Source organism: Lathyrus oleraceus, chromosome 4 (genome assembly GCF_024323335.1).
Source record: "Lathyrus oleraceus cultivar Zhongwan6 chromosome 4, CAAS_Psat_ZW6_1.0, whole genome shotgun sequence".
Classification (NCBI taxonomy): domain Eukaryota; kingdom Viridiplantae; phylum Streptophyta; class Magnoliopsida; order Fabales; family Fabaceae; genus Lathyrus; species Lathyrus oleraceus.
In genome coordinates, this window is record NC_066582.1 from 262,151,901 (window position 1) to 262,296,079 (window position 144,179).

The 144,179-nt window shown below is 38.6% G+C and overlaps 1 protein-coding gene across 1 annotated transcript; it reads right to left on the bottom strand.

The window, feature by feature from the left end:
• Positions 1-17,891: 17,891 nt before the first annotated feature.
• Positions 17,892-18,941, bottom strand: LOC127074986 (uncharacterized protein At5g65660). Its single transcript, XM_051016416.1, has 2 exons — positions 18,458-18,941; positions 17,892-18,362 (listed from the first exon to the last, which is right to left on the bottom strand). Exons 1-2 carry the CDS (start codon positions 18,674-18,676, stop codon positions 18,186-18,188), a joined length of 396 nt encoding a protein of 131 aa, XP_050872373.1. The 5' UTR covers positions 18,677-18,941; the 3' UTR covers positions 17,892-18,185.
• Positions 18,942-144,179: the final 125,238 nt, after the last annotated feature.

Sequence of the window (144,179 nt, forward strand, 5' to 3'; positions counted from 1 at the left end):
TTAGTGAAAAATTTGATTAATTCATTTCAATTCGGGTACGCAAATGAGTGCCTTTCTGATTATGAGTTTTTTACATGATGATAAAATTGAAAACTCACTATCTCAATTATTCCATTTTGATGTGTTATTTTTTACCAGAGAGAGTTCATTCTTACTTGTAAGAGCATTTATATAGTAACGCAAGTTTTTGAATTTAGATAGCACATCCCTGTCAAACATAAATGAGCAATTGGTTTCTCATAAATAATTTTAGCAACCTAATAATAATCGTAGGATGTATATAAAATGTGAATTTTTGACTGTCCTGCATGGAGTAAATATATTAAAGTATCATTCCTTTCTAAATACATACCATTTAAAAAAATTTCGTTTTCATTACAAAAGAACCGTTCATTATTTTGACAGAATGCTGTAAAAAATCTAAGAACCATCTATTGAATGTACAATAGTGTATTAAAAATAAGAGAGAATGTCCATTAAAAACAAAAAAAAACTTATTTTAAATTATAATTTAGTTTAATTTTAAATATAATATTAATCATTTTAATTAATTTTAATTGATTATAATTATTTATATTTAATTATGTTTAAATAAAAAAATATAATTAAAGGTATATTGAATTAATAAATAAATAAAATAAATAAAAAATATTATGGAAAACAATATTTATTTATTTATTATATATAATAAAAAATATACTAAACTCGATTTAACCTTTATTTTGATCCGGTCAAAAAAAATACACAAATCATATATTTATTATTAAATTTCTATATTTATTTTAAATTTATTATTTAATATATTCATTATTAATATTAAAATTTTTAAACTAAAAAAGGTCCCACCCATTCAATCGGTGATATTTAATTTTTTTAAGAGGGATTCATTGGACGGTGCTCTATAAACAAAAGTTTTTTTTTGTTTGGAAGGTAGTTTAGAAAATATAGTAGTTCTTTTAATAGAATAATTTTGGTTAATTTTTTTTGAAAAGTAGTAATATGATAAAAATAATCATAAAATATTTCACAAAAGAAAAATTTATCCAAAAAAAATTGTATTTTGACTAATCTTTTTTAAAAATATATATGGTAAAAAAAAATCATAAAATGTTCCAAAAAAGCAAAACTTATTCAAAAAAATTTGAAAGCTATGTCCAGAAAGGAATAGTTAAATTAATAAGCAAAAAAAGACAAATTTCTTATTGTATTTTAAGGAGAAGGTGAATGAGAACTTTATTCTAGAACATATAGTCAATTATCAAATTGTATACTATGTTAAATAAAACAAAATCTATGCCAAATGTGAAATATTATAGTATGCGAAGCAAAAATATTATTTACAAATGATTGTTTTTATTTTTGTATTTTATGATAAACATCAAAATAGTTTTAGTTTTGTTTGTTCAGAAAAAAAATTAGTTTTTTTAGTGCCAAAAATATTTCATAATTAAATAGTAAAGGTTTTTTTTAGTTAGGCAAGGACAGAGAAAACATACAACTTTGTTTTTATATAAATATTCTGAAATATAACATAGTGCTTTCAAAAATTAGATTTATTGTCTCACATGACACACTATAAACATGTATTATTTTATAAATCGATTTTTGTAAGACTGAGACTCAATCATATTTTAAATATATATATATATATATATATATATATATATATATATATATATATATATATATATATATATATATATATATATATATATATATATATATATATATATATATATATATATATATATATATATATATTGAGCACTCAGACTTAAATTTATAAAAAAAGAAAATTTGAAAAATTTGTATTGATTTTATTAATAATTATTTTATAATTTTTTAACATAAAAAAGTTTTCAAATATATCTAAATTAACATAATCTATTAATTTAATCAATGCTTTTTTTTCCTTTTTTGTCTAAATATTTAATAATAATAATGTTATTAAGAGAAACTAATTTGTTGAATTAAAATATTAATATAAAATTCAAATATGAAAAGGATCATAACAAAATATATAGCACATGGATGCGTTTGGCCAATTTATTATTATTCTCTTTTTCTTCATTAAAAAACACTTTTTATATTGTATTTCAAATTTTTTATTTAAATAACTTTAAAAAAAAATTAAAATAACCCACGTATAAGATAATTTTCAAAAATCATCTATTTTGAAAAATTGGTGCAATATGAATTGACATTTGCTCTCTAAGTTAAAGAGAAAGCGCCAATTAGATTGACTTATGCATCTAGTGTTGTCAATCCAATTAGCGCTTATGTATTAGATTTAAGAGGAGACGCCAATTGATCTGACACCTATATGTGTTGTGTATTTTTTTTTAAAACAATGTACATTTTATATAAAAGTTGAAATCGGACAAATTGATATTAACATTAATATGCGTTTACATACAAATAGCAAAAAGACTAATGTCATTGACATGGATGACCTAACTGACCTCCGATACCACATCCCCTAGCTACCCGAACGCGTGGCCCTAACCCACATTGATGATTCATCCTAGGCGTTTAAGGATTTGAGGACTCATGAACATCACCACCACCTGAAGGAGATTCCCTAAGATATTCAGACAAATCTGCATAGTCATGTGTATGCAATGAAGCGCTACCGCCATAGCTGAGTTCGTGACTCATGTCAGAGTAGTTGGTTATGTTTGAGTTATTGGAGGGCGACCAGAATGATTGAAGGGCGACATTGGTGTGAATGATGCCTCGAGGAAAGATTGTTATGGTGTTTGGTAACCATATGGTTGTTGCATATTTTGGTTTTGTGATGTTTGGGCTTCTTGGCTATAGTAGGAGGAGAGACGGTTGGTGTTAAATGATTGTTGAGTGTTTTGGCTAAGACGACTATGGTAGGGTGATGTGTTAGGTGCATAACGATGTTAGGTATCTTGATGATGATATTCTTGTTAGTGGTGGTACGGGTTATACTCTTGTGTAAAGACAAAGTCTCATACACATACGATGTCAAGTTTCGATGATGACAAAAGACCATCATGCAAGTCTACGAACAAATGCATCACATTACTCACCATATCCTTTTCACGTTATCCTAAAGCTATTATGATCATTAAAGACATACAAACAAAGCGTGATCATGACCATATATATAAAATTCACTAACCACAGTTTTTCTGCAGATTTCATGGCTTTGAGTCGACCATAGGGGTCAGCTCAAAGCCCACGGGTCGGCGCAAGGGCTCTGCCCAAACTGGTGGGAGTCAGCGCAAGAACCCTATGCGTCGACGCATAAGGTCGACGCTTAACTCACGGGTCGGCGCAAAAATCCCTTGCGTCGACGCATGCAGTCAGCGCGTGCCCCACGGGTCAGCGTGCGCTGACCCTATGGTCGACCGTTCGCGCGCAAACTCAATTTTCTGAGTTATTTCAAAGTTTAAATTTCTGTTCTGTCTGTTTGGTTTTGTCTGTTACTATAAATAGAAGCAAAAACACTTCTATTAACTAACATTTGAATTTTTGAGTACAAGTGTTCAAGGAAACAAGAAAGAGTGAAATAGTTGTCAAAGATTCATCATCTTCATCTTCAACAATCCAAAATTCATCAACTGCACACAATAACTTTTGATGCAATTTGTGACAGTTTGAAGGTGATAAGGTTCGAGGTAGCGATTGAAGAATCGGGTTCGAGTTGAAGTCTTGACAGGTTCTTTCTTGAATAAAACCATTAGGGTTTTATCCTCCAATACCGGTTTGCGTTTGGGGGTTTTTGGACGGATTGCTTCACTATCATTCAGCTGAGCGAAGGTAACTGATAAGGGAAAATCTTCATCAGTTTAGTAGCGGAGTCGGTGATTGAGCATTGAAGAATCCGGGTTTGATTTGTTCGTGTTCGTGATCAGCCGGGCCAAGGGGTTGAAGAACGGAAGGTTCATCAACGAGCGGCAGGAAACGGAGGTCAAACATCAACAATCAAGGGTCTTGATTCATCTTGAATCAAGGGGAAAGGAGAAGAAGTATCATTCAACATAGTGGAAATTCTGTGTTTACATACCTTGATCTCCTTGTAAAAACGATTAAACATCACAGGTTATATCTATTGATCATCTCAATTCTAGTTTTAGAATTGAGGGCAGACGTACCCCGAAGCGAGGACGGCGGGGGAACTGCCTCATCAAATCTCTGTCTCCTTTAATTTCCTGCACAATTTAATTTCCAGCTTAAAATTTAAGTGATTCTAGGTTAAGCAATTTACAGACAAACATAGACTTTAGTTGAGTAAGTGTTGTGAACTGTTGTTGGAACACTAAGTACAATAACATATTGTACAAGGAAAAATCGTATCACTTACTTAACTCAAAAATCACTTGGAGTGCTTGTGCACACCAAGTGTTTGTAATATTGCCTAAGCTAAAATTACCTTAAGTTTTCACTTTGGTATTTTGACTCATTGGAACTAGGCTTGCAAATAAGTGATCTAGATAATTGATTGTGCTTTGTGTGTAGTGAATTGTATCTCTTCTAATCAAATAATCCATTCGCTTAACGCATATCCGGTTTTCCAATAACGGTTCGTTTTAGACTAATTTTCCTCGGCAGCTTCCGCACCTAAAAACATTTTTAAACCAATTTTTCTTTTAAATTGGTAGCGCCGACTAAAGTTTTTAATTGGGATCTATTCAACCCCCCTTCTAGATCCGTGCCATAGTCTAACAAGTGGTATCAGGAGCTCCGGTTTATTCCGTGCTTCAAAATATAACTTTGATAGAAAATGGCTAACGAACCTAAAGGGGCTTATAATAGAGCTCCCGTTTTCAATGGTGAAAATTATAGTTATTGGAAAGACTGTATGCGGGTGCACATAAATTCCATAGATAGAAAAATATGGAATGTTATTCTCAATGGTCCAATTGAAATAACCATGACCAATGAGAATAATGAAATAGTGCCTAAGCCTGAAGCACAATGGACCGATGATGATGAAAAGAAATACAACTATGATTGGAAAGCCAAAAACATCTTAATCTCCTCATTAGGGGTAGACGAATACTATCGTGTATCCCATTGCCCTACTGCTAAGGCCATGTGGGATTCACTTCAAATTGCCCATGAGGGGACGAACGATGTTAAATTGGCTAGAATCAATACACTAACGCAAGAGTTTGATCTCTTTTTCATGGAGCAAGGGGAAACCATTGCCGACATGCAAAAGAGATTCACTCATCTAATCAATCGATTACATTCACTAGGTAAACCTATTTCCAATGATGTTGCTACTAATAAAATCTTAAGATGTCTTAACAGGGAATGGCAGCCAAAAGTGACCGCCATCAAAGAGGCAAACGATCTTACCATTTTGGACTTAACAACATTGTTCGGCAAACTACAAGAGCACGAACAAGTTCTATTAAGCTTGGAACAACATGAAAGGAAAGATAAGAAAGACAAAGCCAAGGTGAGCGAAAAGAAATCAATTGCTCTAAAGACTTCCTCCTCAAAGTCTCAAGCAAAAGAGCAAAGTGATTATTCTACGAGTGACGAAGAAGAAGAGGACAAGAGTGAAGATATGGGGCTGTTCGTCAAACGCTACAACCGTTACGTGAGAAAGAACGGCATCCAACATTCCGAGAAAAACTTAGTTAACTTCCGGAAGCAATCTAGGTTCTCCAAAAATGATGACTCCAAAGGAAAAACAACTAGAGGGTCGTGCTACAAGTGTGGAAAGCCGGGTCACTACAAACCGGACTGTCCGATGAATAAAAAGGCAAAAGAAAAAGATTCATACAAATCACATAAGAAACCATCAAAGCCAAGGAGGGCATACATTGCTTGGGAAAGCGATAGCGACTCCTCCGATGATGAAAGCTCAAGTGATGAAGATGAAAATGCAAATCTATGTCTCTCTGCTCATCAAAAGAATAAGAAGAAACAGGTACGACATGCTAAATATGAAAATTCCTCTAGTATGTCTCATCATGAACTGCAAACTGTTTTTGAAACTCTCCACTGCGAAGCAAAAGAAGCCTTTAAAAGGCTTGCCTCAAATAAGAAAATTTTCTCTCATTTAGAACAAAAAATTCAAGAATCCGAAAGGAAACTTGAGGCACTTAAGGCTTCTATAGTGGAAAGCACAAAAACTAGTTATGAGGACCTTAAAAGTAGAATGATGAACTTTGGGTGTGATACTTGTTACATTTGGCAAAGTGAAGTAAGGAACCTAAAAGCCAAACTTAACAAGGCTCTTGAGCCCAAGATTACTTTTGCTATTGATAAATCAAATTTTCGAACAAGTATGGTTAATCCATATCAAAAGTACAAATATGTTATAAAGGATGAAGATAGCAAAAGTAATCAAAATGAAAAGTTCTCTTGTCTTTATTGTTGCAAGAAGGGTCATTCCATTGCTAAGTGTAGATTTAGGAGATTTTTAGTTCCTAAAGGCATTTATCAATGGATGCCCAAATGCAACCAATTTGCTTCTCACCACTCAGGACCCAATAAGCCATTGGGTACCTCCTTTTGTTAATTATCTTATCACAGGTACAATGCCTCGAGACTACCGAGAGAAGATGGGTTCTCGATAGTGGATGCTCAAGGCATATGTCAGGTGACATATCTCTCTTCATTGACTTCGTGGCTAAGAAGAAGGGATATGTAACTTATGGTGACAATAACCGAGGAGCAATACTTGGTAAAGGTAGTGTAGGTAATCCCTCTTCCACTACTATTTCTGACGTATTGCTTGTCGAAGGTCTTAAACATAACCTACTTAGCATCAGCCAGTTATGCGACAAAGGATACAATGTATCGTTTTCAAAAGATTGTTGCAAAATTGTGCATACTGATGATAAGAAGAGCATGTTTAATGGCCTTCGTGTGAACAATGTCTATATGCTTGACTTAAATGAAGTGTCGTTAACAAGTGACAAATGTCTTGTAACAATGAATGAAGATTCATGGTTATGGCATCGACGTTTAGCACATGTTAATTTCGACTTACTTAACAAAATAGTCTCAAAAGATCTAGTCCTAGGTCTCCCCAAAATTAAGTTCACCAAGGATCACCTTTGTGATGCTTGTCAAAAGGGGAAGCAAACGAGGATCTCTTTTAAATCCAAAAACCCTAAAGAAGCCCTACTCGATGAACACTGGTTTTTATCAATGCAGGAGGAACTTAATCAGTTCACCAGAAATGAGGTTTGGGACCTTGTCCCTCCTCCGCGAGATCATCGAGTAATCGGCACCCGATGGGTGTTTAGGAACAAGCTGGACGAAAACGGGGTAATAACCCGTAATAAGGCGCGTTTAGTCGCGCAAGGGTATAACCAAGAGGAAGGCATCGACTATGAGGAAACTTATGCGCCGGTTGCCCGACTCGAGGCTATACGCCTTCTCCTTGCCTTCGCTTGTGCAAAGGATTTTAAGCTATTTCAAATGGATGTAAAAAGTGCCTTCCTTAACGGTCACATAAATGAAGAAGTGTATGTCGCACAACCTCCGGGTTTCGAATCCCATGAGTATCCTGATCATGTTTATAAGCTAAAAAGGGCTTTGTACGGCCTCAAACAAGCTCCTAGAGCTTGGTATGAGAGACTAAGCAAGTTCCTATTAGATCAAGGTTACTCAAGAGGAAAGGTTGACACAACCCTCTTCATTAAACGTCAAGGAAAGCACTTGATACTAGTGCAAATTTATGTGGATGATATCATTTTTGGATCTACTAACATGAAACTTGTGAGAGAGTTCTCTGACCTTATGCAGGGTGAGTTCGAGATGAGTATGATGGGGGAGCTCACATACTTCCTCGGTCTACAAATCAAACAGCTCAAAGAAGGAACTTTCGTGAGCCAGACAAAGTATTGTTTGGACCTTATCAAGAGATTTGACATGGCAAAAGCTAAGGCCATAGACACCCCCATGCCTACGTGTACCAACTTGAACAAAGACGAAGACGGTAAGGAAGTAGATGTAAAACGGTATAGAGGTATGATTGGTTCACTCCTTTATCTTACTGCTTCTCGTCCCGATATTATGTTTAGTGTTTGCATGTGTGCAAGATACCAATCATGTCCCAAGGAATCCCATTTAAAAGCCGTTAAACGGATACTTCGATATTTATCCGGTACTCCGAAATACGGACTATGGTATTCCAAAGGTAATGATTGTTCTTTGGTAGGTTTTTCCGATTCCGACTTTGCCGGTTGTAAATCGGATAGGAAAAGCACAAGTGGCACTTGTCATCTATTTTCAAACTCTTTGGTTAGTTGGCATAGCAAGAAACAAGTTTCTGTCGCTTTGTCAACCGCCGAAGCTGAATACGTTGCAGCCGGTAGTTGCTGTGCCCAAATCTTATGGATTAAGCAACAACTATTGGATTTTAACCTAAAACTGGAACGTATTCCCATATTTTGTGACAACACGAGTGCTATTAACCTAACCAAAAATCCTGTGCTACACTCTCGCACTAAGCATATCGAAATTCGACACCACTTTCTTCGGGATCATGTAGAGAAAGGTGACATCGTGTTTGAACACGTAAACACTGAAAATCAACTAGCGGACATTTTCACAAAGCCGCTAGCAAATGAACCTTTCTTTCATATTCGTCGAGAACTTGGCATCCTTGATATTTCGGAACGGGCAGTCTAAACTGCTGTTTACATTCTCCCATCTTAAGCCTTAATACTGTACTTCTAACAAATTTCTGTTGTTGCAAGCACATGTCTAATGTTCACTAAATCACTGTGGTATTAAGGTGATATCGTTCCTTTCTCTATATCTCTGCTAAAGCTCATGACTTCAAAATTTCATCTCAAAATGATGTGGTTTATATATATATTCCCTTAATATATCCATTTGGTTGTGTATTGCTGTATATATTGTTGCTTATGCATCAAACGAGTCATTGCATGTGGTAAACAGTGGAAAATGAAAATTTGTACAGTATGAGTCGACCGCACCAGGGTATGGTCGACGCATGAAAATTAATTTCTGCATATTTTCAAAAATCAAACAGTATGCGTCGACGCATACAGGGGTATGGTCGACGCATCGCTCGAAAATTCCGTTTTTCTGCAGAAAAATTTGAATCATCACTCATGCATTCCATCATTAACCGTGCATTTACACTCCACACCCTTCCAACTACCCACTACATTGTAACCTGCACCTACCCACTAGCTAGTGCTCTATATTCTTCCATCTTCCCAAAACCCTAACCTTTCCACTATAAATTGGGAAAAACCCTTCTCTTGAAAAATCACTCTCAAAACCCTCATTAAACCTTCTCTATACATCCAAACACTCTATCTCAAACCCACTCAAATGGCTTCTTCATCACGCAGACCTTCCGGCAAGAGACCACGTGAATCATCTGGTGTATCTCTTCCCATATCTGCCGTATCTCTCGTCCCACCTGCTCGTGTTGAAACCTACAACCAAGACATCGGTAAACGAAGTGTTGTGCAACAACATGCGTTCTACAGACTTGAAGCTGACCGTATGCACTTACCGGAAGTTTTGGCTCTGCTGAAGCATCAAGGTCTCCTAAATTTCTTGGAGTGCAACTCTCAATACAGTGAAGACCTTGTCCGAGTCTTCTACTCCGGTCTTCATGAGAAGTTTCGCGGACACAAACTCTCCTCCAAAGTTGGCTCTGTTAAGGTATCAGTTAAATCAAACTTTTGGAATAGATATTTTGATTTGTCTGTGGATGATGCCGGAAACTCCCTGCCTGAGGTGACTGATACTCACCACATTGATGGCTATGAGTTTAAGCGCGCATTAAATGACATGTTGGTACGGCCATATTCTGATGATTTTGTGCAGAGTGACATGTTCCCACGAACCGTCACTGCCGGCAAACTGAACGCCGGGGAAAGGATTCTTCAGTGGGTTGTCTCACGCATCCTGCGGCCCAAGAAGGGCGGTCTCTCCAGAGTCGAACAGCCCGAAGTTCATTTGATCTATATTCTGAAAAATAAGATACAGATCAACTGGCCATACTACATTGCCAGTAGAATGTATAATCTTAGGGATTCCGGACGAGGAACTGCTCTCGCCTACGGATCGTTCATCCAAGAAATCCTCACATCAGCAAATGTTAGCCATCCGTCCTTCCCGTTAACATCAATCACACCTGACAAAGAGTTTAGCACAAAGACCATGTCTATGATGGGTTATCTATGGTGCAAGGAGCGGAAGCAATATAAGTTTGTTAGAAGATCAAATATTCCTGTAAGGGATGACAGTGATGATAGTGAAGATCAAGAAGATGAAGTGGAAAGAGAACAAGAAGAAGAAGCAGAAGAAGAACAAGAAATAAGGCACGATGATGCTTTCATTGGTGGAGATGAAAGTCCTCCACCAGTTGACACGCATGACCACTCCGGCTCTGCTTGGGTACAGCAGCCGGATACATATGAAGAAGATGCTCCACAGTGGGGTGGCTGGGGTGAATGGCAACATTCAGGTTGGACAACTCAACGTGAATTTTACCAGCCATATCACCAGGTTGAGGAAGAACTTCCTCCATCCCCTCCACATCAAGCTGATTCCTCAGAGCTGTTGGCGATGATGCAAAGCATGCAGCTTGCCCAACAAACATTCATGCAATCTCAAGATGACCGACTTGCTCAAATTAACAGTCAACTTCAGACCCAAAATGAGCGGCTCGACAATCTCTCCACAAGCCTAAATGAACGGTATGCAGATTTGGATCGGCAAGTCACCGGTAGTCTTAGGCATCTGGAAGGTGTTACTGATTATCTAGAAACTCTGGCTGACCCCAGCAGAAATCCAGGCGTATGCTACCATCCTGGACACCGTCACTTAAGACAATAGCCATTCATATGCACTTTACATGTTGCTTGTTGTTTTTGCATGTATTTTGTTGTTGTTTTGCCTGTTTATGCACCACAACTTCATTATGTATTTTCTCATTCGTAATTAATGACTAGTGTTAAGAAATGATATATGTGTGATATTATTTCGTTGGTACCTACTACTGCCTGTGAATTTATCGTTGCAACCTTGAATAATTACTCTGTCTCTCTTTTTGATGTTGTCAAAGGGGGAGAAAAATGCTGACATTGCTGACAAACTAACAGTCTGACAAACTGCAAATGGCCTTAGATTACAAAAGAAAGGGGGAGTGTGCAAAATGTGTCAATGCTGCATGATGTTCGTCACGCTGAGTTATACGGGTTGTCATCATCAAAAAGGGGGAGTATGTAAAGACAAAGTCTCATACACATACGATGTCAAGTTTCGATGATGACAAAAGACCATCATGCAAGTCTACGAACAAATGCATCACATTACTCACCATATCCTTTTCACGTTATCCTAAAGCTATTATGATCATTAAAGACATACAAACAAAGCGTGATCATGACCATATATATAAAATTCACTAACCACAGTTTTTCTGCAGATTTCATGGCTTTGAGTCGACCATAGGGGTCAGCTCAAAGCCCACGGGTCGGCGCAAGGGCTCTGCCCAAACTGGTGGGAGTCAGCGCAAGAACCCTATGCGTCGACGCATAAGGTCGACGCTTAACTCACGGGTCGGCGCAAAAATCCCTTGCGTCGACGCATGCAGTCAGCGCGTGCCCCACGGGTCAGCGTGCGCTGACCCTATGGTCGACCGTTCGCGCGCAAACTCAATTTTCTGAGTTATTTCAAAGTTTAAATTTCTGTTCTGTCTGTTTGGTTTTGTCTGTTACTATAAATAGAAGCAAAAACACTTCTATTAACTAACATTTGAATTTTTGAGTACAAGTGTTCAAGGAAACAAGAAAGAGTGAAATAGTTGTCAAAGATTCATCATCTTCATCTTCAACAATCCAAAATTCATCAACTGCACACAATAACTTTTGATGCAATTTGTGACAGTTTGAAGGTGATAAGGTTCGAGGTAGCGATTGAAGAATCGGGTTCGAGTTGAAGTCTTGACAGGTTCTTTCTTGAATAAAACCATTAGGGTTTTATCCTCCAATACCGGTTTGCGTTTGGGGGTTTTGGACGGATTGCTTCACTATCATTCAGCTGAGCGAAGGTAACTGATAAGGGAAAATCTTCATCAGTTTAGTAGCGGAGTCGGTGATTGAGCATTGAAGAATCCGGGTTTGATTTGTTCGTGTTCGTGATCAGCCGGGCCAAGGGGTTGAAGAACGGAAGGTTCATCAACGAGCGGCAGGAAACGGAGGTCAAACATCAACAATCAAGGGTCTTGATTCATCTTGAATCAAGGGGAAAGGAGAAGAAGTATCATTCAACATAGTGGAAATTCTGTGTTTACATACCTTGATCTCCTTGTAAAAACGATTAAACATCACAGGTTATATCTATTGATCATCTCAATTCTAGTTTTAGAATTGAGGGCAGACGTACCCCGAAGCGAGGACGGCGGGGGAACTGCCTCATCAAATCTCTGTCTCCTTTAATTTCCTGCACAATTTAATTTCCAGCTTAAAATTTAAGTGATTCTAGGTTAAGCAATTTACAGACAAACATAGACTTTAGTTGAGTAAGTGTTGTGAACTGTTGTTGGAACACTAAGTACAATAACATATTGTACAAGGAAAAATCGTATCACTTACTTAACTCAAAAATCACTTGGAGTGCTTGTGCACACCAAGTGTTTGTAATATTGCCTAAGCTAAAATTACCTTAAGTTTTCACTTTGGTATTTTGACTCATTGGAACTAGGCTTGCAAATAAGTGATCTAGATAATTGATTGTGCTTTGTGTGTAGTGAATTGTATCTCTTCTAATCAAATAATCCATTCGCTTAACGCATATCCGGTTTTCCAATAACGGTTCGTTTTAGACTAATTTTCCTCGGCAGCTTCCGCACCTAAAAACATTTTTAAACCAATTTTTCTTTTAAATTGGTAGCGCCGACTAAAGTTTTTAATTGGGATCTATTCAACCCCCCCTTCTAGATCCGTGCCATAGTCTAACATCTTGGTGTTGTGGTTGGGTGTTGGTATGTAAGGTCGTAGGTTTGTCTGTTTGTGGATCGAAAATTTTGATGGGTAAGGGGTTGTGAGTAACCGGTCTAGCAATGTTGTCGGGGGTTAGATGTTGAACCTTCTTGTGTGTAAGTTACCTGGCGTGGGTCGTATAGGTACATATCCTCGGCGAGGAACTCAAATCCAACCAATATGTACCAAGCCATATAGTTACGAGTTGGTTTTTCTTTGGTTGGTATCACATCGTCAGTTAAGACATGGTCTTGTCGGTGCTTCCATTTTCGACACTATGATCTAGAGAAGCTTTGCCAAGGGTTAAAGTTCCATTGGTCGTTAACTTTTCGTAGATACCATTCTCTGAGGTTTGTCGGGGGATCTGCGATGTGTTGAAGCATACCGAAATGAAATTTAACACGGTCACTATGGTGCATCTCCACGGGAGCTAGGGATGACAGTATGGACCAACCTTATGCTTGGAGCAAAACATCACATCCAGAAAATATAAATGTTGTGTGAATTTTTACACAAAGAGCTATAAAGATAAGCCAAACAAGCGGACCCCCAACTATAATTTCTTATTCTATCTACATGTCTTAATATAGGTAAATACATAACATGCATACTAGAACTATCACCTTCAGGAAAGAAAAATAAACCAATTAAAAGCATAATATAACATCTAGTTTTTATTATTCAATCGTCTTCGGTAGAATTTTCATCTAACTGTAAGTTGTTGTAATATGCCTTAAGGCATGAAAAGAGTATACCTTGACCTCTCGAGTTATCATCTAGCAAGTCAGCACTCAAGAGTTCCATGCAAATTGAATTCGCATAATTGGTTTTCTCATTTACTGCCTTATCCTCGATAGTCAGTCCCAATAACATGTACACATCTTCTAACGTCACATTACATTCACCAGTTGAAAACCAAAATGTGTGTGTCTCGGGACGCCATCTTTCACATAAAGCTAGAATAAATTTAGTATCAATCGACGAAGACATGATTTTGCTAACATGTCCAAAACCAACGAGTTCGACATAAGGTTGAATCAACTCGCCGATGACAACAAATTCGTGGACACGAGTTCGAAACCTAGAAACATCCTAAAAAATAAACAACAAAATAAGTTTTTTCATAAAAAAATGTGTTATAAAAATATGTTTTTACATCAGCACTTACATAAGTCGCTATGTTGGCGATTGTTCCTCTATGCGATTCACCCATAGTGAGTAAAGACATTATGCCATAGTGTTGCAGATGAAAAAATGTTCATTGCAGATGAAGAAGTGTTTGTTGCCGATGAATAAGTGTTGGTTTTTATGTCTATTTATAATGAAAAGCATGCACAGAAGGTGCCAAATGGAGTGGCGCCTATGTACGAATTTCCAAAGCAGTCGCCAATTGGACTGGCGCTAGGTTTTGCATGCATGATAATGTCACGTTCTTCTATTAATGCTCATACTCATACTAACATAAATTCATATTCTTACTCAAACCAACACAACTTTATTGACAAACCTACACAACTTCATTATCATACTATACCATTTGCACCCAAATATATTATCAATGCTCACTGTAACGGTGAGACATATAAGTGTGATGTATACGGGTTTAGTTTTCGAAACACCAAAACTATCCGATTTACAATCAAGAGAAATTCAAATTTCTTGCATTTGAAAAATCGAATAAAAACATATCTAGGATCTTGTCTTGTGTCACAAATCACATACCATAATCCAATTTATTTCGAAAACAATCAATGTGAATTTTACCCGCTAAAGGTGCGAGACGACAAAGATGTTAAATATATATTTGTTAGTCACGAACATTCTGGTTTTAACTCTATTGAGTTATATATTAATCTCCAACAAAGTATATCATCTCAACAATCTCAGATAACTAATCAAGTTGAATCTGATGAATTTGAATCAGAAGACTCAGATGAAGCCGATGCAAAAGCAAAAGCAGAAATTAACATCGTTGATGATGAAGAAGAAGAATGCGAGACAGGGGTCGATCATATGTTGAACAACAACATTGAAGATGACAATCATTGAGTGCCATTACCTCCAAGTCGTGTATATTGTCCACCTCAACATATGACAAACATGAAATTGCATGACGATGACAAATCCGACAATGTTTTTTATAACTCATATCCACGGTCAGAGAGTGAGTTAAAAGTGGGAGACAGGTTCCGCACTAAAAAAGAATTTGTGCGAGCTATCAAAAAATTTCACATGGATAACTCTGCTGATTTAACCGTGAAACACAATGATTCGAGAAAGTATGTCATTGAATGTTGTAACATTCTTTGCAAGTTTCAGCTGACTGCGTCTCACAGGAAGAGAAATGATTCTTGGGAGATAACCTATATAAACCCACCTCACAGTTGCATTTCCACTAATATTGTACATGATCATTAAAAATTAAGCGCTGAATTGATACGTCAAGACATTTTGCCGCTTGTTAACAAAGATCCATCAGTGAAGGTGAGTATAATAATATCTCATATTGTCACACGATATAATTATACTCCCTCTTACAAGAAAGCATGGATTGCAAGGACAAAGGTTGTTGAACATGTATTCAACAACTAAGAGGATTCATACAAAAAATTACCACGATTTTTATGGGCACTTAAAACATACGCATCGAGGACTATTGCAATTATGGAAACATTTCCAGCATTTACACCAGACGAAAATTGTGTTGGTGGAAATATAATTTTTCGCCGTCTCTTTGGGGCGTTTCGACCATGCAGCAAAGGTTTTTCATTCTGCAAACCTATTATTCAAATTGATGGAACATGGTTATAGGAAAATACAATGGCACTTTGCTTATGGCTGTTGCACAAGACGACAACAATAATGTCTTTCCTATTGCCTTTTCTCTGGTTGAAGGTGAAACTGCTGGTGGTTGGGGTTTCTTACTTAATCATCTCAGAACACATGTCGCTCCACAAACCAATCTCTATTTGATTTCAGATAGACATGCTGCTATTGAGAGTGCTTACAATAATCATGATAACGGATGACATACTTCTCCTTCTACCCACATATATTGCATTAGACATATCGTATAAAATTTCATGCGTGCAATCAAAGACAAGTACCTTCACACAAACAATGGTGAATGCGGGGGTATGCTCTAACTCAGCCGTCATTTTAACATTACCGTGACAAAATTAGATTGTCAAATGCAAATGCAAGAAGGTGGGTAAATAACATACCATTAGAGCAGTGGACACAGACATTTGACAGAGGATGTCGATGAGGCCACATGACAACAAACCTTGTGCAATGCATGAACGACGTCTTCAAAGGCATTAGAAATCTACCAATAACCGCATTGGTGAAAATAACCTATTTTAGGTTGGCATCGACTTTCGCAACCAGAGGCGAAAGATGGAGTCCAGTGTTAATGTCATGTTAATTATTTAGTGAATGTAGTATGAAAGTGATGAAAGAGGAAACTATCAAAGCTAACACACACGGAGTTACAACCTTTGACCGTCATAGGCAAAATTTCAGTGTACAGGAAACAATGGACCATAATGAGGGGATATCAAATTTATCCTATGCCGTCAGACTAAACAAAAATTGGTGCGATTGTGGCAAAATCTAGGCCTTCCGTATACCTTGCTCCCATGTCATTACATCATGCATACATACTCGTCAGGACGCTTACAATCATCTATCTGATGTTTACAAGGCTATTACCATCATCAATGTCTATAACCAAAGCTTCCCAGTGCTAGTAATGGAGGAATATTGGCCTCCATATCAAGGGGACATGGTTTGGCACAACAATGAGATGCGAAGAAAGAAAAAAGGACGGTCAAATAGCACACGTATTAGAACAAAAATGGATACAGTTGATAAAATGATAAGATCATGTAGTATATGTCGTCAACCCAAACACAATAAGAAAAAATGTCCCAATCTCGGAACAACCTCTGCATCATAATTTAGTACCTCCTTTCAATTTTTGTAACCTTTGATTTTGATATATTAATAACTTTTTGTTACAACAAGGTTAACAACAAACATCACTTCAACTTAAACACACTTAAAACTGATCAGATCTGAATAAACAACACAAACAACAAATATCAAAACAGATAAAAATACTTAACCACAACATTTCTAACTGATTACAACAATCAAACTGATATCATTTGGTCCAAACATCACTTCTCTATCATTCTTATCATTTTAACTCGCACCCATCCACGTACGACATCGTGTCTCTCAATACTTCTAATTTGTTCATCTTCAGGTATGTTTCCGTCTAACCAACAAACCAATTTTCTATGTACGACAGATGTTCCAGAAGAGCATCTCCATCGAAGGTTTGTCTCTCGAATAAATCACTTTTCCATAGCGGCGACGAAGACGAACCATATTTGCAAGAGATGTGAAAAAATGAATCACACAACAACTCTATTTATACAAAAAAAAATTACACACTACACAAAGGAGTTAGACCAACTAGCGTCTCCTCTCATTCTATACACACATACGTCAATTGGATTGACAACATCATATACTGTAGGCAATTCAATTGGTGCCTCCTCTTTAAATTTAAGGATAAATGTGAATTCACATAATATATATATATATATATATATATATATATATATATATATATATATATATATATATATATATATATATATATATATATATATATATATATATATATTTTTTTTTTTTTAAATTTTTAAAAATGAAGTAGTTTGAAAATGACTCTGAAATGAGAATTATTTTAGATTTTTTTAAAAAAATTGAATTATTTAAGTAAAAAATTCATAATAGCATTTGATTTTAAAATAGCATTATTCTATAAAAGAAATATGATTCTTTTTGGCAAATCTACTCATCTCTTCAAACCATGATAAGGAAGAGAAAAACAAATTGAAATTTTGCTTCCAATAATTAAAATTTATAAACCATTTATAGCTCTTACATAATTACATACCAAAAGAACACAAGGATTAAATTAAATGGAATGGCTATCAAAATCCCCTAATTGACCATCTACCTAACCTATTCTTTTTTTTTTCCTTCCATTTTCTAACCATTCTCAACTTCTCATCACAAGTTATCACCTTTTTTACTCAAACAATTTCCCATGTAAATAATAAACAATGATACAACAAAACGGTGGCAACATGTGATGAGAAGAATTGTAACATAACACAACTAACTAACTATTTACAAATATAAAGGAATCGCTATTTGCGGTGGCTTTATCGGCGGCGGTTTCACAACCGTCACAACAATATTTTCCGGCCGCGAAGGTTCACACGGACACGGCATCGCTATGAATCTTGGCACATCATCTCCCGGCATCATCACCGAATAGCTTTCTCCTCTGTTTTGCTTCTGTTCCTAATCAATTCACCGACAAACACAAAAACATAAATAAGAACCTCAATTCTAAATGTCACAAAATTTGTACCAAGTGTGAAAATTGAAATGCTTACGGTGGAGTAAAGTTTAGATTTATTGGTTGAATCGATTTGAGGGTCTGAATCTAAGGAAGATTGACGGAGGGAACGGAGTTTATCCCAATGGTAGCAACAAGAGAGGATGCCACTCAAGCTAAAAATGATGATCAAGAGAAGTGCAGTGCCCAAGGGGAAACCGAGGGACGGTCGAGATACGTCCACGTGGGATGGTGAAAGATGATCCTGACTCTCCATTGTGTTTTTGTTGATGATGTTGCTTCACCAACACTCATGTGTTTGAGGAACGAATAACTTTTGAATGTGAATATGAGAGTATAGAGTGTGTGTAGAGGTATTTATATAGAGTGTGGAAATGGAAAATTTGGAGATAGAATAGAAATGAATGAGATTGGGTAGTTACGTGTAAAGATGAAGGTTAAGATGTTCACTCTCTTATTATGTCATGTAAAGTCCTGCCTATAGTACGGAAATATTTGTAGGGCCCATCTTTAAGTGTTTGATGTTGAATTTTGGATCGGTGATTGTTGAAATTAGGACTTAAGAAAGTGTTGACAGCTCATAACGTGCTAAAATGGATATAAAATTTTGAGATGTATATAATAAAATGAAATATTTTTAAATAAAAGGTAAAAAGAAAGAAGAAGAGAAGTGGCAGGCAAGAAACTAGTGGGGGCATGAAGGGTGGTGAGGATAGAATGAAAAAACAAATATGACTATTGGAAAGCATGAAAAGCTGTTTGGTTTGGGGCACTTTATTTTCTCCTCCATATTCTGTCTTTTCCCAACTCCCCAAATCTCAGTCTCTCTCTCACACACACATGCTTCATTATTTTTTTATTTTGTTTATCTTAGTGGTGTCAGAATCGGATATGGCGGGTACATTAATTTGAGATTTAATCATTGAATGCGGTTGTTGTTTGAACCTACCTAACCTTAAAGGAACACCCAAGTAGTGTATAAAAAAATGAAGAGATAAAGGAGTAAGAGAGTATGGTATGTATGGGTTCATTGAATTTGGTATGAAGATGATTTAGATAAGCTTTGGTTTTGTAGTGATCAGTCATGTTGCATATCGAGCTATGCGGCAGTGATTCGTCTCTTCTGTCGCGGAACCGATTGTCTTGTTTGTTGTTAATCGCCAATAGATTTAGAATTCATGAGGCAATTGTGTTTTAAAAAGGTTAGACTTTTAAACTTTTATTTTAATTTTGAAAAAAAAATCGGTTCTCTTATTTTATAATTTAGTATTTTTGTTTTTAATATTTAACATTTTTTGAGATTTTTTTATTCCTCTTTATTTTTAAATGGTGACAGTAATATAATAAAATAAAATAATAGCATCAATCAATATCCATGTTATGTTTTATAAATAAATCACTTTAATATGTTAATTAATTAGTTAATTAATTAATTAAAATATTTAAAATAAAGATCAAATTTTATTAATTAAAATTTAAACAAAAACTTAAAATATAAAAAAAATTAAATCTTGAAAAAAATATTTTATTAGGAAAGTATAATGTTTTTTTAATAAGTCAAATATATATAAAATAAAAATAAAGAAATTTAATAACACTTCAGACATAAACCAAATTCAATCAAATCACGATATCACATCAGAAGGGTGTACAAATAGATCAAATACAACAAAAGTGGTTTTTAAAATAACTAAAGTAAAAGCGCACACACAACAGACATTATCCGACAAACTCGTTTATGGGCACGAAATCAAATAGCAAAAGAAAGAGTCTAGTGTGAGCATTTACTTCTCAACACCGTGAATGAACCAACCGCTAACACAAACTGATTTACGAGCCAACAACCTCTGGAGAAAAACCCAGCAAACAAGATGACTCTTTCGAGTCCAACAATCCAACATAAAAAAGAATGATACATATATGAAATCAAGCCGACATCAATCACGATTACTCAAATATTAAGTTAGTGTCAGCATAGAGAGACAAACCTTAAATCTTGAAACCATTAGATCTCAACAGGTCTGAAGCCAATAAGAGAATAAAAAGCTCGGGATACCATATCTGCACTAGAAACACCAATCTACAATAGACCCATTGGAAAAAGCTCCCATAATCGCCATAACTATCACCCTTAAAAGCACCGCAACCGTGTTGCAACATAAATTAGTCGTTGGAGAACTGTTTCACATTCGGAAAACCAAAATCCTTTAAGTACTCAACCAGAAAAACCCAACCGGTGAAATGAAAAACATCACGACTTTGAATCTGACGTAACCTTTTTTCGATCCGCCTATAGCGACGTTCGCCAGAGCCAAACAAGAACAGGAGAAACCAAAACTGGCGCAACCCATAGAGGGTGAAGGGTGGAGCGGCTTGAAAACCTTCGCACCACCGAAGCGATAAGCTACATAGAATCACCTAAAATTTAGATTAAGGGAGAAGAAGAAGTTGGACTGTTTAGAGAGGGGGCAAATAACTGGTATTTTAGAGAGATGAATTAGGTTTTCGAATAACTTCTTCAATCAAAGTTTAATGTTGGATCTAACATAAAAAATAATGGCAATTGAGAAACAAGTTGCACGACTACTCCTTTTTAGAATACAAACTCAATCTTCTTAAAATATTTTAGGAGACATAATATTACTATACATGAATTCTTGTATGAATCTATGTGCTTGCATGTATGAAGATTGCAGTAACATATTTATTTGATTTTGATGTTGACAACGCTATTAAGAGAAATCTTCATCAGTCTTGTTGTTCAAGGCTTGTTGGCTTATGTGATATCATTAGATATGGTGATCAAGTGATGGTGCTTGATATGATCAAATGATGGTATTTGACATGTTTTTTGCCAAGTGATGTTGCTTTATATGTTGATCAAGTGATGGTACTTGATATGTTGACTAAGTGATGGTGCTCTGAGATCAATATGATAATATATGAGCTTGCAACCGTCTTTGATGATGTTGCTCATCTTGAAGTTGTCTCAAGCCTCATCAGATAGAATATTTAAGATTCCATTAATTGTTAAAGTCAAAGATAATATAGTAAAGATCTTGAAACTTCATATTTTTGAAAGAGAGGAAGTGTGGAAGCCTGCATGGTCATTCATGTGCTTAGCATAATGTCTGAGTGACCAGAGTATTGTTAAAAAATATAACATTATCAAGAGTCATCCAATATTTTTGTGTTACCCTCATTTCTAAATCTCTCGATAAAATATAGTCTCAAATTATAACAAAAAATATATTTTTCTATTTATTATTATTTAAATAAATCTAATTAAATAATTATCCCAAAAATATATTATTTTTAACATAACACATAATTTCTAAATAATTATTCCAATTAATTAAATATATCTGTTAAATAAATCTTTAATAAAAATCCCTAATATTACAAATTATTTTTAATAATTATAATTACTCTAATTGTTATATAAAAAAATTATAATCATCTAATTAATTTTAATAATTTTAATAGATCCCCCAAAAAAGTATATTTGTATCAAATAACCGGGACACTGCTATTTATATTAAATAATTACATCAGTTAAATAAAGATGGATTATAACAATAAATAATGGATTATTTCTAAAAATTCTAATTATTCTATTAACTACTACAAAATTATATAATAATTATTAATAATCTAAATTTATTTTCTCCGCTCTCAACCTCCATAATTCCCTAATTATTAAATTACTAAAATACTCGCAAATCCCCCAAGACACCAAATAGCTCGAATACTGTAGAATAATTTAAATACAACAAATATCAAACATATCAACAATTTAATAATTAAATAAAATAATTATTCTAAATTTGGGGTGTTACAACGCTCCTCCACTTAAAAAGATTTTCGTCCTAAAAAATCGCTCGACACAACAGCTTCAGATAACCTCTACTATCCAACTTTCTAGCTCATCCACCATGCAACTTCCTTGTTCCAAAGAAATAATAGTCCCCTCAGTCTGACCATCTTTCTGCGAATGATAGATAGTGTTCAACTTAACTTAGTCCTCAATTCTTCCTACAAGCTCTCGCAGAACTTGGACGTAAATCTCAGACCTCTATCATAAATAATACTCGACGGAATACCATGCAATTTCACCATCCCACTGATATAGGTTTATGTTATCTTGAGCAACAAAAAACTGATCTTAATCGGGATAAAGTGAGCCGACTTAGTCAGTCCGTCTACAACCACCAAAGTCACATCATTTCCCTTAGGAGTACTTGGCAACCCTGTAAAAAAAAGTGCATCGAGATACCGTCCTACTTCAAATCAAGAATATCCAACGGTTGCATCAGTCAACAAGTTTTTTATGCTTATTCTTCGACTTCTGGCAAGTCAAACAAGCATAAAAAAACAGCACAATGTATCTCTTCGTTCCTGGCCATCCAAAACGTCTTCTTAAGATATATGTAGATTTTATTAGCCCTAGGATGTACATTTAAATTGCTTCTGTGGCTTTCCTATAAAACTATTCTCTCAAGCTCCGACACATCAGATATATAAACTTTATTTCAAAACATCAAGATTCCATTCTTATCAATTATAAAGTCCTCAGCTTCACTTTAGTTAACTGATACCGAACGATTCAACAAACCAACATATAACTTCATACTCTCTCTGTGATCTCTTTAAGAAGACCATTTAGTCAGATCCAACATACTTAATCTTACACTATTATTAGTCATATCACATACTAGCTCACATCTGTGAATTAATCGATCAAATCCAACTCTCCAACCATCAATGCTAATGCGTGCAAGGATTCCGACTCGAAACATCTGCTACAAGATTGATTTTACTAGGATGGTAATTCAAATCAACATCATAGTCCTTAAAAAATTCTAACCATGTCAGATATCTCAAACTCCCGTGATTACTTAACACTTTGAACCTCGACCATATAACTAGTGCCTCTATATCTTCAGCACAAACACTACAACGGCCCACTCCAAATCACAGGTAGGATAATTCCTTACATGAATCTTTAATTTTCCTGAAGCATAATAGACAAACCATCACCTTCGTCAAACCCAGGTTCACGCTCTGGAGGCAAGTCACATATATCATCAGGAAATACATCAGGAATCACAAATCACTGGTACTTCACTAGCTGTCATATTTGTTATCCATTCTCCGAGAAGCAAACATCAACAATACCTAATCGTTCTCCCTCAAACACATCTCAAGTTGAATGACAGGTAAGAATCTCGAATACATATCCATTTTGGTTTCGTGAAAACCACACAACTTTAATATCACCTTAACCCTTACAATCAACATCTTGGTGCACCAACTCTTCACACCTACAGCAACACAGAGAAATAAATGCTTCTCCCCCACTTGTTTCAATCCTGCTCCTGCTAAAAAGCGGTAAAGGAACAAGTAAGTATTGGCCGTATTTCACACACATGTCGCATACTAGGAAACTAACAACATTACAAAAACTTGGCCGAATGGACTGACTTGCTCTGATACCACTATGTAACTGAAAGAGAATAGCGATCCAAAATGCAGCGGAATTTAAAAAATTCTCCTTTAATGATCCTTACGAACGGGCATGATCAGTGATAGAATCATTACCTCTTGTGGGGATCACGAACGTTGAACGATGACAACGCCTCTACTCAGTCCACACGAACGGATTCCTTCAATCTCAGTGCTAGCTGCTACGAATGAAGGCTTTGAGTGAGAGAGAGAGAGAGAAACGAAATTGCAAGAGTGACAATGCTTCTACCCAAGGGTTCTATTTATAGAACCACTTGTGTGGGCTGCAAGCTAAAAGGCCCACTTAAGTGTATATGGCCCATATCTTATAATATGCCAAAATCACTTAAGCTCGTGGTACCTTACCATATTTCGTATTCTACTTAAGTACACCGTACCTTACGATGTTCTATAATTCACTTAAGGGCACCGTACATTACGGTATTCCTTAATTATTCTATCTCTCATCAATCCGTCCTTTGTGTGTGACCCTATATATTTTCGCAGCATTGGTAATTATATTAAATCACGTATTTAACATAATAAACAGTGAGCGGTATCTAGCAACACATCACTGCTACCCAAGACACGAAAATGTCATGTGATCTGACAAATCCTTCTGTGATAATAATTATGTGTATAATTACCCTTTTGCCCTTATGTCTATATTGAACACAAGGCATAGACCGTGTCATCCTTGTCCAGTTCAATATTGGGCCCATAGACATTTATCCTGTTACGCAGGATGGGCAAATTCCATCTAGGTCACTCATGTCCCTTAGCATGCGTCGTGGAGTACCCATCAACTGTCTTTATGGTCATCCAGTTACGAACAACGTTTGATCAGCAATAAGGCACTCGACTCTACATCTAGGGTCCATAGTGGTTTCAGGTCGAAGGGTGGTATACACCATTATCACCATGAGAATAACTTATGACACTTTTCATAACATTCTATATAGTATTCTCGTAGCGGGTCAATCCAGTATAAATATTACTCTTAATATTCATACCTATGTTTGAGACTTGATAACTCCTTATCCATGATCCATGAGATGTGATCATCAGTCTATAAACATAATAGTCTTCATGCTTTAATGTTATCCCACTTCACAATAAAGCTCGACTACGGATACTTTAAGAATAATGTCCTTATGTTTAATGTGCTCTCATGATTAAGTCACACTTGATACATTAAACGGACTATCTATTCCAGGGACTTTATTAAACAAACATAATAAAGAAAAACCCTTTTATTATTAATAAACAATTCGATACAAGTACCAAAAGTATTGGCCTCTAGGGCTTACACCAACAATATCCCACTAGCACTAGAGCCAATCAGGCATACCCCTAATGCCCATAGATCTAGTATGGCCATCATGCTTCTGCTGCGCAAGAGGCTTTGTCAGTGGGTCAGCAATATTGTCAAGTGTAGGTACTCTACATATTTTCATATCTCCTCTATCTATTATCTCTCGAATGAGGTGATAACGCCTAAGTATGTGTTTGGATCGTTGGTGAGATCTAGGCTCCTTAGCTTGTACGATAGCACCATTGTTATCACAATAGAGACCAATGGGATCCACAATGCTAGGAATTATGTCAATTCACTAATGAACTTTTTGATCCAAACAGCTTTCTTTGCTGCACTTGAGGCAGCAATATACTCGGCCTCGGTTGTAGAATCAACAACTATATCTTGCTTTGAACTTTTCCAGCTCACAGCGCCACTGTTTAAGCAAAACACATAACCAGATTGCGATCTAAAGTCATCCTTATCTGTCTGGAAGCTAGCATCGGTGTATCCAATTACAGCCAACTCTTCCTGACCTCCATATATCAAGAATGAGTCCTTAGTCCTTCTCAAATACTTAAGGATATTCTTGACAGCTACCCAATGGGCATCACCAGGATCAGATTGGTACCTACTCGTTGCACTTAAAGCATACGAGACATCTGGTCAAGTACATAACATGGCATACATGATGGATCCTATTGCAGATGCATATGGAATCTTATTCATGCGATCCCTTTCTTCCTTAGTTGAAGGGGATTGTGTTTTTGATAGACACAAGCCATGTTGCATAGGTATGAATCCTTTCTTAGAATCATGCATGTTAAAGCGTCTTAGCACTTTGTCTATGTACGTACTCTGACTTAGGCCAAGCAATTTTTGTGATCTATCTCTATAGATTCTGATTCCTAATATATAGGCTGCTTCACCTAGGTCCTTCATAGAAAAGCATTTCCCCAACCAAGACTTTACTTGTTGCAGGGTAGGGACATCGTTTCCAATGAGTAATATGTCATCTACATACAATACCAGGAACACGATCATGCTCCCACTAACCTTCTTGTAGACACAAGGCTCATCTTCGTTCTTGATGAATCCATATTGTTTTACTGTTTCATCAAAATGAAGATTCCAGCTTCTGGAAGCTTGCTTCAATCCATAGATTGACCTTTGTAACTTACATATCTTTTGGGCTTCTTCTGGTATGTCAAATCCTTCAAGTTGTGTCATGTACACATCCTCAAGAAGATTCCCATTAAGGAAAGCAGTTTTGACATCCATTTGCCATATTTCATAATCATGATATGCAGCGATAGCAAGTAAAATCCGAACAGATTTAAGCATTGCAACTGGTGAAAAGGTTTCATCATAGTCAACCCCATGAATTTGTTTATATCCTTTTGCAACCAGTCTTGCCTTATAGGTATGTACCTTACCATCCATGTCAGTCTTCTTTTTGAAGACCCACTTGCATCTGTAAGACCCCAATTTTGACCCTAAGACCCCGTGCAGAGTTAAACCTTAATTGTTGTTCATCCTAACCGATGACGGGTACTCTCTTTTGTGGTTCTCTACCCTCATACCGGTAGATGTAATTCCCTCCTTGTGGGTTATCTTTATACAAAATTCGATATTTACATTCCTTAATTTTTTAGTATACCACCCAGTAACCGGTGATATATCTCTTGGATAATTGCTCTAATTACGCAATTTATCCCCAGCAGAGTCGCCACTTTTCTGTAGCGGGGTATTCGTTACCATTAGAGATATTGAACAAATCCAAGGTAAATCATACAAGTCGAGTCGCCACCGCACTTCTATTTATCCAAAGGAATGGTTAGAAAGCGAACAAAAACCTAAAAGTTTTATCGAATCAAAAACTAGTAAAAATGTCAGAGATCTGGGTAAGGGGGTTGGTTATGCAATGGGAAGGTGTTAGGCACCCAAAGCATCCTAGGTACTCCTAGGGAGCCCTTTTCACATTTGTTGTAAGGTTGTTGTTTTTTTTTTGTGAAAATTTATTTGTGCATACATGATTGAAGGGATGAGAAAAGAATATACAAATTTATTTGCATTTTGTGTTTGAATGGATGAACCCATTGCCTACGTACCATCTTAAAAAAAGATTAGGATCAAAACCTCGTAGTTCGGGGTAAAAAAATTCAAAAAAAAGTTGGTGAATTGATTGGTCCAAAAACCTTAAGGTCTTTTGTTATCAAAGGGAGAAAACTCAACCTAAAACCACAAATCCACCATGTGAGGATAACTTCAACATGCTAGTGAGGGGTTAACCCTATAATAAGCATGGAAGACTCATTGTCCATCACTAAGGATAAAGGTGAGTATTATATCTACCTCAAGGATAATTCAAACCTAATAGCTAATGGTTATAAAAAAAGGTTTGATTAAGAAGGTGGCCATTGAAACCACAAAAAGTATTTGAATGGGTTATATTTACCAATTAAAAGTATTTACAAAAATATGGTTAAAGTGGATTAAAAGGTTCAATTCAGAATAAGTGTTATAAAAAATAAGTTTTAAAAATCAAAAGCACAAGGCTTAGGTTTCTAATGTTGAAAACAAAAGTTATTGTTTGCACAAAAAGTTTTGGCTTGGGTTAGAATGGGGAAAAAAAAGAAGGGTTAAATTCCTAAACATACAAGAGATAAGGGAAAAGAAAATAAAACCACATCAGGAGTTCCCCTCTTGAGATCATATTGATGATCCAAGTAGCTTCCATCCTTTGGAATAAGCAATCACAAACAAATATCTCAAGCCATTAAGCACAGGTAATCGGAATAAACCTCTAGGGGGTATCCCACAAATAAAGTGGAACAACAGGCCATCTCTGCAAGAGTCATGTGAGCCCTCACAAAAAAACTCAACAAACAGGTTAGAGAAACAAGATAGGGTAATCAAGAGTTGCCCCCAAATCAAAATGTAACCACATGAATCATGCCATTAAAATTCACAAAATAGCTCACAATAAGCAACCAAGGGCAGGAGGCCTAAACCTCTTGTCAAACACATACATTAAAAGGGTATCAAAAAATTTCAGATTGAAAGTATAAAGTAGTGGAAATAGGGCATACCTGATTGGGGAGGATCGATTGAAATTGAGTTGCACCCGTGAGGTTTGCAGAGCAATCTGAGGGTTTATATGAGAGGGAATTGGTTCTTTGCCGATGAGTTCCCTTCAGCCTCTGGAGGTTGCTCTGAACTCAGTTAGCTCTTCTCTCACTTTCTTTTTCCTGCCAGGGTAATAGGAATGGCATGTCCTTTTGTTTCACTGAAACTCTGAATTTATAACCTGGTTTTTGTGGACCTGTGGGCTCAAATGAGAGAGGCCCAAGTCCAATTTTTTTTTGTTATATTTTATTTATTTATTTATTTATATATATATATATATATATATATATATATATATATATATATATATATATATATATATATATATATATATATATATATATATATATATATATATTAGTAAACAAAAGTAAGAGAAACAATGATGTATAATTCAAGCATGCTTGGTGATCTCAAACCAATCACAAGGAGTCCCACCCAAAGGCAAAGGGAACCAAGATGCTCATGATCCTTGAGGCTATGCAAATGCAATGTTATGATGCCATGAGGGATCTTAGGGTCAAAATTGGGGTCTTACAGATGCCCCTATTTAAGGTCATTCTAGCCGGAGAAGTGAAGGTTAAAATCTTCGTCTCGACGAGGTAGAATGGGCTTAAATAATAACAAAGAGACAAATTTTGGTCCCTAAGAGACCTCATGATGCAAATGTATGTATGCAAATAGTACGAACTCTGTGGGGATATGTGTCCACAAAGAAGAAAAGACATCCGGAGAAACTGACAATCCATATGAGAAATACACTCAATGGGACAGAGACTCTGGGGACTCTTATGGGGATAGGAGAGGAAATAAAATGCGTGAGCAGGTCACGACTCAACGCTTGGGGAACAGAATTCCAAAGGGAAAATATCCAATGGAAAGACCCGAGTTGACTCAAAGGTGCATGTATTGGGGAATATGCCAATACAGCAAAAACTATCCACAACGGATACTTCGGATAAAAATCCGGATGAAAACAATCCACTAAGGGACTTCGCTGGGGATGCCTAAAAGGACACTCCTGGGGAAGCAGCGGGATGAGGTATTACCGGTTACTGGGTAATAAGCTCAAGGAGACATGTGATCTGATCGCCGGGTTGAGGGTGAGATACAACATACTCGGGAAGAATGAATATCTAAGACCGGTATAAGGGTGAGAGATATCAATCAACCAAATCATCTGAGGAAGACATAAAAAGGTATATCTCAACTCAGGAAAATCTGACTCCACAGAGGACAAAAAGTCATAATAGGGAGCAGAGAGGAGGGAACACCAGGGATACCGGTTACTGGGCATATAATAGGTGACCAACTAAGGCGTGAATTGGGGAATATTCCCAAAACACTCATCATCCAAAAGAGGGTTAAAAGCAAACTCGATGATAGGATGGATATTCGACTCCGTAAAGGGGGTACGAATCTTACTCGACTGGGGAAGAACAAAAGCTTCGACCAAAGAGTGCATGAGATATACTATCTATTACCGTCAGAACGTAGATAATATACTCGCATGGACGATTATCCACAACCGGTTACTGGGTTAATAAAGGATAAATCGACCGAAAAGAAAAGGCATCGGGATACCGAAACTAGGTATATAATGATGACCAATCAAGGCGTGAATTGGGGAATATTCCCAAAACACTCATCATCCACAAAGAGGGCAAAAAGAAAACTCGATTATGGGATGGACATTCGACTCCGAAAAGGGGGTACAAATCTTACTCAACTGGGGAAGAACAAAAGGCTTCGACCAAAGAGTGCATGAGATATACTATCTACTATCCTCAAGGATCTTTAGCATCTTGGTTCCCTTTGCCTTTGGGTGGGACTCCTTCTGATTGGTTTGAGATCACCAAGCATGCTTGAATTATACATCATTGTTTCTCTTACTTTTGTTTACTAAAAAAAAGAAAAAATAAAAATAAAATAAAAAAAAATAAAAAAAAAGAAAAAAAAAAGAAAAAAGAAAAAAGAATAATAAATAAATAAATAAATAAATAAATAAATAAATAAATAAATAAAATATAACAAAAGTTTTTTTGGACTTGGGCCTCTCTCATTTGAGCCCACAGGTCCACAAAAACCAGGTTATAAATTCAGAGTTTCAGTGAAACAAAAGGATGCCATTCCTATTACCCTGGCAGGAAAAAGAAAGTGAGAGAAGAGCTGACAGAGTTCAGAGCAACCTCCAGAGGTTGAAGGGAACTCATCGGCAAAGAACCAATTCCCTCTCATATAAACCCTCAGATTGCTCTGCAAACCTCACGGGTGCAACTCAATTTCAATCGATCCTCCCCAATCAGGTATGCCCTATTTCCACTACTTTATACTTTCAACCTGAAATTTTTTGATACCCTTTTAATGTATGTGTTTGACAAGAGGTTTAGGCCTCCTGCCATTGGTTGCTTTTTGTGAGCTTTTTTGTGAATTCTAATGGCATGATTCATGTGGTTACATTTTGATTTGGGGGCAACTCTTGATTACCCTATTTTTTTTCTCTAACCTGTTTGTTGAGTTTTTTTTGTGAGGGCTCACATGACTCTTGTAGAGATGGCTTGGTGTTCCACTTTATTTGTGGGATACCCCCTGGAGGTTTATTCCGATTACCTGTGCTTAATGGCTTGAGATATTTGTTTGTGACTGTTTATTCCAAAGGATGGGAGCTACTTGGATCATCAATATGATCTCAAGAGGGGAACTCCCAATGTGGTTTTATTTTCTTTTTCCTTATCTCTTGTATGTTTAGGAATTTAACTTTTTTTTTTTTCTATTCATTCTAACCCAAGCCAAAACTTTTTGTGCAAACAATAACTTTTGTTTTCAACATTAGAAACCTAAGCCTTATGCTTTTGATTTTCAAAACTTATTTTTCATAACACTTATTCTGAATTGAACCTTTTAATCCAATTTAACCATATTTTTGTAAATACTTTTAATTGGTAAATATAACCCATTCAAATACTTTTTGTGGTTTCAATGGCCACCTTCTTAATCAAACCCTTTTTTATAACCATTAGCTATTAGGTTTGAATTATCCTTGAGGTAGATATAATACTCACCTTTATCCTTAGTGATGGACAATGAGTCTTCCATGCTTATTATAGGGTTACCCCTCACTAGCATGTTGAAGCTATCCTCACATGGTGGATTTGTGGTTTTAGGTTGAGTTTTCTCCCTTTGATAACAAAAGACCTTAAGGTTTTTGGACCAATCAATTCACCAACTTTTTTTTGAATTTTTTTACCCCGAACTACGAGGTTTTGATCCTAATCTTTTTTTAAGATGGTACGTAGGCAATGGGTTCATCCATGCAAACACAAAATGTAAATAAATTTTTATATTCTTTTCTCATCCCTTCAATCATGTTTGCACAAATAAATTTTCACAAACAAAAAAAAACAACAACCTTACAACAAATGTGAAAAGGGCTCCCTAGGAGTACCTAGGATGCTTTGGGTGCCTAACACCTTCCCATTGCATAACCAACCCCCTTACCCAGATCTCTGACATTTTTACTAGTTTTTGATTCGATAAAACTTTTAGGTTTTTGTTCACTTTCTAACCATTCCTTTGGATAAATAGAAGTGCGGTGGCGACTCGACTTGTATGATTTACCTTGGATTTAGTCAATATCTCTAATGGTAATGAATACCCCGCTACAGAAAAGTGGCGACTCTGCTGGGGACAAATAATTTGCCTAGTGGGTTTTGCCTACTTTTCATATTTGTTGTATTGCATTGTATTTTTTTTTTGTGACATATTTTTGTGCAATTTGGGATTACTGTATTGTATGTAATGATTGAATTGTTTGAATATTAATTCCTTGTATGCTTGGTGATCTTCGTGAGATGAGTTCTATACCCGGACTCGAGTGCACTTAGGATAGGAGAATGGCATAGTCTTGTCGTCTTGTGTGGAGTTATTCCTTAGCAAATTGACTTGCAAGTCCATTCACTTGGTGGAGGTTATGTTGGGATCAATAATGTCACACAAGTAAGTTGTGGTTAGACATTACTTTTCCAATATAGACCTTAGAAGCCAAGGACCTTAGTTTACCAAACCCATCTTGACCTATGCTTAGGATGTAGTGCGAAGGTCGTTCAAGTGTAAGATTTGATATGATTGTTACGCGATACTACACTCATAAGAGTCTCTCTTGAGAATATTTTTGGAATACGAGTAGTCGTTTCTCCGATAATATCCAAAAGATGGGATGATGACTATGGGAACCTCTTGTAGAACATGTTTGGCAGGTTTAAACCTTAGTACACTCCCTTTGGGTGGTTCTTAACCTGAACTCCATGCTCGTGACTTGCAACAAACCCTTGATTCATGGTTGATCCGTTCATGAATCCTTAATATCAATGGAACTTGGGTGTTGATAAGGTGTAAACCATAATCCACCAAAATGGGTGATTGATATTAAGGATAACATGATCCATCCCATGACCTTTGTTTGGTGTGCTTTGCTTGATCCTTGAGTGTGATTGTTGCATTCATGCATTCATGCACCCATTTGCATTCATATCATCAAAATAATAATAAAATTTTCAAGGAACTTAAGGGGGATGAAGGATTGATGAGTGTATTGGTGCAGTTTTATGATCCCTTGTACCCTTGCTTCACGTTTCCGGATTTTTAGCTTTTGCCTACACTTGAGGAGTATGCTTATCTTGTGGGTATACCTGTTCTGGATCAATTGCCATTCAGTGGCTTGGAAAGTATTCCTACTTCACAAGAGATAGCAGACATGTTGCACATAGATGAATCTCTGGTTGGTGCTCATATGACTACCAAAGGTGGAATTCAAGGTCTCCTTTCTGAGTTCCTCATTGCTCAAGCTACTATGTATGGGAAGGCCATGAGTGAGGACGCCTTTGAGGCCATATTTGTACTTCTCATCTATGGGCTAGTATTATTCCCCAACATCGACAAGTTTGTGGATGTGAACGCTATTAGTATTTTCTCTACTCTTAATCCCGTTCCGACTCTGTTGGGCGATACCTATTTCTCTTTGCATATGAGGAATGCAAAGGGTGGTGGCGCCATTGTGTGTTGTTTGCCTCTGTTGTATAAGTGGTTTATTTCTCACTTACCGCAGACGGTCGCCTTCAAGGAGAATAAGGGATGTCTACGGTGGTCCACGAGACTCATGTCTCTCACTAATGATGATATCTCTTGGTATAACCGTGTGTATGATGGTGTGCAAATTATTGACTCTTGTGGCGAATTCTCCAATGTACCTCTTCTTGGTACATGTGGTGGGATTAACTACAATCCTGTTTTGGCACGTCGGCAGCTTGGGTTCCCCCTAAAGGATAAACCCAATAACATTCTGTTAGAGGGTGTATTCTTTCAGGATGGTAAAGATCCCCAAGGCTTGAAAGCTAGGATGGTCCGCGCTTGGCGCAAGATTCATAGGAAAGGAAGGAAAGAGTTGGGTCCTAAGAATTGCATCGCTTTGGAGCCTTACACTGTTTGGGTTAGGAAGAGGGCGTCTGAGTATCTCCTGCCTTACGAGTATCCGAGACCTACACCTATGATTATGGCCGGGCCTTCAACCCTCCCTAATCAAGGAGTAGAGGAGTTGAGAGACGAAGACCGTTCACGTGCCTGGATCCGTGAACGTGAAGAGTTGCTTCAGCAGATTAAGGAGAAGGATGCGTTGATTGAGTTTCTTGAGCATCAGGTTATTGATGACCCTGATGATGTATGGACTTTTCTACTTCCTCAGTATTCTAAGTTCTGGAAGAGGAGGTATGATCGACTCGCCAAAGAGAAGGCCGATATGGAGGCAGCCTACGAGAGGGAGGTGAAGAGGCTTCGCACATCTTATCTTCCTGTGTCCCGAGCTTTAGATGATTGTTTCTAGGGATCCCTAGGATGATTATTTTCCTTTTCTCTTGTATATGATTAACAACGCTGCACTTCTTTTCCCTGATATTATTTGATGAGATATTTCCATATGTGATAAAATGCTTAATATTTCCAGAATTTGAAAATAAAACTCTAAAGTTCCTTTGAAATAAAAAACAAATCATATGCACAAGCATTGCATGCATCATATGCATAAGCAGGTTTTGTTTTCGGTCCCTTGCCCTGTGGTCTAACTCTGTGTCCTTCATTTATTTTGAAGACAAGCTAACTCACCGGTACTACACTAGAGCCAACATTTCAAGACCGATGGATCACTTAGAGCAAGAGAACCGCGAGCTGAAAGAGGAAGTGGCCAGATTGACTGCCCTAATGGAGTTACTCATGGCTGCCCAAAGCCAGTCTTCTCCGACACCCTCAACTCCTCCCCAGAGGACAGTTATCTCCGAGACTGTCTCCTCTACTGTGCCCGCTGCCAGTACGCACTTTGTTCCAACAGCCATGCCAACCGGGTTCCCGTGGGGGATGCCTCCCAATTTCATGCCTGAGGGTCCTGTTCCTACCTTTGCTTCTCTGCCGGCATCTAGCCCGGTCCTTGCTGTTCCTCCTCCTGTCGTGCATACTTTGCCCAGGGTAGACGACACCATCTATCATTCCGAGCCGTCTGAGGGTCCATATGTTTATGAGAAAATGGATGCTATGAACGATCAGTTTCTTGAGCTTCGTAAGGAATTGAAAACTCTCAGAGGGAAGGATATTTTCGGCAAGTCTGCTGCCGAACTCTGCTTGGTTCCAAATGTGAAGATCCCTGTGAAATTCAAGGTCCATGACTTTGAAAAGTACAAAGGAAATACTTGTCCTCTCAACCACCTGGTCATGTATGCCAGGAAGATGTCAACTCAAACCGATAATGACCAACTACTCATCCACTACTTTCAGGACAGTCTGTCCGGTGCCGCTTTGCGTTGGTACATGGGTTTAGACAGCGCGAACATCCGATCCTTCAATGATCTTGGCGAGGCCTTCGTGAAGCAGTACAAGTACAACGTGGATATGGCCCCCGATAGAGATCAATTGAGAGCCATGTCCCAAAAGGATAAAGAAACATTTAAGGAGTATGCCCAGAGGTGGCGAGAGGTGGCAACACAGATCGTGCCTCCGCTAGAAGAGAAAGAGATGACTAAGATCTTTTTGAAGACTTTAAGTTCTTTTTATTATGAGCGGATGATTGCTAGCGCTCCTTCTGACTTCACCGAGATGATAAATATGGGGACGCGTCTAGAAGAAGGGGTCCGTGAAGGACGGTTAACCAAAGAAGAAGGCTCTTCTGCCAAACATTATGGGGCGTTTGCAAAAAAGAAAGATGGAGAGGCACATGTTGTGACCTCCCATGAGAGACCAAGAAGACCCTCTGTGATGAGGAAGACCGAGCGTCCCGCCGGTAACCAGCACCAGGTGGCTCATATAGCACCTGTTTTCAGAGACAATCAACAATATCAACAACAACAGCTCCGTATGCAACAGCAGGCATATCAGCCTCGAAACAGTAATCAGACCAATACAAGTTACGAGAGGAAAAGGGTCACCTTCGATCCTATTCCTATGACGTACGCAGAGTTATATCCTTCTTTGATAGAGAGGAAGCTGATTACTCCGAGAGACCCACCGGCTATACCTGCTAACCCCCAATGGTGGTATAAGCCCAAGTTACATTGTGTTTACCATTCTGGTGCTCCCGACTGTAAGACCCCAATTTTGTCCCTAAGATCCCTCACGGCATCATACCATATCATTTCATTGCCTCAAGGATCATTGGACACCTTGCTTCCTTCCCTATGGGTTGGTTATTTCTGTGAGAGTGATTCTTGATCACCAAGCATGTTTTGCATTTGTATATCATTGCTTTTCTTTTTATCACTAACCAAAAGTACAAAAAATATATCATCTAACCCTTGTCTTGCAGATGAAGCAATCAACAGTCAAAGCAGTCAAAGGCAGTCATTGAGCAATAAGTGGTGGCCATTCTTGAGAATTTGGACCCCACAATTATTATCAAGAGTTCATGTGAGCTGTGATATCATTTTGAATCAAAATCCCAAGTGGTAGAGGCTTGAATTTCATCTGAACATTGCAAGGTCATCTGAAGGCCTAGAAAGTCAACTGCCAAGTCAACAGTGGATTTGGAGGTGGGAAGTGAGTAGAAATACTTCATTCATGTTCAAGCAAGTCTCATTTTACATTTCAAACATCAACATTGAAGAAAATAAAGTCAGGTCAAAACTTTCCAAAAATAGAAAGTGACCTATAATTCAAATTTGCCAAAAATGGAAAGGTTTTAACCTAACTTCAACTTCAAATTACATCATCAAAAATGCTTCAAATGAAATTTTGTTGAACATGAAAGTTGTAGATCTTTCTCTCCCATTTCCAAAAAGTCCAAGATCATCAATTTCTCATGTGTGGTTAAGGATATATGATCAAAACATGGCAAAGTGTGCATTGAACTTCAAATGTGCATAACTTCTCAACCAAAGCTCCAATTCAAGTGGCTCTTTTTTGTACATTCTTCTCTTGACCTCTACTTTCTAAATCTTTCATTACATGGCATGCATTATCATCATATGAACATTTGGTATTTCACTTGATTTTTGGAGGGAAAAATTAAAGTTTAAAATTGGTCAATTATTTGAACATTCTATCATTGCCAATAGCTCCAAAATGACATTTTGAGTGAATTTGAACACATTTTCGTGTACTGCTCACCATGCATTTTCATGCATAGGGTGAAATTGCCAATTTTCATATGCACCTCATTCTTAGTAATCCACTTATCATTTGCTTAAACATGATTAAGAGCATGATTAGGAGGGAGTATATAACACAAACCCTAACTGTTTTCAGCTAAGAACAATCACAATTTTCAGATCTAGAAATTTTTCACACTTTTTCTCTCAAAATTTTCTCTCAATTTCTTCAAACAAATCATCATCCATTACTTGATTCATCATCTGGAAGCAACTTTGAGCAAGATTGAAGGAAGAATCAAGAGAATCAGTGCAGTTTGAAGCATGCTCGAAGCTTGGAAGCATCAATGGTGAAATCTGATTTTGGAGAGATCGTGCATAATTAAGCTTCAATTCTTCATCCAATCATCCATACAAGTGTTATAGAAGAACTTTTGAGCATTGCCAAAGCCTGAATCAAGCGAATTCCAAAGCTGCTCTTCAAGAGGTCATAAATTGATTCTCTCCTTTCTCAAAATTCGTATGCTATTGTTGTTGATCTCTTAATGCTGTTTAATCTGAGCTTTAAATCATTGAATTCCATGCATAATTGAGTGAGATACGATTGTTTAAAGTTTTGTTGATGAAACTTATTCTCTTCGATCCATGTGTGTTTGTTGATTTCTTGATGAAATGTTTGTTGATTGTTGATGCATGATGCAAGATCTACATGTTGATATGCTCAATGTTAATTTCTGGAACTTTTGGAATTTTCTGGAAAAAATTGGATAAAGATCTTCATGATCTTCATCGTGTTCTTCATGTGTTCTTGCTGTTTTCCAATTTCCTGCGGATTTTGTTGTGATGTTCATGATTTCCTGCAAATTCTTCATGCCATGCATGCGTTAGTTAGGTTAGTTCATGCATTGGACCACGTATGCATCTGCCTGGCATTTTGATTGGCTCTGAGGCGCTTGACTTGGCCACATGTGCATTGACCGGCCAGGTCAATTAATGAAACGGCTGCGTTTCATTCAGCCAAGGCGCGCTTATTTGAAATGTTACTTGGTTCGATCCTCAGCCGTGCCAAAATTCAAATGTGCTTCATGATTTTTGCTATTTCCCTCCTATTTTCATACATGCTTCACATTATATTTTTTTATTTTTTCTCCATCTTCCAAAATTCATATATAATTGAAAATTGCTCCAAAAAATATGTGGTTTTTTGCATGGTGTTGCATTTTCTGTCTACTATTTTTTGATCATTTTTCCATAAATTGTGCATGGCTGGAAAAGATTTTGTGCTAGGGTTTGTAAACATGTATGCATTTTGTACCTTGCCTTGTCATATCATTTGTGAAATGCTGAGCTTTTATCCAATGGATATGAAAATTTGCATGATGAAACTAGACACTTTGCTTGACATTTTGGTGTTGATTTGGTATTTTTATCAATTATCATTTCTGTTTTATGATCATGTGAATGTAGGTGTGACAATTTGTGTCACACCTTTGCTTGTTCATCTTATGTGATGTGTTTGCCTTGCCAAATGAATTCCAATTATTCTGATTTTTTGTGTGATACATATTATGGATGTTGTGGATGAGCATGAATTTTCTTGGAATTATTTGATTGATTTCTGATTTAATTGAGATTTTTCATTCTGGTTGGTCACATTTGAGCTTTAAAATAGTCTTGAACTTCAATTGATCATGAAATTCATTTGGTATATGATATTGATGTGAGACCTTTTGGATTGTTTCAAGATGTGTTTGAAGTTGATTCATGTTAATTTTCAGCTTCTGGTTTGAATTTTTTCTCCATCTTTGACCCTAGGCTTTGACCTAGTGGTTTGCCTCTCATGTTTGAGCTTTGATTTCAGGTTGAACATCCAAGTTACTTGGTTAAGGATGCTTCATCATTTGAGCATTGATGTTTGCCTTTGATTACTAATCTTTGTGTGTTTTGTAGGTTGATGTTGACTCATTTGAGTTTGACTTTTGGTTTACACCTTTTGCACATTGTGAACCTTATCTGTTTGTCTGATATTAACTGTTGGTTGTTTGTCTGTATAGTTGTACTGATTTGTTTGATGTTTCCACAGGTACATAAGTTGCTTTAAGTTCACTTTGAACTTGCTTTTGCTTGGTTGCTTAACCACTTAGGTATAACCTTTTTTCTTCATGTAGTCTGGAAGACCTGTCCTGTTATGGGGGCAGGCACCTGTCTGAAGTCCTCCTTAAGAGGCAATGCTTGTGATTGTTTATCTTTGTGCCAAGCAGGAAAAGTCCTCTTATGAGGCAATTGGTAGATAAAAGAGATGTGTAGTCCATCTCCTACTATTCAGTGTGTCATCCACCTTGCTCACATAACATGTTGATGCATTGTGGATATTAACCCAAGATCTTATAGAGTCAATCATTTGCGGAGAAGAGTTCCAACTTTCTGAACTCCCACACGTTCTATTGTTTAAAGCTCTCCCAGGCCAGGGATAAGAGCTATGAGGCACACCCCTCATCTCCATTTCATCTGCTTCACCCTAACTCTCAATGTTAGGGTTAAGAGCACAAAATACCCCATTCCAGTTGACTGTAAAGTCTAACCTTGTTTGAGCCTAATTGATTGTATATAGTGTGTGCTAATTAACTTGTTTGTCTGTTTACTTGATTCATCTGTGCATATTTGCTTGAGTGTATCTTTGTGCATTTATCATCATCATGTGTATATCATTTCATAAACTTTGCTTTATAGCATTTTGCTTTGTCCATGGAGGAGACAAGCATAAGTCCATTACTTGGCAGTTGTTCCTATGATATGGTGGGAGACTAGTATAAGTCCATTGATTGGCCTCTGGTATCCTTGTTTCTTTGTTTTGTGAGACTAGTATAAATCCATTGATTGGTATCCGGTATCATTGTTTTGTTTTAGGAGATTGGTGTAAATCCATTGATTGGTATCCGGTATCCATGTTTATTTTGTGAGATTGGTATAAGTCCATTGATTTGCATCCGGTATCATTGTTTTGTTTTAGGAGATTGGTGTAAATCCATTGATTGGTATCCGGTATCCATGTTTATTTTGTGAGATTGGTATAAGTCCATTGATTGGCATCCGGTATCCATTTGCTTTGCTTATTTGCTTACTTGCATTGTGTGAGAAAATTCTTTACTTTGAATAGCTTTTGATTGATAGCAAATTGTGTGATCATCATCCAAATGATGGCTGTGCATTACTATACATGACACATGAGTGTTTTTAGTGTGTTTTATCCCATTCTATTGTTGCATGTCTGTACATAAAGATCTACATTGATACATCTCTTAAAATAACTCATAAAATCCATTTTGTGTCAGTATGCATCAACACATAAGCCTATGCATCGATCCACACAACATGTTGCAATTTTCAAATAATTTTTGTTCAGTATGCATCGATGCACACGAGTCATGTATCGACACATGAAAGGCAAAATGCTCTATGGATCGATCCATACGATCCTTGCATCGATGCATGATCAGTTGAAACAGCCTATGTATCAATGCATACGTATTAGGCATCGATACATGTTAGTGGAAATGTCATATGCATCAATACATACGAATTATGCATCGATCCATGCTTAATTCAATTCACCAAAAACTCACTTATCTTACAGTATGCATCGATGCATACTCTCATGTATCAATGCATAAGTCTGTTTTGTGCTCTAACAGTTTCTGTTTTTCAGCATATATAAGAGATGTTGTGACAGCAGTGCAAAACATGAATTCTTAGAGGGAAAAACAATTGTACACAAGATCAAAGCAGTGTAGCAGCAGTTGTTTTGAGAGCAGATAGAAACCTGAAAGAGACTTCATCTTCTTCATCTTCTCAATCACTTTTCTTCAAGAACATCAAAACATAATCATTCTTGTTCTTCGGATTAAAGGATCAAAGAGATAACGTTCAGCGGTACGATCAAGGATCTAGCTGAGGTTTTCAGTGGAACGATCGAGGATCTAGCTGAGTTGAAGATTGAAGGGGGTTTCGAGGAAAAACCTACTGGTTTGTCCTTCAAGAACTGGAGTGTTCTTGCGGGTTTGTTAGTCACGTTTGCAGAACAGATTCAGCCGCAGCGTTGCGTTTGGAGATCGGGGGATTTCGCAAGCAGGTCGTGGAACCGGTGAATTGTTTGCAATTTTGTGCAGGAAATTCTTGATTGTGCTCAGATCAAGTGGAGGTTTCATACAAGAAGAAGTTCTTGGAATTTAGAATTCTGTCTTTGTATCATAACCTTGTATCAACGAATTCGGCAATAATTGATAATCAAAGTTCTCAATTTCATTTGAAATTGAGAGGGAGACGTACCCACACGCGAGGACGACGTGGGGAACTTCCTTACCAAATCTCTGCGTATTGTATTCTTACCTTACTCCTCTTTACGTTTCAAACAGTTTTCGCAATTTCAGTTAGTGTGTTGTGATTGTACCTTTTGCAAGACAGCAGTGGCAAGAAAACTTCTTTAACTAAACTCCATTGCTTTTTATCATTGATCACATACACACCAACTGTTTGACAAAATTGTTAGCTAGGTTTTATTAATTGGAAATAGACTTTAATGATAAGTGCATTCAATTAGCTAAAATTCTGGTGTTGATAGTTTCTGTCATTCTTATTCAAATCCAGCATTAAACTCGTGTGTCCGGTTTTCTAGTAGCAGTTCAGAATAGACGGAAGTCGATTCGGGACTGATATTTTCCGCCAACTTTAAAAACTCTGATAAAACTTTAAATCCGTTAAATTTTAAAAGAGGTGATCTATTCACCCCCCCTCTCGATCACTAGCCACACCGTCTAACAAGTGGTATCAGAGCGCCGGTTCGCTGGTGCTCTGTGGCTGCCTGTAACAGTATGGATTCTGAACCAAAGGGGGCGTATAATAGAGCGCCTATTTTCAACGGTGAAAATTACGGCTACTGGAAAGACTGCATGCGAGTTCATATAAATTATGTGGATAGGCTAGTATGGGCTGCCATTGAAAATGGTCCGTTTCAAATTACTATGACAAATGCGGCTGGCGCCATAGTACCTAAACCAGAAGATGATTGGAATGAGAAAGATGAGAAAAAGTGGTCGTGTGATTGGAGAGCTCGAAACATGCTAATTTCAGCACTTGGTGTTGATGAGTATTATCGAGTATCCCATTGCACGACAGCTAAAGAAATGTGGGATGCTTTAGAAGTTGCCCATAAGGGTACTACTGAAGTAAAATAGTCCCGGATTAACACACTCAATCAAGAGTTTGAGCTCTTTCGCATGAAACAAGGAGAATCTATCTCCGACATGCAAAAGAGATTCACTCATCTAACTAACCGATTGAATGCGCTTGGAAAACCTATTTCCAATGAAATTGCTACTAATAAAATTCTCAGGTGTCTTAGCAGGGAATGGCAACCTAAAGTAGCAGCAATTAAGGAAGCCAACTGTCATACGGTGAAATGACTTGGGGTATTTTGCTTTTTATCGCAATATCGCGGATAGCAAGAGTCGCCACCGACTTTTCTTTTATCCAATAAGGAAAGGAGGAAAAGAACAGGAAAGACCTTAATAGATTTTGGGTTCGGGAGGTGCATTATACAAAGGGAAGGTATTAGCGCCCTTTGTATCCATGGTTATCCATGGGCTCTTAATTGCTGGATCACTTATATTTTTGTCTGAAAAGTGTTCGTGAATTGTTTAAAAAATGTTTCGAAAAGAGATTTTAACTTTGTAATGATTCTCGTATGAATGTATACAAAGTATTTATCTCGTTTGATTTTGAAAATGGTTTAGAAAAAAATGTAACTTGGTAATGATTCTAGTATGAATGTATACCAAGTGGTGATTTTCTAGGATTTGCAAAGTGTGAGGGGTGGGAAATGTTTTAGGTTATGATCCAGCAATCGAGAGTTATACCTTCCTAAGGTCGTTATGAACGTTTCCTATCCTTATGAGGGTAAAACTGTCCTTACTATTGAGAAGTAAGTAATTTTACCCTTTGGATGTTTAAGGGTCATCGTAGGGTCATCGATAGGTCATTGAAGGCAACAGTTGTAAGGATACCTTAGCATTCGAAGGGACGATCATCATTTAACCGTAGGCTACACCGAAGGGTCATCGAGGGACGAAATCATATATTCGAAGGCAACACCCGAGGGACTATGATTTATTTTATGATGATTTAATCGAAGGGCCATTGCTAAGTGTATCCCCACATTCGCGGGACATGACCGTGGTACCGTAATATCGTAAGGCAAAAGAGAGGTCCAAGATCACATATTTAGAGGCCGTATTTTACAATCGATTAGGTAATTAGGATGAATCTCCACATTAAAATTAATACATTAAAATTAATACATTAAAATTAATACATTAAAATTAATACATTAAAATTAATACATTAAAATTAATACATTAAAATTAATTAGGTAATTTAGAGTGAAACTCCACAAGGGTATCCCACAAATAAAGTGGAAGACCTAGACGACAATCTTTTCCTGGGAAAGGTGACCCTTTACAAAATTCAGCAAACGGGTTAGAGTACAAAGTCAGGATGCAATCAAGGATCGCACCGCAAAAGAAACCAGAACAGCAGTAGGGTCAGATAAACAATGCATGGCTATGATAAAAACATGACAGGTTAGCAAAGGACAGAACAGAAAAATCAGCGACTGTCCCGGTCGCCGCTGCCTCGCCTAGCGAAGGCTTAGCGAATACTCGCTGCATGCTCGCTTAGCGATGTGCTAGCGAGCGGCTGCGGATTCTGGTTTTGATAACAGCATAATGTCAGCAAGCTTCACACCTTATAGCATCCATTACAGAGATTATGTGGTTAGACATTCAGATGTTCATGCATACTTAAATTCATATGTAAAACTTAAGATAGTTTCATAAATTCAATCATGATACCATATGCAAATTAAGAACATAAGGTAGTAATAGCAATGCCAACCTGTTTGTAATCGAATTGTAACCTTGAATTGGCCGATCGGATCGAATTGAGCGGAAGTGACCTTGCTGCCGCCGGCTTTCCTTCAGGGTTACTCGGAATTCTCAGGGTTAGCCTCCAGGGTTTGCCGTCTGTGAGCGCTAGGGTTTGCTTGCTAGGGTTCTCCTTTCTTCCTTTTTCGTCCTCCCTTTTTCTGACTGGAGTTGTGGTATTTATAATGCCTTTTTTTCATGACCTAATGGGCTCAGAGTGAAGCCCAGAATTTTCTGTTATCTGCCAGCTTCGCTAGGCGAGCGTGTAGCGAACGTTCGCTAGGCGAAGGATTTGCTCGCCTAGCGAGCAGGCCAGTTTGGGCCATTTTCTGGATTGGGCCATTCGTGAGCTGGGCCTTTGTTCCTTTAAGATCAGTGTCATAAAAATGAGTCGGAGTGCCCTGAAAAATGTCTTAAAATATTAATGGGCAAATTTTGGGGTATGACAGCTGCCCCTGTTCAATATTCTTGAACCGAGAGAGTCAGAATGGTATGTACTACTATATCAGTATCCAGTCCTGGCATGTCGTCATAAGACCAAGCAAAAATCTCTACATAGTCATGTAACATCTGAATCAACCTTCTTTTAACACTGTTTTCCAAGCCTGCTCCTATTTTGACTTCTTTCTTGTCTACGTCGGTACCCAGATTTACAATCTCAACTGACTCCTCGTGCGGCTGTATAGTCCTCTCTTCCTGCAGTAACAGTCTGGCAAGTTCTCCAGGTACTTCACAATCTTCCACACTTCCATCCTCGGCTTGGTAGATCGGATTTTCAAAGTCATAATGAACAGTAGTAGAACTATTATCAACAGGATCCAGAGTGGGTATGGATCTGCAATTCGTTACGTGAGTGTGTGTAAGAAAACATAGCTTGTTTGGAAGATGACAGAAAAGACAAAGAGGGCAATATTTGAATGCAAAAAGTCCATTGATTTATTGAATATGAATATGCTTATGAAAATGACAAAACCCTTAACAAATTAGCTATTGTGCCCCGGGCATGGACACAACGCTTGGAGAAGTTCAATTGTAAAAAAAACAAAAATTTGCAACACCAAAATAGACAATAACAATTACTCCTGACTAAAGGAAATCGGGATAGTGTCTTCAGCCTTCCAATTATTGAGTCCGTCGCCAATGGTTGGGAAAATCCATCTATCCAGGTCGCAATCGCTGTCAGCGTCTTCTACAGCATTAATTTGACTCTTGGCTACCTTCTCAGAGCTAAACCCCAGGCCAAATTTGTCAGACTTGTACGGTACGTCGATCAGTTGACCCCAGCCAGTACAGCCACCATCTTCAACCACAGCTTGAGCGTCCTTCAGGGAAATCATAGCAGGAGGAGTCCGAATAACCTTGGGCACACCGGAAGTTGGCTTAAGGACAGGATTGGTCAGAGGAACTACTTCAAATGACTGACAAGGAGTCTCAATGAATTCACCATCCATCTCGACGTATCTGAAGGCATGCACACTACTGACAATGTACTCTTCTTCTCCACACACGGTGACAATTTTGCCCTCTGTGGGATACCTCAGCTTTTGATGGAGAGACGAAGCTACAACACCTGACCCATGAATCCAAGGGCGTCCCAGTAAGCAGGAATAGGCAGGACGAATGTTCATTACATGGAAGGTAGTATTGAAGACTTGAGGTCCTATCTTGATAGGGAGGACTACTTCGCCATGGACAACACTCTTCGCACCATCGTAAGCACGTACCACAATGTCACTAGGTTTCAGTTCGATGCTTTTACAGTCCAGCTTATCCAGCACAGCTGTTGGCAGCACATTCAAGGAAGAGCCATTATCGATCAACACATGAGACAAAGTGATTCCCCTACACTCAATGGAGATATGCAGGGCTTTATTGTGATTCTTTCCCGCTGGTGTCAGGTCAGCATCGGAAAAGCCTAGGCCATTGTCAACAGCCAAGTGAGCAACATAATTTTCGAACGGATCGACAGATGTTTCATGAGGCACATGAGCAGTCTTCAAGAATTTTATCAATGCATTGGCGTGAGATTCAGAAGATAACAGCAAGGATAACATCGAGATCTTAGACGGGGTATGCCCCAACTGTTCTACCACATCGAAATCACTCTTGCGGATGATTTTCAGCACTTCTTCCATTTCCTGTTTGGCAACATCTTCGGGAGTAACTTCGACCGGTGTCTCTGACTGAGAAGGATTGACTGGTTCCTTTCCTCGAGTTTCAAGGACAGGAGGTGAGATTTCTGGAGAGAAGATCCTTCCACTTCGAGTAATTTTACTAGTCCCAATGATGCCATTAGGATTAGTAGAATTGTCAATTTGCTTTACGCCATGGACGTAAACATCACCGCCATAATTCCACGGAATGGCTTTGCTTGAGGAATACGGGATCGGGCCAGGTGCAGTAATGATTAGGGGAGCTACCCTGGGCTCAACAGTAATCTTCACAGGCGCCCTAGTAGCGGTAATCTTCACTGGAACTTTGGACCTAGCAATCACAGGTATTTCTTCAATAGGGTTTTCCGCCTTAGGAATCTTTTCGAAGAGAACTGTACGATCATCCATCAGCCGTTGAATACCATTCTTCAATTCCCAACAGTCATCTGGTTGGAATATACAGAGATTGCAATCTTCAGCACAACCTGGAAATAAACCAGCTTGCAATAAATTCCTCTTTATGATCGGGAGAGGAGATGTTAAGTCCGCCACATTGGAAACGTGATCGTCGTCATCCACGGCATTAACCGTCTTGTCATGATTAGGCATAGGAGCAGTGATGACATTAGGAGTCTCCGGAGGCTCAAACTCAATTTCTCCAGCTTCGATCATATCCTGAATCTTATTCTTCAATGACCAGCAATCGTTTGTATCATGCCCGGGGCTATCGGAGTGATATGCACACCTGGCATTGGGATTATAACGAGAAGAGGTAGTGTTGGGATTTGTAGGAGGATCTCTAAGGGTGATCAAATTTGCCTTTAGCATTCCCTGCAGTGCCTGTGCCAAGGTCATATTGATCCTGGTGAACTGCCTTCTTGGCCTGTCTTGTTTGGGCTGGAAGTTTTGAGATGGTGGTGCTGCAATCGTAACTGCTCCAATGTCGTGGTCACGGTTTTTCTTGTTACGACCCTTTTGACCGTACACAGCATTTGATTCGTTCCTCCCCTGATAGGACCTTTTGGTGCTTGCAGAGGTAGCCGCCTGTATCTTTCCACTTCGGATGCCGCTTTCAACACGTTCACCTGTTAATATAAGTTCAGTGAAACCTGATGAAGAACTTCCCAGTAGATGGCTGTAGAATGGGCCGGTCAGTGTGCCCATGAACATGTCCACCAATTCTCTGTCAGTCATAGGGGGTTTGACTCTGCCAGCCAAATCTCTCCACTTTTGAGCATATTCTTTAAAGCTTTCTTTAGATCCCATAGTCATATTCTGCAACTGTAGCCGGGTAGGTGCTAGTTCAGAGTTATACTGGTACTGTTTATAGAAAGCTGTTGCTAAATCAGTCCAGGTGCGGATGTCAGAGCTCTCGAGCTGATAATACCATTCCAACTGTGTGCCAGACAGGCTCTCTTGGAAGAAATGGATCCATAGCTTCCTGTCAGTGGTATGCGGCTGAATCTTTCTCACATAAGCTCTCAGATGCATCTGAGGACAAGACGCACCATCGTACTTAGTGAAAGTGGGGATTTTGAATTTTCGAGGAATGGTCACATCGGAGACCAGACCCAAACTTTCGAAATCCAGACCGGGCGCCTTCTGACCCTCCATAGCTAGCATACGTTCTTCCAGCAACTTGTACTTATCATCTCTTGGAGAGTACTATTCATTTTCATAATCTTCATCGTCATCCTCAGGGTTGGAGAAATCAGCATTCTCCTCCTCTGAATCATTCTCCGCCCCCTCTTCTGGACCATTCGGGATTCCAAACTTGACTCCTGTGGCCTGTCCTTTACGCCTTCTTCCCGGGTTAATGAAACTCACAGCTTTCTTGTCTTTCTTCTTTTCGAGCAAAAGAGCCTTCAGTTCCTCCTGCCCCTTGGATAAGCTTAGCATCATCTCCTTGAATTGAGCACTCTGAGTCTGGAGATCTTTGACAGTTTGTTCGAGATCCATTTTTCTGTTTGTAATGAAGACCGTGAGAACATTGAACTTGTAGAATACCTGTTATGCAGTGTTATGTTATGCAATGCATGAAATGTTTTCAAGAACCTTTGGAATTTAACTTTGCGTAAATCACCAACAAGAGAGAAATGTTTATTGCTAATTTCTTTGATCAATGTTCATTACAAAAGGAATAATAATAAAAATACAATGAAAGCTCAAGTCTCCCAGGGGCGACTTCTTTTTGGGCGAAGATACGCATTGAGTCTTCGTTCCTCATTAAGCTGACTGGTAAGTTCTAACACTTTCTTCCTTTCTGCGACGAACTGAGTCTCGAAAGTATCCCTTTCTTCTCTCAACTGGATCCAGGATCTCTTTAGTTCCTCAACGTTGGTAGGCATATCTGGATAAGGAATGATCTGAGGAGCACCTCCTTCAGCTTCAGGTTCGACAATCTGAGGTCCGATTGCAAGATATGGCATGACAAGTTCACGAGCTCTGGCGCGTACCCATCTGAGATAAGGTTCCATAGGAATAGAATTTTTCTGTCCTAACGTACCTCTCTTCACCATGCCCCAAGCTCGTACAAATCTTTGACGGAGGCCTTGGGAATCGTCGTCATAGTCGAACATGATGCCTTCGATGATCATTTCATGTGGACCATCTCTTCGAGCACAACCAAACTGTCGCAGAGCTAAAGCAGGATTATAAGTAATACCTCCTCTTATTCCTAGGAGTGGTACATTAGGGAACTCGCCACAACGGTCAATGATGGTAACATTTTCCTTGAACTGAGGACACCAACAGATGTCTGGGTGGGAGAGCGACATTATCCTTTGAGACCATTTCAAATTCTGCTCGTTCTTCAAGACTGATTGAGGAAGGTGCGAAATAAACCACCTAGACAACAAAGGTATGCAGCACATGAGAGTCCCTTGCTTCTTCATGGTACGAGTGTGGAGGGAATGCAAAATGTCTCCCAGCAAGGTATGTACAGGGTTATGAGTGAGAAATATCTTAATAGCATTCATGTCTATGAATTGGTCTGGATTAGGGAATAACACCAAGCCATAGATTAGCAATGCCTGGATGTCTTCGAAAGCACGGACATTCATAACTTTTAAGAATTCTCGGGCCTTATTTGTCAGGAATTTGGCAAGTAAACCCTTAACTCCACTCCTTGTTACCCAATTAGCTTCAATGTCGGACTTCGTAATGTGTAAAGCTGCGGCAACTTCTTCAGACTTCGGAACCTTTTCTAAACCACTGAAAGGTATTTGATCAAGGATAGGTATCCCAAGTAGTCTAGAGAATTCTTCCAGTGTAGGTACCAACTGATAATTTGGGAATGTGAAGCAATGATGTTTAGGGTCGAAGAACTGGAATAAAACTCTCATCATATCTTCTTTGAAACCAGTGGTAACCAAATTGAGGAGAGAACCGTGTCTCTTGATGAACTGCGCATGATCGGAAAGTTCTGACACTAAGTTCTTGAGTTGAGGAGAGATTGCTACAAGATTAATCCGGATGGTCTTCCTGGGAGCCATAGCCTTACAAAACAGAGCAAAGTTAAATCCCTAAGTCCTTGAAATGGTTAGTACAATGTTATGATGTCATGATGTTATGATGTTAAGACGTTATGATGTTATGAGGTTAAATAAATAACAAGCACAAGCAAGTCACACAACCATCATTCCTAGGTTTTAAGGCTTGCATGAGTTCCATAGGTAAGTACCCTCCCCACTGAAGTTTAGTTGGTTCAACCTGTCCTAGAATAGTAACCGGGTTCTAGAAGGATCTCAAATCACCGACCTTCCTTTAAGTCCACTTCAGTGCAACACCAAGTGGTTGACCGAAGCTTCCCTAAAGTCCAATCTCAAAGAGTGTAGTATCGAGTCTCAACCAACCCCAGTCGGAACCGAAGTCAGTTATCTCACTACTTTCTAATGGCCAGGATGAGTCAATTAGGGTTCTAAAGGTCTGATTAATGCTTTAATGACACCACGCGGAAGCCAAATTTTTCCTCAAGTGAACATGAGGAACATCAGGACATCCAAAGTGTCACACTAACCATAGCCATCATTTTAACCATTCCAGTATACGCCGGATAGTCGCGATGATCTATTGCTACTTACCTAAGGTACACTAGATCCGGGTGTAGGATCTTTCACTCAAAAATACCCAAGCAATCCCTTAAAAGTAAATCAGACAATTTTAAATAAGTGATCTTGTTTTTTAAGGTAACCTCTCTTGTAATCGTCCCCAGCAGAGTCGCCAGTTCTGGCGATACGGTGAACTGACTTGGGGTATTTTGCTTTTTATCGCAATGTCGCGGATAGCAAGAGTCGCCACCGACTTTTCTTTTATCCAATAAGGAAAGGAGGAAAAGAACAGGAAAGACCTTAATAGATTTTGGGTTCGGGAGGTACATTATACAAAGGGAAGGTATTAGCGCCCTTTGTATCCATGGTTATCCATGGGCTCTTAATTGCTGGATCACTTATATTTTTGTCTGAAAAGTGTTCGTGAATTGTTTAAAAAATGTTTCGAAAAGAGATTTTAACTTTGTAATGATTCTCGTATGAATGTATACAAAGTATTTATCTCGTTTGATTTTGAAAACGGTTTAGAAAAAAATGTAACTTGGTAATGATTCTAGTATGAATGTATACCAAGTGGTGATTTTCTAGGATTTGCAAAGTGTGAGGGGTGGGAAATGTTTTAGGTTATGATCCAGCAATCGAGAGTTATACCTTCCTAAGGTCGTTATGAACGTTTCCTATCCTTATGAGGGTAAAACTGTCCTTACTATTGAGAAGTAAGTAATTTTACCCTTTGGATGTTTAAGGGTCATCGTAGGGTCATCGATAGGTCATTGAAGGCAACAGTTGTAAGGATACCTTAGCATTCGAAGGGACGATCATCATTTAACCGTAGGCTACACCGAAGGGTCATCGAGGGACGAAATCATATATTCGAAGGCAACACCCGAGGGACTATGATTTATTTTATGATGATTTAATTGAAGGGCCATTGCTAAGTGTATCCCCACATTCGCGGGACATGACCGTGGTACCGTAATATCGTAAGGCAAAAGAGAGGTCCAAGATCACATATTTAGAGGCCGTATTTTACAATCGATTAGGTAATTAGGATGAATCTCCACATTAAAATTAATACATTAAAATTAATACATTAAATTAATACATTAAAATTAATACATTAAAATTAATACATTAAAATTAATACATTAAAATTAATTAGGTAATTTAGAGTGAAACTCCACAAGGGTATCCCACAAATAAAGTGGAAGACCTAGACGACAATCTTTTCCTGGGAAAGGTGACCCTTTACAAAATTCAGCAAACGGGTTAGAGTACAAAGTCAGGATGCAATCAAGGATCGCACCGCAAAAGAAACCAGAACAGCAGTAGGGTCAGATAAACAATGCATGGCTATGATAAAAACATGACAGGTTAGCAAAGGACAGAACAGAAAAATCAGCGACTGTCCCGGTCGCCGCTGCCTCGCCTAGCGAAGGCTTAGCGAATACTCGCTGCATGCTCGCTTAGCGATGTGCTAGCGAGCGGCTGCGGATTCTGGTTTTGATAACAGCATAATGTCAGCAAGCTTCACACCTTATAGCATCCATTACAGAGATTATGTGGTTAGACATTCAGATGTTCATGCATACTTAAATTCATATATAAAACTTAAGATAGTTTCATAAATTCAATCATGATACCATATGCAAATTAAGAACATAAGGTAGTAATAGCAATGCCAACCTGTTTGTAATCGAATTGTAACCTTGAATTGGCCGATCGGATCGAATTGAGCGGAAGTGACCTTGCTGCCGCCGGCTTTCCTTCAGGGTTACTCGGAATTCTCAGGGTTAGCCTCCAGGGTTTGCCGTCTGTGAGCGCTAGGGTTTGCTTGCTAGGGTTCTCCTTTCTTCCTTTTTCGTCCTCCCTTTTTCTGACTGGAGTTGTGGTATTTATAATGCCTTTTTTTCATGACCTAATGGGCTCAGAGTGAAGCCCAGAATTTTCTGTTATCTGCCAGCTTCGCTAGGCGAGCGTGTAGCGAACGTTCGCTAGGCGAAGGATTTGCTCGCCTAGCGAGCAGGCCAGTTTGGGCCATTTTCTGGATTGGGCCATTCGTGAGCTGGGCCTTTGTTCCTTTAAGATCAGTGTCATAAAAATGAGTCGGAGTGCCCTGAAAAATGTCTTAAAATATTAATGGGCAAATTTTGGGGTATGACAGCTGCCCCTGTTCAATATTCTTGAACCGAGAGAGTCAGAATGGTATGTACGCCATTCGTGGTCTGGAGGTGGAAGATTATTGAACACTTAGAACGCCCCAAAAATTTGCACTTGTCAATTAGTTAGTCTTGATGGAGATGGGCTTAAAGATGCCATCTAGGAAGTTTGATGATGAGAGCTTCAGAGTGCGTCGTACGTTAGAAGATATCTGAAGTCATGGGTGTCACTGGGTCATACGCCAGACCGTATAGTGAGTCATTCATTAGGCCGTCGACTTCACTGGGGAGTTAGAATGGGTCATACGCCGCTGGGGATAACAGATCAGAATGGATCATACGCTAGATCGTATCTGAGTTGCAGAATGGGCCGTCTGTTAGGCTGTATCTGACGAAAAGTAGTCGTACGCTAGACTACACCTCGGGATGTACCGTACGCTAGGTAGTATCTGAGGAATGAAGATCCGAATGGGTCGTACGCTAGACCGTATCGGACTTGTTGGGGGAGTAATATGTTGTGCCGAATCAAAATGAGATAAGAATCCGAATGAATCATACACTGCTGGGGATAAAGGATCAGAATGGATCGTACGCTAGATCGTATCTGAGTTGCAGAATGAGCCGTCCGTTAGGCTGTATCGTTACTGGGGGTGAAGGATCAGAATGGATCGTATGCTAGATCGTATCTGAGTTGTAGACCGAGCCGTCCGTTAGGCTGTACCTGGTGATGAAGGGGGTAGTCATACGCCAGACTACACTTCAGAATGTACCGTACGCTAGGTAGCATTTGAGAGGATGAACATCCAAGCGGGTCGTAAGCTAGACCGTCTCTGAGTAGCAGAACGAGCCGTCCGTTAGGCTGCATCTGATAATAAAGGGGTAGTCATACGCCAGACTACACTTCAGAATGTACCGTACGCTAGGTAGCATCCGAGGCCTTGAAGGTCCAAATGGGTCGTATGCTGGACCGTATTGGAGTTGTTGAAGGTCGGAATGGATCGTACGTTAGATCGCATCTGAGTTGAAAGAGTCATATGTTGAGCTGAATCAGAATGAACCGTACGCTAGGCTATATCTGATAGTATTTGTATATGTTGTATTTGCAATAAATGTCTGGGATGGGCTTATAGATGCCATCGTTAGGAGGATGTCAGAATGAATGTTGACATGGAGTATATCTGAAAGATGTAGTTGAATCCTGAACGTAATTGATGAGGATGTCCGTCTGAATGGACCTTTGTTTTGACTGTATCAGGGGAATAATTAACCTGAAAAATAAAGTTAGCTTCATGCCATGTCATGATGCATGAGATGTTTTAAGCTTTCGAAAATAACTGCGAACGATGTATGCATGCGTATGCTGTGAAATGATGTAATGAATGAATTATGCATCTGAAAAGTTCTTCCAGAGGACTCTACTGGGGAAAACAAATCTCAATCTTCTGGTTGGGAGATACTGGTATCGATGACCCTTTCTTAGCCGGGGATGCTTGATTTCTGTCTGATGGTAGAAATGTTCAACAGAAGCCTGGCTGGGGGTGGAAGAGATGATCAGTCTGTTTAGCAATGCCAATTTCTTCTGGGGAGTAACTGGTTTTTGCTGGGGAATAGGATTAGCAACCGGATTCATCGGAAAGCATGGTTAGACCTTATCCACGATCCTAAAGTCTTTTAGTAACTATTGTTGCTATTTTATGCATGTATTTTCGGTAAACATCAATCATGTTCAAATGCATATATTAATTCAAACTAAATCAATGGACGTTTATGCAAACAAAACAGAGAAAGTAAAACAAGAGCATTTTTTTTTTTTTGAAACTAAAATTATATTGATTTCGAAAGAGGGCCTATAAACAGGCAATTTGTGTACAAGGAGACAAAAATCCTAGTAAGAGGAAATTGTCAAGAAAACAAAGAGAAAGCTATGCCGAAAACGTCCTATTGACTTTAATTCCACTACTGCCATTATGTCTTCAAGCCTCTAATCTCCTGCTGTCGGATAGAAGTGATTAGCTTGTTCAGTCTTTTGAACTTGGATGAAGCTGTCTGAGAACGGGACATAGTCATACGCTTTAATCCCTAATTTTTGCCTGGACCGCCTTTTCAGGTTTTCAATCCACCAGGATACCCCTTTTTGCCCAAGCCGCCTTTTCAGGTTTTCGACTTGCCGGGTGCACATTTTTTATGTTTATCCCTAATTTTTGCCCGAACCTTTTTGGTTCGCCGGGATGCCCTTACTTTTGCCTAGGTACGTCGACCTAGCAGGTCTCTTTTATGCGTAGTATTTTTTGACTATGTCTGCGTTCACGGGATGCGGGAAGTCTTCGCCGTCCATTGTAGCTAGTATCATGGCTCCACCAGAGAATACCTTCTTAACTACAAACGGCCCTTCGTACGTGGGAATCCATTTGCCTCTGGGATCACCTTGTGGTAGAGTGATGCGTTTTACCACCAAGTCGCCAATTTGATACACATGTCTCTTGACTCTTTTGTTAAATGCCTGGGTCATGCGCTTCTGATATATCTGTCCATGACAAACAGCCGCAAGTCTCTTCTCATCAATCAAGTTTATCTGATCGAGTCGAGTCTGAATCCATTCCTCTTCATCTAAGCCCGCCTCTTTCATGATTCTTAGAGAGGGAATCTGAACTTCCACTGGTAAAACGGCTTCCATTCCGTAGACTAAAGAGAAAGGAGTTGCTCCTGTCGAAGTGCGTACTGAAGTGCGATAACCGTGAAGAGCAAACGGTAACATCTCATGCCAGTCTTTGTACGTCACCGTCATCTTTTGTATGATCTTCTTGATATTCTTATTAGCAGCTTCTACAGCGCCATTCATCTTTGGTCGGTACGGAGAAGAGTTATGGTGCTTTACGTTGAACTGCGTGCAGAGTTCAGTAATCATCTTGTTGTTCAAATTAGTACCATTGTCAGTGATAATTCTTTCCGGAATGCCGTATCGACAGATGAGATTATTCTTGATGAATCGTGCCACCACATTCTTGGTGACAGAAGCGAATGAGGCTGCCTCTACCCATTTCGTAAAGTAATCAATAGCAACAAGGATGAAACGATGTCCATTGGAGGCAGTAGGTTTAATCTCTCCAATCATATCAATGCCCCACATTGCAAAGGGCCAAGGTGCTGTCAACACGTTCAATGGAGCAGGAGGCACATGTACTTTGTCCGCATAGATCTGGCACTTGTGACAGGTTCTGGAGTGATGGTGGCAATCAGTTTCCATGGTAGACCAATAATACCCTGATCTCAGAATCTTCTTGGCCATTGTATGTCCACTAGAATGAGTCCCAAAAATACCGTCGTGCATATCTCCCATAATCTTTTCTGCTTCCTTTTTATCCACACAGCGAAGCAAAGTCGAGTCATGATTACGCTTGTATAATATTCCATTACTCAGAAAGAACTTAGCGGAGAACTTCCTCAGGAATTTTCTGTCATTGATGGATGCCCCTTCAGGGTATTCCTGAGCTTCTAAATATCTTTTTACTTCGTGGAACCAAGGTTTCTCCTCTACTCCCTCAGTATTAAGTTCATAACAATGTGCTGGTTCATGTCATCAATCATGGTTTATGTCATTATTGTTGTCGTGCTGGCCATACCATTGAGAAATGCAAGTTTAGGAGATTTCTTGTTCCTAAAGGTATTTATCAATGGAAGCCAAAAGGCAACCATGTTAGCACTTACCCACTTGGACCCAATGAAAATTGGGTACCAACTTCTCTCTTTTGATATTGTAGGATGAGTGCCTTGCTTCCGCAGATAGAAGGTGGTTTCTTGACAGCGGCTGCTCAAGGCACATGACCGGTGACATATCGCTTTTTATAGACTTCAAGGCAAAGAAGAAGGGATATGTTACTTATGGAGACAATAACAAAGGAGCGATACTCGGCAAAGGTAGTGTAGGTAATCCCTCCACCACTACTATTTCTAATGTCCATCTAGTAGAGGGACTTAAACACAATTTGTTAAGCATAAGTCAATTATGTGACATGGGCTATAAAGTTTCTTTTACAAAAACTTGCTGCATAATTGAACATGCTGAACAGGACGTTGTGTTTAAGGGTGTAAGAGTAAACAATATCTATATGCTTGACCTTTTTGATGTACCTTTAACAAGTACTAAATGTCTAGTCACCTTGAATGATGATTCTTGGCTTTGGCATAGACGTTTAGCGCATGTTAATTTCGATTTGCTTAATAAGGTTGTATCTAAGGATCTAGTAGTCGGTCTACCAAAAATAAAATTTTCAAAAGACCACCTATGTGACGCGTGCCAAATGGGAAAGCAAACGAGGGTCTCTTTTAAATCTAAAAATGTAATTTCAACTTCACGACCCCTTGAGCTTCTCCATATGGATCTCTTTGGACCTTCTAGGACAAAGAGCCTAGGTGGAAATTACTATGGTTTTGTAATCGTTGACGACTATTCTAGATTTACTTGGACTATATTCCTTCATAGCAAAGATGAAACTTTTTCTGCTTTTAAGAATTTTGCAAATCTGTCCCAAAACAAAATGAATTCCAAAATAGTTACAATTCGTAGCGATCATGGTGGTGAGTTTCAAAATTATCACTTTGAGAAGTACTGTGACAAGTATGGTATTGAGCATAATTTTTCAGCTCCTCGAACTCCACAACAAAATGGCGTTGTGGAGCGTAAAAATCGTGTTTTAGAGGAGTTGGCAAGAACAATGCTTAATGAGGGTGGATTACCAAAATACTTTTGGGCTGATGCTGTCAGCACAGCCTGTTATGTTTTAAACATAATCTTAATTCGCCCTATTTTAAATAAAACTCCTTATGAACTTTTGAAAGGAAGAAAACCAAACTTGTCACATCTTCACGTATTCGGTTGTAAGTGTTTTGTTTTGAATAACGGTAAGGAAAATATTGGGAAGTTTGATGCAAAAGCGGATGAAGGTATCTTTCTTGGTTACTCACTGTCAAGTAAAGCATATAGAGTGTATAATAAGCGTTTACTTACTGTTGAAGAATCTGTTCATGTTTCTTTTGATGAGTCTTATCCGAAAAATGTCGGAAAAGGTATTTCTTTTGATGACGCAGGGGTATCTACAGAAGACATACTCAAGGAAGCTGTTGAGGAAACTGATCAGTCCAAAACAGCTGCCCATGAGAAGGAGGAAGATACTAGTCATGAAGAAAATGAGGAAGAAAAGACAGCTGAAGTGAATGATCTTCCAACAGCTTGGAAATCCTCAAAAGACCATCCCATTGACAACATCTTGGGAGACATTTCAAAGGGAGTAATGACCCGTTCTAAGATAAGTAATTTTTGTTCTCACTTCGCGTTTGTTTCACAAGCAGAACCTAAAAATGCCAAAGAGGCCTTGATTGATGAATTTTGGCTAATGGCCATGCAAGAAGAGCTTAATCAATTTAAAAGAAATGACGTTTGGGAACTTGTCCCTCGTCCGCGAGATCATCATATCATAGGCACTAAGTGGGTTTTTAGAAATAAGCTTGATGAAAACGGAGTGATTACTAGGAACAAGGCACGTTTAATAGCACAAGGGTATAACCAAGAAGAGGGCATAGACTATGAGGAAACTTATGCTCCAGTTGCTCGCCTTGAAGCTATACGTCTTTTGCTTGCCTATGTGTGTTCTAATGATTTTAAGCTTTACCAAATGGACGTAAAGAGTGCTTTTCTTAATGGTGTCATCAATGAAGAGGTATATGTGTCACAACCTCCTGGTTTTGAAAATGCTGAAAATCCAGATCATGTTTACAATTTAAAACGAGCCTTGTATGGTCTTAAACAAGCCCCTCGGGTTTGGTATGAAAGGCTTAGCAAATTTCTAATTGATCATGGATATTCAAGAGGTAAAGTGGATAATACTCTCTTTATTAAACACAAAGGAAAGCACATTCTTTTAGTTCATGTTTATGTAGACGATATAATTTTTGGTTCAACTAACATACACTTGGTCGAAGAATTTTCTAAGGTTATGCAGGGTGAATTTGAGATGAGTCTAATGGGGGAGCTGAATTACTTCCTAGGACTGCAAATTAAGCAACTTGATGAGGGTACAGCAGTATGTCAAACAAAATACTGCAGAGAACTACTCAAGCGCTTTGGAATGAATGACTCAAAATCAAATGACACTCCAATGTCTACCAACGGAAATCTAGATAAGGATGAGCATGGTAAGTGTGTAGATGTCAAAAAGTTCAGAGGTATGATCGGATCTCTCTTGTATCTTTCTGCTTCTAGACCTGACATCATGTTTAGTGTTTGTATGTGTGCACGCTATCAATCAAATTCTAAGGAATCACACCTAAAAGCTGTTAAACGCATATTTAGATATCTTCACGGAACACCTAAATATGGGCTTTGGTATTCCAAAGGAAGTGATTGTAGTTTAGTAGGGTACTCCGATTCTGATTTTGCTGGCTGCAAATCAGATAGGAAAAGCACAAGTGGTACATGTCACCTGTTTTCAAATTCCTTGGTAAGTTGGCATAGCAAAAAGCAGGTTTCTGTGGCTTTGTCAACTGCAGAGGCAGAATACGTTGCAGCCGGTAGTTGTTGCGCTCAGATTTTATGGCTGAAGTAGCAACTACAAGATTTTAACATTCAACTCAAACGTATTCCTATAAAATGTGACAACACTAGTGCCATAAACCTTACTAAAAACCCTGTTTTACACTCACGCACTAAACACATAGAGATTAGACATCACTTTCTTCGCGACCATGTTGAAAAAGAAGACGTTGTATTTGAGCATGTTGACTCCAAAAATCAGCTTGCTGATATATTCACTAAACCTTTGGCAACGGAACCTTTCTTCAACATTCGCCGTGAATTAGGGATCTTAGATCTTTCTTATTTGATGTCTTAAGCATGTTGGCTCTTAATTATATTATGCCTCACCTTGGTTGATAAGATTCGTTTTAGATGTCAATTATCCATCACAAGATTACGCCAACAGAGGTAATATCACTCCTTTCTACAATTCTCTTACTGCTAAGTGGTTGTGTATGTTAGAACAAATGTTCTTACTCTCGTTGATATAAATTTGGTTGCATATATTGTTTGCCTATATTGTTTGCACATTACAAAAATCTGACTTATGAATCTTTCTTGGGCATAACCATCATGACATAGTGCATAATGCATATCCATACTGCATCAAAATTCATTAAAATCTGGTTTGGCATCAGTATGCATCGACACAAAACATGTATGCATCGATCCATATATTCTGAATTTCAATTTTTTTAACAACTGGTTCAGGATGCATCGATGCATCCATCGCATGTATCGATACACAGACCTGTTATAAACAAAAATGAATGATATGCATCGATCCATGGCCATTTGCATCGACACATACTGATGCTATTTGAATTAAATGCATTTTTTCTCTCTCATGCATCGACACATCAACCAACCCTATCACTTCCTATCTCAAGACTTCACATCATCTGTCCTCAAAAAACCCCAAAACCAGTGGCTAACCCTAATCTTCCTCATCTTCACTCTCTCTAAAACCCTAAATCTCACATCACCATGCCTCCACGCACTATTCCAGCCAGAGCAAAAGGAAAAGGAAAGGAAACCGCCGGTACTTCTCAGCAACCACCAGATGTTCCTTCAAATGCCTTAGACTTACTTCATCCTGCTATTGCTGCTGAATTTGAGGAATCCTTCAAGACAAGGTTAGTTATGAAACCCCATGTCTTTGATAAAACAGATGCTATTCACCTGCATCTAAATGAGGTGGTTGAACTCCTACATGCACAAAGACTTGGGTCATTTCTGTCTACAAAGGATGATTACCATGAGGATTTCATCCGGGCCTTTTATGCTGGCTTACAAACTGGTAGAGGCTATATGTTCCGGTGTTCTATCGGTGTCAGAACATATACCTTTGAAGCCTCTGATGGGGAAACGGTGTTTCAAATTCCGCATCCGTCGATGAATGTCAAGTCCTGGCATGACCTGCATTTTGATACTGAATTTGACATGAAGGACTTTACTCCATCTATCCTAAAGATAGACAGACCGCTGAGTGAGGATGAACACGTCACGTCTGGTATGATTAAGCAAACTCCGCGTATTCTTCACTGGATTATCACACACATTCTGCGTCCAACAAACAGTGGACATTCTCGGTTGGATAGGCCAAGCATACATCTTCTCTACATTCTGCAAAATAAGGTTCTCTTAAATTGGGCAAACTACTTTGTAAAACGTCTATTTTTCGTGCGAGACAGCTCCAAGAATGTGGCTCTAGGTTATGCTTCTCAAATAATGAAAATTCTTAAGTTTTGGAAAGTTGCAATACCTATTGTTCCTCTCCTATCTCCATCTGCTGCTCAAGAGTTTGACTCTTCTACTCTATCGCATATGGGATATCGGTGGGACAAGGACCGTAAATGTTTCTACTTCTTTGAAAGAAAATCCAAAACCAGAATCTACAACTTTGACGTGCCTTCAGAACGAATCCATGTTGCTGAAGATCAGCCTGATGAAGAAATGCAGGATGTGCCTGAAACAGATGTGCCTCCAGCTGAGGCCAATGCCGGTTGGGGTGATTAGGTGCCACGAAGGTGGTCCCCAACCAACTATGTGCCTGAACCTACGGCTCCTCCGCTCTCCGGTGGCACTTCAACCTCAACACCTTCTGCGGATATCACTCATATGGTTCAACAAATGGAACTTGCCAACAAAGAGCGTCATCAAGAGGCACGGTATTGGCATGTACAACAAAATGAGTGGCATCAGGAGCATCGTGACTGGCATGATGAGCATACACGGATGTATCAGAATCAACACTCTTGGCACCAAGACTTGGTTAAGTGGCACCAAGTTTTCTACAATGAAATGTCTGGCTTTATGGACGACTGTCGCGAAAATCCTGGTATTATGGACAGATTTAGAAGCATTGAAGTTCAGAACCGATTTAGGCAATACTCCTTCATGGGCCAAAATCCAGACACAATGCCTCCTCCTCCGCCTCCGCCAAGCTACAGAGATCCTGCCAGAGATGATGAGGAGTCCTGTGGTGGCCACAATCCCAATTAACCCACCATCATTTCATCTCACTGCACTTCATCTCATATTGCTCAAGTTTTTATTTTTTTGCACAATATATGGTTTAGCTTATGTAATTCTTAAACTCGTTCGAATCCTTAAATGCTTTTCACTTTCTGTTTATCTCTATTGTTATTGCCCTTATACGTCATTCTTTGTGAATGACTCTTTACTTTGAAGCTTCCTTCTTTGTGACTGATAGCTCTTTATCAATTTTCTGCCATGTCCTGCTACAACATGCTACCTTGGAAAACCTGTTTCTTCCTCTTTTTGATGTTGACAAAGGGGGAGAAAATGCAGATATGCACAAACTCAGGGGGAGCATCACACATCTTGCCAAAAATTTGCCATCATCAAAAAGGGGGAGTTTGTGAGAAAATTCTTTACTTTGAATAGCTTTTGATTGATAGCAAATTGTGTGATCATCATCCAAATGATGGCTGTGCATTACTATACATGACACATGAGTGTTTTTAGTGTGTTTTATCCCATTCTATTGTTGCATGTCTGTACATAAAGATCTACATTGATACATCTCTTAAAATAACTCATAAAATCCATTTTGTGTCAGTATGCATCAACACATAAGCCTATGCATCGATCCACACAACATGTTGCAATTTTCAAATAATTTTTGTTCAGTATGCATCGATGCACACGAGTCATGTATCGACACATGAAAGGCAAAATGCTCTATGGATCGATCCATACGATCCTTGCATCGATGCATGATCAGTTGAAACAGCCTATGTATCAATGCATACATATTAGGCATCGATACATGTTAGTGGAAATGTCATATGCATCAATACATACGAATTATGCATCGATCCATGCTTAATTCAATTCACCAAAAACTAACTTATCTTACAGTATGCATCGATGCATACTCTCATGTATCAATGCATAAGTCTGTTTTGTGCTCTAACAGTTTCTGTTTTTCAGCATATATAAGAGATGTTGTGACAGCAGTGCAAAACACGAATTCTTAGAGGGAAAAACAATTGTACACAAGATCAAAGCAGTGTAGCAGCAGTTGTTTTGAGAGCAGATAGAAACCTGAAAGAGACTTCATCTTCTTCATCTTCTCAATCACTTTTCTTCAAGAACATCAAAACATAATCATTCTTGTTCTTCGGATTAAAGGATCAAAGAGATAACGTTCAGCGGTACGATCAAGGATCTAGCTGAGGTTTTCAGTGGAACGATCGAGGATCTAGCTGAGTTGAAGATTGAAGGGGGTTTCGAGGAAAAACCTACTGGTTTGTCCTTCAAGAACTGGAGTGTTCTTGCGAGTTTGTTAGTCACGTTTGCAGAACAGATTCAGCCGCAGCGTTGCGTTTGGAGATCGGGGGATTTCGCAAGCAGGTCGTGGAACCGGTGAATTGTTTGCAATTTCGTGCAGGAAATTCTTGATTGTGCTCAGATCAAGTGGAGGTTTCATACAAGAAGAAGTTCTTGGAATTTAGAATTCTGTCTTTGTATCATAACCTTGTATCAATGAATTCGGCAATAATTGATAATCAAAGTTCTCAATTTCATTTGAAATTGAGAGGGAGACGTACCCACACGCGAGGACGACGTGGGGAACTTCCTTACCAAATCTCTGCGTATTATATTCTTACCTTAATCCTCTTTACGTTTCAAACAGTTTTCGCAATTTCAGTTAGTGTGTTGTGATTGTACCTTTTGCAAGACAGCAGTGGCAAGAAAACTTCTTTAACTAAACTCCATTGCTGTTTATCATTGATCACATGCACACCAACTGTTTGACAAAATTGTTAGCTAGGTTTTATTCATTGGAAATAGACTTTAATGATAAGTGCATTCAATTAGCTAAAATTCTGGTGTTGATAGTTTCTGTCATTCTTATTCAAATCCAGCATTAAACTCGTGTGTCCGGTTTTCTAGTAGCAGTTCAGAATAGACAGAAGTCGATTCGGGACTGATATTTTCCGCCAACTTTAAAAACTCTGATAAAACTTTAAATCCGTTAAATTTTAAAAGAGGTGATCTATTCACCCCCCCTCTCGATCACTAGCCACACCGTCTAACACATTGTTGCCTTATTCCAAAGGAATCACTTGAATCATCTACATATGATTTCAAGAGGTGAACATCTAAGAAGTTTTACACTCCCTCACCCTCCCACCTTTTGTTTCTTTAAACCTCCATTTGCATGTTAACCCAAAACCTGAAAACTATTGTGCAAACATTTTCATCTCTTTTCAAATTAGAAACCTAGGCTTTAGGCCTTTGATTTTTCAAACTCCATTTCATAATACTTCTTTGAATTGAATTCTAATCATACTTTGACCCTCTTTTATGAATAAATCCTAATTGGTTAATCCAACCCATTCAATTGTTTTGTGGCTTTGTCCATTCTTGATAAGTTTTCATACATTAGCCATAGGTTTGATTTATCCTAGTTGGTTGATGTTAATCTCACCTTTTGTCCTTAGTGATTGAATTGTAAGACTTCCTTGCTTATTATAGGGTTAACCCCTCACTAGCAAGTTGAAGCTTTTCTCACATGGTGGACTTGTTGTTTGTATAAGGTTGAGTTTTCTCCCGTGGATACCGAAAGACCTTAGGGCTTTTGTTTTAAAATGAATCCACTCATATTTTTTGGAAATCTTTTAGCCGAACTACGGCGTTTTGATCCTTACCTTCCATGGAAAGGTACGTAGGCAACGGGTTCATCTGTTCAAACACAAAAATAATAACTTGTATATTCTTTTCTCATCCTTTCAATCCATGTTTGCACAATAAATATTTCATAAACAAATAACATTTCGTACAACAATTGTGAAAAGGGCTCCCTAGGAGTACCTAGGACGTTTTGGGTGCCTAACACCTTCCCATTGCGTAATTAACCCCTTACCCAAATCTCTGATCTTTTCATTAGTTTTCTATGTGTAAAACTTCTTAGGCTTTTGTTCGCTTTTTAGCCATTCCTTTGGATAAATAAAAGTGCGGTGGCGACTCGATTCTTTGTATGCTTTGCTTTTGATTTAGTCAATAAATCATAAAGTGACGAATACACCACTACACCGGCCACGACGTGGAGAATTGTTACCCTTTGAAGACCAAGGTTCAAGACCTTGTGAGGTGTGGTATTCTATGGTTTGAGGACGTAGGTCCTAATGTGAAGAAGAACCCATTGCCCGAGCATGGGAAATCTGTTAACATGGTCCAGGGGTGCCCTAGCAAATACAAAGTCAAGTATGTCAGTCATATTCGACAATCTCTGGTCCAGATGCATCGTTTTCTATGTGTCGCAACCTGAAAAAATACAGTGTGCAAAAAGAACAACCGGCGAAAGAAAATGACAGAAGAGTCGCCACCGTGCGTTATTCATCCCAAAGGAGGGAAAGGAAACGCTCGAAGTAAACCTGAAAAAGGAAAGGACAAGACGGGGTCTCGCAACCAAATCTTGGGTTCGGGAGTCGGTTATGCGAAGGGAAGGTATTAGCACCCCTACGCATCCGTAGTACTCTACGGGATCCACTTTTGTAGTTTTCGTCTAAAGGGTGTGAGTTTATCCTGTGCTGTTTACCAAAAAAAAAAGGGTTAAATGAAAATGACTCGCGCGGATGTCGCATCCACTGCTTACATATCTCATCTGAATATGAGAATCAGAGTCTTCGTAGCTCGGCTGACCCGGATTGGGGGGATGTGTGCTCGCTAAGACATCGCGTCTTATGCCTACGTATCTCATCTGGAATGAGAATCAGAGCAAGCCGTAGTTCGGCTAACTACGGGGTTGTGGATTGGGTTTTGGACGAACGACGTCACTACGCAATCGACCAGATGCTCGACCTTTGGAGACTTACTCGCCTGTAGTAGAAGGAGTAAACGTGTGTTATGGAGAAGAAAAATCAATGAAGGGTTTGTTTGCATTGTAGGAACGCGCATGCAAAAGGGTAATGAGGATAAGACCTCATAGCTCTTAACCCTGGACAAAGGAACCTGCATAAAGTAAACACAAAAACATTGCCTCCTATCGAGGTCTTCCAGCTAGGAAAGCAGTAAAATGCGGGAAAAATGTAAAAGTACCACGCGGATAAAGATCCGAAGTAACAGCAATTAGAGGAATGGGAAACCCTGAGATCCTTCCAAGCTAACATCATCAAAGAAAGTGGGTCAGTACAGGTAATCGGAATGAACCTCCAGGGGTTATCCAACAAATAAAGTGGGAAACCACGCAAGTTATCCCTGCAAAAGTCATGTGAGCCCTCACAAAAACTCAACAAAAGGGTTAGTGAAACACCATAAGCATTTTTTTCATGGATAACAGTATGGTTTCAGAAACCTCAAATCCTGTGGCATACACTTCAGAAATCATGTGATTAAACATTCAAGGCATAGGTTTCACCCATTCATAATACATCACACATTTAGAACATTCAAATTGAAGGCGTAAAATAATGGGAATAGGGCAAACCTGATTGGAGAGCTTGATTGAAATTGAGTTGCACCCGTGAGGCCCTTCAGGGTTTGGAGGCTGCTCTGAGTTCTCTGTCAGGTTTCTCTTCAGGTTTTGTCCAGGGTTTTGTTCCAAGGAAACCTCAGAGTATTTTGCTTCTCTCCCTTTTTCTCAAGTGAAGCCTTGGTATTTATAGACTGAATTTCATGGTTTTGTGGGCTCAAATGAGAGAGACCCAAGTCCAAAATTTTTTATTATATTTTATTTATTTTTTTTATTATTATTTTTATTTATTAATTTTTTTTATAAAAAAATATTTTTTTTTTCGTTTTATTTTTCATTTTATTTTTCGTTTTTTTTTTCCGGATCTAATTCTGATTGACATGATGAAATGCAATATGAAATGCTAAATGAATGCATGAATGAGGAGGGCAAATTTTGGGGTGTTACAGCTGCCCTTATTCAATCATCAGCTAAACCGAGTAGGATGAAAGCGAACAGCTTATCAGACAAACGGGGTGAGCTGTGATTGAATACCAAAGACAAACCGAAAATTTGCGCTCCGAGAACACCACAAAAACGCGGAAATACACCGTGCTGTTTATTTTTCTTCCGATTCTCTGGCTTAATCTGGAGTTTCGATCCTCTGGCTGAACCTATACTCAATTTAGTCCTCTGGTTGGATATTAATTTTGATCCTCGGGCTGGATACGATTTTGATCTTCTGGCTAGATCTTCTTCGATCTTCTGGCTAGATCTCCTCCGTTTCGATTCTCTGGCTGAATCTATTTCCTTTGATTCTCTGGCTGAATCTACTTCGATCTTCTGGCTAGATCTGAATTGTTGCGATTTTCGATCTTCTGGCTAGATCTTCTTTGTTTCGATTCTCTGGCTGAATCTACTTCGATCTTCTGGCTAGATCTTGATTGTTTTGATGATAAATTCCCGTCATTAGGATCCCGCATCTGAGGCATGCGCTGGTTGACCCTCTTTTGAAATCTACACCCAACCTTCATATTAGATATGCAGCTTCGAGAATATTCCACTTTTGGGCTTCGTACATATTCTTCGGGCTAGAACATGTTGTAACGACTCCTCAATTAGACTTGGGCTTGCTGGGGAAATAAAGCTTGTAGGCGACTTCACTGGGGAATCTTCAAATTGAGCCTTAGGCTGGCTTACTGGAACACGATTCTCAGGTTGAATCTTCGAAATGACCCTCAGGCTGGATCACTGGAACACGATTCTCAGGCTGAATCTTTGAAATGACCCTCAGGCTGGATCGCTGGAACACGATTCTCAGGCTGAATCTTCGAAATGGACCCTCAGGCTGGATCACAGGAACACGATTCTCAGGCTGAATCTTCAAAATGAACCTCAGGTTGGATCACTGGAAAACGATTCTCAGGCTGAATCTTCAAAATGACCCTTAGGCTGGATCACTGGAAAACGATTCTCAGGCTGAATCTTCAAAACGACCCTCAGGCTGGATCACTCACGCTTGATCCTCTGGCTGGATCTCATGACCTTGGTTGTAAAGTAATTCTTCAGTCTGCTTGGAAGAACCTGTTTATCAGCTTATGTGTATGCTTGATATGATATGCATGCAAATGCAAATGTTATGCATGGTGTAAAAAGAAATCTGCTTGGGGAAGCAAACTCCGGTAGGGAACAAATTGCTGTATCAATCCTTGAATGCTCTGTGGGGAATGATCCGTCTGCCGGGACCAATGAGCCACCAAAAATACATTGGCTGCTTGAAAAGTTGACCTTGCGGGGGGAGTATCAACTATGGAAACTTTGTTCGGCGAGGCTCTGTGAGGAGAGTCTGTGGGGAAAACACTTCTTGGGGAAATGTCGTAGGAAACGGCCTTTGCTGGGGATATGAACTTGCTAATCGCCCTCAAGCTGGGGATTAACAAATCTGTTAAAAATAATCTGCTGGGGAATGAGATGAACACTGGGAACGCCACCCTCTCATCTGTTGGTTATGCAACCACTCCGCTGTTGCTAGGAAGATACAGTCTGACACTGTCAACTCCACTAGGGATATATAGTCTGGATACTGTCAACTCTACTGGGGATAGACAGTCTGGATACTGTCAACTCTGTTGGGGAACATGCTCTGTTGAGGAGAGACTTTGTCAACCGCTTGGGGATGAGGATTCATGACTTGGCATCCGGTTCCTGTGACCTGCAACCAAAAATACACGTATGCCTCGGGGGAATTACTCGGTTTGAATTCACCATTCGGGATTAAGCACATTCAAAGCAATTTTAAATGTTTTCCTGTGCAAATCATCTGCAAAAGCAACCATTATGTTCATATGCAATATGTTTTATCAAAAATTCGGGCATTTTTGCAAACAAACTGATAAATGAATAATAAAGAGGCTCTTTAACTGAATTATTCGACTCTTAATGGGGAGAAAATTTGTGCCAGGAATAGGCGAGGGTATCAGGAAGCTGATCCCTGAAAAGAGGTGATCGCTATAAAAAGAGAACTATCCTTATGACAACGGGGATACGGGGTCCCACTGAGTTTCGACTCTGCTATGACTCGTATGTCCTCAAGACGCTCTGCTCATCTTGCTTTCTGAAGTGGATGATTAGTCGATCTTTAACCTTCGAAGATTGCCGGATTGAATGAAACGGTGATATAACACTGATGAACTCAGATCACAGTCATTCGCTTATTCCCTAACTTTTGCCTGGATCGCCCCCTTTTCGGGTTTTCAATCCATCGGGATACCCATTTTTGCCTGAGCCGCCCTTTTGGGTTTTCGACTCACCGGGTGTACTCTTTTTTTATATCCCTAATTTTTGCCCGAACCTCTTTATTCTCTTTTTTTTTGGTTCGTCGGGATGCCCTTTTTTTTGCCTGGACTATTCTTTTTATCGTCCAGCGGGTCTATTTTATGTGAAGTATTTTTTTTTAACTGCGTATGAGTTAATAGGGGACGGGAATCCTTCGCCATCCATGGTTGTTAGCATCAAAGCTCCGCCATAGAAAATCCTTTTAACCACGTACAGACCCTCATAGTTCGGTGTCCATTTGCCCCTGTGATCTGTGTTGGGAGGAAGAAATATTTTGAGTACCAATTCACCGACTTGATACCCCCGAGGGCGCACTTTCTGACCAAATGCTTTCTTCATTCGTCTCTGACCGAGATACGTCAATTCTGGGTACGTAGTTCCAGCATAGCAACTTAATCATCGAAGACAAGGTAAACAAAGCATCAACAAATTGGTTTTCTTCAAAAGAAAATTAACAATCTTCTCGTGTAGTCTCTGTAAGGAACCAGATGAGGCTGAGGTGTATACCATTTCCTGTTGGTTTGATTGATGACCAAAGCTGAATCCCCGTATACATCCAGGGTTTTAATCTGTATATTGACGGCTTCCTCAAGTCTTAGGATACAAGCTTCGTATTCGGCTTCATTGTTGGTGCAGGGAAAAGTTATTCTGGCACCAAATGGCATATGAACCCCCTTCCGGTGTGATGAACACTATACCAACTCCGCGACCATTGACGTGGACCGCCCCATCAAACATCATAACCCATTTGGATTCAGGGTCAGGCCCCTCCTCCGGGAGTGGTTCCTCTCAATCTTTCGATTTGAGAAACATGATGTCCTCATCAGGAAAGTCAAACCTCATAGGTTGGTAATCATCAATCGGTTGCTCTGCAAGATAGTCTGACAAGACACTTCCCTTGATGGCTTTTTGTGAAGTGTCTTGGATGTCATACTCTGTCAGTATCATTTGTCACCTAGTAACCTTTCCGGTAAGTGATGGCTTTTCAAAAATATACTTGACTGGATCCATTTTTGATATCAATAGAGTCGTGTGAGTCAACATATACTATCTTAGTCGGCGAGCAGCCCATGCCAAAGCGCGACAAGTTTTCTCGAGCAATGAGTATCTTTGTTCACAGTCGGTAAACCTTTGCTAAGGTAGTATATTGCATGCTCTTTTCGACCTGACTCGTCATGCTGACCGAGCACACAACCCATTGACCTTTCTAACACAGTCAAGTACATGATCAACAGTCTTTCCTCTCGGCCTGTAGACTGGCCCCGATCTTGATCTCTTTCTTGTCGTCTTCGGTACCAACGTTGATGGTCTCAACCACCTCCTGATAAGGTGTAATAACTCGGTCCTCCTGTTTCAACAATCTAGCTAACCCTTCAGATAATTCACAATCTTCCTCAGCCCCTTCTTCGGCTTGATAGATAGGATTGTCGAAGTCATACTTGGCCATAGCAGTGTCGTTAGCAGTGAGATCCGAGTGGTCGGCTCTGCATGATGGAGGATCATGCTTTACCTTAGAATGAGAGATTTTGTTTTTGAAAGAAAGGAAAAACGAAAAAAGAAACATTGCCATTTTTTTTTATAAAAAGTAAAAAAAACTGAAAGAAAGAGAACACAAAATTGTTTGCAAAAGCCGTCCTTTATTGATGATAAAAATAATTGCGAAACGTAACTAAATGGATGGCCCTACAAATGAGCCGTTACACCTTGGGCAAAGTGTAAGACTTTATTATGCATGTAATAAAGGAAAACAATAAAAATCACTCTTTCAGCAGAGTAACCCAGACGGTTTTTTCAGACGACCAATTGTCGAGCTTTTCTCCCGGGACACACGGGCGAATCCAGCTATCTAAGTCACAGTCGCTGTCAGCCTTGTCTTCATCTGCAGCATTGACGATGTGGGGGGAAACCAAACCCCTGCTGGAGAGAGTACCGATTTCATTCTTCTGAGATCCCGGAGCATACCCCAATCCAACCTTGTCTTCTTTGATGACTGGCTCCACAAATTTGCCCCAGCCTTGGGCATTACCAGCTTTAACCACTTCGACAGCTTGCTTGTATGAAGAGATAGAAGTCCCTACCTTCTCAAACTCAGGTGAAAAGACAGCTTCGGGCGCGACCTCATTGATGTTTGTAGTTTCGAAGCCCTGACACAGCATCTCATGCATCTCGCCATCCATCTCTACATACTTAAATGTAGACAGGTGGCTAACAAAAATATCCTCTTCACCACATACAGTGACGATCTGACCTTCTAGTTCATATTTGAGTTTCTGGTGGAGGGTAGAAGTAACAGCACCGGCAGCATGAATCCAAGGCCGACCTAGCAGACAGCTGTAGGCAGGCTGGATATCCATCACATAAAAGGTGCTCTTGAACACCTGCGGTCCAATCTTAACTGGCAACTCAACTTCGCCAAAAACAGCTCTCTTAGAGCCATCAAAAGCCCTCACAACTAAGTTACTTGGCGTCAGGATGGTGTCATCGCAATCCAACTTCGTTAAGGCTTTGTTTGGAAGAACATTCAGAGAAGAGCCTGTATCAACCAAAACATGGGAAAGCATCACCCCTTTGCACTCCATTGTGATATGCAAGGCTTTGTTGTGATTCCTGCCCTCAGGTGTCAGGTCATTATCGGTGAAACCTAGCCCCCGGCTAGCGTTTACATTGGAAACTACCGACTCCAGCTGGTTAACAGTTATCTCCGGTGGAACATAGGCCATATTCAGTACTTTCAACAAGGCTGCTCTGTGCGCCTCAGAGCATAACAATAGTGAGAGAATGGAGATCTTTGAGGGTGTCTGATTTAGCTGGTCGACTACCTTGTAGTCACTTTTCTTGATAATCCTCATAAACTCATCCACTTCCTTCTGAATGCGGTCTTAGGAGGATCTTCCTCAGTAGTAACCTCTTCGGTGGATACCTGTTTCTCTTTAGTCTTGGCAGCTGCCTCGGCTTCAGTATTCGCGCGTAATGTTGATGGTGCAAATAGGCGTCCACTGCAAGTGAAGCCACCAACCCCTCCAACATTGTCTACAGCGGAGCTACCAATGTCAATGTCTTCTTCATTAACTTTCTGCCCCTGGCAGTAGATATCAGCCCCATAGTACCACGGGATAGCACTGTCTTTCTCATAAGGAACAGGTCCTGGTACCGTGGTGGTGATTGGACCAACCAAAGTCGGTTGAGGGCTGTCAGAGTAAATTGCGACTGGTGCTGAACTTTCGATGTTCACCACTGCTGGTTCTGTACTTTCTGGGAAATATATTGTTGTCGGAGCGAGTCTCTCGGGAACATATATTTCTTCAGGAGTGAAATAAAACGTTACCGTCGATACATCATTCTTCATCGGACGGGCCTGATCGAACTGAAGACAACCTTCATCTATCAGCTGCTGAATACCCCTTCTCAAACTCTCACATCCGTTTTCGGCAGCTTGACAATTTCTGCATTCTTCCCCACAGCCCGGGAAAATCTGTCCTCTCAGAAGTCGGTCTTTAACCACCGATAGCGAAGTCTTCACCTTAGTCACATCAGAAACCAAATTCAAAGTTTCCCCACTATCAACAGCATTAATCCTCTGCCCGCCGTGAGCCGGCATCGGGTTCTGGATAACATTAGGCACCGGAGCAAAATTGATAGCCTGGGCATCTCTCAAATCTTGTACCTTTAACTGGAGAGCCTTGCAATTATCTGTAGTATGGCCAGGTGCGTTGGAGTGAAAAGCGCATCTGGCGTTGACATCATAACCTCTAGGCAAATTATTGGGATCGATTGGTGGGGCCAGAGTTCTCAATGTAACCAGATTCATGTCAATCAGCTTGGGAAGTAATACTGAATAAGGCATTGGGATTGGCTCGATGACCCGGTCCGTCTACCTTGGACGTTGTTGATAGTGTCTCTGCTGACCCGGATTACCTCCTTGTTGTTGATTGTTGTACCTGGGTTGTTGTTGCGGATGATATTGCGGTTGAGGAACAGGTGTTGGAATAGTGACTGCGGCCACTTGATCTTGATAATAATTAGGGCGTCCTCTACCCCTGCCTCTGCTGGCATACACAACGCTTGCCTCGCCTTCTTTTCTTCGTTGACCGTTACCAGCAAATGGTCTCTTGGGACCTGATGAGTTGGAAGCACTATTGTCTTGAATTCGGCCCATCTTCAACAGACTCTCGATTCTTTCTCCAGCAATTACTATCTCTGCAAAGCTGATTGACGGGCAAGCAGCCAATCTCTCAATATAATTGCCTTGAAGAGTGTTCATGAACATGTCCGCTATCTCACTTTCAGACATAGGGGGTTGGACGGACGCAACAATCTGTCTCCAACGCTGAGCATATTCTCTAAAGGTCTGCTTGGCAGTCTGGGACATACCTTGCAACAAGGTCCGATTTGGAGCCATGTCCAAGTTGTATTGATATTGCTTGACAAAAGCCTCTGCCAAGTCTTTCCAGCTCTTGATGGTAGTACGAGACAAATGAGAATACCATTCACGAGAAGCTCCAGTTAGACTGTCTTCAAAATAGTACATCCACAACTTTTCATCTTCCGTGTGAGCTCCCAACCTTCCCAAATAAGATTGGAGATGAGTGCGTGGGCAAGAAGCCCCGTTGTATTTCTCAAAAGTAGGGGGTTTGAACTTGTGAGGAATCCTTACTCCCTGAACCAGGCCAAGATTTGTGACATCAAAGCCTAAGGAATTCTGAGACTCCAAAGATTTGAGCTTCTCAGCAAGCTCATCCATACGGCGAGTGGTCTCGAGGGCCTCGTCGTGCAAAGAAAATTGATCATACTGATAATCTTCAGTAACGGGGTGCCCGTTAATCCGAATTCCTTGATTCACATTGTACCTTCCGCCAATACCATTTCCAACATTCCCTGTGTTGCCAACATTACCCGGGTTTCCATCAGCATTTGCGTTACCCGCGTTACCAGTGTTCACAGGGTTATCAGCGTTCCCAGGGTTACCAGGGTTTCCCTCAGCATTTAGTATCTCCACCTCAGGCCTCGGTTGCCCAACCAATTCCCTCACCTTTTCTTGACCTGCTGCCATACCAGTCATCAATGTCATGAACTGATCCATCCTTTCACGCATATCAGCCAGCTCTTTCTGTACTTGGTCCATCGCTAGTCGTGGACGGTTTTCCTTTGTCGGGTATCTGTGAACTCGCTTGGGACCAATAACTGCCTGATACAGGGAACAAACATTAGACACTGCGGTGACACCTGCAAAACAGACAAGGGTTAATATGCATGGTATGCGATGCACTGCTTGTTCAGTTTTAAGGCACCCCCGTTTTGAAAGGGAATACCCTGCAAATGAATAAGCATGAGATGTTGGATGCAAATATGCAGATGATGTTATGCAATGCAAAGGCATGTCAATCAGAATTGATGGATCCGCTTGAACATCTGTCAGGTTGCACTTCCTGGAGAGAAATTCACTGAGGAATATAATACAAGACCAAAACTCTGCTCCAGAAAACCGGGTTGGTTGGAGGTTAAGGTTTCCTGAATTTAGCCCACCCCTCACTGGTAGGTTCTAAGAACAGAAGTTCATCAGCTTCAGCCCTTCAGTCGCGAATAATACGTTTACCACTGAAGGTTTGGCATTATTACGGGATAAAAGACCTCCACTGACTCCCCTCAACAGGACATCCTAATAGCAAGTTCCCAGTCTCGGGGTCCTCGGATTGATCAGCGAGAATGCGCCCACCAGAGCTAACATAATCACGTCTCGGAGGAGAGACCTCGACTGAGTTCTCGGGAAATGGTCACCAGAGTCGACGATTTCTAAAGGAACACCATATCATTACGGAACATCCGTAGGACATAATATATCCAAAAGAAAGCTCGTCTGGGTGTAGTTCTTCACGAACGACTTAACGTAGCAACATGCCACGCAAGCCTCATGATCATCCACTCTAAAACCTGTGTGTACACTCAAGCCTGGGTAATGGGCTTATCTCTCATAGAACATCCCATCCCAACAAACAAACAAACAGATCCAGCAGATACAACAGATGCATACAAGCAGGTAAGCAAATAAATGTACAAAAGCATGAACACCCAATAAACAAGAAATTCATAAAAGCTAGGAGGGACTCGCTTAGGGAAGATGGACCAGCAAGAGGTCAACTTCTTAGTCCCCAGCAGAGTCGCCAGCTGTCGCAACCTGAAAAATACAGTGTGCAAAAAAAACAACCGGCGAAAGAAAATGACAGAAGAGTCGCCATCGTGCGTTATTCATCCCAAAGGAGGGAAAGGAAACGCTCGAAGTAAACCTGAAAAAGGAAAGGACAAGACGGGGTCTCGCAACCAAATCTTGGGTTCGGGAGTCGGTTATGCGAAGGGAAGGTATTAGCACCCCTACGCATCCGTAGTACTCTACGGGATCCACTTTTGTAGTTTTTGTCTAAAGGGTGTGAGTTTATCTTGTGCTGTTTACCAAAAAAAAAGGGTTAAATGAAAATGACTCGCGCGGATGTCGCATCCAATGCATAAGTATCTCATCTGAATATGAGAATCAGAGTCTTCGTAGCTCGGCTGACCCGGATTGGGGGGATGTGTGCTCGCTAAGACATCGCGTCTTATGCCTACGTATCTCATCTGGAATGAGAATCAGAGCAAGCCGTAGTTCGGCTAACTACGGGGTTGTGGATTGGGTTTTGGACGAACGACGTCACTACGCAATCTACCGGATGCTCGACCTTTGGAGACTTACTCGCCTGTAGTAGAAGGAGTAAACATGTGTTATGGAGAAGAAAAATCAATGAAGGGTTTGTTTGCATTGTAGGAACGCGCATGCAAAAGGGTAATGAGGATAAGACCTCATAGCTCTTAACCCTGGACAAAGGAACCTGCATAAAGTAAACACAAAAACATTGCCTCCTATCGAGGTCTTCCAGCTAGGAAAGCAGTAAAATGCGGGAAAAATGTAAAAGTACCACGCGGATAAAGATCCGAAGTAACAGCAATTAGAGGAATGGGAAACCCTGAGATCCTTCCAAGCTAACATCATCAAAGAAAGTGGGTCAGTACAGGTAATCGGAATGAACCTCCAGGGGTTATCCAACAAATAAAGTGGGAAACCACGCAAGTTATCCCTGCAAAAGTCATGTGAGCCCTCACAAAAACTCAACAAAAGGGTTAGTGAAACACCATAAGCATTTTTTTCATGGATAACAGTATGGTTTCAGAAACCTCAAACCCTGTGGCATACACTTCAGAAATCATGTGATTAAACATTCAAGGCATAGGTTTCACCCATTCATAATACATCACACATTTAGAACATTCAAATTGAAGGCGTAAAATAATGGGAATAGGGCAAACCTGATTGGAGAGCTTGATTGAAATTGAGTTGCACCCGTGAGGCCCTTCAGGGTTTGGAGGCTGCTCTGAGTTCTCTGTCAGGTTTCTCTTCAGGTTTTGTCCAGGGTTTTGTTCCAAGGAAACCTCAGAGTATTTTGCTTCTCTCCCTTTTTCTCAAGTGAAGCCTTGGTATTTATAGACTGAATTTCATGGTTTTGTGGGCTCAAATGAGAGAGACCCAAGTCCAAAATTTTTTATTATATTTTATTTATTTTTTTTATTATTATTTTTATTTATTTATTTTTTTTGTAATTTTTTTTTTGGGATCTAATTCTGATTGACATGATGAAATGCAATATGAAATGCTAAATGAATGCATGAATGAGGAGGGCAAATTTTGGGGTGTTACACTATGTGACTACAGTCATTACGAGCATGACCATGATAGATGCTGAGTCTGCTCTGTTAACCGATTGGGTTGTTGCTAGGTGCGCAAGGATGTTCAGGAAATGCTGGACGAAGGAGTCATTGAGATCCTTCAAAACAAGAGTGTTGATGAAAATGAGTCTGAGGTCAATGTGATCTCCCCAGTGTTCCGGATACCCAAGCCTGTTATCATCAAGTACAATGGTAGCAAGTAGAAGGCTTCTCCCGCTCTGATCATTAAGCCTGCTGGTCCTATGCCTTACTCTTCTGAAAAAGCAGTTCCCTATCGCTACAACGCCGTAGCAGCAGAGAATGGGAAAGAGGTGTCCTTGCCCTCTTCTTCTGTTGTGAATATTGCCGATGTTAGCGGTTTGTTCCGTAGTGGCCGTGTATTTTCAGCACCGCCGAAGCCTCAAATTAATGCTGATTTTGTTGAACGCCCGATCGGGAACGCTGTGAATTCTCCGAATCCGGAACTTGCTGTTAAGCCCTCCTCCGTACTGAAAACTCCTACTTCTGTTGGCCCGAGTGGCAATGTGAAAGAAGACTGTGATGAGATGCTGAGACTCATCAAAAGGAGCGAGTACAATGTTGTAGACCAACTTCTACAAACGCCATCCAAAATATCTATGTTATCCTTACTCTTAAATTCAGAACCACACCGAGAGGCTCTGCAGAAGGTGTTGGATGTGGCATATGTGGATCACGATGTTACTTTGGAGTAATTCGATAGCATTGTTGCAAACATTACTGCTTGTAACAACCTGAGCTTTTGTGACTCTGATCTCCCAGAGGAGGGAAGAGACCATAACTTGGCTTTACACATATCTATGAATTGTAGAGACGACGCCATGTCCAATGTACTGGTGGACACTGGGTCATCATTGAACGTATTGCCAAAGTCCACTCTCTCAAAGCTATCATATCAAGGATCCCCCATGAGGCAGAGTGGAGTAGTTGTGAAGGCTTTCGATGGGTCTCGCAAAACTATGATTGGGGGAGTTGATCTCCCAATCAAGATCGGACCAAGTGATTTTTAGATTACCTTCCAGGTTATGGACATTCACCCATCGTATAGTTGTCTCTTAGGCAGACCATGGATTCACGAGGCATGCGTCGTGACGTCCACCCTACACCAGAAACTGAAATTTGTGAAGAACAAGAAGCTGGTGGTGGTAGGGGGAGAAAGGGCTCTCCTGGTTAGCCATTTGTCTTCCTTCTCTTATATAGATGTTGAGGATGAAATTGGAACTCCTTTCCAAGCTTTATCTATAGCTGAGCCTATTGAGAAGAGAACTCCTTCATTTGCTTCCTACAAAGATGCAAAGTTGGCCATTGAGCGTGGTGCAACCACTGGTTTAGGAAAAATGATTGAGTTAGAAGACAATGAATCCCGGGCTGGCATAGGTTTTTCTTCTGGTACTTTCAACAAGCAAGGTTTATTCAAGAGTGGAGGTTTTATCCACATTGGTCTAGATGAGGAGGCTGCTGCCGTCTTAGAAGAAGATACAAAGGATTCTGGAAACTTCATCATCCCTGGTGGGGTCTGCAATAATTGGGTCGCTGTGGATATTCCAACAGTTGTCCATAAGTCAACGTAATGATCACTTTGTTTAAAAACCCTTCTCCCATGCCAAAAGGAGGAGTGATGACATTGTTGGCGCATAAACACAATGATATTTTCATTCAATAAATTCATGTTAAATGTTTGTTTTTCCATTTATTTTCCCTTTTCGCTTTTTGCATGAAATTGGTGATCACATAAAACCCTAAATAAGAATAAAATCAATCTTTTCATCTGCATAATGATTTGCCTTGTTTGAATTCTAAAGCTTTTCATATCCAAAAATCATTATGCAGGTTGATTTCTAGACCCATTGAACATAATGACCCAACACCATCTTCCAATTTTGAATTCCCTGTATTTGAGGCAGAGGAAGATGATGTTGAAGAGATTCTTGATGAGATCACCCGGCTACTTGAGCATGAATAGAAGATCATTCAGCCGCATCTTGAGAATCTGGAAACAGTCAACTTGGGGTCTAAAGATTGTGTGCGAGAGGTAAAGATTGGGGCACTTCTGGAAGAATATGTTAAGAAGGGGTTGATTAAAGTTGCTACGAGAATATGTTGACGTCTTTGCCTGGTCATATGAAGACATGCCTGGTCTAGATACTGATATTGTGCAACATTTCCTACCTCTAAAGCCTGAGTGCATGCCTGTAAAGCAGAAGCTCAGAAGAACTCATCCTGATATGGCAGTGAAGATCAAAGAAGAAGTTCAGAAGCAAATTGATGCGGGGTTCCTGGTGACTTCTACATATCCTCAATGGGTGGCCAATATTGTGCCCGTGCCTAAGAAAGATGGAAAAGTACGGATGTGTGTGGACTATAGAGACTTGAATAAAGCTAGTCCGAAAGATGATTTCCCTCTACCACACATTGATATGTTGGTAGACAATACAGCTAAATTCAATGTCTTCTCGTTTATGGATGGATTTTTCGGATATAATCAGATTAAGATGGCACCCGAGGATATGGAGAAGACAACATTCATCACACCTTGGGGAATATTCTGTTATCGAGTGATGCCCTTCGGTTTGAAGAACGCCGGAGCCACGTATCAACGAGCTATGACTAGCGTGTTCCATGACATGATGCATAAGGAGATTGAGGTGTACGTTGACGATATGGTCGCTAAGTCAAGATCGGAGGTTGAAGCTAAGTTGACTGATGCTGAATGGGTTCAGAGTCGTTATGACCAGTTGAACTTGATAGAAGAAAAGAGATTGACTGCCATGTGCCACGGTCAGTTATATCAGCAAAGAATGAAGAAAGCTTTTGATAAGAAGGTCAAGCCTCGTGTGTTCCGAGAAGGTGACCTTTGTTGGTGTAAGCCCTAGAGGCCAATACATTTTGGTACTTGTATCGAATAATAAAAGGCATTCTCTTTATTATGGTTGATTAATAAAGTCCCTGGAATAGATAGTCCGTTTAATGTATTAAGTGTGACTTAATCATGAGAACACATTAAACATAAGGACACTATTCCTAAAGTATCCGTAGTCGAGCTTTAGTGTGAAGTGGGATAACATTAAAGCATTAAGACTATTATGTTTGTAGACTGGTGATCACATCTCATGGATCATGGATAAAGAGTTATCAAGTCTTAAACATAGGTATGAATATTAGGAGTAATATTTATACCGGATTGACCCGCTATGAGAATAATATATAGAAAGTTATGCAAGGTGTCATAAGTTATTCTCATGGTGATAATAGTGTATTCCACTCTTCGACCTGAAACCACTATGGATCCTAGATGTAGAGTCGAGTGCTTTATTGCTGATCCAACGTTGTCCGTAACTGGATAACCATAAAGACAGTTGATGGGTACTCCACAAAGCATGCTGAGGGACATGAGTGACCTAGATGGAATTTGCCCATCCTGCATAACAGGATAAATGTCTATGGGCCCAATATTGAACTGGACAAGGATGACACGGTCTATGCCTTGTGTTCAATATAGACATAAGGGCAAAAGGGTAATTATACACATAATTATTATCACAGATGGTTTTGTCAGATCACATGACATTTTCGTGTCTTGGGTATCAGTGATGTGTTGCTAGATACCGCTCACTGTTTATTATATTAAATGTGTGATTTAATATAATTGCCAACGTCACGAAAACCTACAGGGTCACACACAAAGGACGGATTGATGAGAGATAGAGTAACTAAGGAATACCGTAAGGTACGGTGCCCTTAAGTGAGTTATAGAGCATCGTAAGGTACGATGTACTTGAGTAGAATACGAAATATGGTAAGGTACCATGAGCTTAAGTGATTTTGGGCATATTATAAGATATGGGCCAAAATACACTTAAGTGGGCTTTTAGCTTGAAGCCCACACAAGTGGTTCTATAAATAGAACCCTTGTGCAGAAGCAAAAATTTGCGGTTGCATTATTTTCGTTTTCTCTCTCACTCTCTCTCTCTCTCACTCAAAGCCTTCATTCGTACCAGCTAGCACTGAGATTGAAGGAACCCGTTCGTGTGGACTGAGTAGAGACGTTGTCATCGTTCAACGTTCGTGATCGTTTAGTGGATCTGCATCAAAGGGTTTGATCGTCACAAGAGATCTGCATCAAAGGGTTTGATAGTCACAAGAGATCTGCACCAAAGGTTTCAACCGTCACAAGAGGTAAATACTCTATCACTGATCATGACCATTCATAAGGATCTCTAAAGGAGAAATTTTAATTTCCGCTGCGCTTTGGGTCGCAAATTCTCCTTCAGTGGTATCAGAGCCACTTACGAAACCATGAATCAGATAGCTGTTTAATTTCTGTATTAATATGATTAAAAGACAGAATGAATCGATTAATTAAAAGGGTAATTAAATTTGGCATCATGAGTGTAAGAGTTGGATGATTGATGTTGACTATGCTTCGGAATCCGACATTAGTATGGTGAAGCAGCGATACATCGATCGTCCATAGGTTACGCAATTGAGACCGATCAACTTATATATGATATAAGTAATCCTAATGCAAAGTACGGTATATGTGATATACTGTTTCTGTTTCATTCATTCGAACACTAAATGATTGTTTTCCTTTGAGCGATCAATGGTCATTTGCTTCGGAATCCGACATTAGTATGGTGAAGCAATGACCTGTCGATCAATCATACTGAATCAACAATCGAGGTGTGTTTGACGGTCTGAAATTGGCGCATTAGGGTTGGTGACGGCGCAAGGGTTGTGCCGTCAAAGAGTTGTGAATTTAGGGCTTTTGGAACACGTCTGTTGACTGTTTCAAAGTTTGTTATTTTGGCTGCGTGAAGCTCGTGTGACGAGCGTGTTGACTGTTTCAAAGTCTGTTATTTTGGCCGCGTGAAGCTCGTGTGACGAGCGTAACAAGCGTAACAAACTGGATGTGTGACGGTCGTAACACGCCCATGACGGTCGTAACAAGGACGCGTTTTTTTGTTTTTGACTTGTGACGGTCGTAACGTGTCCTGTGACGCTCGTCACACTCACATGGCCTGTGACGGTCGTCACACACCTGTGACGGTCGTCACACTCACAGAGTCAAAAATTTTGGGGTCTCTGTTTTGTGCCTGCGCAAGAGTTGTGTGGATGCAAAAACAATGTCCAGGCAGCGGAACCCCCGGCTAACTCTGCGTAGTGTGATCGGTCGCCGAAATTTAATTTGGTTTTAATTAATTAAAGGAATTAAAATTTAATAATAACAATGTGTTTATTATTATTGCCTTGTGGTGATCAGTTATGGCCTTAGTTGTCCTTTATTTTGTTTTGGGTTTTTAAATACGACCTGCGTGTCGTGCCTCTCCTTTTGATCTCTTAATGTAAATTCTTTTCTCATCTCAAACCCTCGTATGTAAAACGAGTTTCTTCTGGAATGTAATGTTATGAATAAAGAGATGAAGACAATGTTATGAAGAAAGAGAAGATTTCAATATCAAAAGAGGACAATCTTGAAGATCTTGCTTGGAGAAGCTTAGAGAAGAATTCAATATTAAAGGAGGACAACCTTGAAGATCTTGCTTGGAGAAGCTTAGATCGTTGTAGGTTAGCTTAGGTTCTCTCATTGGCTTGGGAGAACAATTGCGTTAGGGGCCATAACTGTTTCATTTTGTTTGTATGTATGTTGATGCATGTGAATGTATGTTGATGCATGTGAGAGACGATTTATATGATAAACAAGCCGGTGAGATCATAACAATTGCAATTCCCTCAAACTAAATATTAAGTTTATGCTTTCCAAGTTTTAACACTCATCAAGACTAGTAATGGATAATGTAGGTTTCGCCTACGCGAGGTGCATGATCTATATATTAGTAAGGTGCGATGGGATAATTGTAATATCCAACTGTTAAAACAATGGGTCAAACTTAACTAAACAAATTATAATAAGATTATATATATGTTTAGAAGCAAGAGTTGGGAATAATCCATATGATGGATTGGAATAAGGAGTTATTCACCCAACTGAAATATTCGAGAGTTGTATGAGATACAATTGGAAGGAGTTCCTACCTAAATAACCTAGTTTTGTGTAATCCGCCTACGCGGACTTAGAACGAAGTGAAATATGGATCTCGACCCACTAGAAAATCTTCCAACGGGATTTTCCGAATCAAATGATGAGGGTCATTTGTTTTGAGTAAAATAGTGGGAGCATATTTGATTAAAGGCCTAATTAAATATGTCAATGATACTTATATTTTCTTAATCCTTATGTAGATAACCATGACAGCAAACACCTCTAACAACATCTTGCGATCAATCCTTGACAAAGAAAAATTGTCTGGGACAAATTTTCTGGATTGGCAACGAAACCTGAGGATTGTCCTCAAACATGATAAAAAGCTGTATGTCTTGGAGACACCTGTTCCTGAAGAGGAACCTCCTAGTTCTCCACCTAAGGCAGAAAGAGATGCTTATAAGAAGCATGTCGATGATGCCAATGAAACTGCTTGTCTCATGCTGGCTACCATGAACTCAGAATTGCAAAAGCAACATGAGAACATGTCAGCGTTCGATATGATCGAACACCTGAAGCTGCTCTATCAAGAGCAAGCAAGGCATGAGAGGTTTGAAGTTTCAAAAGCCCTTTTCCAAAGCAAGTTAGCTGAGGGAGCCCCCGTAGGTCCCCATGTACTCAAGATGATTGGGTATGTGGAAAACCTTGAGAGATTGGGTTTTCCCCTCGAAAAGGAACTTGCGACTGATTTGATCTTGCAATCGTTGCCAGATAGTTTCAGTCAATTTGTCCTAAATTTCAATATGATTGATATGGACAAATCTCTTCCTGAGCTGCTCGCCATGTTAAGAACTGCCGAGCAGAATATGAAGTTAAAAGGGAAGTCCATTCTGATGATCGGAAATGGAAAGAGACAGAACAAAAGGCCCACCAAGCAGGGTGATAAAGGGAAAGGCAAGGAAGTTGCCAAACCCAAACCCACCGTTGCTGCTTTAAAGCCTAGTGGAGGCATAGCAAAAGAAGGCACTTGCTTCCATTGCGGTAAGACCGGACACTGGAAGAGGAACTGCCCAAAGTACCTGGAAGATAAGAAGAATGGAGTAGAGACTTCAACTTCAGGTATTTTTGTTATTAACTTATCTACTTCTGCATCATGGGTATTAGATACTGGATGTGGTTCTCACATTTGTACAAATGTGCAGGGGCTGAAAGGGAGTAGAGATTTGGCAAAAGGTGAAGTTGACCTACGAGTTGGCAATGAAGCAAAGGTTGCTACTTTAGCCGTAGGATCTTATGTATTGACTTTACCTAGTGGTTTTATAATTCAGTTAGAGAACTGTTATTATTAGCAGGAATATTATTTCCATTTCTTGTTTGGACAAGTTTGGTTTTTCATTTATAATAAAGAACAATTGTTGCTCAATTTGTTTGAATGATATATTCTATGCTACTGCATAAATGAGCAATGGACTATATGTCCTTGATCTCGAAATGCCTACTAATAACATTAATACTAAAAGGGTGAAACCTAACGGGTTAAAACCAACTAGGTAAGAATATTAAAACTCTTCGATCAGATCGAGGTGGTGAGTATTTAAGCCTAGAGTTTGATGACCATCTGAAAGAGTGTGGGATCCTATCCCAACTCACTCCTCCTGGAACACCCCAATGGAATGGTGTGTCTGAGAGAAGAAATCGAACCCTGTTAGACATGGTCCGATCCATGATGAGTCACGCCGATCTTCCAAACTCCATTTGGGGACATGCACTATTGACAGCAGCTTACACACTTAACCGTGTTCCATCCAAAAGGTTGAGAAGACACCATATGAGATATGGAGTGGTAAGAAACCACATATGTCTTACATGAAGATTTGGGGTTGCGAAGTTTATGTGAAACGACAAATTTCAACTAAGCTTGAGCCCAAATCTGACAAATGCTTATTTGTGGGGTATCCTAAAGAAACAAGAGGGTATTACTTCTACAATCCTTCTGAGGGCAAAGTGTTTGTCGCTCGAACTGGAGTTTTCCTAGAAAATAATTTTATTTCCAAAGGAACCAGTGGGAGGAAAGTAGAGCTTGAAGAAATTCAAGAATCACAAATTATCGATACACCTATGGAGGAATTAGAGCAGGAAACACAAGTGGTTGTGTAAGAGCAACCTGCTCAAGTAGAACAAGACCAGCGTAGGTCAGGCAGGATACGTCACCTACCTGAGATATATGGATATCTGATCAAGGTGATGTGTTACTCATGGATCAAGATGAGCTTGTGACCTACTCATGGAATCTTCGTTTTGATGAAACAGTAAAACAATATGGGTTCATCAAGAACGAAGATGAGCCTTGTGTCTACAAGAAGGTTAGTGGGAGCATGATCGTATTCCTGGTATTATATGTAGATGACATATTACTTATTGGAAACGATATCCTACCCTGCAACAAGCAAAGTCTTGGGTAGGGAAATGCTTATCTATGAAGGACCTAGGTGAAGCAGCCTATATATTAGGAATCAGAATCTATAGAGATAGATCATAAAATGATTGGCCTAAGTCAGAGTACATAGACAAGGTGCTAAGACGCTTTAATATGAATGATTCCAATGGTTATGTGTTTTGCTGAAATGGTGGCGCTGTGAGCTTGAAAAGTTCAAAGCAAGATACAGTTGCTGAATCTACAACCGAGGCCGAGCATATTGCTGCCTCCAATGCAGAAAAGGGAGTTGTTTGGATCAAAAAGTTCATTAGTGAACTTGGCATAGTCCCTAGCATTGTGGATCCCATTGGTCTCTATCATGATAACAATGGTGCTATCGCACAAGCTAAGGAGCCTAGATCTCACCGACGATCCAAACACATACTTAGGCGTTATCATCTCATTCGAGAGATAATAGATAGAGGAGATGTGAAAATATGTAAAGTACCTACACTTGACAATATAGTTGACCCACTGACAAAGCCTCTTGCGCAGCAGAAGCATGATGGCCATACTAGATCAATGGGCATATGGGGTATGCCTGATTGGCTCTAGTGCTAGTGGGAGATTGTTGGTGTAAGCCCTAGAGGCCAATACATTTTGGTACTTGTATCGAATAATAAAAGGCATTCTCTTTATTATGGTTGATTAATAAAGTCCCTGGAATAGATAGTCCGTTTAATGTATTAAGTGTGACTTAATCATGAGAACACATTAAACATAAGGACACTATTCCTAAAGTATCCGTAGTCGAGCTTTAGTGTGAAGTGGGATAACATTAAAGCATTAAGACTATTATGTTTGTAGACTGATGATCACATCTCATGGATCATGGATAAAGAGTTATCAAGTCTTAAACATAGGTATGAATATTAGGAGTAATATTTATACCGGATTGACCCGCTATGAGAATACTATATAGAAAGTTGTGCAAGGTGTCATAAGTTATTCTCATGGTGATAATAGTGTATTCCACTCTTCGACCTGAAACCACTATGGATCCTAGATGTAGAGTCGAGTGCTTTATTGCTGATCCAACGTTGTCCGTAACTGGATAACCATAAAGACAGTTGATGGGTACTCCACAAAGCATGCTGAGGGACATGAGTGACCTAGATGGAATTTGCCCATCCTGCATAACAGGATAAATGTCTATGGGCCCAATATTGAACTGGACAAGGATGACACGGTCTATGCCTTGTGTTCAATATAGACATAAGGGCAAAAGGGTAATTATACACATAATTATTATCACAGATGGTTTTGTCAGATCACATGACATTTTCGTGTCTTGGGTATCAGTGATGTGTTGCTAGATACCGCTCACTGTTTATTATATTAAATGTGTGATTTAATATAATTGCCAACGTCACGAAAACCTACAGGGTCACACACAAAGGACGGATTGATGAGAGATAGAGTAACTAAGGAATACCGTAAGGTACGGTGCCCTTAAGTGAGTTATAGAGCATCGTAAGGTACGATGTACTTGAGTAGAATACGAAATATGGTAAGGTACCATGAGCTTAAGTGATTTTGGGCATATTATAAGATATGGGCCAAAATACACTTAAGTGGGCTTTTAGCTTGAAGCCCACACAAGTGGTTCTATAAATAGAACCCTTGCGCAGAAGCAAAAATTTGCGGTTGCATTATTTTCGTTTTCTCTCTCACTCTCTCTCTCTCTCACTCAAAGCCTTCATTCGTACCAGCTAGCACTGAGATTGAAGGAACCCGTTCGTGTGGACTGAGTAGAGACGTTGTCATCGTTCAACGTTCGTGATCGTTTAGTGGATCTACATCAAAGGGTTTGATCGTCACAAGAGATCTGCATCAAAGGGTTTGATAGTCACAAGAGATCTGCACCAAAGGTTTCAACCGTCACAAGAGGTAAATACTCTATCACTGATCATGACCATTCGTAAGGATCTCTAAAGGAGAAATTTTAATTTCCGCTGCGCTTTGGGTCGCAAATTCTCCTTCAACCTTGTGCTCAAGAAAGTTTTGTCTTTCGCGCCCGATTCCAAGGGCAAGTGGACTCCGAACTATGAGGGTCCGTATGTTGTTAAGAGAGCCTTTTCAGGCGGTGCTTTGATACTTACAACTATGGATGGGGAGGATTTCACTCGTCTTGTGAATTCAGATGCAGTCAAGAAATACTTCGCCTAAAAAAAAAAAACTGAATAGCTCGCTAAGTTGAAAACCCAAAGGGGCGGCTTAGGCAAAAATGAGCGTCTCGGTGGATTGAAAACCCGAAAGGGCGGTCCAGGCAAAAGGTAGAGACACAAAAAATATATAATAATGATATATGTATCCCGCTAGATTGAGTACCTCATCCTGGGGCAATCTAGGCAAAAATTAGGGATTTGGCAAGTAACTGCATCCTGACAAGACTTTGTTCTACAACTGTCGTCCGTCAGAGATCCTTGCTCATTATCAGCCAAAGCTTCAAATACATCGGATTCAGAATTAGTGGAGAAATGGTCATTATGTTCAATGTAGCCCTTTTCCAATATATATCACCAATTTCAAATTTGTAAAGATCTATGGAGTCTTGCCATTCGCAGACTACCATTCTATCAAATAAATTTGAGCCTTTTATCCAATTATTGACACTCTTATCTGTTTCTATTCAACAAATCTTTTGCATGTTTTGATTAAGAAAATACCATTGTTTTAAACGATCAAATTTTTTATAATTTGTTTTTAAACAAAGTGAACATTCACAATGACGAAAGGATACTTAGGAGATCCTCAGTGCTCTCCCAAGGGTGGTACGATCCCTAACAGGGTAAGATTTTTGTCCATATTCCTGGCATGACTGTATCTCCTCCCTCCGGAACCCCTTGTGGTTTATCCTACCCAAGTGGGTTGCTTGTTGAGAGTCACCTCTCTTCCCTTCAGCAGAGTAGCAATCTTTCTTCCTCAGTAGCTTGGATCTCTTTTGGCAAGAGCGGTATTTGGTGGTTGATCCCGATAAATCCTTTATCTCCTCGGATAGATTCCCCAGTAGAGTTGTTAGTGTGGTGGACCTTGTCTGTGATAACTCTCGTCCCCAGCTGGAATGATTGATGATTCATCCCTTGCAGAGTCCTTTGCTTCCTGGTATCTCTGATCCCCAGCAGATTGGATACTCTCCGGTGAACTTGGCTTTCTCTCTTGAGATGTAGTACCGGGTGGTTGATTCCTGGACCTGGTTGTGTTAGATATGTCTGTCTGTCAGCATACATCATACATAAACCACACATATTCATGCATAATTATAATATTCAGATATTCATGTTGCATTCTTTGCTATATACCGTTGTTTGCTGTCTCCTGCTATTGGGTGATATACTTCCCCGAGCAGATGTGTGTGTCTGATCTCTCCATATAGAGTCAGCGCCATAAGCAGAAAGCGTCTATCCTTTCTTCCATATTCCCCACCGGGTTATATCCTCGTGGATGTTGATTGTTTTTGTTCCTTTCCAACACATATACTGGGATGGTTTTCCCCATTGAGTTATATCCTCACCGGGACAAGTCTCGATTTGGTGTGCCTATCTAGTTTGATCCTAGATCGGTCTCTTGAGACTCTTTTCCTGTTTCCCCGTGGTAAATGAATAATCGCTCAATAATTAGTAATTATTATCCCGGCGGAGTCTGTGGTCTACTACCCAGTAACCGGTAGTTGTAAACCCCATTTTGTCCCCGTGCAGAGTTAAACCTTGATTGTTGTTCATCCTAACCGATGACGGGTACTCTCTTTTGTGGTTCTCTACCCTCATACCGGTAGATATAATTCCCTCCTTGTTGGTTATCTTTATACAAAATTCGATATTGACATTCCTTAATTTTTTGGTATACCACCCAGTAACCGGTGATATATCTCTTGGATAATTGCTCTAATTACGCAATTTATCCCCAGCGGGTCATCTCTCGTCTATCTTGTTGTTGTTAGTAACGATTGTTCCTCCCCTGAATTGGTCATCATTATATGCCTAGTTTCGGTATCCCGATGCCTTTTCTTTTCGGTCGATTTATCCTTTATTAACCCAGTAACCGGTTGTGGATAATCGTCCATGCGAGTGTATTATCTACGTTATGACGGTAATAGATAGTATATCTCGTGCACTCTTTGGTCGAAGCCTTTTGTTCTTCCCCAGTTGAGTAAGATTCGTACCCCCTTTTCGGAGTCGAATGTCCATCCCATAATCGAGTTTGCTTTTTGCCCTCTTTTTGGATGATGAGTGTTTTGGGAATATTCCCCAATTCACGCCTTGATTGGTCATCATTATATACCTAGTTTCGGTATCCCGATGCATTTTCTTTTCGGTCGATTTATCCTTTATTAACCCAGTAACCGGTTGTGGATAATCGTCCATGCGAGTATATTATCTACGTTCTGACGGTAATAGATAGTATATCTCATGCACTCTTTGGTCGAAGCTTTTGTTCTTCCCCAGTCGAGTAAGATTCGTACCCCCTTTACGGAGTCGAATATCCATCCTATCATCGAGTTTGCTTTTAGCCCTCTTTTGGATGATGAGTGTTTTGGGAATATTCCCCAATTCACGCCTTAGCTGGTCACCTATTATATGCCCAGTAACCGGTATCCCTGGTGTTCCCTCCTCTCTGCTCCCTATTATGACTTTTTGTCCTCTGTGGAGTCAGGTTTTCCTGAGTTGAGATATACCTTTTTAGGTCTTCCTCAGATGATTTGGTTGATTGATATCTCTCACCCTTATACCGGTCTTAGATATTCATCCTTCTCGAGCATGTTGTATCTCACCCTCATACCGGTGATCAGATCACATGTCTCCTTGAGCTTATTACCCAATAACCGGTAATACCTCGTCCGGCTGCTTCCCCAGGAGTGTCCTTTTAGGCAACCCCAGCGAAGTCCCTTAGTGGATTGTTTTCATCCGGATTTTTATCCGAAGTATCCGTTGTGGATAGTTTCTGCTGTATTGGCATATTTCCCAAAACATGCACCTTTGAGTCAGCTCGGGTCTTTCCGTTGGATATTTTCCCTTTGGAATTATGTTCCCCAAGCGTTGAGTCGTGACCTACTCACGCATTTTATTCCCTCTCCTATCCCCATAAGAGTCCCCAGATTCTCTGCCCCATTGAGTGTATTTCTCATATGGATTGTCAGTTTCTCCGGATGTCTTTTCTTCTTTGTGGACACATATCCCCACAGAGTTCGTACTATTTGCATACATACATCGGCATCATGAGGTCTCTTAGGGACCAAAATTTGTCTCTTTGTTATTATTTAAGCTCATTCTACCTCGTCGAGACGAAGATTTTAACCTTCACTTCTCCGGCTAGAATGACCTTAAATAGGGGCATCTGTAAGACCCCAATTTTGACCCTAAGATCCCTCATGGCATCATAACATTGCATTTGCATTGCCTCAAGGATCTTTAGCATCTTGGTTCCCTTTGCCTTTGGGTGGGACTCCTTGTGATTGGTTTGAGATCACCAAGCATGCTTTAATTATACATCATTGTTTCTCTTACTTTTGTTTACTAAAAAAAAAAATAAAAAAAAATAAAAAAAATATAACAAAAATTTTTTTGGACTTGGGCCTCTCTCATTTGAGCCCACAGGTCCACAAAAACCAGGATATAAATTCAGAGTTTCAGTGAAACAAAAGGATGCCATTCCTATTACCCTGGCAGGAAAAAGAAAGTGAGAGAAGAGCTGACAGAGTTCAGAGCAACCTCCAGAGGCTGAAGGGAACTCATCGGCAAAGAACCAATTCTCTCTCATATAAACCCTCAGATTGCTCTGCAAACCTCACGGGTGCAACTCAATTTCAATCGATCCTCCCCAATCAGGTATGCCATATTTCCACTACTTTATACTTTCAACCTGAAATTTTTTGATACCCTTTTAATGTATGTGTTTGACAAGAGGTTTAGGCCTCCTGCCCTTGGTTGCTTTTTGTGAGCTTTTTTGTGAATTCTAATGGCATGATTCATGTGGTTACATTTTGATTTGGGGGCAACTCTTGATTACCCTATTTTTTTTCTCTAACTTGTTTGTTGAGTTTTTTTTATGAGGGCTCACATGACTCTTGCAGAAATGGCCTGGTGTTCCACTTTATTTGTGGGATACCCCCTGGAGGTTTATTCCGATTACCTGTGCTTAATGGCTTGAGATATTTGTTTGTGACTGCTTATTCCAAAGGATGGGAGCTACTTGGATCATCAATATGATCTCAAGAGGGGAACTCCCAATGTGGTTTTATTTTCTTTTCCCTTATCTCTTGTATGTTTAGGAATTTAACTCTTTTTTTTTCTCTCCATTCTAACCCAAGCCAAAACTTTTTGTGCAAACAATAACTTTTGTTTTCAACATTAGAAACCTAATTTTATGCTTTTGATTTTCAAAACTTATTTTTCATAACACTTATTCTGAATTGAACCTTTTAATCCACTTTAACCATATTTTTGTAAATACTTTTAATTGGTAAATATAACCCATTCAAATACTTTTTATGGTTTCAATGGCCACCTTCTTAATCAAACCCTTTTTTTATAACCATTAGCTATTAGGTTTGAATTGTCCTTGAGGTAGATATAATACTCAACTTTATCCTTAGTGATGGACAATGATTCTTCCATGCTTATTATAGGGTTAACCCCTCACTAGCATGTTGAAGCTATCCTCACATGGTGGATTTGTGGTTTTAGATTGAGTTTTCTCCCTTTGATAACAAAAGACCTTAAGGTTTTTGGACCAATCAATTCACCAACTTTTTTTTGAATTTTTTTACCCCGAACTACGAGGTTTTGATCCTAATCTTTTTTTAAGATGGTACGTAGGCAATGGGTTCATCCATGCAAACGCAAAATGTAAATAAATTTGTATATTCTTTTCTCATCCCTTCAATCATGTTTGCACAAATAAATTTTCACAAACAAAAATAAACAACAACCTTACAATAAATGTGAAAAGGGCTCCCTAGGAGTACCTAGGATGCTTTGGGTGCCTAACACCTTCCCATTGCATAACCAACCCCCTTACCCAGATCTCTGACATTTTTACTAGTTTTTGATTCGATAAAACTTTTAGGTTTTTGTTCACTTTCTAACCATTCCTTTGGATAAATAGAAGTGCGGTGGCGACTCGACTTGTATGATTTACCTTGGATTTAGTCAATATCTCTAATGGTAACGAATACCCCGCTACAACATCCTATAGGGTTAACTACTACAAGAGCCTCTACCAAGGTCCAAACTTGGTTTGTGTACATGGAATCCATTTCAGATTTCATGGCTTCTAGCCACTTCTCAGACTCGGGACCAATTATGGCCTCTTGGTAGGTCACAGGCTCATCTTGATCCATGAGTAATATATCACCTTGATCTGTTATGAGATATCCATATCTCTCAGGTAGGTGACGTTTCCTGCTTGACCTACGCTGGTCTTGTTCTACTTGAGCAGGTTGCTCTTCCATAACTATTTGTATTTCCTCCTCTAATTCCTCCATAGGTGTATCAATGCTTTGTGATTCTTGAATTTCTTCAAGCTCTACTTTCCTCCCACTGATTCTTTTGGAAATAAAATCATTTTCTGGGAAAACTCCAGTTCGAGCGACAAACACTTTGCCCTCAGAAGGATTGTAAAAGTAATACCCTCTTGTTTCTTTAGGATACCCCACAAATAAGCATTTGTCAGATTTGGGCTCAAGCTTAGTTGAAATTTGTCGTTTCACATAAACTTCGCAACCCCAAATCTTCATGTAAGACATATGTGGTTTCTTACCACTCCATGTCTCATATGGTGTCTTCTCAACCTTTTTTGGATGGAACACGGTTAAATGTGTAAGCTGCTGTCAATAGTGCATGTCCCCAAAAGGAGTTTGGAAGATCGGCGTGACTCATCATGGATCAGACCATGTCTAACAGGGTTCGATTTCCTCTCTCAGATACACCATTCCATTGGGGTGTTCCAGGAGGAGTAAGTTGGGATAGGATCCCACACTCTTTCAGATGGTCATCAAACTCTAGACTTAAATACTCACCACCTCGATCTGATCGAAGAGTTTTAATATTCTTACCTAGTTGGTTTTGTACTTCATTCTTGAATTCCTTGAACTTTTCAAAGGACTCTGATTTGTGTTTCATTAAATACACATAACCATATCTACTGAAATCATCAGTAAATGTGATGAAGTACTAAAAACCTCCTCTGGCTGGTATGTTCAGTGGTCCACATACATCAGTATGTATGAGGGCCAAAAGATCATTATCTCTTTCACCTTTTCCTGTGAATGGAGACTTTGTCATCTTTCCAATTAAACAAGATCTGCATGTCTCATATGATTCATAATCAAAAGAATCCAAGAGTCCATCTTTATGGAGTTTGGAAATGCGCTTCCCATTTATGTGGCCTAATCGACAATGCCAAAGGTAAGTTGGATTTAACTCATTAGGTTTCATCCTTTTAGTATTAATGTTATAAATAGGAATTTCAAGATCAAGGACATATAGTCCATTGTTCATTTGTGCAGTAGCATAGAATATATCATTCAAATAAATTAAGCAACAATTGTTCTTTATTATAAACGAAAAACCAAACTTGTCCAAACAAGAAACGAAAATAATATTCCTGCTAATTGCAGGTACATAATAACAGTTCCCTAACTGAATTATTAAACCACTAGGTAAAGTCAATACATAAGTTCCTACGGCTAAAGCAGCAACCTTTGCTCCATTGCCAACTCGTAGGTCGACTTCACCTTTTGCCAAATCTCTACTCCTTTTTAGTCCCTACACATTGGTACAAATGTGAGAACCGCATCCAGTATCTAATACCCATGATGCAGAAGTAGATAAATTAATTTCAATAACAAAAATACCTGAAGTTGAAGTCTCTACTCCATTCTTCTTATCTTCCAGGTACTTTGGGCAGTTTCTCTTCCAGTGTCTGGTCTTACCATAATGGAAGCAGGTGCCTTCTTTTCCTATGCCTCCACTAGGCTTTAAAGAAGCAACAGTGGGTTTGGGTTTGGAAACTTCCTAGCCTTTCCCTTTATCACCCTGCTTGGTGGGCCTTTTGTTCTGTCTCTTTCCATTTCCGATCATCAGAATGGACTTCCCTTTTGACTTCAGATTCTGCTCAGCAGTTCTTAACATGGCTAGAAGTTCATGAAGAGATTTGTCCATATCATTCATATTGAAATTTAGGACAATTGACTGAATCTATCTGGCAACGATTGCAAGATCAAATCAGTCGCAAGTTCCTTTTCGAGGGGAAAACCCAATCTCTCAAGGTTTTCCACATACCCAATCATCTTGAGCACATGGGGACCTACAGGTGCTCCCTCAGCTAACTTGCCTTGAAAAAGGACTTTTGAAACTTCAAACCTTTCATGCCCTGCTTGCTCTTGATAGAGCATCTTCAAGTGTTCGATCATATCGAACGCTGCCATGTTCTCATGTTGCTTTTGCAATTCTGATTTCATGGTAGCTAGCATGAGACAAGCAATTTCATTGGCATCATCGACATGCTTCTTATAAGCATCTCTTGTTGCCTTAGGTGCAGAACTAGGAGGTTCCTCTTCAGGAACAGGTTTCTCCAAGACATACAACTTTTTATCATGTTTGAGGATAATCCTCAGGTTTCGGTGCCAATCCAGAAAATTTGTCCCAGACAATTTTTCTTTGTCAAGGATTGATCGCAAGATGTTGTTAGAGGTGTTTGTTGTCATGGTAATCTACATAAGAATTAATGAAAATATAATTATCAATAACATACTTAATTATGCCTTTAATTAAATATGCTCCCACTATTTTACTCAAAACAAATGACCCTCACCATTTGATTCGGAAAATCTCATTGGAAGATTTTCTAGTGGGTTGAGATCCGTATTTCACTTCGTTTTAAGTCCGCGTAGGCAGATTACACAAAACTAGGTTATTTAGGTAGGAACTCCTTCCAATTGTATCTAATACAACTCTCGAATATTTTAGTTGGGTGAATAACTCCTTATTCCAATCCATCACATGGATAATTTCCAACTCTTACTTCTAAACATATATAATCTTATTATAATTTGTTTAGTTAAGTTTGACTCATTGTTATAACAATTGGATATTACAATTATCCCATCGCACCTTACTAATATAGAACATGCACCTCGCGTAGGCGAAACCTATATTATCCGATACTAGTCTTGATGAGTGTTAAAACTTGGAAAGCATAAACTTAATATTTAATTTGAGGGAATTTGCAATTATTCTGATTTCACCGGCTTATTTATCATATAAATCGTCTCTCACATGCATCAACATACATTCACATGCATCAACATACATATATAATGAAACAGTTATGGCCCCTAGCACAATTGTTCTCCCAAGCCAATGAGAGAACCTAAGCTAACCTAATAACGATCTAAGCTTCTCCAAGCAAGATCTCCAAGGTTGTCCTCCTTTGATATTGACTTCTTCTCTTTCTTCATAACATTATATTACATAAAAGAAACTCGTTTTACATACGAGGGAGTGAGATGAAAAAAGAAGTTACATTGAGAGATTAAAAGAGAGGCACGACACGCAGGTCATATTTTAAAACCCAAAACAAAATAAAGGAAAACTAAGGCCATAACCGATCACCACAAGACAATAATAAACACATTATTATTATTATTAATTTTAATTCTTTTAATTAATTAAAATTAAATTTCGACGACCGATCAAACTACCCAGAGTTAGCCGGGGGTCCGCTGCCTGGTCAGCGGGAACGGGTGTATTCTGTCTTGCGTTAACCGGTTAACCAAATGCGTTAACCGGTTAACACTATTAAAAATCTGTTCGTAATTTGTATTCTGTTTTGCGTTAATCGGTTAACCAAATACGTTAACCGGTTAACACTGTTGAAAATTTGTTAGAAGGCTGTATTCCGTCTTGTGTTAACCGGTTAACCAAATACGTTAACCGGTTAACCCTGTTTGAAAATCTGTTAGAAAGCACAACTCTTGTGCAGTCACAACCCCAATCGTATAACTCTTTGACAACACAACCCTTGTGCCGTCACTAACCCTAATGCACCAATTTCAGACCGTCAAACACATCTCGATTGTTGATTCAGTATGATTGATCAACACGTCATTGCTTCACCATACTAATTTCGGATCAAGAAGCAAACGACCATTGATCGCTCAAAGGAAAACAACCATTAAGTGTTTGAATGAATGAAGCAGAAACCATATATCATATATACCGTATTTTGCATCAGGATTACTTATATCATATATATAACTTGATCGATCTCGATTTAATTACTCGTTTATTCTTTGATTCATTCTGTCTTTAATTGCATTAATACAGAAAATAAACAGTTATCAGATTCATGGTTTCGTAAGAGGCTCTGATACCACTGAAGGAGAATAGCGATTCAAAACGCAGCGGAATTTAAAAAATTCTCCTTTAATGATCCTTACGAATGGGCATGATCAGTGATAGAATCGTTACCTCTTGTGCCGATCACGAACGTTGAACGATGACAACGCCTCTACTCAGTCCACACGAACGAATTCCTTCAATCTCAGTGCTAGCTGCTACGAATGAAGGCTTTGAGTGAGAGAGAGAGAGAAACGAAATTGCAAGAGTGACAATGCTTCTACCCAAGGGTTCTATTTATAGAATCACTTGTGTGGGCTGCAAGCTAAAAGGCCCACTTAAGTGTATATGGCCCATATCTTATAATATGCCAAAATCACTTAAGCTCGTGGTACCTTACCATATTTCGTATTCTACTTAAGTACACCGTACCTTACGATGTTATATAATTCACTTAAGGGCACCGTACATTACGATATTCCTTAATTACTCTATCTCTCATCAATCCGTCCTTTGTGTGTGACCCTATAGGTTTTCGCGACATTGGTAATTATATTAAATCACGTATTTAACATAATAAACAGTGAGCGGTATCTAGCAACACATCACTGCTACCCAAGACACGAAAATGTCATGTGATATGACAAATCCTTCTGTGATAATAATTATGTGTATAATTACCCTTTTTCCCTTATGTCTATATTGAACACAAGGCATAGACCGCGTCATCCTTGTCCAGTTCAATATTGGGCCCATAGACATTTATCCTGTTATGCAGGATGGGAAAATTCCATCTAGGTCACTCATGTCCCTTAGCATGCGTCGTGGAGTACCCATCAACTGTCTTTATGGTCATCCAGTTACGGACAACGTTTGATCAGCAATAAGGCACTCGACTCTACATCTAGGGTCCATAGTGGTTTCAGGTCGAAGGGTGGTATACACCATTATCACCATGAGAATAACTTATGATACTTTGCATAACATTCTATATAGTATTCTCATAGCGGGTCAATCCAGTATAAATATTACTCTTAATATTCATACCTATTTTTGAGACTTGATAACTCCTTATCCATGATCCATGAGATGTGATCATCAGTCTATAAACATAATAGTCTTCATGCTTTAATGTTATCCCACTTCACAATAAAGCTCGACTACGAATACTTTAAGAATAGTGTCCTTATGTTTAATGTGCTCTCATGATTAAGTCACACTTGATACATTAAACGGACTATCTATTCCAGGGACTTTATTAAACAAACATAATAAAGAAAAAGCCTTTTATTATTAATAAACAATTCGATACAAGTACCAAAAGTATTGGCCTCTAGGGCTTACACCAACAGTAACACCCTAAAACCCCAGACTTTATTTTTATAAAAAATTCACACGTAGAATGTTACTTCACCGAAACACTGATACATAAACATGAAAATTCAATAATCCGCAGCGAAAAATAAAATAAAAACATAACATAAGTCTGAATTAAACATCACTGAAAACTCCATGAAAATGATATACAACTCAATACATAAGAACATAGGTGCCGCTTTCCTCGATGTTACAGAATCATAGCATTATTCGACTAATAGAAAAATAATAAATTCTAAGAGGACGTCGAAGCCCTCTCACAATCATCATGAGGTATCACTCTTGATTATGTGTATAAACATTGCACAAAGCCATCCAACAATAAAAAAAGGGGTGAAAATACACTTACAAATAATAACGATGAAATTTATCAGTAGGATGATAATAAGAACACATCATTAATACAAAACACAAACACAATCACATTTATAAGCACAAGTATCATTCATAATATATACAATGCTACTATGCACCAACTCCTTCACCTATATGCATGTGGTGCCAAGTTTTTATGGATATCATAGGTATGTTACCGATTTCTTTCCATGGTCTCTAGTTCCTCACCTGATCCAACGATCCCATCAAATGGATCTGAGAACCGCCTTTGGTCCCTCAACTGAACCAACAATCCCACCAATGGATCTGAGACCACCAAATAGACCGAAGTCTCACCTAACTCTAAAATAAATGTATGCATGAAAGTATGAATAAACAAACATACATCTCACCAAAAGAAATCATAAGTCACAAAAATGTATTCATAATTTATTCACCAAGTAATTGTCCCACATTCGAACCACACATTACCAATGAAAGGGCACCAAAATAATCTCATCAGACTAATATTCATCAAAAGAAGTATGAATCACCCAAAAATTATTTATAGAATCTATTCACCAAAAAGTGGTTCGAAAATATGAACAATCAATTGCCAAACACCATCCATTAAAATCATCACATCAAGACATTTTATTTCAAAACATTTTCACCATTATTATGCCCAAATTGTACAAATTATATCCACTATTGTAAAGTAATACATTTTCAAATGAAAAACTCTATTAAGCTCTTAAATATTTTATTTTATTTTCGAAGGATTTTAATATGATTTAGATCCCGATTCTTTAAAAATAGTACTATCCACCTGAAATCCTAAATTTTCCAAAAAAGTAATATTCACCTGACAACACTATGTTGGTGTAAGCCCTAGAGGCCAATACTTTTGGTACTTGTATTGAATTATTTATTAATAATAAAAAACTTTTTTCTTTATTATGTTTGTTTAATAAAGTCCCTGGAATACCTAGTCCGTTTAATGTATCAAGTGTGCCTTGATCATGAGATCCCATTAAACATAAAGACACTATTCTTAAAGTATCTGTAGTCGAGCTTTGTTGTGAAGTGGGATAACATTAAAGCATTAAGACTATTATGTATATAGACTGATGATCACATCTCATGGGTCATGGATAAGGAGTTATCAAGCCTTAAACATATGTATGAATATTATGAGTAATATTTATATTGGATTGGCCCGCTATAAGGATACTATATATAATGTTATGCAAAGTGTCATAAGTTATTCTCATGGTGATAATGGTGTATATCACCCTTCGACTTGAAACCACTATGGACCCTAGATGTAGAGTCGAGTGCCTTATTACTGATCAAACGTTGTCCATAACTGGATGATCATAAAGACAGTTGATGGGTACTCCAACAAGCATGCTGAGGGACATGAGTGACCTAGATGGAATTTTCCCATCCTGCGTAACAGGATAAATGTATATGGGCCCAATATTGAACTGGACAAGGATGACACGGTCCATGCCTTGTGCTCAATATAGACATAAGGGAAAAAGGGTAATTGTACACATAAGTATTATCACAAAAGGAATTGCCAGATCACATGACATTTTTGTGTCTTGGGTAGCAGTGATGTGATGCTAGATATCGCTCACTATTTATTATGTTAAATACGTGATTTAATATAATTACCAATGTTAGGAGAACCTACAGGGTCACACACAAAAGGACGGATTGATGAGAGATAGAGTAAATAAGGAACACCGTAAGGTACGTTGCACTTAAGTGAATTGTAGAACATCGTAAGGTACGTTGCACTTAAGTAGAATATGAAATATAGTAAGGTACCACGCACTTAAGTGATTTTCGTATATCATAAGATATGGGCCACACACGCTTAAGTGAGTTTTTTAGCTTGCAGCCCACACAAGTGGTTCTATAAATAGAACCCTTGTGCAGAAGCATTGGATTAGATGAAAAATTCATTTCTCTCTCTCACTCAAAGCCTTCATTCGTAGCAGCTAGTACTGAGATTGAAGGTATCCGTTCATGTGGACTGAGTAGAGGCGCTGTCACCATTCAACATTCGTGATCACTCCCTAGATCTGCATCAAAGGTTTCAATCGCCACAAGAGATAACGATTCTATCACTGATCATGCCCAGTTGTAAGGATCACTAAAGGAGAATTTTTTTAAATTCCGCTGTGTTTTGGATTACTATTCTCCTTCAGTGGTATCAGAGCCACTTACGAAACCATACATCTGATAGTTGTTTATTTTCTGTATGTATTAATACGATTAAAAGACAAAATGAATTCAATAATAAATGAGTAATTAAATTTGGTATCATGTGTGTACGATTTGGATGATTGATGTTGACTATGCTTCGGAATTCAATGGTAGTATGGCGATACATCGATCGTCCATAGGTTACACAATTGAGATCGATCAAGTTATATATATGATATAAGTAATTCTGATGCAAAATACGGTATATATGATATACTATTTCTGTTTCGTTCATTTAAATACTTAATGGTTATTTTCCTTTGAGCGATCAATGGTCATTTGCTTCTTGATTCGACATTAGTATGGTGAATCAATGATGTGTTGATCAATCATATTGAATTAACAATCGAGGTGTGTTTGATGGTATGAAATTATTGCATTAGGGTTCATGACGGTACAAGGGTTGTGATGTCAAAGAGTTATGCGATTAGGGTTGTGACTGCACAAGAGTTGTGTTTTAAAGTATCAAGTGTTGATGCGAGAAACGACGCCGATTTCAAATGAATTGTTCATTAAAGTTTTGCGTCGGGGTGCTGCCCCTGCAACCCCACAGGGGGCGTTGCCCCCTTGACCCCCGTCATATATCAATCATACAACAACAAGACAATCATACAAGAACAAGACAATCAAATATGATATGATTCAAATAATAATAAGGTAGGAGAAGAAAACTCAATTCAAAAGAATTTAGGCCAATTGAGATTTATCCCAAATCCCATACGACCATAACAACAAACACTGAAAAACATACTAAATAATCATCAATAACAATTATATGGTGAAAAATATGAGATTTATCCAAAATCCCACATAACATAACATCAAACACAAAGAAGCAGACAAATACCATCGACGATGGCCAAATGAGATTTATGATAAATCTAACTAAAGATGGCGATGATGGGGGAGTAAGGGAACCCTCACCATCTTTCTACCAAATAGTCACCTTAGAGTAAGTAATTCTCCCATTTACCATAAAAAATGCTTTTCTTTCAAAATTTTAGGAATTCCTGCGTTCCTTCATAACAGTTGCCCATATTTCCGAAACCAAACAGCCACTTTTGTAAAATTTGTTTTTGTTTTGTTTTTCTTTATGTCCTCCCTATTCAAGTACCTTAACTACATATAATAACATAATATCCATATTCCCAAACTAAGGTAAAAACACTCCATTACTATCCCAACTTATCATCTCATTTTAACGTTAAACTTTTTTAACAGTAAAACATAATATAATTACAATAAATATACATATTAATTACCCCAATAAATAATAATTTATTTAAATAAACATTATTATTATATGAATAATTAACTTAAATAATTTCAATTAAATAAAATAAAAAATATAACATTATCAAGAGTCATCCAATACTTTTGTGTTACCCTCATTTCTAAACCTCTCGTTAAAATATATAGTCTCAAATTATAAGGAAAAAATATATTTTGTATTTATTATTATTTCAATAAATCTAATTAAATAATTATCCAAAAAATATATTATTCTTACCATAACACTTAATTTATGAATAATTATTCTAATTACCTAAATATACCTATTAAATAAATATTTAATAAAAATCCTAATATTATAAATTATTTTAATAATTATAATTACTCTAACTGTTACAAAAAAAATTAAAATCATCTAATTAATTTTAATAATTTAAATAGATCCCAAAACAAGTACATTTGTATCAAATAACTGGGACACACCTATTTATGTTAAGTAATTATTTGAAGAGATTAATCAAGACTTTTATTTTAAAAATCTATAAAGTAATACAAACGGGTGATAGTGATGAACCGACGGTGTAAAACGTTTTACACTGATAGTGTATAGTAATTAATCTCTGATTTTAATTAAATAAATATTTAATTATAACAATAATAATGGATTATTTCTAGAAATTCTAATTATTCTATTAACTACTATAAGATTATTTAATAATTATTAATAATCTAAATTTATTTTCTCCGCTCTCAACCTCAATATTTTCCGTAATTATTAAATTACTAAAATACTCTCAAATCTCCCAAGACACTAAAATAGCTCAAATACTGTAGAACAATTTAAATACAACAAATATCAAATACATAAACACTTTAAAAATTAAATAAAATTATTTATCTCAATTTGGGATGTTACAACCAACATAATCTCATACAACAAAACAATTATCTATAGCAGATTTTATTAATATCTCAAAGTCCTATTGGAGGTTAAGGACTCATGAGTTCTATCCCTCATGCATATACTTATTATTGAGATAGTTATTCCCCTTACCTGATTATTGTAACAGTTGTGAAAAATTATGACTTTGATTATCTAAATTCTTCCAAGTTCCTAGCTTTACTCTTACACCTTCGCTAACCTCCTCTATATTCCCAAATTATGATTTTACATATGATAGAAAAACTCCATAAAACTAGGTTATGCTCTAATTTATATAATTAGGATAATCTAGTTCAAATAATAAACTCACATCCCACTTACTAATATTTTCACTCCTTCCTCCCCTCTATTTTTATAATTCACAATTCAACCCCAAACTCTCTATTTTCATTTAATTAATTAAATTAAAATAGAATATTATTATTTTAATTACTAAAATATATTCTAATAATTCTAGTTCGCTTCTGTCAATCTCTAATTACTCATACACTCTCATCTCGAGGTCACACACCTCCATCACCCAAACTAATTACCTTATCGCACATAATAATTAAATTAAAATACAAATAAATCAAATAAAACAGTAACTCAAAAACTGGGGTGTTATAGTAACACCCTAAATCCCGAAACTTATTTAAAAAGATTTACACGATAATTTAAGGTGTCACCAACGATAACCTATCGAAACACATCAAATCAAATGAAACTACACAATGGAAAAACATTTCATAGAAACTTCATAAATAAAGTAATAAACTTCAAAATAACAAAACCAATATCAACTCGAAAAATAATAACTCTCATCCCCGATGTTATACGATCAGAGCACTAAAAACCACTAATGCATGATAAAGCGATAAATGAAGAAAATGAAGGGTAGCTCCAACAAGCCACCTTCCACACACAACAACAATGCTTACTCCTGGTATCTTCAATATTTCCATGGTGGACAACACGAAGCAAATGGATGAGAAACAATATTCAAAATGAAAAGTGTAAAGAGTGCGAAGGTAGAGAAACATACAACATGACAAACACTCAATACATAATCAACATCGCCATAGCCTCACATCCATTTATAACAACATGCACATATACATATGAAATATGACTCATGATACGACGTGACACTTATGCACGTGGTACCATTATGGACAACACATGTCCATCTCGCTCCTGAATCCCCATAATAGAACCTGAGGACACCAATTCGCTGCTATCACCATAAGCAACACTTCATCAATTTCCATCTCGAACCAGATACTTGCTCATGAATCCCCATAATAGGACCAGAGCACACCAAAACTAGACCAAATCCTATACACCATGATGCATGACTTTCAACATGATGCATTATCACTAAAATAATCACCAAAATTATCACCATACAATCACCACAATTATGCATAGCATTATAATGAATACACAACAATTGAATAACGCCTCTATAAATAATAAACAATAGCAAACAGTAGCACCACATTAAATGCATATTCACGTGGCATTAAATCATGTTAAATCATTTAACATTAATTCATCATTAAGTAAACACGACAATTCACGAAATTAACCATACATTCTATAACATACATTTTCTACAGCGAACATACGTATACACATCAATCACCTCACCAAGCCCTACCATGAGGTAGCTCTGTGCGTTAGATTTCCAACACTTCAAACCTCACCTCTATTGGAATCACGTAGCTCAAGTTATGACTAAAACAACAAGTAAACCAAACAATTTCTATAACAGACCAATCGATTGACATGGAAGAGCAATCGATTTTCCTCAACTCTCTGCCTGTATTTTTTTCAAATTTCAAAAGTAACCAATTGATTGTTCCAAAGCTACTGACCAATTTTTTTTTATGTTTTAAAGGGAACCAATCAATTGCTCCCTAGGGTCAATCGATTGGTCAATGTAAGTTTTTCACACGACCTTCATCCCTCTCCTTCACTAACTCTCACCCCTCATTCCAACTTATATTTCCACCTTGAATTAACCTAAAATACAAACTGCATAGTACACCATATTATTTTAACAATCAAACATCTTACAATACATACATCAATCATGATTCATGGAAATTTGCCATACAATTCAATCTTCACCTTCACCAACATTTACACTCATGTTTAAAGTTTCATATATTCATCAATGGAAGAAAATTACATATGCATAACATGATTAATCAAACATAAAATCAGTCACAACCAATCAATTAATCAACCTAATTAATCATAATTTTTCAGATTTTAAAACAACAACAACACATCCAAAGTAGAATTATACAACCATAATAAGAGCAATGACCTCTCTTCTCTACCCTATCATGTACTACACCCATAGTGAAAGCTCTTTTCCCCCTCTTACCTTAGATTGCTTCTAAAATTCAGAATGCCCAAGGTTCTCCTTCACTCTTCAAGCCCTAGCCTCTTGCCTTGCCTCTTTTCTCCCAAAAGTTCGTTTTCACGTACTGAAAACTCTAGGTTTCTCTCTAATCTTTTTTATTCCAAACCTAATTATTTCAACTTTTTAATAATTCTATTTTCCTCCCCCTCATGTTATCTTTTCTCCCCCCGTGTTCCCTCTATTTGCTCATTAGGCCAAAATAGCCCCAACTTCTCTAATTCTAATTATTTCTCATTTTATTTTAATTAATTAATTGAAATAACCTAAATTCTAATTATTTTAATTATTTTATTTCTTCTATTCCTTCCTAAACCCTACAGAGGTTCTCATTACACCTTATTAAGCCCCACATACACATAAGTATTTAATTAGAAGCATACCAAGTACCAAATAATTAAATAAAATCTAAATAATTTGATTAAATGAATTAATCAAATTTCGGGGTGTTACAGAGGTTTCCCTATAAAACCTTTGTTTAGTTTCAGAGATTAACTAGTTAAAATCTCATTCTTGGTTCGTGAGCTTAACTTTGTGAAACATTCTACTTTTGGTTTGAGGGATAAGTCATTGTAAAATTTCTCAGTCGATTGTAATAAGGTTCATGGGAATAACCTGGTAAAAGCTCAACAAATATTGTAGTGGAACTCTGAAGAAGTTACATTCTTAGGGAGAGGATTACGCCAAGAGATCGACAAAACCTCTAGAAATTCTGATGCAATCTCTCTCATCTCTCTCTCTCTCTCTCTCTCTCTCTCTTTCAACTTTCAGTAATTAATTTGGCATAGCGAGAAGAATGTCGAGTACTCAGTTAGATCAACCTACCACATTATTAATCAAGACAAATTGGAGAAGACTCTTGGTCCCTCTTGTATCCTACATCAAAATCTATATAAGAGAGTTTGGCACTTTCTGCTTCTTACCAGAGTTCGTAATTTCTTATGGAGGCTTGCAAAGAACATTTTGCCTACCAAAGTGAATCTCCTTAAAAAAGAAGTCCAGTTAGATACTCTTTGTTCCCTATATCACAGTTCCCATGAATCAACTCAGCATCTTTTTATGCATTGTGATTTTGCTAAGCTTACATGATTCTCCTCCCTGATGGGTTACTTAATTCTTGTTAATATAGAAATTTATGAATGTTTGTTGAGTTGTCTGAGTTGCGGTGATCCTTTTATTACTCATTTTTTATGTACAACACTTTGGAAAATTTAGAAATCCTGAAATATGTGTCTATACCAACAAAAAAAGGTGGACCCAAACGTAGTGTCGGATGAGGCTCTTGACTACATGTTAGAGCTTACTAAAAGGAATCTTGATCTTCGTGTTAAGAAAAAACCGATCCCAAATAGAAATATGGAACCTATCTCTAAAGGCGTGTTTGTTATGCAGGTTCATGCAGGAGTATTCCATGAAGGATTTGTGATGTTTGGTTGTGTCATCAAAAACCATTATAGGCAAGTGATCACCACCTCCAGCAGGAAGGAGCATATACCAGTAGACCCATGTGTTGCTAAAATCTTAACTTTCAGATGGAGTTTTCTTCTCGCGTAAGATCTGAACCTTGACAGAGTCGTCATACAATTTGATGTAGTCTGTTGCTTCTACTTAATGAAAAAAAAGCTTACTCATAAAAAAATGAAGTAACTCTCATTTACTCATAAAATATTGAGGTTAGTGAGAGTGTTGTAGTACATGGTGTATCTCATATGTACTCCTAAACTATAGAACTATGGAATAGTGTTATGATATAGAATGTAGTTTCCATGCACTTCTAGAATATATCACGAGCTCAGTGACTGGTACCACATGCATACGGAGTAGAGGATAAAATGCATCGCATAAGCATTCAATTTATCTTATGTAATGTCGTATGATTATGTTTAACATCGTATGAATTGGCTTAATGTTTCATGAGTCAGTGTAATATTGTATGAATTGGTTTAATGTCATGTGATTGTATGTTAGGAGTTATGTTACCCTTTATTGTTATTATACCTTATACTTTGTAGAATGTATTCTCATCCCTTTGTTTCGATGTTTCTATGATATGAATCTATATACATGATATCCTCAAGATGAGGTTGAGGAATAATTGTATTTTGGTTATTGAGGATGATGTAGATACCACTTCATTAGATTTTTATTTCGTGTTTATGTGTATTTACATGTTAAGCTAATTAGTGTGCTGGGTCGTAGTGTGACATCAGGGTCGAAATTATTATGTTTGATTTAATGTTCGAACAAGTACTCATATATAATAAATGTTTATGTTATCTCGACTTGATGTGATGCAATATTTTATCATACAAAGTAAATATTCCACAAATCATGTATCAGAAAAAGAATTTGGGATTTTACAACGTCACATGTTGCGTTACTGGTTCTAATATGTCTAGGGTTTCTACCTTTAGACCTTTTTAACTTATTAAAACAAAATAGCTCTAAATGGGCAAATCTATTACGGTGAGAACATTTATATACATCTTGATTTGATTTCTTACTATTAAATCCATTAATATGCTGTAAGACCCCAATTTTGACCCTAAGATCCCTCATGTAATTTCATCATAAGCATTAGCATTGGGATCATACCTTGGCATCCTCCTTACCCCTCTTTCATTGGGTTTGTTTTGGGAGAGATCACCAAGCACTTTGTGATTATATCATACTTGTATTTTATCATTTCACTAGCCAAAATATTAAAAAATATGTCTTTGCATTTGCCTAACTCTTTTGTAGGAAGGGCATGATCTCCATTAATCTATCAAGTTCCCATCTAGGGTTTGAGACCCTCATGAACAAAGAGCACAACCAAGAATTGATCCAAGAATGGTTATGAGAATCATATATGAGTCCCAATGTTCTCTACATGTTATATTGATCAAGTTTTCTTCAAGAGTTTGAGGGTGATTTGCCTGGGAAACTCTAGTTTGACTGGGTATCTTGAGTAACTTCTCCAACAAGCTATCTCACCAATTGATCAAATTTCTCAAGGGACACTTAAAAATTCATCACCTTATTCATATATGATATACCAAGAGCCTAGAAAGTCAAGAGAATTGGAAGTTAGCAAGTTGGTTGATGGTGGTTGGCCAGATGAATTCATCTGATCAAAACGGGGTCTCCCTAGACCCTATCTCCTACAATTTTCACTATATGAAAATTATTCCAAGATATAACTTACTCTAAATGACATTACAAACAACTTTTATGTTGGGACCTAGATCTAGTTTTGCTTAGAAAATCATTTTCTATGTTGAAACATTATAGGTCATTTTGTCTAAACCCTACTTTGAAAGTCAACTTCCCAAGGCCATAACTTGCTCAATTTTTATGAAATGAAATATTTCCAAGTTTCACAATCAAATTAAATGTGTCTAATTCAACTTTTATGTTTGGAGTGGGAGGTAATTCAACTTTTTTGAGCATGTGATATGAGGTTACATTATAGGTCACTTTTGACCTATACCATTGATCAAGTGATTTTTCCAAACTTCAAAAACGCATAACTTTATCATTTAAAATCTAAATGACATGAAATTTGTGACAATTTTGAAGGTCTTTTAGAGAGATTCAACTTTTATGAAGAACTTTTCGTATTTGAAGCTCATACAAAAAGTTAAGCAAGGTGGAATATTGAGACATATGACTTGGCACTTAGAAAAATTTTGATATGTAAAAAATTTCCAAACTTACACCTCAAATTTATTCAAGTAACAAACTCCAAATGGAAAAGTGTTGAACATGAAAGTTATTCCTCTTGATCTCACCTTTTCAAAGAGCTCAAATTCATCCTTTTTGGACAAGGAATGCATAGGCTGCGCATGGCATGAACATAGTGTCATCACTTGGCAAGGATCAAATTTCAAATCTTCATAAACACTTGCCTTGTAATCCAAGCTGAATTCAGATCATCTCACACTCATTTGTGGACTTATGGCAATGATTTTGTGGGCCTATGCGCGCCCATGCACCCATGCATCATCAATGACCAAATTTGGAAAGTGAATTCAAGTGTGCAAAAAGCAATGGATTCAGCTATAAATAAAGCCTCATATGCTCAGAATTTCACACACATTCACGTCAGCTTTGATTCCCTAACTCTAACCCTCATATTGCAAAGGATAAACCTGAGAAATTCACTTGAATTTGAGTTTGAATTTCCACTGTTTTGAAATTCAAATCTCCAGGAATCCACAGCCTTTTGAGCATTCAATCCTTCTTCTGCAAACATTTGGAGTGAGATCAAGCACGAGCAAGAGCAAGACCAGTTGAATCTAGACCTCCATTGAAGGTATTTTCCAGAAATTTTGATCTCTTCGAATCTCTCTAATTCTTGCTCAATTCTATTGATTCTTTGGTTGTCTGAAGTCCTACCAATGTAGGCAAGAAGATTGAGTTGCTTAGAGGCCAAATCGAAGCAACTCAATTCATGTACCTCAAATTTCAACTCCATATATCTCTCAATATACTTGGAGTTAGGGTGAATTGAGGCCATATTCGAACTCAGTGCCATTTTTACTTTGAGATCATGTCCTTGTTTTTAATTTTGGTGATGGTTGAAGGTGGACCAGTCCGGTGAGGTCCACCAGAGAAGAAGACCGGAGCTACAGCTCCGGTGATGTGTTGGCATCTCTCACAACCATAGGATCCATCTAATTCGTTTTAATTATGAGCGTTCTTTCTGATTACCAAGGTTATGGCGCGCTGACTAGAGTCCATCGTGGATAGCGCATTTGTGACCACTTGATCTGCCACCTCAATTAATGAGGGAGATCAAGTGGTCCACCTTTTTTCTGATATTTTAATTTTCATTTTAATTGCATTATTTTCAATAATTCATATTAAATTCGATATTGATCCAAAAAATATGGGACTTTCACCAAAAAATTTCAAATATTTTTCTCTTTCATATTCTGAATTAAAATTATTTTTTGGATCATTATTAATATTTTTCATGAATTAATTGATTTTGCATTTATTTTTAATTGTTTAAAAATATTTTTAAATGTCCAAAAATTATTAATTTTTTTCCCAAGGTCCTTTGACCTTGTTTGACCTATGATAAATATCATGGCCATTTCTTTGGTGTTTTGTTGAGATTTTAGGATTTTGGCCAACCATAATTTAATTTAAATGCACTATTTTAGTATTTTAATTTGAATAAATTCCAAATAAATTTGTTGACCAATTGTGATGACTTTTTTATGTTTGACTCTTGTTGTTGGGCCTTGGTTAAGGTTGATTTGACTTTGTCAAATTGATATCATTGGATTTAGGGGATTGATGGAATGTACATTCCATCTCCCAAAATGAATGGATAATATTAATTTGGTAAAAGTCCTCCTTTGACCAATTTGTGTTTTGATCCATTCCCCTCCCACTTCATCTTATTCCCTTTCTTCATTCATTCATTCCATTTGGCCTATGATATCTCATAACCCTAAGGCTAGTTGATTGAAAAATTGACATGAGTATGGATGAGATTAGGCCACACCTTTTGCATATTCTTTTTGTGTGTGGTATGTTTCATGAGCATAGTCCATTATACTATGTCTCTAACATGCATTAACACCAAAATTTTATTGCCCGACCTCAAATAGTTGTGACTTCTACATAAGTCCAATTACGATTGCTTAACATAGCGCTAAATTTGTGACATAAAAAGGATAAGCATTCTAATTAGTGAGATTGTAAGTCTCCCCTCTTTCATGGTATTATGTGGAAACTTGACCTTTTTTCATTCTTTTGAAAGATGTCTTGGTTCAAGGATCCATGCTTGTGATAAGTGGGTTGAGTATTCTCCAAAGAATGACTTCAATTAAAAAGCAAAAGCAAAACAATACTAACTTATAACCAATTAACTACTAACTTTTAATTTCAAGTCCTTTACTTTAATGCCATTTAATTTTTGTTTCTATTCACTTGCCATTGTTCATATCATTCTAATTATTTATGTTAATGCAATTTTCACTTTGTCCATTTGGACCATATTGTGTGATATATTTTGCTTGTGTATACTTTGCTTGTTTGTGTGGTCTTTGACCATTAATGTACATAATAACATCAAAAACCCTAAAAGACTTTTGTGTGGATTGTTGGCTTGATCTCGGACAATTGGACTTAGAATCTAGGCAACCTTCCTAGGCTAAAGGACTTGGCCAATGCCAACTTGTTGAGAAACCAAGTGCTTGTGTAGCGGGGTATTCATTACCTTTAGATTTATTGACTAAATCAAAAGTAAATCATACAATTTGAGTCGCCACCGCACTTCTATTTATCCAAAGGAAAGGTTAGAAAGCGAACAAAAACCGAGAAGTTTTATCAAGTCAAAAACTAATAAAAATGTTAGAGATCTGGGTAAGGGGGTTGGTTATGCAATGGGAAGGTTTTAAGCACCCAAAACATCCTTAGTACTCTAAGGGAGCCCTTTTTACAAATGTTGTATGGTAGGTTGGTATTTGTGAAAAATATTTGTGCAAACATGATTGGGGAGATGAGAGGAGAATATACAAATTATTTACAATTTTTGTGTTTGAATGGATAAACCCATTGCCTACGTACCATCTTAAAAAAGGTAGGATCAAAACCTCGTAGTTCGGGGTAAAAATCTCAAAATAAGTTGGTGAATTGATTGGTCAAAAGCCTTAAGGTCTTTTGTTATCAAAGGGAGAAAAATCAACCTAAAACCACAAATCCACCATGTGAGGAGAGCTTCAACATGCTAGTGAGGGGTTAATCCTATAATAAGCATGGAAGACTTATAGTCCATCACTAAGGATACAAGTGAGTATTATATCAACCTCTATGATAACTCAAACCTAATAGCTAATGTTTATGAAAAGCTTTAACACAAATGGTCATTGGAACCACAAAATGGGTTGAGTGAGTGGGATTTACAAATGAAAAGTATTCACAAAATAAGGTCAAAGTTGACTTAAGACTCAATTCAAAATAAGTGTTATGAAAAAAGTTTGAAAAAATTCAAAGGCATAGGGCCTAGGTTTCTAATTTTGAAAACAATGTTAATGTTTGCACAAAAAGTTTGGCTTGGGTTATAATGGTGAGAAGAAGAGAAGGGCTAGGTCCTAAACATGCAAAGATGAGGGAAGAGAAATAAAACCACTTGGAGTTCCCTCCTTGAGATCATAAAGATGATCCAAGTTGCTCCATTCCTTTGGACTTAACAAGCACAAAGCAATTAACTCAAGCAATCAAGCAAATATTCAATCAAGCTCCTAGGAATCTTCCAATTGGCTTTTGTCTCTCTTAACTTGGATGTCCATGACAATGGTCCTTCTAATTGGCTCAAGTTTAGGATCCCTAGCACACAAAAACACATAAATCAAAAAGTTCCACAATGCAATATAAATAATGGACAAGAGTGAGTTTAGAATTAGGATCCTTTCAATTCATCTTTCAAGATTAAGCATTATAAAGGCATGAGGCCTAGTTGCTATTCAACATATTTAGCATTCTAAAGGCATGGGGCCTAGTTGCTCTTGAAACTCCATTTAGCATAGGTAAGGTCCTAAATCTAAGTCCTTTCTCCATTTTCATTGGGTTCACACAAACAAAACAAACAAAACAAACACAAGGCAGTAGTATATACACAATAATATGCTCAAGTGAGAAAAAGGTAAATGGCATAAGCATAAACATGAGCTCAGGTGAGCAAAGGGCAAAGACAAATGAATTAATGAGCAAGAAATTAAATTGGATTAAAGTAAATTGCAATAATTAAATGCTTGAATTAAAAGTTAGTGATTAGTAGTTATTGTTAGTGTGTCATAAGACAATTTAGCGCTATATTAAGCAATCGTAAGTGGACTAATGTAGTAGTCACACCTATTTGAGGTTGGTCAATAAAACTATAGGCAACAAACACAAGTTAGAGACCATGACTAGTAAGCCAAGCTCCTACAACTTGCCATGCCAAAAGAAAAGAAAAATGATCTTGTATGGATTTAGGTTTTTTGCTTGACCAAGAGGCAACCTATCTCTAATGCAAAGCAATTCACTTGATCTTTGATCAAGATGAATTTGATTTGGATCAAAGAAGGTTAAGCCCCTCATATGTCAAGGCTAACCACCAATCGTTAACTCATTGATCAAAAAAGAAAAAGAAGAAGAAGAAGAAGAAATGGAATGTACATAATTGAAATTCAAATGACATAACCAACACACATTGATCAAACATGGATGGGATCAACATCAATCAATGGTAAACAGAAGTGAGATGAAGCTTAGAAGTCAAGAAACAACAAAAATATTTTTGGTAATTTTTGGAATTAAAATAATACTTGAATTAAAATAAACAAATAAAGGTCAAACTTCAAATCCAATTCAAATCAACTTGGAAAAGTCCTATTGGATCATCATAAGTTCAACATGGTCAAACAAGGTTTGACAAAAAATTTCATCATTTTTTGAAAAACAGAAACTAATTTTAAACAATTAAAAATAAAGAAAAATAACATAATTAAACTAAAATATCAAATAAATCTCAAACCAATTAAGAAATTGATGAGAATATTTTTCATAGATTCATCATCATTCAAAGATGTTAAGAAAATATTTTTGGCATTTTTGAATATTGGAAAGTATTTTAAATGAATTAAAAATAACCAGAAAAGAAATAATTCACAAAAAATATTAAATGGAATCACAAAAATAATTAATAATCATTTTTAGAAACTAGAATTCAAGAGAATTTTTTTGCAATTGGTCCCATATTTTTGTGATTCCAAATAAAGAAGTTATGATTTTTTTAAAATAATTGGAATAAAAGAAAATAAAATGAAAATTCAGAAATTGCAAAAATCCACAGCGCTTGGATCTTGGTTCATTAATTGATGTGGCGCATCAAAAGGCTGGGAAATGCGCGCGCATGGTGATATATAGTCAGCAGCGAAACACATGGGTTAAAAGAAAGTCATAACAATGTATGGCCAAGATTAGATCCCCAGAGCCAGATCCAAGGGCCAGGAACTCATCCACGTGGGGACGGTGGTGGAAACCACCGTCTTCTCCGGTGGGACTCACTGTTCCGGCCAGAGTTGCAGGTTTACAAACCTTCACCATAATACACGATCCATACATCATTCGAAAGCTAGGGTGATATACATCACCCCTGTGCCCTTAGTTTTTGCTCAAGACTCTCATAGGAGGAGAAATCTGAGATGGAAAAACAAGGTGTTCAAACTGAACTTGCTCAATTCATAAAATTAAAAGCACAAACCAATTGCCTCTCACATGAGGACTTTAGAGGTACCAACCAATACAAGAAATGCTCAAAATCCAAAGAGATTCGAATGAAAACAGTTTGAGAGTCAACCTTTGAAGTGCAACTTTTCAATGCTTGATCCACTCCATTTCTTTGATGCAGTTTGTTCTTGAAGTAACAAAGAAGCTAGGCTAAGGAATTGTAAGTCAAAGATCAACCAATGAAGTTGAAAATTGAACTTGAAAAATTGAGAGAAAAATCAAAATTCCTTTGAGTGAGGGTTAGGGATTCAATTGTGGAGAAATTTAGGCGCCTTTAGGTTGAAGTTTGAAGTGAATGAAGCCTTCTATTTATAGCCAAGGGTGATGCAATGCATGAAATATCCGTGTCCATGTGAAGTTGGATCCTCCATGCATGGGCCTGTACAGGCGCATGGGAGGCCCAAAAGCAATTGCAATTGGCTGCTAATCATTAACCAAATGGAAAAGGACGTGCAGATTTCATGATATCAGCTTGTGCATGGAGTTTTATCATGTTATGCATAATTGAAACCAAAACTTCTCCTCTTCGAAAATGCCATTTGCAAAATTGAAACATAGGCATGTGGGTAATGATTGGAAAGGTCTTGACATGAGGAAAAAATGTTATGTTGAACAAAAATCCATTTGGAGGTTGGAAAATATTGAAAACTGGCCATGAGGTTCAATGTACAAAACATGTATTTGAGAAATTTGCCAAAATGGACCAACTTCAAGCCCTTCTGTTTCAATGATGCAAGCCTCAAATGACAAATACTTCAACACAACAGTTGTAGATATTTTGAAGACAATCAACTTGGACTTAAATTTTGCATCATTTGGATTTTTGATGAGAAAGTTATGGGCACTTGAAGTTGGACTTTTTCACATTTCAATGACTTTGGTCCAAAGTGACCTATAATGTTTTGTATTATCACATGTATTTATTTTAGGATTATGAAATTTTGTCCAACATAAATATTTAAGGATACATATTAAAATTTCCAATTCACTTGGTCCCACCTCAAAATCATGAAAAATGAAGGAGTTAGGTCCTTGGGAAGTTGACCCAAAATTAGGGTTTCAGTCAAAATGACCTATAATGGTTTGAAATGAATGATGACTTTCCAAGTTTCAAATGGATTTTTGATGGTCATGAAAGTTGTTCATATGGTTCTTAAGAATAGTTTTTCTCTTGGGGTCATCTTCATTTGAAAAACACATCAAAAGTTAGGTCTCAGTGGATTTCAAAATAGTCAGATGAATTGACTGATCAACTTCTCAAAGCCAAACTTCAAATCTTGATGAATGAATGATTGAGGACACCCACATAAGCTCACATATGCATAAAATGATGAATGAAAGAACTTCCCTTGATTTTATTTAATCATGGATTGAGGTTGCTTCATGAGCAAGGCATAGTAAACGCACAGTTGGATTAGGGTTTCCTTGGGAAACAATCCTCAAGCCCTTTGGTTTATCTTGATCAAATTGAAAAATTGAGGTACTTAGGAGGAATATATGATGATTGAGAGCTTTGTGAACCATTGTCATGCTTGCTTTCACTTTCATCTGGCTACTTCAATGGGCATAGGGGCCTCCTAGGAGCCTTGGATCACATGATTGCTCAAGCTTCAAAACAAAACAAGTTAGTGACATATTTTTTGTGCTTTTGGTTAGTAAATAAAATAAGAAAAGAAATAATATACATTTCAAGCATGCTTGGTGGTCTGAAACCAACTCACACAAGTCCCAACCCAAGGGTTAAGGAGCCAAGATGATATGATCCTTGAGGCAAATGCAAATGAGCAATGTTATGATGCCATGGGGGATCTTAGGGTCAAAATTAGGGTCTTACAGATGCCCCTATTTAAGGTCATTCTAGTCGGAGATATGAAGGTTAAAATCTTCGTCTCGACGAGGTAGAATGGGCTTAAATAATAACAAAGAGACGAATTTTGGTCCCTAAGAGACCTCATGATGCAAATGTATGTTTGCAAAAGTTAATATTCTATGGGGATATATGTCCACAAAGGAAAAACAAATTGGGAGAAACTTAAAATCCATATGAGTAATACACCCATAAATGGGACAGAGATTCTAGGGACTTTACTGAGGAATAAAGGGGATAAAATGCGTGAGCAGGTCACGACTTGAAATTTATTGAGAGACACGAAGGGATTCCATGAAAATAAATCAATGGAAAGACTCGAGCTGACACAAAGATGCATGTATTGGGGAACATGCCAATACAACAAACTATCCATAAAGGATACTTCGGATAAAAATCCGGACTCGGATGGGGAAAATCCGCTAAGGGACTCAGGCGGGGATATCCATAAAGGACTCAGCTGAGGAAGAAACAAATGAGGTATTACCGGTTACTGGGTAATAAGCTCAAAGATACATGTGATCAAGACACCAGTATAAGGGTGAGAGAACAACACGCTCGGGGAGAATGAATATCTAAGACCGGTATAAGGGTGAGAGATATCAATCATCCAAAACATCTGAGGAAGACCTAAAATGGTATATTTCGACTCAGGAAAATCTGACTCCACATGGGACAAAAAGTCATAATAGGGAGCAGAAAGGAAGGAACACCTGGGATACCGGTTACTGGGCATATAATAGGTGACCAACCAGCTGTGAATTGGGGAATATTTCCAAGACACTCATCATCCGAAAGGAGGGCTGAAAAAGCAAACTCAAATACCGGATGGGCATTCGATTCCATAAGGAAATACGAATCTTACTCAACTGGGGAAGGAAGACTTCGACTGAATAGCGCATGAGATATATTATCCATTACCGTCAGAAAGTAGATAACATACTCGCATGGAAGGTTATCCACAACCGGTTATTGGGTTAATAAAGGATAAATCGACCGAAAATAAAAGGACATCGAGATACCGGCTACTGGGTACAAAATGATGACCAATCAAAGAGGGAGAAACAATCATTACCAAACAATAGTAAATGACAAATGAATCGCTAGGGATAAATTGCTTAATTAGAGCAATTATCCAAGAGATATATCACCGGTTATTGGGAGATATACTCAAAAATGAAGGAATATCTGTAGCGGAGTATTCGTTACCATTAGAGATATTGACTAAATCCAAGGTAAACTATACAAGTCAAGTCGCCATCGCACTTCTATTTATCCAAAGGAATGGTTAGAAAGCGAACAAAAACCTAAAAGTTTTATCGAATCAAAAACTAGTAAAAATGTCAGAGATCGGGGTAAGGGGGTTGGTTATGCAATGGGAAGGTTTTAAGCACCCAAAACATCCTAGGTACTCCTAGGGAGCCCTTTTCATATTTGTTGTAAGGTTGGTATTTTGTGAAAATTTGTTTGTGCAAACATGATTGAAGAGATGAGAAGAGAATATACAAGTTTATTTACATTTTGTGTTTGGATGGATAAACCCATTGCCTACGTACCATCTTAAAAAAGATTAGGATCAAAACCTCATAGTTCGGGGTAAAAATCTCAAAATGAGTTGGTGAATTGATTGGTCCAAAAGCCTTAAGGTCTTTTGTATTCCAAGGGAGAAAACTCAACCTAAAACCACAAATCCACCATGTGAGGATAGCTTCAACATGCTAGTGAGGGGTTAACCCTATAATAAGCATGGAAGACTCATTGTCCATCACTAAGGATATAGGTGAGTATTACATCTACCTCAAGGATAACTCAAACCTAATAGCTATTGGTTATGAAAAGTTTTGATTAAGAAAGTGGCCATTGAAACCACAAAAAGGTATTTGAATGAGTGATATTTACCAATGAAAAGTATTTATAAAATATGGTCAAAGTTGATTTAAAAGTTCAATTCAAATAAGTGTTATGAAAAGAAAGTTTGAAAATCAAAAGCATAAGGCTTGGGTTAGAGTGGAGGGAAGAAGAAGAATGGCTAAAGTCCTAATCATGCAAGAGATAAGGGATAAGAAACAAGACCACACATGGAGTTCCTCTCTTGAGATCATATGGATGATCCAAGTAGCTCCCATCCTTTGGAATATGCAAGCAAAATAATAGTAAGCTCAAGCAAACAATCAAACAAGCCTCTTAAGAGATCCTCAATGTATCTTGTATCTTTCACTTTGGATGAACATGGCAATGGTTCTTCAATTTGAGCTCTCATAGGATTCCCTAGCACAAGAGCACACACATCAAAAGTTTTATGAAGCAAATCAAGAATGGACAAGAGTGAGTTTAGAGGTTTGGTCCTTCTAATCCATCTTCACCATTTAAAGTCCTTTTACTCCAATTTGCATAGGGAAAGTCCTAGAAACTAAGTCCATTTGTCCATTTCTTTGCATTTGGTCCACAACGATCAACACAAAACACGAGCACAATGATATATACACAATTATGTGCTCAAGTGAGCAAAAGGAAAATTGCATTAACATAAACATGTGCTCAAATGAGCAAAGGGGAAAAGCAAATGAATAATATGTACAAGAATATTAAATTGCATAAATGTAAAGAGCAAGAATTAAATGTTAATGATTAATGGTTAGTGTTAGTAGTTAGTGTGCCATAAGGCAAATTTAACGCTATGTTAAGCAATCATAATATGACTTATGTAGAAGTCACAACTATCTGAGGCCGGTCAATAATAATGTAGGCAACAACACAAGTTAGATGTCTTGATTAGTGAATCAAACTCCAACAACTTGCCATGCCAAAAAAAAGAAGATGAGAAATGATCTTGTATTGGTTTAAGTCCTTTGCATGATTTAGAAAGCAATCTATCCTTAATGCAAAGCCATTCACTTGATCATTTGATCAAGATGAATTAGATTTGAATCAAGGAAGATTAAACCTTCCTAATCAATGCTAACCATCAACCTTTAACTCATTGATAAAAAAAAAGAAAATAAGAAGAAGAAGAAGAAGAATTAGAAATGAAGAATTAAAGTGCATTAAATGAAATGGAATGTACCAATCAACAAATGTTGACCAAAGATAGGGAAGATCAAGGTCAAACAATGGAAAACAGAAGCAAGATGAAGATTGGAAGTCAAGAAATAAACAAAATATTTTTGGCATTTTTTAATATTTAAAATAAAACTTGAATTAAAATATTAAAGAAAGGTCAAACTTCAAACTCACTTCAAATCAACTTTGAAAAGTCCAACTGAATTATCCCAAGTTCAACAAGGTCAAACAAAGTTTGACAAAAAATTTCAGCATTTTTAAAAGTCAGAAACTATTTTTAATCAATTAAAAATGAATAAAAATAACCTAATTGAACTAAAATCTCAAATAAATCTCAAATCAATTAATAAATTGATGAGAATATTTTTCATAGATCTATCATCATTCAAAGAGGTTGAGAAAATATTTTTGTATTTTTTGAATATAAAAAACTATTTAAAATGAATTAAAAATAACCAGAAAAGAGAAAATTATTAAAAAATAGCAAATGATAAAATAAAAAATATTAAAAATCATTTTTAGAAACTAGAAATTAAATGAGAAATAATGCAATTGGTCCCATAATTTTTGGACCAATAATAAAAGAGATGTGAATTTTAGAAAATGAAATGGAATTAAAAAATAAAATAGAAATTAAGATCAGAAATGGAAAATATGAAAAATCCATACGCGTTGGATTGTATCTCATTAAATGACGTGGAGGATCCAATGGCATTGGCATGCGCGCGCACCAGGAACCTCAGTCAATGAGAAGCACAAATAATAAAAGAAAATCATAACAATGGACTGCCTAGATTTAATCTGGAAATGGAAAGGGACGATCCAAATCTGATCTGGAGACCAGACGGTGGCCAGCCCCACCGTCTTCTTCGGCAAGCTCCGATGAAGATAAAAAATTGCAGGTCAAAAAATGTTAACTAAAATGCACGATCCAGGCACCATTCGAAAGGTGAAGTGATGTACATCACTCCTATGCCACTCAATTCCACTCTAGATTCCTATTAAGAGAGAAATCAGAGATGGAACTTTGGTGGTGTTCAACTGAACTTGCTCGATTTCAACAATTAAGAACACAATAATGATGGCTCTATACAGAGGACTTCAGACAACACAAGATCAAGGCAAATGGAGCAATGTATGATGAGATTCGAAGCAAAATTCAGTTGAGCAAAACCTTTGGATTATGAAGAATTGAGTCACTCTCTTTGATTCCTTTTGCAAACAGAAGCTTCAATGGATCAAGGTGAAGAGGTCTAGGAACTTTAGATCTTAAAAATCAATCAATGCAATTGAATTTCAGATATGAAACTTTTAGAGAAGAATGAAGTTTGTTACTTTGGTATGGGTGGGGATTCAATTCAGCAGGGATTTAGGCGCCATTAGGTTGAAGAATTGAAGAGCATATCACTTGTATTTATAGCCAAAACCATCTGAAATGCAATGAACAAAGTGTGCATGGGAGAAGAGGGCCTCCATCCATGGGCATGTACAGGCGCATGGAGGGCCCAATTCTGATTGGAATGGATTGCTATACATCACCAAACGAGAAATGGATGTGCAGATTAAATGTCAACAACTCATGCAATGTGTTTGAAATGAATTTCACAAAATGCACTTAATTCTTCATGTCTTCGAAAATGATGCTTCCAAACTCCAAATGCAACCTTATGAGTAATGGTTAGAAAGCTTGTTACATAAGGAAAAAATGCTATGTCGATCAAAACTCCAATTGGGCCTTGGAAATTAATGAACTTTGAGCTTGAAGTGTAAGGTGCAAAACATGCATTTGTGAAGTTTCCAAATCTGGCCAATGTTCAAGCCCTTCTGTTTCAATGATGTAAGCTCCAAATGATAACATCTTCAACATGAAAGTTATAGATCTTTTCAAGACAATAAATTTGGACTTAAATTTTGCATCATTTGGATTTTTGTTTAAGAAGTTATGGGCACTTGAAGTTGGACTTTTTCACATTTCAATGCATTTGGCCCAAAGTGACCTATAATGTTTTGCATTAACACATGTATTTCTTTTGAGATTTTGCAATTTTGCTCAACATAACATTTTAAGTATACACAATAATCTTTCCAAATGCATTAAGGCTCACCTCAAAATAATGAAAAATGAATGAGTTATGTTCTTGGGAAGTTGATCCAAAATTAGGGTTTCAGTCAAAATGACCTATAATGTCTTGGAATGGATGATGACCTTACAAGCTTCAAATCAAATTTTGATGAACATGAAAGTTTTTCATATTGTCCTTAAGAACAATTTTCTCTTGGGGTAATCTCCATTTGACCAACATATAAAAAGTTAGGTCTCAGTGCATTCCGAAATAGTCAGATGAATTGGCTGATCAACTTCTCAAGTCCACAACTCATATCTTGATGAATTGATGATTGAGGACACTAAAATGAGTTCAAATATGCATGAAATGATGAATTAAAGAACTTCCCTTAATTGTATTTGACCATGGGTTGAGGTTGCTTCATGAGCAAGGCATTGTTGATGATCAGATGAATTAGGGTTTCCTTGGGAAACAAACCTCAAACCTCTTGACTTGCTTTGATCAAAATGATGAATTGAGATACTTGGGAGGCATATTTGATAGATTAGAGCTTTGGGAACCATTACCATGCTTTCTTTCATCTTCTCTTGACCATATCATTGCACAAAGGATCTCCTAGAAGCTTTGGATCTTGTGATTGCTCAAGCTACAAACAAGAAATGTTAATGACATATTTTTGTTATTTTGAGTTAATAAAAATGAGAAAAGCAATAATATACAATTCAAGCATGCTTGGTGATCTCAAACCACTCACAAGGGATCCCACCCAAAGGCAAAGGGAACCAAGATGCTTATGATCCTTGAGGCTATGCAAATGCAATGTTATGATGCCATGAGGGATCTTAAGGCCAAAATTAGGGTCTTACAGATTCCCCTATTTAAGGTCATTCTAGCCGGAGAAGTGAAGGTTGAAATCTTCGTCTCGACGAGGTAGAATGAGCTTAAATAATAACAAAGAGACGAATTTTGGTCCCTAAGAGACCTCATGATGCAGATGTATGTATGCAAATGGGTAATACTCTGTGGGGATATGTGTCCACAAAGAAGAAAAGAAATCTAGAGAAACTAACAATCCTTATGAGTAATACACTCCATGGGACAGAGACTCTGGGACTCTTATGGGGATAAGAAAGGGAATAAATTGCATGAGCAGGGCGCGACTTAAAACTTGCTGAGACACAAGAGAGATTCCACGAAAATAAATCAATGGAAAGACTCGAGCTGACTCTAAGATGCATGTATTGGGGAATATGCCAATACAACGGAATTATCCACAAAGGATACTTCGGATGAAAATCCGGACTCAGATAGGGAGAATCCACTAAGGGACCTCGCTGGGGAAGATCCAAACAGGACTCCTCTGGGGGAACACCAGGATGAGGTATTACCGGTTACTGGGTAATAAGCTCGAAGAGACATGTGATCCGAACACCGGTATAAGGGTGAGAGAACAACATGCTCGGGGAGAATGAATATCTAAGACCGGTATAAAGGTGAGAGATATCAAACGTCCAAAATCATCTGAGGAAAACCTAAAAAGGTATATTTCGACTCAGGAAAATCTGACTCCACAACGGACAAAAAGTCATAATAGGGAGCAGAGAGGAAGGAACACCAGGGATACCGGTTACTGGGCATATAATAAGTGACCAACCAAGGCGTGAATTGGGGAATATTCCCAAGACACTCATCATCCAAAAGAGAGCTAAAAAGCAAACTCGATTACAGGATGGACATTCGATTCCACAAAGGGATACGAATCTTACTCGACTGGGGAAGAATAAAGACTTCGACCAAAGAGTGCATGAGATATATTATCTATTACCGTCAGAACGTAGATAACATACTCGCATGGAAGATTATCCACAACTGGTTACTGGGTTAATAAAGGATGAATCGACCGAAAGGAAAGGGCATCGGGATACCAACTACTATGTATAAAATGATGACCAAAACAAAGGGAGAAACGATCATTTCCAACGAAAAGCAAATGAAAGATGACTCGCTGGGTATACATTGACAAAGGCAATGATCCGGGAGATATATCACCGGTTACCGGGAGATATACTCAAAAAGGGTGAAGGATTATCAATACCGAATATTGGATAAAGATAACCGTCAAGGAGGGGATTACATCTACCAGATATTGGGTAGAAAACCACGTAAGAGTAACCGTCATTGGTTAGGATGAACAAAAATAAGGTTAACTCTGGAAAGGGGATACAAATAGGGTTTACAACTACCGGTATAAAGGTACAAAACCACAGACTCTGCCACGGAAAAGATGGATAATTACTGGTTACTGAGCAATCATTCTTCTGAACTACAGGGAATCGTAGGAAAAAGACACGAGAAGTCGATCTAGGATCAAACTAGAGAGGCACAATGACACAAGACTTGTCCCTATAAGGATATAACTCAATGGGGAATTCCATCCTAATATATGTGTTGGGGGAAATAGAAACAACCATCATCCACGAGGATATAACTCGGTGGGGACTATGGAAAAAAGGATAAACACTTTCTGCTTATAGGGCTGACTCTATATGGGGAGATCAGACACCAACATCTGCTTTAGGGAAACATTACCAGCCAGCAGGAAATAACAAAGAAAGATATATGGCAAAGGATGCAACATGAATATATGAATGTTAAACTTATGCATATATGTGTGGTTTATGTATGATGAATACTGACAAACAGACATTTCTAATACAACCAGGTTCAACGAACGATGAACAAACATCCGGTACTACATCTCAAGAGAGAAAGCCAGGCCCAGTGGAAAAATATCCAATCTGATGAGAGGCAAGAGATACCAGGAAACAAAGATCTCTGCATATCAGCCATTCCAACTAGGGACAGGATCATCGCACAGATGAACTCCGCCGTAGAAGCAACTCTATCGGGGAAATTATCAGAGGAGGGGATGGATCTCTGAGGAACAACCATCAATCAGAAACTTCCAAATATCACAAAATACTGCCCTACCAAAGAGATCACATCTGCTGAGGAGGAAGGAGGGCTGAATATCTTTACCAAACACTCTGCTCGGGAGAAAAACCACAAACAGGCCCTGAAGGAAGAGGACACAAGCATGCCAGGAATATGAATAAATGTCTTACCTTGTTGAGAATCATACCATCTTTGGGAGAGCACTGAAGACATCCCCAATATCCTTTTATCATTGTGAATGTTCACTTTGTTTAAAAACAAGTTAGGAAAAATTTAAAGAACAATGATATTTCTCAATTAAAACATGCAAAACATTTGTTGAATAGAAACAAATAAGAGTGCAAATAATTGGATAAAGGCTTAAATTTATTTGATGGAAAGGTAGTCTTCAAATGGAAAGACTCCATAGATCTTTACAAATTTGAAACTGGTGATATATATTGGAAAAGGGCTACATTGAACATAATGACCATTTCTCCACCAACTCTGAATCCGATGTATTTGAAGCTTCAGTTGACGATGACTGAGCGGGAATCTCTGACAGATGACAGTTTGTAGAACAAAGTTTTATCAGGATGCAGTTACTTGCCAAATCCCTAACTTTTGCCTAGATTGCCCCGGGATGAGGTACTCAATTTAGCGGGATACATATTCATTTTTTATGTCTCTAACGTTTGCCTGGATCGCCCTTTCGGGTTTTCAATCCACCGAGACACTCATTTTTGTGTAAGCCGCCCTTTCGGGTTTTCAACTTAGCGAGCTATTCTGTTTTTATTTTTATGCGAAGTATTTCTTGAATGCATTTGAATTCACAAGACGAGTGAAATCCTCCTCATCCATAGTTGTAAGTATCAAAGCACCGCCTAAAAAGGCTCTCTTGACAACATATGGACCTTCATAGTTTGGAGTCCACTTGCCCCTGGAATCGGGCGCGAAAGACAAAACTTTCTTGAGCAGCAAGTCACCCTCTCGAAACACACGAGGCTTGACCTTTTTATTAAAGGCTTTCTTCATCCTTTGCTGATATAACTGGCCATGGCACATGGCAGTCAATCTCTTATCTTCAATCAAATTCAACTGGTCATAACGACTCTGAACCCATTCAGCATCAGTCAACTTGGCTTCCATCAAGACTCTCATTGATGGGATCTCCACCTCTACTGGGAGCACAACCTCCATGCCATAAACAAGAGAGAAAGGGGTTGCCCCTGTTGAAGTACAGACAGATGTACGATATCCATGCAAAGCAAATGGAAGCATCTCATGCCAATCTTTGTACGTAATAACCATCTTCTAGATAATCTTCTTGATGTTCTTATTAGCAGCTTCAACATCCCCATTCATCTTGGGTCTGTAAGGAGAAGAATTATGATGTGCAATCTTGAACTCGCTACACAGCTCTTTCATCATCTTGTTGTTCAAGTTAGATCCATTATCAGTAATGATCTTATCTGGCACACCATAACGGCATATGAGTTAATTCTTGATAAACTTCACCACCACTTGCCTGGTTACGTTTGCATATGATGCCGCTTCAACCCACTTGGTGAAGTAATCAATTACTACGAGAATAAATCTGTGACCGTTGGACGCTTTCGGCTCTATCATGCCAATCATGTCAATTCCCCACATAGAGAAAGGCCATGGTGATGAAATCACATTCAGAAGTGTTGAGGGAATATGAATCTTATCTGCATAAATCTGACACTTGTGGCGTTTCTTCACATATTTGTAGCAATCGGACTCCATTGTCAGCCAATAGTAGCCTGCTCTCAACATCTTTCTAGCCATGGTATGTCCATTGGAATGAGTACCAAATGAACCCTCATGGACCTCAGTCATTAACAAGTCTGCTTCGTGTCTATCCACGCATCTGAGCAGAACCATATTGAAGTTCCTCTTATAAAGCACATCGCCATTAAGGTAGAAACTGCCTGACAATCTCCTCAAAGTCTTCCTATCTTTCACAGATGCCCCAGGCGGGTAAATCTGACTCTGAAGAAAGCACTTAATATCATAATACCATGGCTTATCATCTTGCACCTCCTCTACTGCAAATACATGAGTTGGTCTGTCCAAGCGCATCACAGTGATATTGGGAACTTCATTCCAAAGTCTAACCACAATCATTGAAGCAAGTGTTGCAAGAGCATCTGCCATCCGATTCTCGTCTCGAGGAATATGATGGAAGTCAACCTCAGTAAAGAACGTTGAAATCCTCCTCGCATAATCTCTATACGGGATGAGGCAAGACTGATTCGTTTCCCATTCACCCTTAATCTTATTAACAACAAGGGCCGAATCACCATAAACATCAAGATGCTTGATCCTAAGATCAATACATTCTTCCAATCCCATAATACAAGCTTCATACTCAGCCATATTATTCGTGCATTTGAAAGTTAGCCTTGCTGTGAAAGGAAAATGTGTGCCCCGAGGAGTAATAATCATTGCCCCAATACCATTTCCATATTGATTCACAGCGCCATCAAACACCATACTCCATCTGGAACCAGGCTCTGGCCCTTCGTCGAGCGTAGGCTCATCGCAATCTTTCATTTTCAAATACAGAATCTCCTCATCTAGGAAGTCATACTGAACTGACTGATAATCCTTGATTGGTTGATGTGCCAAGTGGTCAGCCAAAATACTACCTTTAATAGCCTTCTGAGCTCGATACTCAATATCATACTCAGATAACAACATCTGCCAATGGGCAATCCTCCCAGTTAAAGCAGACTTCTCAAAGATATATTTAATTGGATCCATTTTGGATATCAACCAAGTCGTATGATTCAACATATACTGGCGTAAGCGCTTAGCGGCCCAAGCCAAAGCACAACATGTCTTCTCAAGCATTGAGTATCGAGACTTACAATCAGTGCACTTCTTACACAGGTAGTAGATAGCATACTCTTTCTTTCCCGATTCGTCTTGCTGACCAAGGACACAACCCATCGAGTCTTCAAGAACTGTCAGATACATAATCAGCGGTCTCCTTTCCACAGGCGGGGACAGAATCGGAGGCTCAGACAAATACTCTTTAATACTATCAAAGGCTTTTTGGCAATCCTCGGTCCAATCATGAGACTGATCTTTCCGGAGGAGCTTGAATATTGGCGCACATGTGGCAGTCATGTGGGATATAAATCTGGAAATGTAATTCAAGCGGCCAAGAAAACCTCGGACTTGCTTCTCAGTTTTGGGCGCAAGCATCTCTTGTATTGCTTTGACCTTTGCAGGGTCAACCTCAATACCTTTTTCGCTAACAATAAAGCCCAATAACTTTCCAGAACGGACTCCAAATGTACACTTGTTAGGATTCAGACGAAGCTTATACTTCCTCAGACACTAAAAAAGCTTCAACAAGTGTTCTACATGTTCAACTTCCGTTCTTGACTTTGCAATCATATCATCAACATATACCTCGATCTCCTTGTGCATCATATCATGAAACAAGGTAGTCATAGCTCGTTGATACGTGGCTCTGTCGTTCTTCAAACCGAAGGACATCACTCGATAACAGAATGTTCCCCAAGGGGTGATGAATGTTGTCTTCTCCATATCCTCAGGTGCCATTTTGATCTGATTATATTCGGAAAATCCATCCATAAATGAGAAGACATTGAATTTAGCTATATTATCTACCAACATATCAATATGTGGTAGAGGGAAATCATCTTTCGGACTAGCTTTATTCAAGTCTCTATAGTCCACACACATCCAGACTTTTCCATCTTTCTTAGGCACCGGCACAATATTGGCCACCCATTGAGGATATGTAAAAGTCACCAGAAACTCCGCATCAATTTGCTTATGAACTTCCTCTTTGATCTTTACTTCCATATCATGATGAGTTCTTCTGAGTGTCTGCTTTACAGGCACACACTCAGGTTTCAACGACAAGAAATGTTGCACAATATCAGTATCTAGACCAGGCATGTCTTCATATGTCCAGGAAAAGACGTCGACGTATTCTCGTAGCAACTCAATCAACCCCTTCTTAACAGACTCTTCCTAGAGTGCCCCAATCTTCACTTCTCGCACACAATCTTCAGACCCCAAGTTTACTGTTTCCAGATTCTCAAGATGCGGTTGAATGACCTTCTCTTCATCCTCAAGTAGACGGGTAATCTCGTCAGGAATCTCTTCAACATCATCTTCTTCCGCCTCAAATACAGGGAATTCAAAGTTCGGAGATGGTGTTAGATCATTATGTTCAATGGGTTTGATCAACCTGCATAGTGATTTTGGATATTAAAGATTTTAGAATTCAAGCAAGGCAAATCATTATGCATATGAAAAGATTGATTTTATTCTATTTAAAGGGTTTTATGTGATCACCAATTTCATGCAAAAGCGAAAAGGGAAAATAATTGGAAAAACAAATATTTAACATGAATTTATTGAATGAAAATATCATTATATTTATGCGCCAACAATGTCATCACTTCTCCTTTTGGCATGGGAGAAGGGTTTTTAAACACAATGGACATTACTTTGACTTATGGATAACTGTTGGAATATCAACAGCGACCCAATTATTGCAGATCCCTCCAGGGATGATGAAATTGCCAGAATCCTCTTCATCCTCTTCCAGAATGGCAGCAGCCTCTTCATCTTGACTGGTGTGGATAAATCCACCACTCTTGAACAACCCTTGCTTGTTGAAGACCCCGGAAGAATAGCCTATGCCATCCCGGGATTTGTTGTCTTCCAACTTAATCATTTGCCCCAATCCAGCAGTTGCACCATGCTCAATGGCCAACTTTGCATCATTATAGGAAGCAAATGAAGAAGTTCCCTTCTTAATAGGCTCAGCAATAGATAAAGCTTGGAATGGCATTCCAACTTCATCCTCAGCATCTATATAAGAGAAGGAAGACAAATGGCTTACCATGAGAGCCTTTTCTCCCCCTACAACCACCAGCTTCTTATTTTTCACAAACTTCAGTTTCTAGTGTAGGGTAGATGTCATGGCACCTGCCTCGTGAATCCATGGTCTGCCTAAGAGACAACTATACGATGGGTGAATGTCCATAACCTGGAAGGTAATCTGGAAATCACTTGGTCCAATTTTGACTGGGAGATCAACCTCTCCAATCATAGTTTTGCGAGACCCATCGAAAGCCTTCACAACTACTCCACTCTGCCTCATGGGAGGCCCCTGATATGATAACTTTGCAAGAGTGGTCTTCGGAAATACATTCAATGATGACCCAGTGTCCACCAGCACATTGGATATGGCGTCATCTTTGCAGCTCATAGATATGTGTAATGCCAGGTTGTGGTCTCTTCCCTCCTCGGGGAGATCAGCATCACAAAAACTTAAATTGTTACAAGCGGTGATGTTTGCAACAATACTGTCGAATTGTTCAATCGTGACGTCGTGATCCACATACGCCACATCCAACACCTTCTGCAGAGCTTCTCGGTGTGGTTCTGAATTCATTAGCAAGGATAATACAAAGATTTTGGATGGCGTTTGTAGAAGTTGATCTACAATGTTGTACTCACTTATTTTGATGAGCCTCAGCATCTCATCACAGTCTTCTTTTGCATTGCCACTCGGGCCAACAGAGACAGGAGTTTTCAACGTAGAGGTAGGTTTAGCAACAAGTGCCGGATTCGGAGCATTCACAGCATTCCCAATCGGGCGTTCAACATTATCAGTAGTATCATTCCTTCGAGCATCAGCTTGCGGCTTTGACGGAGCCGAGAAAACACGACCGCTGCGGGTCAAGCCGCTGACGTCGGCAATATTAATAACAGATGAAGAGGGCAGGGACACCTCTTTCCCAATCTCCAATGCTACATCATTGTAGCGATAAGGGACCTCCTTCTCAGAAGAATACGGTACAGGGCCAGCTGGCTTAATGGTCAAAGCAAGAGAAACCTTCTGCTTGCTACCATCATACTTGATGATAACAGGCTCGGGGATCCGGAATACTGGAGAAATTACGTTGACTTCATCAGTATCTTCGTCAACATTTCTGTTTTGAAGGATCTCAATGACTCCCTCGTCCAGCATTTCTTGAACATCTTTACGCACCTGGCGACAACCTATTTGGTTAACAGAACAAACTCGGCATCTATCGTGGTCGTGCTCGTAATGACTATAATCACACAACAAACGATGCATCTCGACCAGAGATTGTCGAATATGACTGACGTATTTGACTTTGTACTTGCCAAGGCAGCCCTGAACCATGTTGTCAGATTTCCCATGCTCGGGCAATGGGTTCTTCTTCACGTTAGGACCTACGTCCTCGAAACACAGAATGCCACATCTCACAAGGTCTTGAACCTTAGTCTTCAAAGGGTAGCAATTTTCCATGTCGTGACTAGGAGCACCAGAATGATAAACACAATGTAATTCGGGCTTATACCACCATTGGGGGTTAGTAGGTATAGCCGGTGGGTCTCGTGGCGTAATCAATTTCCTCTCTATCAAAGAGGGATATAACTCTGCATATGTCATCGGAATGGGATCAAAGGTGACCCTTTTCCTCTCGTAACTGGTGCTGGTTTGATTACTGTTTCGAGGCTGGTATGCCTGCTATTGCAGACGATGCTGTTGTTGTTAATATTGCGGATGTGGTTGTTGCTGATTATTATTGTGTTGCTGATATTGCTGATTATCTCTGAAGACAGGTGCTATATGAGCCACCTGGTGCTGGTTACCGGCGGGATGCACGGTCTTCCTCCTCACAGAGGGTCTTCTTGGTTTCATATGGGAGGTCACAGCATGTGCCTCGCCATCTTTCTTCTTCGCAAACGCCCCATAACGTTTGGTAGAAGAGCCTTCTTCTCTGGTCAGGCGCCCTTCCCTGACCCCTTCTTCTAGACGCATCCCCATATTCACCATCTCGGTGAAGTCAGAAGGAGCGCTAGCAATCATCCGCTCATAATAGAATAAGTTCAAGGTCTTCAGAAAGATCTTGGTTATTTCCTTCTCTTCTAGCGGGGGCACGATCTGTGCTACCACCTCTCGCCACCTCTGGGCATACTCTTCGAATGTTTCCTTGTCCTTCTGGGACATGACCCTCAATTGATCCCTATCGGGAGCCATATCCACATTGTATTTGTACTGCTTGACGAAGGCCTCGCCAAGGTCGTTGAAGGATCGGATGTTCGCGCTGTCCAAGCCCATATACCAACGTAGGGCAGCACCGGACAAACTGTCCTGAAAGTAGTGGATGAGCAATTGGTCGTTGTCGGTCTGAGTCGACATTTTCCTGGCATACATGACCAGGTGGCTGAGAGGGAAAGTATTTCCCTTATATTTTTCAAAGTCAGGGACCTTGAACTTCACAGGGATCTTCACATTCGGAACTAGGCAGAGTTCGGCAGCAGACTTGCCAAAAAGATCCTTTCCTCGAAGGGTTTTCAATTCCTTGCGGAGGTCAAGAAATTGATCATTCATAGCGTCCATCTTCTCATAGACATATGGGCCCTCAGACGGCTCAGAATGATAGATGGTGTCGTCTACTCTGGGCATAGTATGCACGATAGGAGGAGGAATAGCAAGGACCGGTCTAGATGCCGGCAGAGAAGCAAAGGTGGGTGCAGGACCCTCAGGCATGAAATTGGGAGGCATCCCCCATGGGAATCTGGCTGGCATGGCCATTGGAGCAAAGTGTACGTTGGCCGCATGCACAGTTGAGGAGACAATCTTAGAGATAACTGTCCTTTGGGGAGGAGTTGAAGGTGTCGGAGATGAATGGCTCTGGGCAGCCATGAATGACTCCATCAGGGCAGTCAATCTGGCCACTTCCTCCTTCAGCTCGCAGTTCTCTTATTCTAGATGATCCATCAGTCTTGAAATGTTGGCTCTGGTGTAGTACCGGTGAGTCAGCTTGTCTTTGAAATAAATGAAGAACACGGGGTTAGACCATAGAACAAGAAGCCTGGTGGAAAACCTGCTAATGCACATGATGCATACAATGCTTGTGCATATGATTTGTTTTTATTTATCAGAGGAACTTTTAGAGTTCTATTTGCAAATATTGGAAATATTAAACATTTATCACATATGGAAAGATCTCATCAATAATATCTGGAAATATTTTGACACCAAAGAAGTATAGTCTTGGTAATCCCAATACAATAAAAGAGAGAAGGAAAATGAACATCCTATAGATCCCTAGAAGCAATCATCCAAAGCTCTGGACACAGGAAGATAAGATGCACGAAGCCTCTTCACCTCCCTCTCGTAGGCTGCCTCCATATCTGCCTTCTCTTTGGCGAGTCGATCGTACTTCCTTTTCCAAAACTTGGAAGACTGAGGAAGTAGAGAAGTCCATGCATCATCAGGATCATCAATAACCTGATGCTCAAGGAACTCTATCAAAGCATCCTTCTCCTTGATCTGCTGAAGCAGCTCCTCTCGTTCACGGATCCAAGCACATGAACGGTCTTCGTCTCTCAACTCCTCTACTCCTTGGTCAGGGAGGGTTGAAGGCCCAGCCACAACCAATGGTGTAGGTCTTGGATACTCGTAAGGCATGAGGTATTCAGAAGCTCTCCTCCTCACCCAAAAAGTATAAGGCTCCAAAGCAATACAGTTCTTCGGACCCAGCTCCTTCCTTCCTTTCTTATGAATCTTGTGCCAAGCGCGGACCATCCTACCCTTCAAGCCTTGGGGATCTTTACCCTCCTGAAAAAACACATCCTCTAACAGAATGTTATTGGGTTTATCCTTTAGGGGGAACCCAAGCTGACGACGCGCCAAAATAGGGTTGTAGTTAATCCCACCACATGTACCAAGAAGAGGCACATTGGAGAATTCACCACAAGAGTCGATAATCCGCACACCATCATATACACGATTGTACCAAGAGATATCATTATTGGTGAGAGACATAAGTCTCGTGGACCACCGTAGACATCGTTTGTTCTCCTTGAAGGCGACCGTCTGCGGCAAGTGAGAAATAAACCACTTGTACAACAGAGGCAAACAGCACACAATGGTACCACCACCCTTTGCATTCCTCATATGCAAAGAAAAGTAAGTGTCACCCAACAGAGTCGGAACGAGATTAAGAGTAGGGAAAATCCTAATAGCATTCACATCCACAAACTTGTCGATGTTGGGGATTTACACTAGCCCATAGATGAGAAGTACAAATATGGCCTCAAAGGCGTCCTCACTCATGGCCTTCCCATACATAGTAGCTTGAGCAATGAGGAACTCAGAAGGGAGACCTTGAATTCCACCTTTGGTAGTCATATGCGCACCAACCAGAGATTCATCTATATGCAACATGTCAGCTATCTCTTGAGGAGTAGGAACACTCTCTAAGCCACTGAACGGCAACTGGTCTAGAATAGGTATACCCACAAGGTAGGCATACTCCTCAAGCATGGACAAAAGCTGAAAATCCGGAAATGTGAAGCAATGGTACAAGGGATCATAAAACTGCACCAATACACTCATCAATCCTTCGTCCACTTGAGTAGTCAGAATAGATAGAAGCTTCCAAAAACGAGCCTTGAAACCCAAGGGATCTAATACATAGGATATCAAATTCCTTAGCTCTTTCAAGTCGGGTTGTCTAAAACTGTACTTCTTCGTATTCCTTCTTTGTCTTTCCATGTCTGAAAATTTGCAAATAGACCTCTTAAGTTCCTTGAAAATTTTCTTATTATTGATGATATGGATGCAAATGGGTGCATGAATGCATGAATGCATCAAACACACTCAAGGATCAAGCAAAGCATACCAAACAAAGGTCATGGGATAGATCATGTCATCCTTAATATCAATCATCCATTTTGGTGGATTATGGTTTACACCTTATCAACACCTAAGTTCCATTGATATTAAGGATACAAGATAGGATCAACCATGAATCAAGGGTTTGTTGCAAGTCACGAGCATGGAGTCTCGGTTAAGAACCACCCAAAGGGAGTGTACTAGGGTTTAAACCTACCAAACATGTTCTACAAGAGGTTCCCATAGTCATCATCCCATCTTTCGGATATTATCGGAGAAACGACTACTCGTATTCCAAAAATATTCTCAAGAAAGACTTTTATGAGTGTAGTATCGCATGACAATCGTATCAAATCTTACACTTGAACGACTTTCGCACTACATCCTAAGAATAGGCCAAGATGGGCTTGGTAAACTAAGGTCCTTGGCTTCTAGGGTCTATATTGGAAAGAGTAATGTCTAACCACAACTACTTGTGTGACATTATTGATCCCATCATGACCTCCACCAAGTGAATGGGCTTGCAAGTCAACTTGCTAAGGAATAACTCCACACAAGTCAACAAGACTATGCCATTCTCCTATCCTAAGTGCACTCGAGTTCGGGTATAGAACTCATCTCACAAAGATCACTAAGCATACAAAGAATTAATATTCAAGCAATTCAATCATTACATACAATACAGTAATCCCAAATTGCACAAAAATATGTCACAAAACAATATACAATACAATACAACACAATATGAAAAGTAGGCAAAACCCACTAGGCAAATCTCCCCAGCAGAGTCGCCACTTTTCTGTAGCAGGGTATTCGTTACCATTAGAGATATTGACTAAATCCAAGGTAAACCATACAAGTCGAGTCGCCACCGCACTTCTATTTATCCAAAGGAATGGTTAGAAAGCGAACAAAAACCTAAAAGTTTTATCGAATCAAAAACTAGTAAAAATGTAAGAGATCGGGGTAAGGGGGTTGGTTATGCAATGGGAAGGTTTTAAGCACCCAAAACATCCTAGGTACTCCTAGGGAGCCCTTTTCATATTTGTTGTAAGGTTGGTATTTTGTGAAAAATTGTTTGTGCAAACATGATTGAAGAGATGAGAAGAGAATATACAAGTTTATTTACATTTTGTGTTTGGGTGGATAAACTCATTGCCTACGTACCATCTTAAAAAAGATTAGGATCAAAACCTCGTAGTTTGGGGTAAAAATCCCAAAATGAGTTGGTGAATTGATTGGTCCAAAAGCCTTAAGGTCTTTTGTTATCCAAGGGAGAAAACTCAACCTAAAACCACAAATCCACCATGTGAGGATAACTTCAACATGCTAGTGAGGGGTTAACCCTATAATAAGCACGGAAGACTCATTGCCCATCACTAAGGATATAGGTGATTATTACATCTACCTCAAGGATAACTCAAACCTAATAGCTATTGGTTATGAAAAGTTTTGATTAAGAAAATGGCCATTGAAACCACAAAAAGGTATTTGAATGAGTGGTATTTACCAATGAAAAGTATTTATAAAATATGGTCAAAGTTGATTTAAAAGTTCAATTCAAATAAGTGCTATGAAAAGAAAGTTTGAAAATCAAAAGCATAAGGCTTAGGTTTCTAATGTTTGAAAAGAAGTGTTAAATGTTTGCACAAAAGTTTTGGCTTGGGTTAGAGTGGAGGGAAGAAGAAGAATGGCTAAAGTCCTAATCATGCAAGAGATAAGGGATAAGAAACAAGACCACACATGGAGTTCCTCTCTTGAGATCATATGGATGATCCAAGTAGCTCCCATCCTTTGGAATATGCAAGCAAAATAATAGTAAGCTCAAGCAAACAATCAAACAAGCCTCTTAAGAGATCCTCAATATATCTTGTATCTTTCACTTTGGATGAACATGGCAATGATTCTTCAATTTGAGCTCTCATAGGATTCCCTAGCACAAGAGCACACACATCAAAAGTTTTATGAAGCAAATCAAGAATGGACAAGAGTGAGTTTAGAGGTTTGGTCCTTCTAATCCATCTTCACCATTTAAAGTCCTTTTACTCCAATTTGCATAGGTAAAGTCCTAGAAACTAAGTCCATTTGTCCATTTCTTTGCATTTGGTCCACAACAATCAAAACAAAACACGAGCACAATGATATATACACAATTATATGCTCAAGTGAGCAAAAGGCAAATTGCATTAACATAAACATGTGCTCAAATGAGCAAAGGGGAAAAGCAAATGAATAATATGTATAAGAATATTAAATTGCATAAATGTAAAGAGCAAGAATTAAATGTTAATGGTTAATGGTTAATGTTAGTAGTTAGTGTGCCATAAGGCAAATTTAGCGCTATGTTAAGCAATCGTAATTGAACTTATGTAGAAGTCACAACTATCTGAGGTCGGTCAATAATAATGTAGGCAACAACACAAGTTAGAGGTCTTGATTAGTGAATCAAACTCCAACAACTTGCCATGCCAAAAAAAAGAAGATGAGAAATGATCTTGTATTGGTTTAAGTCCTTTGCATGATTTAGAAAGCAATCTATCCTTAATGCAAAGCCACTCACTTGATCATTTGATCAAGATGAATTAGATTTGAATCAAGGAAGATTAAACCTCCCTAATCAATGTTAACCATCAACCTTTGACTCATTGATCAAAAAAAAGAAAAGAAGAAGAAGAAGAAGAAGAAGAATTAGAAATGAAGAATTACAGTGCATTAAATGAAATGGAATGTACCAATCAACAAATGTTGACCAAAGATGGGGAAGATCAAGGTCAAACAATAGAAAACAGAAGCAAGATGAAGATTGGAAGTCAAGAAATAAACAAAATATTTTTGGCATTTTTTAATATTTAAAATAAAACTTGAATTAAAATATTAAAGAAAGGTCAAACTTCAAACTCACTTCAAATCAACTTTGAAAAGTCCAACTGAATTATCCCAAGTTCAACAAGGTCAAACAAAGTTTGACAAAAAATTTCAGCATTTTTAAAAGTCAGAAACTATTTTTAATCAATTAAAAATGAATAAAAATAACCTAATTGAACTAAAATCTCAAATAAATCTCAAATCAATTAACAAATTGATGAGAATATTTTTCATAGACCTATCATCATTCAAAGAGGTTGAGAAAATATTTTTGTATTTTTTGAATATCAAAAACTATTTAAAATGAATTAAAAATAACCAGAAAAGAGAAAATTCATAAATAAATAGCAAATGATAAAATAAAAAATATTAAAAATCATTTTTAGAAACTAGAAATTAAATGAGAAATAATGCAATTGGTCCCATAATTTTTGGACCAATAATAAAAGAGATGTGAATTTTAGAAAATGAAATGGAATTAAAAAATAAAATAGCAATTAAGATCAGAAATGGAAAATATTAAAAATCCACACGCGATGGATTGTATCTCATTAAATGACGTGGAGGATCCAATGGCATTGGCATGCGCGCGCACCATAAACCTCAGTCAATGAGAAGGACAAATAATAAAAGAACGTCATAACAATGGACTGCCTAGATCTAATCTGGAAATGGAAAGGGACGATCCAGATCTGATCTGGAGACCAGACGGTGGCCAGCGCCACCGTCTTCTCCGGCAAGCTCCGATGAAGATAAAAAATTGCAGGTCGAAAAATGTTAACTAAAATGCACGATCCAGGCACCATTCGAAAGGTGAAGTAATGTACATCACTCCTATGTGTAGCACCTCAAATTTGTACCTCCCATTTTGTACATTCATTTTCATTTTAGGTCATTAACATTACATTGTCCACTGCATAGCATTGCATTGTCCATTGCCAAGTCATTAGTTCATCAGTCAAGACTGGTCAGGAGATTCAGCTGTGCAAGCAAGCAAGTGCATTTCCTATTGAAGCAAAGCCCTAAGGTTGGTTCATTGAGTTCACATGACCTAGGGATCATTTTGAAGTGGTTTGGCCAAAGGTTGGATGCTCAAAGCTCATCAGTCATTGCACAATGCATCTGAAACCCTAAAAGGTCAACCAAAGTCAGTTGTGCATGAAATCATGGATTTGAAGGTGGGAGATGGTCAGAGGGGCCTCATTCATGTCCATACAAGTCTCATTTGACATTTCAAACATCAACAATGAAGAATTTGAGGTCAGATGAAAAGTTTCCAAAAATAGTAAGTGACCTGTAATTTGAAATTGCCAAAAATGGAAAGGTTTTCTCCCCAAGTTTACATCATCAAGCAAGCTTCAAATGAAATTTTGTCCAACATGAAAGTTGAAGATCTTGCTCTCACCTTTCCAAAAAGTCCAAGAACATGAATTTCTCATGTATGGTTGGCAAGATATGGATCAATCATGGTCAATGGATTTTAAACTTCAAACATGCATAACTTTTGAACCATAAGGCCAATTGGAATGGTTCTTTTTGCAACATTCATGCTTTGACCTCTACTATCCAAATTATGCACCACAAGCCATGCATTCTCATCACATAATTATTTGATTTTTCACTTGATTTTTGGATGGAATTTTCAAATGTAAAAATAATGCATTGTTTACACTTGGCAACACTTCCATTGGCTTACAAACAGAATTTTGAGTGGATTTAGGCCCAAAACCGTGCACTGTTCCATTGATTTCATGCACATGAGGGTGAATTTCCAATTTGCCAAAACACTTGCATTTCACTTAATCTAATTGCATTTGGTTAATTGTGATTAGTAACTTCATTAGTCCATCATATATATAGCCTAATCATAACAGAAAATGGATTAACATTTCATTTGGTTCAGATCTAGATCCAATTGCAAAATCTCACAAACTTTTTCTCTCAACTTTTCTGCAAAACATTGCACAAACCTTGCATTGTTCTTCATTGATTCATCATCCACAAGTGTAATTGAAGACTTTGGAAGCAAGATCCATGAGCTGTCGTGCAAATTGAGGACTGTTGAAGCATGTGTTCATCAATGACAATTGAAGATTCCAGCTAGATCGTGCATGTTCAACACTCAAATCTTCATCCATTCATTCATCCAAGACTTGAAGAACATCTGTTTCTACCTTGCAAGGCTTGAAAGTCACGAATCCACTTCTGCACTTCAATTCAGGTCAGGAATCGAATCTCACAATTCATGCAATTATCATATGCTTTTGGTAGATCTTTGATTGTAGAGTATAGTGAGCTTTGTAGCATTGAATTTCATGAAGAAATAAGAAAGTTATTGTGATTTTAAGATTGGTGAGTGAAACTTATTCTGATCGATCCCTGCATGATAGTGAGAATTAGGTTAAAATGAGCTTAGATTAATGATGTGCTTGGAAAGACGAGTATGATGATGTATTCATTGTTGATTTCTGGAACAAATGTTCATAACCTGGAAAAATGATGAAGAACACGATGAAGGTCTAGGGTTTTCATCTCCAGAATTGAGTTTGATCTTCTTTTACGCGTGCTGCATGTGTTTTCTTGTTTTTAGCCATGTATTGGTCCACTTGTACACAACGTGGCAGAATGATTGGTGCAGCGCGTTTCACAGTGCCATGTAGACTTAAGTGAAACACAGTGTTTCACTTAAGTAGCGCTAAATTCAAATGTTCCCTCAGATCGATTCTTGGCTCCAGCAATTTCACATTTGGCCTTTGGCATTTTTTCACTTTATGCTTCCATGTTCGTGTATGCCATCTCATGTGATTTTTAATTTTTTCCTTCATTCAAAAAATCATAAGTCCATGAATATTAATCCAATTGAGATGGGATTTTCTGCATGATGTTCCTCATGATCTCTAGTATTTTTTGATGAATTTTCCAGAAATTATGCATGCATGGATTTTAATTTGGCTTAGGGAATGTGTATACATGTGTTTTCTTGACATGCCTTTCCATTTTGATTGTGAAATGATGAGATTTTATCCAACACTCTTGAAATTTTGTGTGCTTAAAATAGACATTCTAATGGACATTTTGGTATAGAGTTTGAATTTTTCCCATTTCTGGTTGATGAGATATGGTCTTTTGAATGTAGGTGTGACAATGTGTGTCACACCTTTTCTTGCCTGAATTTCTGATTTTATTTTCCATGCCAATTCAATACCAATTAATCTGATATTTTGCATGATGCTACTTCTGGATGTTAGGATTGCTTGTGAATTGTTGTGGAATTTTTTATTGCATTTCCAATTTGTTTGAGATTTTCTTTGCTGATTGGTCATGTTTGGACTTTTGGAGAGTCATGAACTTAGATGATTTGTGAAATGCTTGATGTTTATCATATGAACCTGAAATTTTGCACATTTATTCTAGACTCCTTGAAGTTTATTGTGGCTTTGATTGAATGCCATTATCATGTGTGGATTCTGTTCTAGGCTTGTGTTAAGATGATGTATCAATTTGTGCCTCATTTGAGCTTGTTTGTGCTTACCTTGCCTTAGGGAATTTAAATGCCATGCTTAGACTTGTCCAAATGCCTTGATTTTTGGTGTGTTGATCATGTGATCAGTTCTGTTTAGCCATGATTTTTCTTGGGATTTATTGAATTATGTTTGAGTTGATGTGGTTTGGTTCATTCTGTTTGCTTCAATGAGCTTTCAACTTGCATGCTTTGCCTTATGTGCTTTGTGAAATAAAATTGGTGTATGATATGAATGTGAGACCACTTGGATATTGTTCTTAATTGATTAAGCTTGATTCTTGCCAATTTTCATGTTCTGTTTTGAATTATTTCTCCCTCTTTGACCCTAGGCCTTGTCCTAGTGGTTTGCTTCTCATGTTTGAGCTTGGTTTGCAGGTTAAGAAGCATATGGCTATGAGGGAATTGATTCACATTGCTTGAGTTGACTATTTGGTTTATCTTGAATAACCATGGCTTGTTTTGTAGGTTTCTTTTAGCTCATTTGAGTTGAGCTTGTGCATTGTGCAATGTTGCTTTGCTTGTTTGACCTTGTCTGTTGACCATTGGTTATTAACTGTTTGACTTTGTTGAGTTGTGTACTGACTGAGTTGGATTGTTTTCAGGTACCTTAGTTGCTATAGTTCATTATGAACTTGCTTTTGCTTTGCTTGATAGCTTAAGCATTGAGGTATAACTTCTCTGACTTCATGTAGTCTGGAAGACCTGTCCTGTTACTTGGGCAGGCACCTGTCTGAAGTCCTCCTTAAGAGGCAATGCTTGTGATTGTTTATTTTTGTCCCTGTACATATCAAAAGACCTCCTAAGTGAAGAGGCATTGGCAGATACAAGAGATGTGTAGTCCATCTCCTGCTACTCAGTGTGTCATCCACTCTGCTCACACACCTTGTGTTGATGCATTGTGGATAATAGCCCAAGATCTTTGTTATGTCAGTCATGTGGATAGAAGAGTTCCAACTTTCTGAACTCCCACACCTTCATTTGTCTGAAACTCTCCCAGGCCAGGGATAAGAGCTGTGAGGCACACCCCTCACTTCCTATTTCATCTGCTTCACCCTAACTCTCAATGTTAGGGTTAAGAGCTAACATCGCCCTGTTACAGTGGTTTATTTGTCGAGGTTGATATGACCCCTCGACTAAAACCTAACCTTGATTGAGCCAACTGATTGCATATAGTGTGTGCTATTTGTGCTTGTGTGTTTGTGCTTTTTTGGTTTAGCTTGCTTCCTATGCAAGTTAGGTTTAGTTTGGCTTGCTTTCTGTGCAAGTCATGTTTAGGTTAGCTTGCTTCCTGTGCAAGTTAGATAGAAACCTTAACATAGGGCTATGATGCATGACAACTTCTAGGCCCGAGTCGTAGTCTCCCTAGTAGTTTGTGTCTCCCTTTGTATCTGGTTAGGCTAGTCCTTTTTCCCTGCGTAGGGGAACTACGTCGCCCTGATCCTCATACCAGATGAGGTACGTAGGTAGGAGATGAGCTGATCTCTCCGGGCGCCCTTTTGTTTTGTTTGTGTGAGTTGTTTCTCCTTTTCTGGTTGGAGTTGTTTCTCCTTTTCTGGTTGGAGTCCGATGTAAGTCCAGCGATTGGCATTCGGTTTCTAGTTTTCTTTATTGGAGTCTGACGTAAGTCCAGCGATTGGCAGTCGGTTTCCTTTGCGTGTGTTTGTTGGTTCGGAGTCTGATGTAAGTCCAGCGATTGGCATTCGGTTTCCATGTTTGCCTGTTTGTGTGGAGTCTGACGTAAGTCCAGCGATTGGCAGTCGGTTTCCTGTGTGGTTTTGTTTGGCGTGCGTTAGCCGAGCTTCGAGTGCTCTGATTCTTCTTTAGTCCGAGAAGATATGTATGCATAGGATGCGACATCCTAGCGAGCACGCTTCCCCCTAGTCCGAACTACGTCGACTCTGATGTCTATGCCTGATAGACTACGTAGGCCCAGGATGCGATATCCTGCCGAGTTAGTTTCTTTTGTTTTCTGTGTCTCTTTTCAGCCAGTGTTTGATGTTTGTTTGAGTAGTGTTTAGCAACCTTTATCCTTCCTTTTGTGCGTGGATCCCGTCGAGTACGACGGATGCGTAGGGGTGCTAATACCTTCCCTTCGCATAACCGACTCCCGATCCCATCTCTCTTTGGTCGCGAGACCATGTCTTTTCCAGGTTTACTTCGAGCGTTTCCTTTCCCTCTTTTGGGATAAATAACGCACGGTGGCGGCTCTGTTGTTTCTGTTTTCCCGCCGGTTTTTCGCGTAATGCGACAGCTGGCGACTCTGCTGGGGATAAAGAAGTTGACCTCTTGCTGGTCCATCTTACCTAAGCGAGTCTCTCCTAGCGCTCTCTAGGATAGGGTTTGGTTGCTTTTGCTGTTTCATTTATTGCATTCATTTATTTATTGTTTGTATTTATGTTTGCATTCATTCATATTCATCCGTGCTGGCTGTGCTGTGTTTGTCTCTCTGTTGGGGTGGGAGTTACATGAGGTAAAAGGCCCAATACCCAGGCTATGAGTGAAATCTAGGATACTTAGGAATAGAGTGATTCATGGGAAGCGGGTGGTATTGCGCCACTTAGCGGAACATTGATATCACGAGCAGTTCAGACTCTGATGGGGTATTATCGTTACATACTTCGGGTGTGTATATGATGATATTCTATGAAAGGGTTATTTATGATGCGTTTCTCTCGACCTTACCCTGGCCTAGATGACACCCGTGAGTGGGGAGGGTTTGAATCATTTGCAGGTACAGATGGTGACTTTGGTTCAGATGAACTTATGGGTACTTACTTCTGTCACGCCGGAATTCTGTCCGTGATATCTATCAGCGGGTTCCGTTTATTTCGGATCCCCGGGTTGGATTTGAGAGTACTTGTTCAGAGTATCTGGTTGTCATCCGTTCAGTGGATGTTCCTGTGAGGATAGTGATGTAACCTCCGGTTCCGTTTATTTCGGAACTCCCAAGTTGGATTTATGGTGACTTAGTCCCTCAGATGACGGTGACTGGTTCAGAGACTTAATGGGTCTTCAGATGACTTGGTGGCACAGTGGCCTGCATTCATGCATTTGCATCATCCCCATTTCGCATTCATCTGCATTTAACTCATGTCTATTCGTACTCAGGGTCCAATTTTTGATTAAGATTCTGGTGGAGAGACATCCAGATGTCAAAATGTTGTTGATGAAATATTATCTGTCTCGATGAAACCAGAATCAAAGGACAGAATATTCATAGTACGGATAGACATTGCATGCGTGAGTCATACTAACTTATTTGCTGTTTTGTAGGTATCTAACCAGTGCGCATAGCTCTCCTGCTCAAACGTCCCGCCAGACTCAACCAGCTTACACTGATGGATCCATCCAGTGCCGACATTCTCGAGTTGAAAGAGATGATGAGAGAGTTGTTCAAAGTCGTGCAAGGGCTCGCCTTGGGGCAGAAGGCAATGGCAGAGAGATTGGAAAGGATTGAAAGCTGGATGATCAAGGAGAAATTTCAGGAAAAGACTCTGTCATCTGAAGTAAACAAATCCTCTGGCACTGTAGTAAAGAAACCCTCTGGCAGTGGTCAACTCAAGAAGGTCGAATCAGGTGATGTGCCTGCCCGAAAGGAGCACGGTAAGGATCGTTACCACCCTTATGCTGCCATTGTAACCACTCTTGTCGGTAATCCTCCTGTACTACAGCAACAACCACCGCCTCAACAGAAAGCACCGAAAGTTAAGAGCCAAGTGAAGAAGGGGAAGACGGATCGTCAGTTTGATAAGCCACTTGTGACTTATACCCTTCTGTTCGAAAGGTCGAGGGATCTGGGGTTAGTTCGGCCGAGAATATTGATTCCTCTAGAACCGCATCAGAGGCCTGCACACTATGATGAGAATGCCTGGTGCGAGTTCCATTCTGGGGCACCAGGACATAATATTGAGGGTTGTAGAGCTTTCAAGCACGTTGTCAAAGACATGGTGGATTCTAAGGCCATCAGTTTGGCGCCAACACTGAATGTTAACCCTAACCTCGTGCCAGGTTCCGTGAAGGTGAAAGTGGTGTCAAAGGACAAGAAAGGAACAAAGGTGATTGATGGAGATCAGTTAAAAATTCCAACGTCT

What these genes read in the sequence shown, in the direction of transcription:
- LOC127074986 (XM_051016416.1), bottom strand. Translation starts at nt 18,676, where the DNA reads ATGGAGAGTCAGGATCATCTTTCACCATCCCACGTGGACGTATCTCGA. An exon ending in AATCTAAACTTTACTCCACC is followed by an intron (nt 18,363 to 18,457) that starts GTAAGCATTTCA and finishes TGAATTGATTAG; the next exon opens with GAACAGAAGCAAAACAGAGG.